Source organism: Pseudophryne corroboree, chromosome 3, assembly GCF_028390025.1.
Source record: "Pseudophryne corroboree isolate aPseCor3 chromosome 3, aPseCor3.hap2, whole genome shotgun sequence".
NCBI lineage: Eukaryota > Metazoa > Chordata > Amphibia > Anura > Myobatrachidae > Pseudophryne > Pseudophryne corroboree.
This window is the reverse complement of record NC_086446.1, coordinates 750,143,371-750,287,549: the sequence shown is the minus strand read 5'-3', so window position 1 is coordinate 750,287,549 and position 144,179 is coordinate 750,143,371. Positions and strand designations below refer to the sequence as shown.

Below are 144,179 nucleotides of genomic sequence, written 5' to 3'. Positions count from 1 at the left end.
GAAGAGACGTTTCCAGGCTCGTCCACACTCCCTGGAAGTTTCTTCCTTGTGTGACTGCTCCCCAGCCTCTCAGGCTGGCGTCCGTGGTCACCAGGATCCAATCCTGTATGCCGAATCTGCGGCCCTCCAATAGATGAGCACTCTGCAACCACCACAGAAGAGATACCCTTGTCCTTGGAGACAGGGTTATCCGCTGGTGCATCTGAAGATGCGACCCTGACCATTTGTCCAACAGATCCCTCTGGAAAATTCGTGCATGGAATCTGCCGAATGGAATTGCTTCGTAAGAAGCCACCATTTTTCCCAGGACTCTTGTGCATTGATGTACAGACACCTTTCCTGGTTTTAGGAGGTTCCTGACAAGCTCGGATAACTCCTTGGCTTTTTCCTCCGGGAGAAAAACCTTTTTCTGAACCGTGTCCAGAATCATCCCTAGGAACAGCAGACGAGTTGTCGGCATTAACTGGGATTTTGGAATATTCAGAATCCAGCCGTGCTGTTTTAGCACTTCTTGAGACAGTGCTAATCCCCTCTCTAGCTGTTCTCTGGACCTTGCCCTTATTAGGAGATCGTCCAAGTATGGGATAATTAATACGCCTTTTCTTCGAAGAAGAATCATCATCTCGGCCATTACCTTTGTAAAGACCCGAGGTGCCGTGGACAATCCGAACGGCAGCGTCTGAAACTGATAGTGACAGTTTTGTACAACGAACCTGAGGTACCCCTGGTGTGAGGGGTAAATTGGAACGTGGAGGTACGCATCCTTGATGTCCAAGGACACCATAAAGTCCCCTTCTTCCAGGTTCGCTATCACTGCTCTGAGTGACTCCATTTTGAACTTGAACTTCTTTATGTACAGGTTCAAGGACTTCAGATTTAGAATAGGTCTTACCGAGCCGTCCGGCTTCGGTACCACAAATAGAGTGGAATAATACCCCTTTCCCTGTTGTAGAAGAGGTACCTTGACTATCACCTGCTGAGAGTACAGCTTGTGAATGGCTTCCAAAACCGTCTCCCTTTCTGAGGGGGACGTTGGTAAAGCAGACTTCAGGAAACGGCGAGGCGGATCTGTCTCTAGTTCCAACCTGTACCCCTGAGATATTATCTGCAGGATCCAGGGATCTACCTGCGAGTGAGCCCACTGCGCGCTGAAATTCTTGAGACGACCGCCCACCGCCCCCGAGTCCGCTTGAGAAGCCCCAGCGTCATGCTGAGGCTTTTGTAGAAGCGGGGGAGGGCTTCTGTTCCTGGGAAGGAGCTGCCTGTTGGTGTCTCTTCCCCCTTCCTCTGCCTCGTGGCAGATATGAATATCCCTTTGCTCTCTTGTTTTTAAAGGAACGAAAGGGCTGCGGTTGAAAAGTCGGTGTCTTTTTCTGTTGGGGAGTAGCTTGAGGTAAAAAGGTGGATTTCCCGGCTGTAGCCGTGGCCACCAAATCTGATAGACCGACTCCAAATAACTCCTCCCCTTTATACGGCAAAACTTCCATATGCCGTTTTGAGTCCGCATCGCCTGACCACTGTCGCGTCCATAAACTTCTTCTGGCCGAAATGGACATAGCACTTACCCGTGATGCCAGTGTGCAGATATCCCTCTGTGCATCACGCATATAAAGAAATGCATCCTTTATTTGCTCTAAAGACAGTAAAACATTGTCCCTATCCAGGGTATCAATATTTTCAATCAGGGACTCTGACCAAGCTACTCCAGCACTGCACATCCAGGCTGTCGCTATAGCTGGTCGTAGTATAACACCTGTATGTGTGTATATACTTTTTTGGATATTTTCCATCCTCCTATCTGCTGGATCTTTAAGTGCGGCCGTCTCAGGAGAGGGTAACGCCACTTGTTTAGATAAGCGTGTGAGCGCCTTGTCCACCCTAGGAGGTGTTTCCCAGCGCGCCCTAACCTCTGACGGGAAAGGGTATAAAGCTAATAAGTTCTTTGAAATTAGCATCTTTTTATCGGGGGCAACCCACGCTTCATCACATACATCATTTAGTTCTTCTGATTCAGGAAAAACTATAGGTAGTTTTTTCACACCCCACATAATACCCTGTTTAGTGGTACCTGTAGTATCAGCTAAATGTAACGCCTCCTTCATTGCCAAAATCATATAACGTGTGGCCCTACTGGAAAATACGGTTGATTCGTCACCGTCGCCACTGGAATCAGTGCCTGTGTCTGGGTCTGTGTCGACCGACTGAGGCAAAGGGCGTTTTACAGCCCCTGACGGTGTTTGAGGCGCCTGGACAGGCACTAACTGATTGTCCGGCCGTCTCATGTCGTCAAACGACTGCTTTAGCGTGTTGACACTATCCCGTAATTCCATAAATAAAGGCATCCATTCTGGTGTCGACCCCCTAGGAGGTGACATCCCCATATTTGGCAATTGCTCCGCCTCCACACCAATATCGTCCTCATACATGTCAACACACACGTACCGACACACAGCAGACACACAGGGAATGCTCTTAACGAAGACAGGACCCCACTAGCCCTTTGGGGAGACAGAGGGAGAGTTTGCCAGCACACACCAAAAGCGCTATATATGACAGGGATAGCCTTATAATAAGTGCTCCCTGTATAGCTGCTTTTATAATATAATTTTTGCCACTATTTTGCCCCCCCTCTCTTGTTTTACCCTGTTTCTGTAGTGCAGTGCAGGGGAGAGACCTGGGAGCCGTCCTGACCAGCGGAGCTGTGTAAGGAAAATGGCGCTGTGTGCTGAGGAGATAGGCCCCGCCCCTTTTCCGGCGGGCTCGTCTCCCGCTCTTTAGTGTATTCTGGCAGGGGTTAAATATCTCCATATAGCCCCCGGAGGCTATATGTGAGGTATTTTTTAGCCAAATAGGTTTTCATTTGCCTCCCAGGGCGCTCCCCTCCCAGCGCCCTGCACCCTCAGTGACTGCCGTGTGAAGTGTGCTGAGAGGAAAATGGCGCACAGCTGCAGTGCTGTGCGCTACCTTTAGAAGACTGAGGAGTCTTCTGCCGCCGATTCTGGACCTCTTCATGTTTCAGCATCTGCAAGGGGGCCGGCGGCGAGGCTCCGGTGACCATCCAGGCTGTACCTGTGATCGTCCCTCTGGAGCTGATGTCCAGTAGCCAAGAAGCCAATCCATCCTGCACGCAGGTGAGTTCACTTCTTCTCCCCTAAGTCCCTCGTTGCAGTGATCCTGTTGCCAGCAGGACTCACTGTAAAATAAAAAACCTAAGCTAAACTTTCTCTAAGCAGCTCTTTAGGAGAGCCACCTAGATTGCACCCTTCTCGGCCGGGCACAAAAATCTAACTGAGGCTTGGAGGAGGGTCATAGGGGGAGGAGCCAGTGCACACCACCTGATCGGAAAGCTTTACTTTTTGTGCCCTGTCTCCTGCGGAGCCGCTATTCCCCATGGTCCTTTCAGGAACCCCAGCATCCACTAGGACGATAGAGAAATTCTATTAATTTTCCGCTCACATGTACTTCACGGTACGTTGTGTATGTTCTGTCTTGCCCATGTGGTCTTCACTATGTGGGCAAGACAGAATGTCAATTTAAAGAAAGAATGGCAAATCACAGATCTGCAATTAGAGCCGCTCTGGAGTCAGGTTCTAGTGATCAACCTATGGCTCGTCATTGTGCCCAACGGTCGCATAATATTGCTAGCATTAGAAGCAAGATAATAGATCATGTGCCACCATCTATTCGTGGTGGTAATAGAGGTAGAAGACTACTCCAGCTAGAAAGTCAGTGGATTTTTAGGTTGGACACATTGTCCCCGAAAGGGCTGAATGAACAGCATGGACTACATAGTTTTTTGTAGTTCTAGCTGGGCGTTATTAGGACGTTACAATCAATGGCTAGTTAACTGTTGGCACTTGGAATATGCTGTTCGCTTTCATTGAAAATATAAGTAAATATTTACATTATACTATAACTGGTTTCTATTACAATGAAATTATCTTTGGGATGGTTCTGGACATATAACGATGCCAGTATGTGTTTTATGATGTGTTGGGTCTTAATTTGTCTATAGTGTCCCACTGTTCGTTTTTTAGATTTTATGTATTTTTTGTATCTTTGTATTTTTGTATTTCTATTTTTCACCTGTATTGTTAATATCTGCTCATGCGCTTGGGTTGCATCATAATATCTATGTTTCGTTTTGATCGTAGATGAGATGCCTCACGTGCATGAAGCTGTTTTTGTTTTGTTGCCTTGGTAACCTGAGTATGTGGACTTGTCCCTCCCTGCGGGCGCCTTCCGATGACGTCGCCCGCTACACGGAAGCCGCGGCACAGTGTGTGAGAGCAGCGGTCAGCGTGGCGTTCTGATCGGAGGGCAGGAGCGCAGGTGAGGTGAGTCAACTTAATTGTATATGTGGGAAGTCTCTGTGAGGGTATATAATGTTTGTTAGTACTGTATTGTACATCCCTGACGACGGGCGGACGCCCGAAACAATTGTAGGATGTCTCTTCAATAAAGAAAGTTGTTTGAACAGTCTCCAGAGTGCCGCCCATTCTCCTATCTACAATTGGAATTCGTTCCTAGGGAAGGCACCGGAGCAGATGTCACGTAAGCAAGGGGAGTGCCAGCTGCTTGGATGGTATATATCAGGTAAACTCGGCACTCCTGCTGTCACAGTAAAAGCATCTTGCCCGGTGCCCTCCTTCTGTGTGTAATACAAATGCGGGTTGCAGGCGGCACTCACGGTCTTATGTCAAACAAATGACCCGGACACTCCGGAGTGTCCGGGTCATTTGTTTGACATAAGACCGTGAGTGCCGCCTGCAACCCGCATTTGTGTATAATATATATATATATATATATATATATATATATATATATATATATATATATATATATATATATATATATATATATATATATATATATATATATATATATATATATACACACATATATATATATATATATATATATATACATATATACACATATATATATATGTATTATGATATTATTTTTTTTATACCTTAGGGCCCCCCTGTCTTTTGTTCCCCAGGCCCCCCAAAGCCTTAATCCAGCTCTGGCTCTCTGTTGGGGCAGGCGTGTGTGGAGGGAGGGGGGAGCATGCTCAGCGACAGCCATAGCAGCTCCCTCCGTCCTCACAGTGACTGCCGCTAGTGTGCTCCTGCCTCCCAGACCCTGGTGCCTGGTATGTATAACATATACAGTGTGTATAGTATACTGTATATGAAGTTTGCGTGTTTGTATGTATTTGTAGGCATGTACTTATGTAAGTATGTGTGTTTGATTGTGTGCTGGTGTATGTATGAATTTGTGAATATATATATATATATATATATATATATATATATATATATAGTTAGTATATACCTGTGTATATATACATATATATGCATATAAATAAATAAATATACACACACACGAAAACCCCCCTGACTACATCCTGCGTTTGCCCCTGGAACCTATATATTTGCAACTTCTCAGAAGGTCGCTGCTACTATTTTGCAAGTGTCAGCTGTCTTAACTTCAGTTTAAATACAATGTTACAAGTTAGAAATATCTCAGATGCCACTACTTTATACAGCCTGTCTGTTTTTCTATGGTTACAATGGCAACACTCAAGGGTCTGTCCCCAAAACTTTTAAATCAGAGATTACAAATAATTGTTGACCCAAGTTTTGTTATATACACATCATTACTTGGAAAAGATATTCGTTCCATAGTTCTAAGCCCTGCACAGCTTGTCCGTATAGTAAAGGAATTATTTGGATGATTCTACAATCCCTGTATTTCGCAGCAGGGTTGAATAATGACATCAGTTAACAAAATATATTGCCATACTATCCAAGTCTGAGGGGCAAATTTACTAAAGGTTCAAAAATGAAAAGTTATGATGTTGCAACTAATCAGATTCTGTCTAATTTTCTAGGATGATATAGAGAAATGACACACAGAATCTGATTGGTTGCTAAGGGCAACATCGCCACTTTTCATTTTTAGAACCTTAGCCTGAACACTTTTAATTTACCAATAAAAGATAGTAAAAATCACAGACACCGTGAGAACGCAATTAAGGCTCATTGCCTTATTTTTTTTCTAGAAGACGACGTCTCTTAAGAAAGCGTTAGGAGCAAGCACAGGAAAACTTTGCTCAATGCACTAAGGGGGTCATTCAGACCTGGCAATGGATGCGACCACAATGTGATTGACAGCGGATGGAGTTTGCGAGGCGGCGTTGGGGGGGGTCAGCGTGAACGGGGAAGGGCTGGGACCGTTTTCTGGGGGCTGCGTAACGTCACAGGCAGCCGCTCCGTTCGAAAAAAGCCAACCTTCGTTCCGATGCATCTGCAATCTAATTGCGGACACATCGGGGGGCTTCCTTACACCTGCTGGGCGGCCTTCAGCGTGTGAGGAGATGGACGCGGATCTTGCCGTGTATGCAGCGATCTACGTCAATCTCTGAATAAAGCCCTAAATCAGCAGTGAATTAGAGGATGTAGAACACGGACTCAATTTTAATTTGTACTCAAACTAGGTTATGACAGCTTGATTTTCATCTATATAATACAGCAATAAAATATTTGTGCTGCTACATGTAACACATTATAATCGAGTAAGCAGGATAACAACTTGATCCAAACTAAAATAGAAATAAATAAATCACAACATGAAGTTCTTAAAACAGACAAAGCCCGGTACCTCCTTGTGGGCAGCGGAGTTGGATTCCCAGTATCTCTGCACTTTGCCAAACGTGAGATTAGTGCAGTCAGACAGTCCGCTTAGGAAGGTTCCGCCAGACTTCTGTGTCGTGGCCATTTCCACCTCTTCTTCCATGTTGTCATCAGGCTTCTTATGCACGGACAGCGACCCCGACTGAAGGTCATTGTGGAGCTTTAGCGCATCTACCGTCAAGTCACTTTTACCTGCAACACGTGAGAAAAATCTAAACGTTAGTTTCTAAAAAGGACAGAGTAAAAAAAAAAAAAAAAAAAACAGTACAAAGGCTCTTAACTAATCGTGACCACCACAAGTGGGATTATAAAAATATAGAGGGAGTATGGGTTATCCAGAAGCTGTGCTTTCAACAAAAGGACGAAAGCTTCAAATGTATGTAAATACTGGTGAATAAAATTATATACAGTACTGTGCAAAAGTTTTAGGCAGGTGTGGACAAAATGCTTTATAGAATAGTGTTAGTTTATTTTTTATCAATTAAGTTCACTTCTTCTCCCCTAAGTCCCTCGTTGCAGTGATCCTGTTGCCAGCAGGACTCACTGTAAAATAAAAAACCTAAGCTAAACTTTTCTAAGCAGCTCTTTAGGAGAGCCACCTAGATTGCACCCTTCTCGGCCGGGCACAAAAATCTAACTGGCTTGGAGGAGGGTCATAGGGGGAGGAGCCAGTGCACACCACCTGATCGGAAAGCTTTACTTTTGTGCCCTGTCTCCTGCGGAGCCGCTATTCCCCATGGTCCTTTCAGGAACCCCAGCATCCACTAGGACGATAGAGAAATCTAAATCAAATCAATATTTGGGGTGACCACACTTTGCCTTCAAAACAGCATCAATTCTTCTAGGTACACTTGCACACAGTTTTTGAAGAAACTCAGCAGGTAGCTTGTTCCAAACATCTTAAAGAACTAACTACAGATCTTCTGTGGATGTGGGCTTGCTCAAATTCTTCTGTCTCTGCATGTAATCCCAGACAGACTTGATGATGTGGAGATGATGGCTATGTGGGAGCCATATAATCACTTCCAGGACTCCTTGTTCTTCTTTATGCTGAAGATAGTTCTTAATGACATTGGCTGTATGTTTCAGGTCGTTGTACATCTGCAGAATTAATTTGGCTCCCTGATGGTACTGCATGTGACCAAATACCCAACTCCAATTACTGAATTGCAGCCCCAAACTTGCAAGGAACCTCCACCATGCTTCACTGTTACCTGCAGACACTCATTATTGTACCGCTCTCCATCCCCTCGGCAAACAAACTGCCTACTGTTACAGCCAAATACTTCACATTTTGACTCCTCAGCCCAGAGCACCTGCTGACATTTTTCTGCACCCCAGTTCCTATGTTTTTGTGCATAGTTGAGTCCCATGGCCTTGCTTCCATGTCGAAAGTATGGCTTTTTGACCACAATTCTTGCATGAAGGTCACTTCTGGACAGACTTCTCCAAACAGTAGATGGGTGTACCTGGTCCCACTGGTTTCTGCCAGTTCTGAGCTGATGGCACTGCTGGATGTCTTTTGAGTTTGAAGGGAAGTAAGCATGTGGTGTGTTTCATCTGATGCACTAAGTTTCCTTGGCCGACCACTGCGTCTACGGTCCTCAGCGTTGCCTGTTTCTTTGTGCTTCTTTAAAAGACCTTGAACAGCACATCTTGGAACCCCAGCCTGCTTTGAAATGTTTGCCTGAGATAGACCTTGGCGATGCAGTGTAACTACCGTGTGTCTTATTGCTGTGCCCAGTCTTCCATGGTGTATGACCTGTGACAACCTCACCTTTGTAGCAGAGTTTGGCTGTTCCTCACCCAGTTTTAAGCCTCCTACACAGCTGTTTCTATTACTGTTAATGACTGTTTCAACCTATAAATTAAAATGATCATTATCACCTGTTTGGTATGATTGGTTAATCATGCACCCGACTATGGCCCTCATTCCGAGTTGTTCGCTCGCAAGCTGCTTTTAGCAGCTTTGCACACGCTAAGCCGCCGCCTACTGGGGGTGAATCTTAGCTTCTCAAAATTGCGAACGAAAGATTTGCAATATTGCGAAAAGACATCTCTGTGCAGTTTCTGAGTAGCTCGAGACTTACTCTTCCAGTGCGATCAGTTCAGTGCTTGTCGTTCCTGGTTTGACGTCACAAACACACCCAGCGTTCGCCCAGACACTCCCCCGTTTCTCCAGCCACTCCCGCGTTTTTCCCAGAAACGGTAGCGTTTTTTCACACACACCCATAAAACGGCCTGTTTCCGCCCAGAAACACCCACTTCCTGTCAATCACATTACGATCACCAGAAGAAAAAACCTCGTAATGCCGTGAGTAAAATTCCTAACTGCATAGCAAATTTACTTGGCGCAGTCGCACTGCGGACATTGCGCATGCGCATTAGCGACTAATCGCTCCGTTGCGAGAAAAAAATAACGAGCGAACAACTCGGAATGACCCCCTATAATCCTACAAAATCAATGACTTTGTGCAAGTGTACCTAATAAAATCCATGCTGTTTTTAGGGCAAAGGCTGGTCATAGCAATATTGATTTGATTTAGATTTCTCTTCTGTTCATTCACTTTGCATTTTGTTAATTGATAAAAATAAACTATTAACACTTCTATTTTTGAAAGCATTCTTAAGCCCCATACATAGTAGACGAGAAAGTAAAAGATCTCGCTCAGATGGGACGATCTGAGCGAGATCTTTTACAATCTCGTCAAGTGTATACACTCAATGTCATTAACGACGCACGCTCCTGCGCCTCATTAACGACCCCCTCCCTCGTTTGAACATGTACAGACGTGATAGGTCCTCGTTAACGACAGTCATGCTGCAGATGCAGCATGAGCGTCGTTCCCTTCCCCGGTGGCATCGGCAAGTGTGTATGCACTTACCTATGCCAACACCCCGCCGCCGCCACCAATATCGGCGTCGGCGGGGGTCGTCTAGTGTGTATGGGCCTTTACTTTGCAGAATTTTTGTCCATACCTGCCTAAAACTTTTGCACAGTATTGTACATTCAAACTGGATAAATGAAAGCACATTTAGTATATTGTATAAATTCAGAATGATGAATACTGAATTGTAGAGTCCCTGCAGTTGCTCCAATCTGACTGCATCATGTAACTCAATACTGAAAAGGTTTTGCTAAATTGGCTTCTCTTTCCCTTACTGTATTTAATGTTTTTCGATCACAGTTTTATGCAGTGAAATGTTGCCTTTAATGAATAACTTTTAGATTTTCCATTCCTGCTTCCGATTTCTATTACCAAGACAAGCAGCCAACAAAATAAACAATCCCTACTCCAGACACTGGGTGGGGCTTGTTTTTGAGCACATGGGAAGGGGCTGCCTGTTTTTGGGCACCTGGGGGGGCAGGTGATCTCAAAGTTTGATGAGTTTGCGCCTGCTGGGTGTGTGAAAGCGTCTCTACTTGTGTAGCCCCAACAACCCATATCCAACTATCAACCTGACAAACTGCCAGATGCTCTAGACCAGTGGTTCTCAAACTCGGTCCTCAGGACCCCACACGGTTCATGTTTTCCAGGTCACCCAGCAGCTGTACTGTGTATCACCAACTGTCACATTTTGAAAATATACAGGTGACCTGCAAAACATGTACCGTGCGGGCTCCTCAGGACTGAGTTTGAGAACCTGTGCTCTAGACATTCCTGGATGCACCAAATATAAGCAGCCTACAATCACACCTACCAGCTATTTCCCTGCATGCAGCAGCATAATCCAGGGGCTCGCTCTTACCAACGCACGTATGTGACCCAAGATAACCTGCACTTACCCTGCCCATTGTCCATGTACTACCCACACTGCTCCTGCTGGTGCCCACCACTGCCATACCTGGCATCAGTCATTATCACTGCCCATGTACCACTCAGCACTATATGACCCAAGACCAACCATATTCATCCCTGCTGGTGCCCACCACCCTCCTCTGCTACGCATGGCATCAGTCATTACCACTGTCCATGTACCACTCAGCACTATATGACCCAAGACCAGCCATATTCATCCCTGCTGGTGCCCACCACCCTCCACTGCCATACCTGGCATCAGTCATTACCACTGCCCATGTACCACTCAGCACTATATGACCCAAGACCAGCCATATTCATCCCTGCTGGTGCCCACCACCCACCTCTGCAAGACCTAGCATCAGTCACTATCACTGCCCATGTACAATAGCCCTGCTGGTGCCCACCACTCACCACTGCTACACCTGGCATCAGTCACTATCACTGCCCATGTACAATGCCCTGCTGGTGCCCACCACTCACCACTGCTACACCTGGCATCAGTCACTATCACTGCCCATGTACAATGCCCTGCTGGTGCCCACCACTCACCACTGCTACACCTGGTATCAGTCACTATCACTGCCCATGTACAATGCCCTGTTGGTGCCCACCACTCACCACTGCTACACCTGGCATCAGTCACTATCACTGCCCATGCACAATAGCCCTGCTGGTGCACACCACCCACCTCTGCTGCACCTGGCATCAGTCATCACTGCCCATGTAAAATACCCACCTCTACTACACCTGGCATCAGTCACTATCACTGCCCATGTACAAATGTCCTGCTGGTGCCCAACACCCTCCTCTGCTACACCTGGCATCAGTCATCATCACTGCCCATGTACAATTCATTATCACTGCCCATGTACAATGCCCCTGCTGGTGCCCACCACTGCTACACCTGGCATCAGTCATTATCACAGCCCATGTACAATAGCCCTGCTGGTGCCCACCACCCACCCCTGCTACACCTGGCATCAGTCATCACTGCCCATGCACAATACCCAGCTCTACTACACCTGGCATCAGTCATTATCACTGCCCATGTCCCAGGTACAATGCCCCTGCCCACCACCCACCTCTGCTACACCTGGCATCTATCACTGCCCCCTAATACAGTGGTGTGACCACAAGCCGTGTGCCCCCATAGCACGAGCGCCCAGTGTACCAGTAAGGGGTCACTACACAGCAATAACCACCAGCTGGTGACCCGTCACTGGCTCTCACCAGATGGGCGGCTGAAGAAGCGGCTGCGCGCTGCCTCCCGGTGCCGCCGGGCCTCGGGGTTACACTCGCTACTCTTCCCCTTCTTCCATCGCTTCACTTTGCCGGAAACACCGGAGCGCAGCTTCCCCGTCTTTCCCATGATTACAGCGGCTGCGGCGACACGCTGTATCCACGTGTGGCCTTCAGTGCACCCACTTCCGTGCCCGAAAGGAAACTAGACGCTACCCCGTGCCCAGCCGGCTGATCCCCGCTCTATGGTGTGACAAAGTGTGTGTGCGGGACTGCACTGCCCTCTGCCGGTCTGAACGGTACTGTAGGGGGAGAGTCCGCCTGTCCCCTAACTCAGCATGTAACTGTCCCACAGGCTGATACGCTACACACTGCCCTCTGCTGGTAAGATTGATACTGCAGGGGGCAGTCGGCCTGTCCCTGACTTTTGGGCCCTACACACTGGCCGGTACCAGTGAAAGATATGAACGATCTCGTTCATTAATGAACGAGATACCGTTCATATCTTTCAGTGTGTAGGCACCAGCGATGAACGATGCGCGTTCCCGTGCTCGTTCATCGCTGGTTCCGGCTTGTTTAAACATGCAGGCCAATATGGACAATCTCGTCCATATTAGCATGCAGTGCTATGGGGCCGGGTGACGGGGGAGTAACCCGTCACATCCACCCCGCCGCCGGGTCACCCGTCTGCCGTATCGGCTGTCGGGCAGCTCGGCGGCGGGGCGCTAGGTGTGTAGGGCCCCTTTGTGTTGCAGCCGATTTAAGACGAGATCAATCTCTGCTGACATCGGCCTTTTGAGATTGCAACTTTTTGGGGAAAAAACACAGTAATTTGCTAAACTACTGTACCGTGTTTTTTCAATTAGAGTTGACAGATGTCGATGTCCTTCATATTGTCGGGCAGTGTTTTACGGGGGAAATTAGTAAAACATTGCCAGACATAACTCAGTGAAGCCCGGCCGGATCTGGGCTCCAACACTGAAGGGGGCACCTTCTTCTCCATTGCCTCTGGTGCACTTTCATCACTGTGCTTCCTTCCCTTCCCCTGTCCAGGAGTGGCAGTGGTGGCTGCAGGGTGGGGATCAACTGGTGAGAAGAGGGGAATGACGAGAGTAAGGTGCAGATCCATAACAAAATGATAGGGGGGGCACTATGACAGGGGAAGGTGTGGTTATTTACAAGAAGCAAAGGCCCGCACACTCCTTGAAAAGTGGTCGTGGCCCTAAAACAAGGGGTGCGGTCTCAAAGAGAATGCTATATCATATGACTGGGAGAGAGTGATGCCTTGGGGAGACAAAGGGTGACAGGAGAGAGAGGGTGATGGGGAGATAATGACACAGGGTAGAGGCAGAGGGTGAGGCAGTGGGTGATGGGGAGAGATAGTGGGAGATGGAGAAGGTACTGCAGGGGGTAATCCGCCTATCCCTGACTCACTATATATGTTTCACACAGGCTGCTACAGTGCACACTGCCCTCTGGTGGTCTGAGAGGTACTGCAGGGGGTAATCCGCCTATCCCTGACTCACTATATATGTTTCACACAGGCTGCTACAGTGCACACTGCCCTCTGGTGGTCTGAGAGGTACTGCAGGGGGGAATCCGCCTATCTCTGACTCACTCTATATGTGTCACACAGGTTGCTACAGTACACACTGCCCTCTGGTGCTCTGGTGCAGAAGTCTGCTTAGTTCAATCCGCTTAGCTCACTATCAGATGGTGCTACATTCCCCCCTTAGGGGGCTATTCAGAGGTGGATGCACTTGAAACAAGCGATTTTCGGTCAACTACGGCCGCAATGCGAAGGTGCAGACTTTCACTATGTGATCGCATCCCGGAAAGGTGATTGGCAGGCGGCGGACTGTTGGGGTCGCGTTTCGGCATTGGAGGGGGGTAGCACGGAAATGTAGGCGTGTCATGGCTGTTTCCTGTGACCAGAAACATGGCGGCGGGCACCATGCTGCGTAGGCAGGGGTCAACCTCTATTTAAGGTTTTTGCTATGCGATAGGAAATAGAATTGCGATAGCATCGCGGAATGGCGCCACACATGCTGGTTGGCCTTGTCCTGTGCTGGTCGGCCCCCAGCATGCAAGTTTAGTGGTCGTAGATTTTGTTAAAATATGCAACCACTCTAACAACCCCCTTAATCCCATGCATACCAGCATTTTTGTTAATATATACTTATAATATATAAGCAAATACACATAAAATATACATTGTGATGGTAATGTTAGTAAGGCTATAAATCCAAATATATTATACTTACTTACTTTACTGAATGTTTCCTTTCTGTGGGAGAACCCAGGAGAGAAGATGCCGCTTACGTCATTAGGCCCTGTCCCAGTCAGGGCAAAATACAAAAAATCGTGGATCAGCGAGGATGGAGTGGGGCCACAAATGGTGCGGTTTGTGTAATTTTAGCCCCATCCACTCCCTACAGACCTACGATTCCCAGTATTATCTCCCCATCCTGGCCCACTTCACCATTAGCCTTTATACTAGCATTACTAGTGCAAGCATAATAGTCATTCTTTTTACATGTAACACTCCATTCTGTGATGTGCAGTGTGAGGGTGTATGAGGATAGGATAATGCAGGTGCTCTCTCACCATAGCTCTTCTGGTGTATTTCCTGGACATAAATACCAGGGGGAGATTTGGCAAACCTCCTGCCAACTACTAATACACAATATAGTATAATGTACACTGGAGACAATGTGTGGCGCAACATGTATGGGGAAACTACAATGGGGCATAATGTGAACTGGGGCAGTACAATGTGGCATAATGTGAACTGGGGCAGACCAATGTGGCATAATGTGAACTGGGGGCACTATAATGTGGCATAATGTGAACTGGGGGCACTACAGTGTGGCATAATGTGAACTGTGGGCACTACAGTGTAGCATAATGTGAACTGGGGGCACTACAATGTGGCATAATGTGAACTGAGGGTAATACAGTGTGTCATAATGTGAACTGGGGGCACTACAGTGTGGCATAATGTGAACTGGGGGCAGTACAATGTGGCATAATGTGAACAGGGGGCAGTACAATGTGTCATAATGTGAACTGGGGCACAACAATGTGGCATAATGTGAACTGGGGCACAACAGTGGCATAATGTGATCTGGGGGCACTACAATGTGGCATAATGTGAACTGTGGGCATAACAATGTGGTATAATGTGAACTGGGGGCACTACAATGTGGCATGTGAACTGGGGGCACAACAATGTGGCATAATGTGAACTGGGGGCACAACAATGAGGCATAATGTGAACTGGGGGCAGTACAATGTGGCATAATGTGAACTTGGGGCAGTTCAGCGTGGCATAATGTGAACTGGGAGCAGTACAGTGTGGCATAATGTGAACTGAGGCAGTACACTGTGGCATAATGTGAACTGGGGCAGTACAATGGGGCATAATGTGAACTGGAGGCAATATGTGGCATAACGTGAATGGGGGTACTACAATGTGCCATAACGTGAACTGGAAGCAGTACAATGTGGCATATTATGAACTGGGGACAATACAATGTGGTATAATATGAACTGGGGGCACTGTGTGGCATAATGTAAAGTAGGGCACAAATATAGCGCATAATGAATAGAGCATTACCATGGGGCAGAACTTTAAATAGAGCACTACTATGGGGCATAAAATGAACAACCGCTAGCAGAGATAGGTGGCTCTCTAGAACTATTGGGGTTGGGAACTCTTTAAAACATTGCTATATGGCCCACAAAGTTCTAGTTACACTCCTGCCACCAACACTGTACAATGCCATGATTGTGTGTTCTTCTTACAATGCACTTTTCCCTATACTGAAGTCACCGCCAATATAAGGACTCGGGTTGAAGGTCTGATAAAGGTGTGCTCTATGTTCGCCATGGAAGATAGCATACATATGAAAAAAAACATAACGTTTTGATGGGCCTTCAAGTACATGAGTATGTTTATCGACACAATGTTTAGAAGTAAATTTTTAATGACAGATATGTCTATCTTTGCAGGTCCATCCCACGTAAAGCTCCACAGCAGGATTCTGAACGGACAGAGGAAGAAGAGGGTATTTTGCTGAAGGAGAGAGCCCTTGTATAGGAGACAGTACCCGAGGCAGCTACCAGGTCACATCCCAACAATAACAACCACCCAAGCAGCCATCTGTGTCCTCCTTATATGGGACACTTGGTGATCTCTGGAATCTCCAAGTTCACTTTATGGAGACTGACAGACATCAGCTGGACAACATCAGCAGCCACGTGTGGAAGACGCCCCTCTGCAGCTCAGTGACACTAATGACCAGCGGTACCCGAGCATGATGCAGCATTCTACAGCCGCATCTGCTTAGCAACACATCTCAGCCCGCATCTGCAGCCACAGCACCACCAGACAGAGGGGCTGATTCTGACACAGCCGGATCTCTGTGTACCAATGTGCTTGCACAGACGTGAATGGACGCATTACTGAGTATCTTCACCCTATTTACACCTAGCATGGGGCTGGTGCAAGTGCAGATAGTAATGACAAATGGTTGCATAAGGTAGTAAATCTGGCGTTTGTAGCTGCCTGCATCTATAGACACTTTGGTTGCGGCTCCTATATTTGGCTTGTAGGGTGACCTGACCTGCACTTTGCAACCAGCACATCTGCTGAAGAGTCACACTGAGCGTCCTTAGAACGTGCTTGGAACCGAGCCTCGGGGAACCCAGCAGTGGCCGAGTCCTTCATAAGGCTACATACGCGCAGCAGGACCTTCCCAGGGCGCATTATTGCCCTGTGCAGCACTCGCTGTATTAACTAACTATAATAAACAGTGGAGTTTTAGTTTTAGCTATTTTCATGATAATTATTTTGAGCACTAGAGTAGGACCTGCAGTATAGTGGGGTCCCTTGTCAGGGGCTGCAGGCTTAAATGCCTTGCTCAATATATGAACTAAAACTCCACTGTTTATTATTGTTAGTTAATATAGTGAGTGCAGAGTGATCTCTCTCTCTCTCTCTCTCTCTCTCTCTCTCTCTCTCTCTCTCTCTCTCTATATATATATATATATATATAAGGGCCGTTTGTGCCCTAAACATTGGAATGTCAAACATTTGTTTGACTTAATACATCGATTTTGAAACTATTCAATTATTGTCGGAATTCACGAATTGTCGGAAAAAATAAGATTTTAAACCTACCGGTAAATCTTTTTCTCCTAGTCCGTAGAGGATGCTGGGGACTCCGTAAGGACCATGGGGTATAGACGGGCTCCGCAGGAGATATGGGCACTCTAAAGAACTTTTAGTATGGGTGTGCACTGGCTCCTCCCTCTATGCCCCTCCTCCAGACCTCATTAGAGAAACTGTGCCCAGAGGAGATGGACAATATGAGAAAAGGATTTTGTAAATCTAAGGGCAAGATTCATACCAGCCCACACCAATCATACCATATAACGTAGAATATACGCAACCAGTTAACAGTATGAACGAAAAAACAGTATCAGTCAAAGACCGATTCCAACTGTAACATAACCCTTATGTAAGCAACAACTATATACAAGTCTTGCAGATTTAGTCCGCACTGGGACGGGCGCCCAGCATCCTCTACGGACTAGGAGAAAAAGATTTACCGGTAGGTTTAAAATCTTATTTTTATCTTACGTCCTAGAGGATGCAGGGGACTCCGTAAGGACCATGGGGTGTATACCAAAGCTCCAAACCGGACGGAAGAGTGCAGATGACTCTGCAGCACCGATTGAGCAAACGCGAGGTCCTCATCAGCCAGGGTATCAAACTTGTAGAATTTTGCAAAAGTGTTTGAACCCGACCAAGTAGCCGCTCGGCAAAACTGTAATGCCGAGACGCCTCGGGCAGCCGCCCAAGAAGAGCCCACCTTCCTAGTGGAATGGGCCTTTACCGAATTCGGTACCGGCAATCCAGCCGTAGAATGAGCCTGCTGAATCGTGAAACAGATCCAGCGAGCAATAGTCTGTTTAGAAGCAGGCGCGCCAATCTTGTTGGCTGCATACAGGACAAACAGAGCCTCTGTTTTCCTAACCCTAGCCGTCCTGGCTACGTAAATTTTTAAGGCCCTGACCACATCCAGGGACTTGGAGTCCTCCAAGTCACCCGTAGCCACAGGCACCACAATAGGTTGGTTCATATGAAAAGAAGAGACCACCTTAGGCAGAAATTGAGGACGAGTCCTCAACTCTGCTATATCCACATGAAAAATCAAGTAGGGGCTCTTGTGAGACAAGGCCGCCAACTCTGACACCCGCCGTGCAGATGCCAAGGCTAATAACATAACCACCTTCCAGGTGAGAAATTTTAATTCCACCGTTTGAAAAGGTTCAAACCAGTGTGATTTAAGGAACTGTAACACCACGTTAAGGTCCCATGGTGCCACTGGTGGCACAAAAGGAGGCTGGATGTGCAGCACTCCCTTCACGAAAGTTTGGACTTCTGGGAGAGAAGCCAATTCCTTTGAAAAAATATAGATAGGGCCGAAATCTGTACCTTAATGGAGCCTAATTTTAGGCCCATATCCACTCCCGTCTGTAGGAAGTGGAGAAAACGGCCCAGATGGAAATCTTCCGTAGGAGCATTCTTGGTTTCACACCAAGATACATACTTCCTCCAGATACGGTGATAATGCTTCGCCGTTACTTCTTTCCTAGCCTTTATCAGAGTAGGGATAACTTCCTCCGGAATACCCCTCTCTGCTAGGATTCGGTGGTCAACCGCCATGCCGTCAAACGCAACCGCGGTAAGTCTTGGACCATGCAAGGCCCCTGCTGTAACAGGTCTTCCCTGAGAGGAAGAGGCCACGGATCTTCTGTGAGCATTTCCTGAAGATCCGAATACCAGGCCCATCGAGGCCAATCTGGAACCACGAGTATTGTTTGTACTCTGTTTCGTCTTATGATTCTCAACACTTTTGAGATGAGAGGTAGAGGAGGGAACACATAGACAGACTGAAACAACCATGGTGTCACTAGGGCGTCTACCGCTACTGCCTGAGGGTCCCTTGACCTGGCACTATACCTCCAAAGCTTTTTGTTGAGGCGTGACGCCATCATGTCTATTTGAGGAAGTCCCCAAAGACTTGCTATTTCTGCAAAGACCTCTTGATGAAGTCCCCACTCTCCTGGATGGAGATCGTGTCTGCTGAGGAAGTCTGCTTTCCAGTTGTCCACTCCCGGTATGAAGACTGCTGACAGAACACTTACGTGATTTTCTGCCCAGCGCAGAATTCTGGTGGCTTCCGCCATTGCCACTCTGCTCCTTGTCCCGCCTTGGCGGTTTACATGAGCCACTGCTGTGACGTTGTCTGATTGAATCAGAACCGGTAGGTCGCGAAGAAGATACTCCGCTTGTCGTAGGCCGTTGTATATGGCCCTCAATTCCAGTACGTTGATGTGTAGACAAGCCTCCTGGCTTGACCATATCCCCTGAAAATGTCTTCCTTTTGTGACTGCTCCCCATCCTCGGAGGCTCGCGTCCGTGGTCACCAGAACCCAGTCTTGAATGCCGAACCTGCGACCCTAGAAGGTGAGCACTCTGCAGCCACCACAGGAGAAACACCCTGACCCTGGGGGACAGGCTTATCTTTTGATGAAGGTGTAGATGGGATCCCGACCATTTGTCGAGAAGGTCCCACTGAAACATCCTCGCATGGAACCTGCCGAAGGGGATGGCCTCGTAGGCTGCCACCATTTTTCCCATAACTCGAGTGCATTGATGAACAGACACTCTTTTTGGTTTTAGCAGGTCCCTGACCATGTTCTGGATGTCCTGGGCTTTTTCTCTTGGTAGAAAAACCCTCTTCTGTTCCGTGTCCAGAATCATGCCTAGGAATGATAGTCCAGTCGTTGGAAGCAACTGAGACTTTGGCAGATTGAGAATCCAACTGTGTTGATGTAACACTCTCAGGGAGAGTGACACGCTTTTCAGCAATTGATCCCTTGATCTCGCCTTTATCAGGAGATCGTCCAAGTACGGGATAATTGTGACACCCTGCTTGCGCAGGAGCACCATCATTTCCGCCATTACCTTGGTGAAAATCCTCGGGGCCGTGGAAAGCCCAAACAGCAACGTCTGAAACTGGTAATGACAGTCCTGTACCGCGAAACGCAGGTATTCTTGATGAAGAGGAAATATGGGGACATGAAGGTAGGCATCCTTCACGTCCAGCGACACCATAAAATCCCCTGCTTCCAGACTGGATATCACAGTCCAGAGTGATTCCATCTTGAATTTTAACTTTTTCAAGTATAGGTTTAGGGATTTTAGATTCAAAATTGGTCTGACCGAACCATCCAGCTTCGGGACCACAAACAGTGTTGAATAGTACCCTTTTCCCTGTTGGCCTAGGGGAACCTTGACAATCACTTGCTGTTGACACATCTTTTGAATTGCATCTAATATCATTTCCCTCTCCGGGAAAGAGGTTGGCAAGGCCGACTTGAGAAATCGGCGAGGGGGCACCTCTTCGAACTCCAGTTTGTAACCTTGGGATACAATTTCCAACGCCCAAGGATCCACGCCTGATAGGACCCAGACCTGGCTGAAGAGTCGAAGACGTGCCCCCACCGGTGCGGACTCCCTCCGTGGAGCCCCAGCGTCATGCGGTGGATTTAGCAGAAGCCGGGGAGGACATCTGCTCCTGGGAACTAGCCGAAGCAGGTGTTCTCTTACCTCTACCCTTACCTCTGGTGAGGAAAGAGGAGCCCCGACCTCTTCTGGACTTATGCGACCGAAAGGACTGCATCTGATATTGTGGGGTTTTCTTTTGCTGTGGGGGAACAAAATGCAAAAATGTAGATTTACCCGCAGTAGCTGTGGAAACCAGGTCCGCGAGACCATCCCCAAACAAAACTTCACCCTTGTAAGGTAAAACCACCATATGCTTTTTTGAGTCGGCATCATCCGACCATTGGCGGGTCCACAGAGCTCGTCTTGCCGAAACTGCCATGGCATTGGCTCTGGAACCAAGCAGCCCCACGTCTCTTTGAGCGTTTCTCATATACAAGACTGCGTCCTTAATGTGACCTAAAGTCAGGACAATGGTATCCTTGTCCAGGGTATCCATGTCAGCCAACAAGATATCTGTCCATGCTGCAACAGCGCTACAGACCCATGCCGATGCTATTGCCGGTCTGAGTAAAGCCCCCGTATGTGCATAAATAGACTTTAAGGTAGTCTCCTGTCTACGATCCGCAGGATCCTTAAGGGCCGCGGTGTCTGGAGACGGTAGCGCCACCTTCTTGGACAGACGCGTTAATGCCTTGTCCACCCTGGGCGAGGATTCCCAACGTACCTTGTCCTTTGCTGGGAAAGGATACGCCATAAGGATCCTCTTGGGAATCTGCAGTTTTTGTCTGGAGTTTCCCAAGCTTTTTAAAATAATTCGTTCAGTTCATGAGATGGAGGAAACGTTACTTCAGGTTTCTTTCCCTTAAACATATGTACCCTCGTGTCAGGAACAGAGGGGTCATCTGTGATATGCAAAACATCTTTTATTGCCATAATCATATAATGAATACTTTTGGTCACCTTAGGGTTCAACCTTGCCTCATCATAGTCGACACTGGAGTCAGAATCCGTGTCGGTATCAGTGTCTACTATTTGTGATAAGGGGCGCTTTTGAGACCCTGACGGGCCCTGTGACCCAGTCAAATCCGCGGATTGACTCCCTGCTGTTTTCTTGGACTCAGCTTTGTCCATTCTCTTATGTAATAAGGTCACATTAGCATTTAAAATATTCCACATATCATACCAATCATGAGTCGGTGTTGCCGACGGAGACACCACAATCTTCTGCTCCACCTCCTCCTTGGATGAGCCTTCCGCTTCAGACATGTCGACACATGCGTACCGACACCCGTACACACACACAAGGATATATCTATAAGGGGACAGTTCCCCAACAAGGCCCTTTGGAGAGACAGAGAGAGAGAGTATGCCAGCACACACCCAGCGCCAACTGACACTGGAAACAATTCCCAGATATAGCGCTTTTATATATATGTCAATCGTGTAATACACTCACTGCGCCAAAATGTGCCCCCCCCCCCTCTTTTTCAGCCCTGTATCACCGTTCTGCAGGGGAAAGTCCGGGGAGCAGCTTCTCTTCAGCACACTGTGGAGAAAATGGCGCTGGTTTGTGCTGTGCGACCAAGCTCCGCCCCCTCTAGTGGCGGGCTTCGGTCCCGCTCAAATTCACAATTAATGGCGGGTGATGAACATATCCACTGACTCCGCAGCCCATATGTGTAATAACATGCCAAAACAGAAGTACAGCTGCCCAGGGCGCCCCCCCTGCGCCCTGCACCCATCAGTGCCTGTCCGTGTGTGTAACGTGTGGGAGCAATGGAAGATCTGAAGTCTTCTGCCGCCTTTGAAGTCTTCTTTCTTCTTATACTCACCCGGCTTCTATCTTCCGGCTCTGCGAGGAGGACGGCAGCGCGGCTCTGGGACGAACGGCAGGGTGAGACCTGCGTTCCGACTCCCTCTGGAGCTAATGGTGTCCAGTAGCCTAAGAAGCAGAGCCTATCACTTAAGTAGGTCTGCTTCTCTCCCCTCAGTCCCACGATGCAGGGAGCATGTTGCCAGCAGTGCTCCCTGAAAATAAAAAACCTAACAAAATTCTTTTATCAGAGAAACTCAGTAGAGCTCCCGTGTAGTGCACCCATTCTCCTCTGGGCACAGAATCTACCTGAGGTCTGGAGGAGGGGCATAGAGGGAGGAGCCAGTGCACACCCATACTAAAAGTTCTTTAGAGTGCCCATATCTCCTGCGGAGCCCGTCTATACCCCATGGTCCTTACGGAGTCCCCAGCATCCTCTAGGACGTAAGAGAAACATCACTTTCCGACTTTTTTAGGTCGCATCTAGATTCGACCTATTCAAGTTCAGTGCCGTTTTTTCCAACTTGACGGAAAACACGTGGATCGGCGGATTACCCACGGATCCACGTCAAATTTGCGGATGTTTCCGTCAGGTTTTTGTCCCGTTTTCAACAATGCCGATCAGACTTTAAAAAAAGGAAATGCCCGCAAATTGAAAACTGAAGTGTCGGAACCTCTCAGTCAGGAGGATCCGATAATAATTGAATAGACCCCTAAGTCTCTGAGTGCCGCTACCTGTTTGTACTGGATTCTATGAGATTTCTACCAGAGGGCACCGGAGCAGATACTTCCGTACAGGAGACTGCAGGTCCAGGAACATACAACTATATCTATCTATCTATCTATCTAGCTATCTATATATATATATATCTATATCTATATCTATATATATATATATATATATATATATACAGATGGAGCCTCCCTTATCTTACCCCCCTAGTCGCAGGCGTGCACTGCTGGCGTGACTAGGCGATCTGTCCACCTAGTCACGCCGGGAGTGGACAGAACTGCTTCCCATTGTTAGCGTCTCTTCCTGGGCACGCGCACCCACCCGGACGGAGACGCTCTCCGTTAAAGTGAATGGGGCGCGTCTCCGTCCGGGCGCACGTCCAGACACAGACACTCACAGCGTCCAGGTGCGCCCAGGCGGACGTGCCTAGTCCCAGACGGAGCCACGACTAGCGTGGCTCCATCTGTATATATACATACATACACACACACACATACACACACACACACATACATACATACACACACACACACATACATATATATAATTGATAAACATAATAGAAAGTTGATTTCAGAAGTTTATTAGTGTCTTATATGCTTAGGTAGCTAGTATATTTAAAAAAAATAATAACAATATAAACATTGGTTATCATTGGTCTCACAGACACGCCCCCAGCGCCTTCACAGCTGCCCGCAACTGCGTACACATTTGCCGCATCGACACAGCACAGGAAAGCATGGCACTCCCTGATGGTCATCCAGAATGGCCAACGCAACTGAGACGCCGGAGAAGTGCTTCCTACATACAGGATCACAGTCGGCAGCTGATATACACCCCAAAAACGGTCCCAACACACATTTTTTTGCAGCCATGCCCCATTAGCCCCCACAAAACTTCTACTCCTTGCCATGCGCGTGCGAATGAATCCTCACTGCGACCGTAATCGCACGTTAACCGCACGTGAGTGCATTGCGGAAGTGACGCATGCGCAGACCGCGATAATCGCTGAATTGCGTGAACTTCGGAGTAACATAAAACTAGGAATCAGTTGGCGGGAACAATATTAAGTTCAAAGGTTTCATGGACAGATTTAAATCCTGGAAGGCGTTGGTAAACTATTAAGCTTAAGGATTCCAGGCGTCCCTGCGTAGTACATTGAATAGTCAGTAATTAGAGTGCTATAGACTGTTATAGCATCCTTAGTTATGTAGTCCCTCCCTCCAAACAGGCCCTGGAGACTCCTGGCTTCACTAAGCTGCCAAGGGACTAGTCAGCTGTCTGGGCTCTGCTTGTTGTAGATACAGTCACCAAGAGCTATTCATTATGGGTTGACAGAGAGGGACTTTCAAACAAGCAACACATCAAAGCCTTTGTTAGGCAGACAACCTAAACACAAACACACATTCCGCTGTGTGCGATGCTGCACTGACATAACTCAGACAACAGCGCAATGTCCTACGCTATAGGAGGCACAGATCTGCAGGAAATGGAGATTTTACAGAACATCAGTAACAGGGCTGAGCCTGGGAGTCCTGACAGCAGTTTGGACGAGGTCCTGACCTTCTCTCCTGACCTGGGATTGTCACCTGTCACAGGTCTGTCTGGGGACATAGGACATCTGAACTGCACAGGCAGGTAAGGTGTTGTTGTATGCCGAATGTATCTGCTGTATGCTAGAATATTACTATTAGCGTTTACTTATATAGCGCCAGCACATTCCATTGCGTTTCCATATTGCAGCATCATAGGACAATGGCCCTCATTCCGAGTTGATCGCACCAAGCAACTTTTTGCTGCTGGTGCGATCAACTAATCTCCGCCTATGGGGGAGTGTATTATAGGGTAGCAGGGCTGCGATCGCTTGTGCAGCCCTGCTATGCTAAAAAAGTTTCACACAAAACAAGACTAGCCCTGGACATACTTACCCTGTGCAACGGATCCTGCGATGCAGGTCCCAGCTGTGACGTCAGACATCCGCCCTCCGTTCGCCTGGACACGCCTGCGTTTTTCTTACCACTCCCCGAAAACAGCTGGAAACGGTGAGTATCCGCCCCGGAACGCCTCCCGCCTGTCCATCTTCTTCCGAGGCAATGACACACATGCTCAATGCGTCCGCCGGGCATGCGCATTTCCGACCCATACGCACTGCAGCGAAGAACCGCTGCGTGCAAACGGGTCAGAATGACCCCCAATGTGACTATGGACCTTATTCAGTAAGGATTGCAAATTCTGCTTTTTAACAGAATTTGCAATCCCTTGCATCGCATGCTGGGGGCCGTCCATCGCAGGGCAAGGCCACCCAGCATGCAGCCCACCCACTGCAATCAGGCTGAAATTGTGGATACCTCCTGCCGGCGCAGTGTAGCTGTGATGGCAGGAGACCTGCCGCCATTTATTAGTTCGGAGAGGCTGCGTGTGATCCTGCACCACCCCTGCAACGGACCGACGCCCGTCCGCCCCTCGAACCATTAGAATTAACTGTGCGTGCAGGATGGGACCTGCGCGTGCACAATGGGGAACATCAGAAAAACTGCGGTTGGTTCGTGATTTGCGATCCAACTTGAGTTAGACCCTATAGCTGCAACTTCTGCAAACTCTGGATAGCTTCATATTTTCAGTATTATACACCATACTGAAACACCATGCAAACTGTACATTGTTTTCACCGGGAATGTTAACACTTTGGTTTTATTTAGCATAATTATTAATAATAATAATAATTATAATAATAATAATTATTATAATAATCCCATATAAATAATACATATTTGTTAGGGTCTCCTGCCCTGTGCTGCCACGTCGTCATGGCAACCGGGAGACAAGTGCTAGTGGAGTAACCTGAGCGCAGCTGATACTCCGGTTCGGGTCTTTTGCTGTGCAGTGGTTATAGGCTCTGTGCACGGCAGGGGATCCGGTGCTGGTTTTTGTGCTCACAGTCTGTGAGGTCTGAGTGGGGCGTGGACAGCACCTGCTTTATAAGGCCTCTTTTCAGGGTAAGCAGATGCTGCTGAATCTTTGTTGGTTAGTCAGTTCATGAAAGTTAGCCAGTACTGTGTAGCTTTGTATTTGTTTGTTGCTTACTGCAAATAGACCTGGGGATTTGGTATTACACTCTGCCAATCCAGACCTAGCAGTAAGACTGGAGTCAGTCGTTTAGCTTGCTGGGGTTCTGTTACTACTCTGTGAACTTAGCAAGTTTGCGGCTGTATTCTAAGACTTGCCTGTCTAATCCTGTCTCACTGTGCTAGGTGTCAGGGGTCAGTTTAGTGGCAGTAAGCTAAAACCTGTGCACTGCAAGTGAGAATTAGGATTGTGGAGATTCTCCTTGTGTCTATCATTCCATCTCTGACCAAGGAGTTTACTGCCACACCCGTTGGTAACCCTTTAGGGTTTTGCTGTTGCCCTTAGCAACAGCATTTCGGGTTCTCTACGTATTAAAACACAACATCTTGCTTTTCCATCTGAGCAGTTCTAATACAAGGGAGATACCCAGTACCTTAGCCTCTGGGCTTCTCTGTTCACTTTGTGTGTATTTTGTTACCCTATCACCTTCTGTGTACATTATGTCATATCCCCCAGTTTGTCTGTGAGTCCATCTGTTTTGCATAACAATTCAAACACCAGTACTTTCCTGCAGGCACTCCTGTGCATAACATATTCAGCAGCCTAATACTCCTGTTGAAATTTTGTGGGAATATGGAGCATACCCCTCAAAATACGTTGCAACAGGTGGTCGATCAGGTGCAGGTCCTGACTCGACAATTTAATGATTTGTCCATTAAAATGCACACCTCCCAGGCTGCTGGCGGAGCTCCCGCAGCAGCAGCACCTGCAGGGGTTAAGGAGCCGAAAGTAAATCTCCCGGATCGTTTTTCTGGAGATCGCTCGCAGTTCTTTTGTTTCAAGGAGAGCTGCAAGCTATACTTCCGGCTTAGGCCTCAGTCTTCTGGGTCGGAGATTCAGCGGGTGGGCATAGTGATTTCCTTGCTACAAGGAGACCCACAGGTCTGGGCATATGGGTTGCAGCCTGACTGTCCGTCGCTTAAAAGTGTTGATGCTTTTTTTACGGCACTGGGCATGTTGTATGATGACCCTGACAAGACGGCCTCAGCCGAGGCTCAGATTTCGATCCTTAAGCAAGGGCGAAGGCCAGTTGAGGTTTACTGTACGGAGTTTCGGAGGTTGGCCCATGATACCCAGTGGAATGACCCAGCCCTGAGACACCAGTACCGAAGAGGTCTTTCTAACCAGATAAAGGACCAACTGGTACAATATCCCTTGCCTGATAGCTTGGATCAGCTCATGCAGTTATCCATCCGGGTGGATAGACGGCTGAGAGAGCGTAGGCTTGAAAGGGAGACTGAGATTTCCTTCCTTCCCAAGGGAACCTCAGACTCTGAGGAATTTTCTGAGGAGCCTATGCAGATTGGGGCTACCCGCCTCTCCTCGCGTGAGAAGACGCGGAGGAGACAGCAGGGGTTGTGTTTGTACTGTGGGAATAAAGGTCATGTGGTAGTATCATGCCCAGAAAAGCCGGAAAACTTCAGGGCCTGAGGGTGATGGGAAATATCCTGTCAGGCCAGAAGTCAGAATTTCCCAAGAAGACTTTTATCATTCCGGTGACCTTGAAGATCCTCGGTCAAACTGTCAAGACTGAGGCCTTTGTGGACAGTGGGGCCGACGGGGTTTTTATGGACCGCCAATTCGCCCTGAAACACTCTGTTCCCTTAGTACCCTTGGCATCGGAAATTGAGATTTGTGGGTTAAACGGGGAACCATTATCCCAAGGTAAAATTACCTCTTGCACTAGCCAGATTTCTTTGTTTATTGGAGCCACACACTCTGAAAAATTGTCCTTTTATGTGACTGTTTGTACTTTTGCCCCATTGGTGTTGGGGTTACCCTGGTTAAGGGCCCACAATCCTCAATTTGACTGGGTCTCTGGGGAGATTCTTAGTTGGGGTACTGATTGTTTCAGGAGTTGCTTGAGCCTTCCAGTCAGGCTCTCGCAGCTAAGTTTGCCAGGATTGCCAGGGTGTTATGCAGATTTTGCGGACGTGTTCTCCAAAAAAGTTGCAGAGGTACTACCTCCCCATCGCCCCTATGACTGTGCCATTGATTTGTTGCCAAATGCTAAGCTTCCCAAGAGCAGGTTGTACTCCCTGTCACGTCCTGAGACTCAGGCTATGGCAGAGTACATTCAGGAGAACTTGGCTAAGGGATTTATCAGACCTTCACAGTCTCCAGTTGGGTCGGGGTTCTTCTTCGTGGGTAAAAAGGACGGTTCGTTGCGACCCTGCATCGACTTCAGGGAATTGAACCGTATCACGATTAAAAACTCATACCCACTGCCTCTCATTTCGGTCTTGTTTGACCAGCTTCGTACTGCCACCATTTTTTCTAAGATTGACCTACGCGGTGCGTACAATCTAATCCGAATAAGAGAGGGGGATGAATGGAAGACTGCCTTTAATACCCACTCAGGGCATTATGAATATTTGGTGATGCCTTTTGGGCTCTGTAATGCCCCGGCAGTCTTCCAGGATTTCATGAATGATGTGCTCAGGGAATATTTGGATAGATTCTTAGTTGTATACTTAGATGACATCCTAATCTTCTCCCATTCCCTGGAGGAACATCGGAAGCATGTACGCTTAGTCCTCCAGAAACTCAGAGACCACCGGCTTGGGGCGAAGCTGGAGAAGTGCGAATTTGAAGTTCAGCAAATCGCATTTCTAGGATATATTATCTCCCCAGAAGGTTTCCAAATGGAGGGTTCCAAGGTACAGGCAGTCCTGGATTGGGTGCAGCCCACTAGTTTGAAGGCGCTTCAGCGTTTCCTGGGCTTTGCAAATTTTTATAGACGATTTATCGCTGGATTTTCGTCTATAGTGGCGCCCTTGGTGGCACTCACTAAGAAAGGGGCGGATGTTGCTCACTGGTCTTGTGAGGCTAAAGCGGCTTTTGCCCGTCTCAAAAGGGCATTTGTTTCGGCCAAGGTGCTGCGACACCCAGATCCAGAGCGTCCTTTTGTGGTGGAGGTGGATGCCTCTGAGATGGGTATTGGGGCAGTGCTTTCTCAGATGGGAGTGTCTGATAATCGCCTTCATCCCTGTGCTTACTTTTCCCGTAAATTTTCGCCTGCCGAGATGAATTATGACGTGGGTAACCGGGAATTGTTGGCTATTAAGGATGCACTCGAGGAGTGGAGACACTGGCTTGAGGGGGCTAAGTTTGTGGTCTCAATTCTCACTGACCATAAGAATCTGGCATATTTAGAGTCAGCGAAGCGTCTCAATGCCAGGCAGGCACGATGGGCTTTGTTTTTTGCTCGCTTTAATTTTTTGATAACATATCGCCCTGGGTCAAAAAACATCAAGGCTGATGCGCTCTCGCGGAGTTTTGCTCCAATCCAGGAGACCACCGAGGAGCCGTTGCCCATTGTTTCCCCATCATGTATTAAAGTGGGCATTACCCAGGACCTCTTATCATTAGTCCTTAGAGCACAGGAGCAGGCTCCTCCAGACCTTCCGGTAGGTCTTTTGTTTGTGCCTCCTAGGTTAAGACAGCGAGTGTTCCTGGAATTCCATGCCAAGAAGTCGGCAGGTCACCCGGGTATTGCCAGAACTCGGGAGTTGCTATCTAGGGCGGTGTGGTGGCCCTCGGTGGCTAAGGATGTGGATCAGTGGGTTCGGGCATGTGACATCTGTGCCCGAAATAAGACTCCTAGAGGGGTTCCTGTTGGCCCATTACATCCACTCTCTATCCCATCTAAGCCATGGACCCACATTTCTATGGATTTTGTGGTGGACTTGCCCAAATCCTCGGGGATGACAGCCATCTGGGTTGTCGTTGACAGGTTTTCGAAGATGGCGCACTTCGTTCCACTGGTTGGGCTGCCATCAGCCAGACGCCTGTCTGAATTATTTATGCTGCATGTTGTGCGTCTCCACGGGTTGCCACTTGATGTGGTCTCTGACCGCGGATCCCAGTTTGTGGCCAAATTCTGGAGGGCATTTTGTTCCGATCTCCAGATTTCTGTCAGCTTGTCGTCAGGCTACCATCCGCAGTCTAATGGGCAGACTGAAAGGGTGAACCAGTCCTTGGAGCAGTTCCTCAGGTGTTATGTCTCCAAGTGTCAGACTGACTGGGTTGCTCATCTGTCCATGGCGGAGTTTGCCTATAACAACGCGGCTCACTCTGCTACAGGGATCTCTCCCTTCCTTTGTGTGTATGGGCATCATCCTAAGGCCAATTCTTTTGACCCCCTGGACTCCACGCCTGGTGGTTCCTCTGTGGTTTCGGTCCTTAGAGGTATTTGGCGGAAAGTGAAGAAAGCCCTTGTGTCTGTGTCATTAGTGACCAAAAGGGTTTTTGATAAGCGGAAAAGACCCTGCAGCTTCAAATTAGGAGACTTCGTCTGGTTGTCTACCAAGAATTTGAAGTTGAGACAGCCATCTCATAAGTTAGGCCCCCGGTTCATCGGCCCTTATAAGATCACCAGGGTTATCAATCCGGTGGCATTTCAGTTAGATCTGCCCCGTTCTTTGGGTATCAATAAAACATTCCATTGTTCCCTTTTAAAACGGGCGATTAGTAATCCTTCTTCCAGTGGAAGACCTTCCCCTCTTCTGATACGTGGCCAGAGGGAGTTTGTTGTTGAAAGGATTCTTGACTCCAAGGTGGTTCGGGGTCGGCTGTCATTTTTGGTGCACTGGAAGGGGTATGGCCCGGAGGAGCGGTCGTGGGTGCGCAGTTGTGATCTTCATGCCCCCAGACTGATACGCTCTTTCTTCTCGCAGTTCCCCGATAAACCCGGTGGTAGGGGTTCTTTGACCCCTCGTCAGAGAGGGGGGGTACTGTTAGGGTCTCCTGCCCTGTGCTGCCACGTCGTCATGGCAACCGGGAGACAAGTGCTAGTGGAGTAACCTGAGCGCAGCTGATACTCCGGTTCGGGTCTTTTGCTGTGCAGTGGTTATAGGCTCTGTGCACGGCAGGGGATCCGGTGCTGGTTTTTGTGCTCACAGTCTGTGAGGTCTGAGTGGGGCGTGGACAGCACCTGCTTTATAAGGCCTCTTTTCAGGGTAAGCAGATGCTGCTGAATCTTTGTTGGTTAGTCAGTTCATGAAAGTTAGCCAGTACTGTGTAGCTTTGTATTTGTTTGTTGCTTACTGCAAATAGACCTGGGGATTTGGTATTACACTCTGCCAATCCAGACCTAGCAGTAAGACTGGAGTCAGTCGTTTAGCTTGCTGGGGTTCTGTTACTACTCTGTGAACTTAGCAAGTTTGCGGCTGTATTCTAAGACTTGCCTGTCTAATCCTGTCTCACTGTGCTAGGTGTCAGGGGTCAGTTTAGTGGCAGTAAGCTAAAACCTGTGCACTGCAAGTGAGAATTAGGATTGTGGAGATTCTCCTTGTGTCTATCATTCCATCTCTGACCAAGGAGTTTACTGCCACACCCGTTGGTAACCCTTTAGGGTTTTGCTGTTGCCCTTAGCAACAGCATTTCGGGTTCTCTACGTATTAAAACACAACATCTTGCTTTTCCATCTGAGCAGTTCTAATACAAGGGAGATACCCAGTACCTTAGCCTCTGGGCTTCTCTGTTCACTTTGTGTGTATTTTGTTACCCTATCACCTTCTGTGTACATTATGTCATATCCCCCAGTTTGTCTGTGAGTCCATCTGTTTTGCATAACAGTTCAAACACCAGTACTTTCCTGCAGGCACTGGTGTGCATAACAATATTATAGCCATTTTAGAGGAGCACATTCTGTAAGCTGGGAATTCTCTACCAAACAAAAAACCCACATTGCGCTCCATCTAGGTCTGATTCAGATTTACCCGCAAGCTCATATTGCGGACGGATCGGGCTATATTTTGCAATGAGCATATGCATCTGCAACCAGCTACAGGTGAATCGCACTTTATTTCAGATGCAGGTGACGCAGTTGTGGCTGAGTGGGCACGTCGTGGACGTGTAGACAGAATTGCGCACTAGTCAGATGTAAGTGTGTGCAGAGATCCCTCCGACATCCGACGGAAGGATAGGGCTGGTCTAAGTGCACGCTTTGGGTGCGGCTAGCGTTCACTCTGAATGTGTGCAATCCAGCAGGCTTGTGTCCCTTTGTTGAATTGAGATGTACTAAGCCTTGGAGACGGAGTAGAGTCTGAGTAGAGAGAGATAAAGTGCCAGCTAATCAGCTCCTAACGGGCATGTTACAAATACTATTGTAATTAGGGCCGTAGGGAGGGGTGTGTGAGTAGTGCTGTGGCCCCGGGTGCAGGGGCCTGTGGGTGGTACCTTCGATACCCCGGTGTCCGGTCCGGATCTACACTAAAAAGTCTACAGCCAAGAGGTCAACCACTAATGGTCGACATGCATTAGGTCGACAGGGTCAAAAGGTCGACATGTAAATAGCGGGCAGTTCAAAAGGTCGACAGGGTCAAAAGGTCGACATGATAATGGTTGACACGCATATGGCCGACACGTTTGTTTTTGTTTTTCGTTTTTCATTATTTTCTACTTTTTCATACTTTACCATCTACGTGGACTACAATTGGGAATAGTAACCTGTGCCAAACGCAGCGGTAGCGGACCGAGGCACCTTGCCCGAAGCATGGCAAGAGAAGCGAGCCATGCAAGGGGAAGAGGTACACTAATGGGGATTGTTTGTGGCAGAAAAGGGACAAAACACCCAAAATAAACCCCAAAAATTGTCTACCTTTTTTGTATCGACCATTCCCATGTTGACCTTTTGACCCTGTCGACCTTTTATACTTTCTACCTATTCCATGCCTTCATTTTGACCCTGTCAGCCTCTACATGTCGACTATTAGTGGTTGACCTATTGACAGTAGGCCTTTAGTTGACCTATTGACAGTAGGCCTTTTCAGTGTAGATCTAATGATCCACACCCCGTTGTCCCACGGTCGCTGCATCTGGCTAGCAGGGCACCTTGCATCCAGTTGAGACGCTCCATACTCCGGGCATGCACCCTGCAGGGTGAAGAACCTCCTGGCGTATCCGTGTTGCTTTTTACTTTCTTCTGCCAATGGCCCCGCGTGACATCACGTGTTCAGGGGCGGGGCCAGCATAAAGCGGCAGTGAGCCCCTGCTCCAGCGCTGATTGTAATTATACTGCATGAAATGAAAAACAGAAGTGCTATATAGTATTAATATAGTTACTGTTTTGTTTGTCCTTTTTGTATATTATGCTTTGCCTTTTTATAGCCGGCATATGTCATAACAAGGCAAACAGTTATTTGCAGCATAGAAGGAATCTGATTTTCATGGTAGTCCTAGGGCGGTGTTTCCCAAACCTGGCCCTCACGGCTCACTGACAGTCCAGGTACTATGGTTACACCTGCATGAGCAGAGGTGGCTTAATTATTACCTCAATCAGTTTGATTTAATGACCTGTGCTAAAGCAGGGATATCACTAATGTCTGAACTGTGAGCAAGCCATGAGTAAATGAGTGTGGGAAACACTGTCTCAGGGTTACCCAACAGCGTCCTTAGCGATGGCAACCAATGGCTGTAATTCTCATTATACATGTTCTGTCTCCATTCTTATTCTGTATTTTTGGACATTTTACAGATATCACTTGGGCGTACGAGTATTGGGCCTAATATTCAGATCTGATCGTAGATGTGCTAAATTTAGCTTCTCAGACATTCAGGTGGACGCCCAGCACAGGGCTAGTCCGCCCCGCATGTCTGCCCCCCCCCCCCCCCCACAAGGGTGCAAAAGCATTGCACAGCGGTGACGCTTTGGCATCCGCTGAGTAGCTCCCTGCCAGGCCGCTACTCGCAGCGTCCTGGGTCGCAGCGGCTGCGTGTGACGTCATGCAGCCGCCGCGCCCCACCCCCGCAACGGTCCGGACATGCCTCCGTTGTCTGGACCGCGCCCCGCCACCGGCGTTCTACCACCGTTAACACACCCCCTCCCCGCGACCGCCTCAGGCAGAGGTGATCACAGCCCTGAGATGCTTTTTAGCTTTTAGCATCTCATTGGGCTCCCGGGGTGTGCATGCGTAGTGCGGCCGCGGCGCGCGCGCACTCCACAAAGTAATTCAGACTGTGATCACTGCCGCTGCAGCAATTTAGTCTGAATTACCCCCATTATTAGCATCCCTTGTTTCTTGTTTAAATGCAGGGTAACAACCTGGCAACAGGATTTAAATAAGAGCTTTCTATTTAAGCCGCTGAGTGGATGAAAGACCACGGCCAGACAGACATAGAAATAGGATAATTTTCTCCTTTTGTTTGTATAGTGGCTAATTATCCACTGTATAACAAAGCCAGGGTCAAGGGATTTATTGATGGTATTTAAAATAATGAGTATTTGAAAGCCGTTATTTATATGTCTATTTATTTAGCTTTATTTGTATGTTATTTGCTCTGTACAGACCAAGGCCCTCATTCCGAGTTGTTCGCTCGTTCATTTTCTTCGCATCGCAGCGATTTTCCGCAAACTGCGCATGCGCAATGTTCGCACCGCGGCTGCGCCAAGTAAATTTGCAAAGAAGTTTGGTATTTTACTCACGACTTAGCGAATATTTTTCTTCGTTCTGCTGATCGGAGTGTGATTGACAGGAAGTGGGTGTTTCTGGGCGGAAACTGACCGTTTTATGGGAGTGTGTGAACAAACGTGGGAGTGGCTGGAGAAACGGGGGAGTGGCTGGGCGAACGCTGGGTGTGTTTGTGACGTCAAACCAGGAACGAAAAGGACTGAACTGATCGCAGTTGCAGAGTAAGTCTCGAGCTACTCGGAAACTGCAAAGAAATTTCTGATCGCTATTCTATTCGCAATTCTGCGAATCTTTCGTTCGCTAATCTGCAAAGCTAAGATTCACTCCCAGTAGGCGGCGGCTTAGCGTGTGCAAAGCTGCTAAAAGCAGCTAGCGAGCGAACAACTCGGAATGAGGGCCCATGCACTGTATATTTACTTTGTGTGATCTGTACAATAAATACATTTTGACAAATAATGAATATTATACTCTAGGTTCAGCAGTTATGTCCAGTCTTGGGCTGTAATGTGCAATGGGCCTGCTTCAGTGATGTACGCAATGCCGATATTTCCGCAGTTGAGCGATTACCGACTGGGTACCTGCACAAGCGCCAAGGTACCTTAGCGATGTTGCTTACATCGAGGATTTCCTTGCAAAGTGAATGACATTCAGGGACCGTCTGGGGGCGGTAACGGGGAGTGGTGGCAAAAATGGAGGCCGTTTCTGGGGCGTGTCTCAGTCTACAACTGCGATCTGGTACACAGAAAACATGGGGGGTCATTCCGAGTTGTTCGCTCGCAAGCTGCTTTTAGCAGCTTTGCACACCCTAAGCCGCCGCCTACTGGGAGTGAATCTTAGCTTCTTAAAATTGCGAACGAAAGATTCGCAATATTGCGATAAGACATCTCTGTGCAGTTTCTGAGTAACTCGAAACTTACTCGGCATCTGCGATCAGTTCAGTGCTTGTCGTTCCTGGTTTGACGTCACAAACACACCCAGCGTTCGCCCAGACACTCCTCCGTTTCTCCAGCCACTCCCCCGTTTTTCCCAGAAACGGTAGCGTTTTTTCACACACTCCCATAAAACGGCCTGTTTCCGCCCAGAAACGCCCACTTCCTGTCAATCACATTACGATCACCAGAACGAGGAAAAAACCGTGAGTAAAATTCCTAACTGCATAGCAAATTTACTTGGCGCAGTCGCAGTGCGAACATTGCGCATGCGCACTAAGCGGAAAATCGCTGCGATGCGAAGAAATTTACCGAGCGACCAACTCGGAATGACCCCCATGGCTCCAGTGTCTCAGATCCCGCGGCCATTCTGCGTGACAATAGGTTTAATCGTCGATTATCATAGGATATGCGACCACTGCTGCGTATTTGTAGATCTGCGAAGCCGCTGGTGGGAATCTCAATACATATGCAGTTGGTCGCCCCTATATCTCTGTATGCTGGGCGGCCGCGTGGAGCACCGGGAAGCTGCGCTACTCGTCCAGGTCCTGTCTTCATGTGCCAGCCTGTCTGTGTGGCCAGACTGGTAACAGGGTCTTCTCCACGCCTCTGAGAACTGGACAGCTGCAGCCATGTTACCTTCTCTGAATGCACATTCCCTTTATGAATGTAACTTACCTCCCCAACTGCTTAGTAACGTCCCATTGGGAAAGCGGGAGTGAGCCCTCAAACTGGAACAATGGGGAGGTATGATAGAATAGTAGAAATAAAAATGTACCAAAAGACAGAGCGTTATACTGGGATTAAATATATGACATAATTCAATGCTATTCAATTTTTGATTATATTAGAACAATTGTATCATGATTGACAATAGATTAATATTGAACTTATTTATTTTATTTTAGTTGGTCTTCATCAGTGAATGCCTAGTTTTCAGCAGAAAATTAGAATTCAGCATGCGCAAAACTCCGGGAAAATGACCATCGCGCCATTTTCTTGGTGATTTCTGCAGCGCTGCTGCCGCCGACGTTGGACTCCGGAGGGAAAGTGTTGAAAAAATGGGGCAGGGTGTGTGGTGTGGGCCCCCTGGAAATGGGGGGCCCGTGTGCATCGTACACACTGCAGCCATTATAAATACGCCAGAGAGCAGATAGCTTTTTAGCAGGGCAATGCTGCCCAGCGTGCTACCCGCCGCCGACCAAATGCGATCACGCTGTAATTTGCAATAGCGACACAATTAGAGTGTGGTTGCAGAAACTATGGAAGTGGCTGCGTGTGACGACAATCAGGCAGAGGTGTTCGCAGTTAATGTGGGCCGACCGCATTAACTGCGTACGCAGGACGGTTCCTGCGCATGCACGCGGGTGTCCCGTCGCTTAAAGTGCAGTGATGCGACCTGAATTAGGTCCCCTGTGCTGTTTTTTTCTAACATTTCATACTTATATCACATCGCAACCGTCTAATGGCCCGCGCATATATCGACTGTTCTACTGAACAGCCAATATATCGCAGGTCCGTCGGCCAATGTGTACGGGCGATATATCTGTAAACTCCGTCGTTCACAGACATATTGCGTCGGCCCTGCAGCACAGCCGATGGCCAGTATATCTACCGATATATTGGCGAATCGCTCTGTGTGTGCGGGCGATCAGCCGACCGCCCGTACACATGCTGCGGCAGCCGTCGGTGATTGACAGCTGAACTGGGCGGGCGGGTGTACACGCCCACCCAGTTCATGACGTCAGTCCCCAACAGATCGGGCAGTGTGTATGTACAGCACACTGCCCGATCCGTCCATAGATATATCTGCAGATCAATTGATGTGCAGATATATCTATCAGTGTGTACCCACCTTAACATACATTAATAGAGAGAATATTATATTGTACCATAACCTGCTGTATCACCACACGTATTGGGTTCAGTGTAACAGAGTTTTCTCACTGTAGCACTTTTCTAAGTCATTTGGAACAACAATATATAGGGAGAGCGGTACTCCCAGATTGTGTTGTTTCACTATTGAGCTACTGAGAGTAGGGGGCAGAGTAACTGACAAGTGATACTTCCCTCTCCAAACACTAAACTGAGATGCGTTATGTGGAGTCACACCTGGAGTAACTGCCAGCTGAATGGTTGCCAGTGATTTGCGTTTGCTAACCCACAACAATCCTCAATTAAGTCCTTTGTTATCTTTCCACAGTATGACTCCAAGGAGAAAGCTGAAACTGTCCCCAGACTCCCAGAATCCCAGCCCCACTGAGATACCAAGCACTCTGCAGACTGCCATGGGAACCACGGAATGCTCAGGTCAGTGACTGTACAGAGAAGGGTCATTATCTCCATGTGTCCTATTAACACTCTGTCACCAGACACTGCAGGTGCGGTATAACAGTCAGTGGCAAACGCAGGATTTCTAGAGGGGGGTTTCCAAATACAGTCCACAATCTCCACTATGTGGAACACTGGGGCAAGTGCGGGAGTTTGGGAGAGCAGTAGAAGAACCTAGTAACGACCCTGGACATTAATGTAAACAATGGTCTTATACACTGGATACTGTATGGAATACAGTATTAATATGTAACACTATAGATCAGGGGTGTCAAAGACAAGGCCCGCGGGCCAAATCCGGCCCGCCAGACCTCGTCTGATGGCCCGCGGTGCCGCCGCCATGAAACCCCCTTCTCCCGAGTGCCCAGCTCGGGGGGGGGGGCGGGGTTTCGCGGAATGACGCGATTGCGTCGTGATGTCACGGCGCAAACGCGTCATTCAACGAAACCCCGTCGGAGGAGGGAGAAGGGAGCCGCGCAGACGAGGAGGGAGAGGCGGCTGAAGAGCGGCGAGAACCGCTTCAAATGTAAGTCAGCCCCTCTCCCTTCCTCTCTTTCTCTCTCTCTCCCTCCTTCCACCACCTGCCGCAATGTGTAAAATGGGGACCTGTACCTGCCGCTATGTGTAAAATGGGGACCTGTGCCTGCCACAATGTGTAAAATGGGGACCTGTGCCTGCCACAATGTGTAAAATGGGGACCTGTGCCTGCCACAATGTGTAAAATGGGGACCTGTGCCTGCCACAATGTGTAAAATGGGGACCTGTGCCTGCCACAATGTGTAAAATGGGGACCTGTACCTGCCGCTATGTGTAAAATGGGGACCTGTGCCTGCCACAATGTGTAAAATGGGGACCTGTGCCTGCCACAATGTGTAAAATGGGGACCTGTGCCTGCCACAATGTGTAAAATGGGGACCTGTGCCTGCCACAATGTGTAAAATGGGGACCTGTGCCTGCCACAATGTGTAAAATGGGGACCTGTGCCTGCCACAATGTGTAAAATGGGGACCTGTACCTGCCGCTATGTGTAAAATGGGGACCTGTGCCTGCCACAATGTGTAAAATGGGGACCTGTGCCTGCCACAATGTGTAAAATGGGGACCTGTGCCTGCCACAATGTGTAAAATGGGGACCTGTGCCTGCCACAATGTGTAAAATGGGGACCTGTGCCTGCCACAATGTGTAAAATGGGGACCTGTGCCTGCCACAATGTGTAAAATGGGGACCTGTGCACTATAAAAGGGGGCACATGGCTGGGCACTATAAAAGGGGGCACATGGCTGGGCACTTTAAAAGGGGGCAGATGGCTGGGCACATATAAGGCAGGTGGAGCGGTAAATTTTGGATAGACCTACAGATACAACCGGCCCTTTGATGGGGACCAAACTGCTGATGCGGCCCCCGATGAATTTGAGTTTGACACCCCTGCTATAGATGGTCTATAGCACAGGTTCTCAAACTCGGTCCTCAGGACCCCACACGGTCCATGTTTTGCAGGTCACCTGTAGATTTTTAAAATGTGACAGTTGGTGATACACAGAGCAGCTGCTGGGTGACATGGAAAACGTGAACCGTGTGGGGTCCTGAGGACCGAGTTTGAGAACCACTGGTCTATAGTATAGGCTGTATCAAACACTGAAATAATATACATAAGTGGTCAGGAAAATGTTAAACATACCATAATAAATAAATGCACAAACATAATAGAGCAAATACTGCACTTTCTAAGCACACATTCTCCCTCCTCAAGGTAAGGCTCCTGTCTCTTCTTCCTGGCAGCTACTCCCTTGTCCAGTGCACTGATTGAGTACTCAGCAAACTATCAGCACACGCAGCAATCATAATTTGAACCACTTGCCAAGAGTAGGGGGTTTCCGGGCAACCGGAAACCCCCCCTGCGTTTGCCTATGACAGTCTTGGTAACATTAGCCAGCAGTGTGGGCTCTGCAGTCTCAATAGGAGGTTCATTAATGTATTTATTTGTCACATGCATTTTTCTCTTGAAGCAAGGCTGGGGACACTGGGCCATGGGATTGCAGGCTGGGGCTTCAGTTGGCACTTAAACTATACTGTAGCTTTATAAAAGGAAGCTCCCCCCTCCAAACCCCGTGATTCCGGTGCCTAAGGAGTAGGGAATATTTTTGGGGGGCAGCCCTTTGTTTCTGTTTAGGTTTTTTTTACATTTATTAGTTTATTAGTCTTGGTTTTTAGTTAGGTTTGTGCAGATGGGTCTCGCTTGCCACTAGGGGTGCGGCGGTTTGTGTGACCAAGTGGGAGCTGTCTCCCAAGGTGGGTGGCTGGTGGCTCGCTTAGCTAAGCATGCTGCCCATCTGGTGCAGGGTTTGACGTCCTTTGACGAACCTTCAGATAAGAATCTTGAAGTCTATATTTATGGGTTCCGAGGTGATTATTCGACCCTTACTTGCCTCAGCATGGGTGGCCCGAGCCATGGAAACTTGGGCCAGCAAATTTATTGTGGGCCTCCAGAGTGATTTGTCCCAGGATTCCTTGTTAGCGGAGTACGGGGGTAATTCAGAGTTGATAGCAGCAGCAAATGTGTTAGCAGTTGAGCAAAACCATGTGCACTGCAGGGGTGGGCAGATGTAACATGTGCAGAGAGAGTTAGATTTGGGTGGGGTGTGTTCAAACTGAAATCTAAATTGCAGTGTAAAAATAAAGCAGCCAGTATTTACCCTGCACAGAAACAAAATAACCCACCCAAATCTAACGCTCTCTGCAAATGTTATATCTGCCCTACCTGCAGTGCACATGGTGGGTTATTCCGAGATGATCGCTCGCTAGCTAGTTTTAGCAGCCGTGCAAACGCTATGCCGCCGCCAACTGGGGTGTGTATTTTAGCTTAGCAGAAGTGCGAACGCATGTGCAGCCGAACTCTACAAAAACAGTTTGTGCAGTTTCAGAGTAGCTCTGAACCAACTCAGTGCTTGCGATCACTTCAGCCTATTCGTGTCCAGATTTGATGGTATACACCCGCCCAGCGAACGCCCAGCCACACCTGCGTTTTTTTAGACACGCCTGCGTTTTTCCAACCACTCCCTGAAAACGGTCAGTTGACACCCAGTAACGCCCCCTTCCTGTCAATATTCTTGCGGCCGCCGGTGCGAAGGAAAACTTTGCTAGAACCTGAGCACAACCACAAAGAGCTTTGTACCCGTACGTCGTGCGTGCGCATTGAGGGACATACGTATGCGCAGAAATGCAGTTTTTTCACCTGATCACTGTGCTGCGAAAATCGGCAGCGGGCTATCAACTCGGAATGAGCCATCTTGGTTTTGCCCAACTGCTAACAAATTTGCTGCTGTGATCAACTCTGAATTACCCCCTAAATCTGTGGCACTGCTGAATATGCTTGTGAGGTTGTGCAGAACGGAGCTCAGATGGCATCAAGGGTTTACACTACAGCTGTTACCGCTTGGTCTATACTATAGCTGTTAACGCTCGGTGGGCCCTTTGACTCCGTGCTTGAAACACAGATTATGATTCCAAGTGATCTTTAGAAGCGCTGCCTTTTGGGGGGAGCATTCTTTTTGGGCCTGAGACAGATATGATTATTGCCCAAGCCACCGGTAGGAAGATATTTTCTTCTTCCTGTGGCTGCCCCCCAAGCAGCGGGGCTGTGGTTTCAGGTGTATCTTTCTTCGTTTCGGGGCGGGACGCCCTCTAGAGGACATGCCACCAGAGGTAGGTTTTTCCACAGTGGGGGCTCTGTGCCAAAGATCCATTTTTCCATGGCCAATAGAAGCTCAGGAGCTAAAGCTCCTAAAAAGTAGAGTGCCTAACGGTGTTGTTCCTCACCCAATGCGGATGAGGGTAGGCAGCCGTCTGCTTCAGTTTAGGGGCAAGTGCGTGGAGTTATCTTCAGATGCCTGGGTGCTGGACATCATTTCCAGGGGTTACATTATCGGCCTCAGGGGTTCCCACCACAATGTTTTTCGACACCTCTCTTTTCCGGGATGAGGAGAAAGGGTGGCATAAAGCCAGGATAGAAAAGGGTTCTTCACAGTAAGAGCAGTAAGGATTTGGAATTCTCTGCCAGAGAAGGTAGTAATGGTGGACTCAATCAATAAGTTTAAAAATGGATTAGATAAATTCCTAGCTGAAAACAATATCCAAGGACACAGCATTTAAATTATATAAAATTTTATAAAACAGGTTGAACTCGATGGACATTTGTCTTTTTCAACCTCATCAGCTATGTAACTATGTAACTATATAACCATGTTTTCAGGTTATTGCTCTGTTCTGGTGTTAGAAAGGAAACTGGCGTTTTACTCCAACCTATTCCTTTTTTTGAACACTAACGACTCCTTCCGGACTATTCTGAATCTATGCGCCTAATTAGACACCAGGCTTTAGGTAGATAATTTTCACACGGAATCTCTTCAATCGATGATCCACAGCATGGAGGCCAACTCATTATTGGCTTAACTGGATGTCAGTGATGCGTATCTTCACATTCCTATTTAACCAGGTCATCACTCTCTCCTGTTTTGCAGTCGAATCGGCTCACTATGTGTTCTAGGTTCTGCCTTTCAGTATAGCCATGACTCTACACATCTTCACCATGATCATGTCAGTGAGGACGAGCTTGCTGTACAAGAAAAGTATTACAATCTTACCTTATTTAGATTATCTACTCATGCAGGCCAACTCAGCTTCACAGTTCCGAAAGCACCTAGATCGCAACAGTTCTAGTTTTCAGGATCACGTCTGGATCCTGAATTTCAAGAAGTCTTACCTAATGCCTTGTCAGCGTTTTTAATTTTTGGGGGTTGTCTTCGACACCTCTGTCCAGTGAGCTTTCTTACCGGAGTCCAAAGCACAGACACTGTAGAACTTGGTCATGACGGTACTGTCAGTGTCTCGTCAGTCGATCTTGTTGTGTATGAAGTTTTCAGGCACGATGGTCTCCACCTTCGAGACCATTCAGTATGCCAGGTTCCACTCACGGGAATTCCAGAGGGGAATTCTCCAAAATTGGACAGCATGCTCAAAATCACTCACTGGCCATTTATCTCTTCCAGAGATGATCCTTGGTCACTCCAGATTGGGTCATTGTGACCAAGGGCATGAGTTTCCAAGGATGGTGGCATAACGTACATCGTTGGCTCCAATGTGCTTGACCTCCGGGCCTTCTTTTGCCGGCCAGTTCGTATTCAGTTGGACAACGCCACTGCAGTGTTATATGTGAACCATCAGGGAGGCATAAAAAGTGCAACAGCGTTGGCGGAGGCAGCAAATATTCTTTACTGGCCAGAGACCTTTGTTCAGACACTCTCAGGAGTGTCCTTAACAGGAGTAGTAAATTAAAAAGCAGACTTTTTAAGCAGAACCACGTTTATCCAGGGGGAGTGGTCTCTCAATCCAGAGGTCTCCCAACATTTAGTTCAGAAGTGGGGCCTTCTGCAAGTGGATCTCATGGTCTCTCAACACAACTTCTAGGTTCCACAGTTTTGTGAGAGATCTAGGGACCCGCTGGCTTTCGCAGTGGATGCCATGACTGTTCTGTGGAACTTTCATCTAGCGTTTCTGTTTCCACCAACCCCAGTGTTGCCTCGGGGACTCAAGTGCATCAACAATCAACAGGTGTCGGTCATTTTAGTGGCTCCAGACTTGCCTCGCAGGTCATGGTACACTGACATTCTCAAAATGTTGTTAGTTCCGGGTGGCGCCATCCACTTCAACCAGACCTTCTTCCATTTCAACCAGACCTGCTACAACAAGGTCCGTTTCTCCTCGTTTGGCTTTAACAGCCTGGCTTCTAAAACCGATCTTTTAAAAGCTAAAAAAAAAAAATTCTCTTTCGGTATTCCATACTATGCTGTGAGGCCGGAAACCAGTTTTGTCACGTAATTAACACTGGGTATTGAAACTCACCTTGTGGTGTGAACAGAGAAGGGTTCATACCTCCAAGTTTCGCCTCTCTCATTTCATGGCCTTCTTTCAGGGGGGTGTGGGGACTGGTTTAAAGCTTAGTTATTTGAAAGTACAGATTTCACCACTGTCAATTTATTTCCAGCAGCGTTTGGCCCCTTTTCCAGAGGTTTGAACCTTTTTGCAGGGCATGGTGTGGATTCAACCACCATTTCATACGCCAGTAGCACCATGAGATCTTAATCTGGTCCCATTAGCTCTCAAACAGGCCTCATTTCAGCCTTAGCATTCAGTGGATCTTCAGTTCGTTAATTTGAAAGTGCTTTTCCTTACGGCTATTGTCTCAGCCCGTTGTGTTTTTGACTTGCAAGCCGCCCTTTCTCATCTTCCATGATGACAGAGTAGTTCACTGTATGGTTCCTAGTTCACTGTACGGTTCCTATGTTCCACATGAAAGTTGTTTTGATTTTCCACTTAAACCAGTAAATTGACTTTCCGTTTTTTCTCCTTCAGCGACCTCCTGGACCTGAGATGATGTGGCTCTGCTAGACGTAATTTTACTTGGACAAGGCTTCTGTTTGCCGCTAAGAATCTCTGCATGTTCTTTACAATGCACATAAATGTGGTTGGCTGGCTACCAAGCAGACCATTGCACACTATGGCCCTCATTCTGAGTTGTTAGCTCGCAAGCTTCTTTTAGCAGCTTTGCACACGCTAAGCCGCAGCCTACTGGGAGTGAATCTTAAGGCCAGTACTCACTGGCCGATGGCAGAGAGATGTGTGCTGAGCGAACCGCTCAGCACACATCTCTCCCGGCGCTCAGCACAGCGCGATCTGTGCTGAGCGGGCGGGGGGAGACGGGGGGGCCGCTCACTTCACCCAGGGGGTGAAGTGAGCGACCCGCTAGATTGGCCTGCATGCAGGCCAATCTAGCAGCAGCGATAGCGATGCGCGGGGCTGCGCATCGCTATCGCTAAGGGGGCTACACACGGAGCGATCGTGCTTAAAATCTAAGTAATCTAGTCAGATTGCTTAGATTTTAAGCAGCGATCGCTCCGTGAGTACCCCCCTTTAGCTTAGCAGAATTGCGATCGAAAGATTCTCAAAATTGCGAATTGAAATTTCTTAGCAGTTTCTGAGTAGCTCGACACTTACTCTGCCACTGCGATCAGTTCAGTCAGTTTCGTTCCTGGTTTGACGTCACACACACGCCCAGCGTTCGCCCAGACACTCCCCCGTTTCCCCAGCCACTCCCGCGTTTTTCCCAGAAATGGCAGCGTTTTTTCAAACACTCCCAGAACACGGTCAGTTTCCGCCCAGAAACACCCACTTCCTGTCAATCACACTACGATCACCAGAACGAAGAAAAAACCTTGTAATGCCGTGAGTAAAAAAACCAAACTTCTTAGCAAATTTACTTGGCGCAGCCGCAGTGCAAACATTGCGCATGCGCAGTTAGCGGAAAATCGCACTGATGCGAAGGAAAATAACGAGCGAACAACTCGGAATGAGGGCCTATATCCGCTCAGTCATCACTCAATCCTATTCTAATGCAGGGCAACCGGCACCAGACTGGGTGTCTGCGCATTCCACTAGGGTGGAGGCGACTTCCTGGGCAGCGTGACGTGGGGCTTCGGCGGAACAAGTCTGTAGTACAACTACCAGGTTGCCTGTCTACATGTTTGCTCATTTTCATGTGTTGCCTCTGGCAACACCCACTTTGGGCGTACAGTTCACCGGTCGGGCAGCGTGAGCGTCCTCTTCCCTGGGGGTGGCTGTTGAACATACCAGTGTCTAGTGACCCCAGCACTTGCTGCAAGAGAAAATAGGATTTTTGGTCACTGGCCGTTGACTCCTTTTTTTCTTAAGCAGGCCGGGGGACACTGCGCACCCTTCTTAATGCATACCTCACACCATCTGGAGGTTTGCAGTCGGGACCCCTCAGCGCGGCGAAGCCGCGTCCCGATGACAAGGGGGTGTGGGCTGATGAAAAGGGGCATGGCTTCACGTGAATGACTGAATCGCGGGCCACGCCTCCCATTTTATCAAAGCGGGGTCACGTCCAGGGCACAGTTCAGCTCTGCTCTGACCTAAGCAGAGCAGCGAGTGATAGGGAGCCTCCAAACTGCCCCCCCCCCACACTGGGGCCCACGGGAGGGACAGCGGGACAGACCCAAAAAAAACGGGTCTGTCCCACGAAAAGCGGAACAGTTGTGAGGCATGCTTCATGCTCAGTCATGCAAGGTTTTGGTTCTTGACTGCCTTTTTCCTACTGCTTTGTTTTATTGTTCTAACAGGTTCACTGAGTTACTGCTACTCCTTTCCAGACTCTTTTAAAGAAGTGCTGGAATGATGGGGTTGCAGGGCTGGGGGAGCTTCCTTTATTAAAGCTGCAGTATTGGTTAAGTGCCAACTCCAGCCCCAACCTTCCATCCCATGGTCTAGTGTCCCCCAGCCTGCTCAAGAGAAGAGGATTCCACGGTAAGTGACCAAAAATCCTATTTCCTATTAATCCTGGTGGAATCAATCTTTTTGTTTTTATTAAAAAATCAGCCTCTTCTGTTCTCACGTCTTGTATTCTTGCTTCAGGTGTTGTCCAAATAGTGCATACAATGGCTCAGAATAACACAATTTCTGTGTACCTCAAATGGATCAGGGCGATTGCACCCCATAACACACGGAGCCCTTAGAGAATGTGTGTGTGTTATGGGGGGCGACTGCCCTGATTGACCCCTGGATCTGCCATTGATGTGTTGTTGCATCACCTGTACTTCTGTGCTCTTAGCTCTGCACCGTAGCATGGACAGTGTGAATACACACACGATACGGTGTACGTTCAATCAGCATCAGCCCAGAAATCTCAAACATTACATTCTGCAAAATATTTAAAACAGCTAATAGAGGTTGAGCCAGGGCAGAATTAATAAGATTTTACTTACCGGTAAATCTATTTCTCGTAGTCCGTAGAGGATGCTGGGGACTCCGTAAGGACCATGGGGAATAGACGGGCTCCACAGGAGATAGGGCACTTTAAGAAAGCTTTGGATTCTGGGTGTGCACTGGCTCCTCCCTCTATGTCCCTCCTCCAGACCTCAGTTAGAGAAACTGTGCCCAGAGAAGATGGACAGTACGAGGAAAGGATTTTTGTAAATCTAAGGGCAACATTCATACCAGCCACACCAATCACACCGTATAACTTGTGATAAACTACCCAGTTAACAGTATGAACAATAACATAGCCTCGGTTCAAACCCGATCAACTATAACATAACCCTTATGTAAGCAATAACTATATACAAGTCTTGCAGAAGAAGTCCGCACTTGGGACGGGCGCCCAGCATCCTCTACGGACTACGAGAAATAGATTTACCGGTAAGTAAAATCTTATTTTCTCTAACGTCCTAGAGGATGCTGGGGACTCCGTAAGGACCATGGGGATTATACCAAAGCTCCCAAACGGGCGGGAGAGTGCGGATGACTCTGCAGCACCGATTGAGCAAACAGGAGGTCCTCCTCAGCCAGGGTATCAAACTTATAGAACTTTGCAAAGGTGTTTGACCCCGACCAAGTAGCAGCTCGGCACAGTTGTAGTGCCGAGACCCATCGGGCAGCCGCCCAAGAAGAGCCCACCTTCCTAGTGGAATGGGCCTTAACCGATTTAGGCAATGGCAATCCTGCCGAAGAATGCGCCTGCTGAATCGTGTTACAGATCCAGCGAGCAATAGTCTGCTTTGAAGCAGGAGCGCCAACCTTGTTGGCCGCATACAGAACAAACAGAGCTTCGGTCTTCCTGATCCTAGCCGTTCTGGTCACATAAATCTTCAAAGCCCTGACCACATCCAGGAACTCGGAATCCTCCAAGTGCCGTGTAGCCACAGGCACGACAATAGGTTGGTTCATATGAAAAGATGAGACCACCTTGGGCAGAAATTGAGGACGAGTCCTCAACTCTGCCCTATCCACGTGAAAAATCAGGTATGGGCTTTTATATGATAAAGCCGCCAATTCCGAAACCCGCCTTGCAGAAGCTAAGGCCAACAACATGACCACTTTCCAAGTGAGGTATTTCAACTCTACTGTTTTGAGTGGTTCTCAAACCAAGGTGACTTGAGGAAACTTAATACCACGTTATCACTGACCTGGTTTGGAAGTGTTGTGGACTCGGGGTTTCTTCCGGTGACCGGGAAGAGGAACCGCTACTGGGTCGCAGTAGAGATGGCCGGATGTAGGTCTTCCTCATACAGGATCAGGACGATAGGCAGGAGGCACGGGTCTTGAAGGTCTCCTGAAAGACAAGACTTGTAAAGGTGCTGATGAATTGGTGGAGAGTACCAAAAGCTTACTGTGAGCTATGTTGGGGTGCTGGAGGCACTGAGGTGCTGGAGGCACCGAAATGCTAGAGTTACTGAGGTGTTTGAAGGCGCTGAGGCGCTTAGAGACGTTGAGATGCTTGGAGGCACAGTGGTGCTGGAGGCACAGAGGTGCTGGAGGCACAGAGGTGCCGAGTGCTGAGGCACGGAGGTGCTGAGTGCTGAGGCACGGAGGTGCTGAGGCACGGAGGTGCTGAGTGCTGAGGCATGGAGGTGCGGAGGCATGGAGGTGCTGAGGCATGGAGGTGCTGAGGCACGGAGGTGCTGAGGCACGGAGATGCTGAGGCACGGAGGTGCTGAGTGTTGAGGCACGGAGGTACTGAGTGCTGAGGCACGGAGGTGCTGAGTGCTGAGGCACGGAGGTGCTGAGGCACGGAGGTGCTGAGGCACGGAGATGCTGAGGCACGGAGGTGCTGAGTGCTGAGGCACGGACGTGCTGAGGCACGGAGACACTGGAGGCACGGAGGTGCTGAATGCTGGTGCACGGAGGTGCTGGGAAGCACGGAGATGCTGAGGCACGGAGGTGCTGGGAAGCACGGAGATGCTGAGGCACGGAGGTGCTGGGAAGCACGGAGATGCTGAGGCACGGAGGTGCTGGGAAGCACGGAGAAACGGGAGCTCTGGAGATCACCACCACAGTCGCAGCAACGATGATACTCAGGCGCCGGAGCATTGCCCGGCGTCTGAATTTGAACTTCCCGCCAGGGCCTGATTGGTGGAGGTACCGATGACGTCACCCGCACCTCCCGTGGACGTCGAGCGCACACGCTGGCCGGACGGAGCGCTGGACGCCGGGAACCGCCAGCGAGGACGGCCGCATGGAGACCCAGCGCGCCCGGAGGGGTAAGTATGGAGGCCGCGGCGGCCCTGTGACAGTACCCCCTCCTCTAGGAGTGGCCCCTGGACACTTTCCTGGTTTCGTAGGGTGTCTAGAATGGAAAATCCGGATTAGTCGAGGAGCCGAGACCTCAGAAGCCTTTATCCAACTTCTCTCCTCAGGACCATATCCTTTCCATTCCACCAGATATTGCAGATTCTTGTGAAGGTAACGAGAGTCTAGAATAGTTTTGATCTCGAAGTCTGTTCCTGTTTCAGTCTGCACAGAGGTGGGGCTAGAGGTCTTTGAATGAAAACGATTAAGGACGAGAGGACGAAGAAGAGAAACATGGAAGGCATTTGGTATACGTAGGTGAGAAGGTAAACCCAGCTTACAGACCACAGGATTTAGGACTTGTAGCACAGGGTAAGGACCGATGAATCTTGGAGCAAACTTCATGGTGGGCACCTTCAACCGGAGATTACGTGTGGACAGCCATACCCTGTCACCAACCTTGTATTGAGGAGCGGCTCGCCGTTTCTTATCTGCGAAGAACTTGTACCGGACTGAAACCTTCTTAAGATTAGCATGAATCTTACTCCAAATTTGTCCGAAGTGTTGTAGAGTTGTAGTTGATGAAGAATGGAGATTCACCAGTGGAAGAATGAAACGAATGGTTATGGGCAAACTCCGCCCAAGGTAACAACTCCACCCAGTTGTCCTGTGAAGGGGAGAGATAAAGACGATGGAAAGTCTCTAGATCTTGATTGACTCGTTCCGTTTGTCCATTCGTTTGGGGATGATAAGCGGAGGAAAACTTAAGTTTAATCTGTAAAGTTGAGCAGAGGGCTTTCCAAAACCTTGCGGTGAACTGTACCCCACGATCAGAGACTATTTCCTGTGGCAACCCATGCAACCGAAAATGTTCTTGGATGAATAGTAGAGCTAGTTTCGGAGCTGTCGGTAGACCAGTCAATGGAACGAAGTGTGCCATCTTCGAAAAACGGTCGACGATCACCCAGACGGTGTTGCAACCCTTGGAACAGGGCAAGTCAGTGATGAAGTCCATGGAAATGTGAGTCCAGGGTCTCATAGGAATAGGCAAAGGACGAAGCAACCCAGCAGGAGGCAGGCGAGGAGATTTATGTTGTGTACACTGTGGACAAGAATTAACGTAATCCTGTACATCCTTCCTCATGGTGTTCCACCAGTAAGACCTTTGCAGAAACTTGTACATCTTCTGGGCACCGGGATGACCGGAAAACTTGGAGTTATGGGCCCACTGTAATATTCTTGGCCGGAATCTAGCAGGTACGGACATTCTTCCAGGAGGAGGAGCTGGAGTAGTTAAAGCAGCGGAGACAGAAACTGGATTTAGAATTAAACTCCGCTCAAAAGATTCATCCTCGTCTGTGGAAACTTGTGAACGGGACAGCGCATCTGCTTTAGTATTGAGAGTCCCGGCCCGGTACTTGATAACAAAAGAAAATCGAGTAAAGAAAAGTGCCCATCTCGCTTGGCGAGGATTCAAACATTGTGCGGATTTGATGTACAACAAATTTTTGTGATCCGTGTAAATGGTAAACACATGTTTAGCCCCTTCTAAGAGGTATCTCCACTCTTCCAAGGCGGATTTAATTGCCAAAAGTTCCTGGTCTCCAATAGCGTAATTTCGTTCGGCCGGAGAGAATTTACGAGAATGGAAGCCACACGGATGTCATTTCTTATCAGAGGAGTACTGAGAGAGAACGGCCCCAACCCCGACTGAAGATGCGTCAACCTCTAGGAAGAAAGGTTCATCGAAATTTGGTTGTTGGAGAACAGGAGCAGACATGAAAGCTAACTTCAAGTGGGAAAAGGCCTCAATGGCTTCAGGAGGCCACAAACTCGGATTAGAGCCCTTTCTCGTCAAGGCAGTAATGGGCGCAACAATGGTGGAGAAACCTCTAACGAATTTCCTGTAGTAATTCGCAAAGCCCAGGAATCTTTGTATTGCTTTTAAAGAGAGAGGCTGAGTCCAGTCATGAATGGCAGAGAGCTTTTCCGGATCCATGCGAAGTTCCATCCCCGAGATGATATAACCGAGGAACGGAATTGATGTTACTTCAAAGGTACATTTGGAAAGCTTAGCATAGAGATGATTCTCTCGTAAATGGTGGAGCACTTCTTTGACTTGAGTCCTGTGTTCAACAAGATTTTTGGAAAAAATCAGTATGTCGTCCAAATATACCACAACACTCTGATATGACATGTCTCGGAAGATTTCGTTGATGAATCCCTGGAAAACAGCAGGAGCATTACTAAGACCGAACGGCATCACCAGGTATTCGTAATGCCCATCCCGGGTATTGAAGGCAGTCTTCCATTCATCCCCTTCTCGGATGCGTATAAGATTATAAGCTCCCCTCAAGTCGAGTTTGGAGAAAACGCGGGCGCCACGAACCCTATCAAATAACTCTGTGATTAGTGGCAAGGGGTATTTATTCTTGATAGTGATATCGTTTAAGCCGCGGTAGTCGATACATGGTCTCAACCCCCCGTCCTTCTTCTTCACGAAAAAGAAGCCCGCTCCAGCAGGGGAGGAAGAGGGGCGAATAAATCCCTTGAGCAGATTGGACTTAATATATTCCGACATAGCTTGAGTCTCGGGAAGAGACAGGGGATATGTGCGACCACGAGGTGGCGTCTTCCCTGGGACAAGGTCAATAGGGCAGTCCCAAGGCCTATGAGGTGGTAACAGATCAGCTGCTTGTTCCGAAAACACATCCTTGTACCCTTGATACGCCTCCGGAATATGCTCTTCATCCGTCTTAGAAGAGACACGGAGCGGACAAATGGGAGTGAGACAGTAAGCGTGACAAAAGGAACACCAAGACAGAATTTGAGAAGACTTCCAGTCAATGTGGGGATTATGAATTTTCAGCCAAGGCATTCCAAGGACCAGATCGTGATGCATTTCTGGAATCACCAAGAGTTCCAGACTTTCTTGATGTAGAGCCCCGACCTGCAGCTTAACTGGCTCTGTGCGCCACATTATGAGACCCTTGGAAATTCTAGTACCGTTGATAGCCGTCAACGAAATAGGCCGCTCGATAGGCCGTAACTTTAAATCCATGCTTTGGACACATGAGGAAGAAACGAAGTTCCCCGCAGCTCCGGAATCCAACAGAGCTTCACAAGACTTGGAGGCTGAATCGGTGACTAAAGTTACAGGAAGCAAACAGTCCAAAATTGGAGAAGATTTTGTCGTAACCCCCAGCTTGACTCCTCCGGAACAAGCTAGGCCTGCCCGTTTCCCGGACGGGATTTACAAAACTTGAGGAAATGATCTGCGGCTCCACAGTAAAGGCAAAGTTTACCCTCACGACGACGCTGTCGTTCTTCCGGAGACAGTCGGGATCGGTTAATTTGCATGGGCTCGTCCGAGCTAGGCATAGCCACCGGTCTAGGAGTAGGATTCCGGAACCTGGAACGATCTGAACGGCTACGTTCTCTTCCACGCTCCTGCATCTGAAGATCCACCTTGACGCAAAGGGAAATCAACTCTTCTAATGGATCCGGCAGATCCCTTGTGACCAACTCATCTTTCAGCCGGTCGGAGAGACCGTCCCAGAAGGCAGCTCTCAGAGCGTCATTATTCCAGCGCAATTCAGAGGCAATGGTCTGGAAATGAACCACGTACTGACCCACGGAACGGGAGCCCTGACGAACACGGAGCAAGTCGGAAGAAGCAGTGGTCATCCTGCCGGGCTCGTCGAAGATTCTTCGAAAGGACGTGATGAAGTTGGTGTAGTTGGAAACCACAGGATCAGATCGTTCCCACAACGGAGACACCCAATCCAACGCTGACCCTTCAAGCAGTGAAATGATATACGCTACCTTAGAGCGATCCGTAGGGAAGTTATGAGAGAGCAGCTCGAAGTGCACCTCGCACTGATTTAAAAAACCATGGCAATTCTTTGGGTTCCCATTATAGCAGGAAGGAGTAGGAAGCTGAAGACGTGACCTGGTACCGGCCGGAGGTTGGACATTACTGGAAACAGCAACTGGAGCAGTTACGGGAGCTGGAGCCGGAATTGCGGAGGCTAAGGATGCTTGGATTTGATCCAATCGGCCGGACAATTCCTGGAGATATTGCATCACCTGACCCTGTGTCGCCTCTTGAGACTGAACTCGGGAAGCCAAACTTTGGATGGCGCTTGACTCTGTGTTCCGATTCCCCGGGTCCATGTGGCCTGAGTATACTATCACTGACCTGGTTTGGAAGTGTTGTGGACTCTGGGTTTCTTCCGGTGACCGGGAAGAGGAACCGCTACTGGGTCGCAGTAGAGATGGCCGGATGTAGGTCTTCCTCATACAGGATTAGGACAGTAGGCAGGAGGCACGCACTGGCGTGCGCAGCACATTTTATTAGGGGGTGCACCGTCAGAGGGGTGTGTCTAGCACTGCCTTTTGGGCGTGTCTAGAACCATCTATTGATGGTCAACGCATATAAAATATCCACCTTTGTACCAATCCTAGGAAAGCAGATACATTGTCAGATGTTGTGGTGTGCACCAAACAAACACCCCTGATAGCACTCACTGCAATTACACTGCTCATCCTCAGCCTGGCTTGGCTCCCCCTCTCTTTCCCCTGCAAACTGCAGCAGCTTACTTACAAGTCAGTCACTGACACTGACAGTCGCAGACTAGTATTGCTGCTGCTGAAAAAACGAGTGACGTGTCAATGCTGCTGCCGACCGCCTGCCAGTATTGAATTTGTCTTCCTAAGAGGAACGCTGGCTGCATGCTGCTCCTCATCAGTGGCTGGCGTTGGCATAGCATAGAAGGAGAGAGGTGGGCATGTAGCGGGTGTGACGGGTGGGCATGCGAGCAGCCTGGCGTAATCACGTCACATCGTACTGTTTTTGTACATGGACATGGAGCTGGGAATTTGAAAGCCGGTGTCAATGGCACCCTTGATTGACCCAGGCGTCCGGTCAGTAATGCAGTCCTGACAGGGTGCACCGCAGAGGGGACAGTATTCAGCCTGCTCAGCGATCGCTGCATCAGGCATGTGAGATCGGGGTGCCAGACATTAGGGGGTGCCTGTGCGCACCAGGCACCCCCCCTGCGCACACCTATGGAGGCACGGGTGAATGCTTGAAGGTCTCCTGAAAGACAAGACTTGTAAAGGTGCTGATGAATTGGTGGAGAGTACCAAAAGCTTACTGTGAGCGATGTTGGGGTGCTGGAGGCACTGAGGTGCTGGAGGCACCGAAATGCTAGAGTTACTGAGGTGTTTGAAGGCACTGAGGCGCTTAGAGACGTTGAGATGCTTGGAGGCACAGTGGTGCTGGAGGCACAGAGGTGCCGAGTGCTGAGGCACGGAGGTGCTGAGTGCTGAGGCACGGAGGTGCTGAGGTACGGAGGTGCTGAGGCACGGAGATGCTGAGGCACGGAGGTGCTGAGTGCTGAGGCATGGAGGTGCTGAGTGCTGAGGCATGGAGGTGCTGAGGCATGGAGGTGCTGAGGCACGGAGGTGCTGAGTGCTGAGGCATGGAGGTGCTGAGTGCTGAGGCATGGAGGTGCTGAGGCACGGAGATGCTGAGGCACGGAGGTGCTGAGTGCCGAGGCATGGAGCTGCTGAGTGCTGAGGCATGGAGGTGCTGAGGCACGGAGGTGCTGAGGCATGGAGATGCTGAGGCACGGAGGTGCTGAGTGCTGAGGCACGAAGGTGCTGAGGCACGGAGACACTGGAGGCACGGAGGTGCTGAATGCTGGGGCACGGAGGTGCTGGGAAGCACGGAGATGCTGAGGCACGGAGGTGCTGGGAAGCACGGAGATGCTGAGGCACGGAGGTGCTGGGAAGCACGGAGATGCTGAGGCACGGAGGTGCTGGGAAGCACGGAGAAACGGGAGCTCTGGAGATCACCACCACAGTCGCAGCAACGATGATACTCAGGCGCCGGAGCATTGCCCAGCGTCTGAATTTGAACTTCCCGCCAGGGCCTGATTGGTGGAGGTACCGATGACGTCACCAGCACCTCCCGTGGACGTCGAGCGCACACGCTGGCCGGACGGAGCGCTGGACGCCGGGAACCGCCAGCGAGGACGGCCGCACGGAGACCCAGCGCGCCCGGAGGGGTAAGTATGGAGGCCGCCGCGGTGCTGTGACACACGTTAAGGTCCCAAGGCGCCATTGGAGGCTGAATATGCAGTACGCCCTTCACAAAAGTCTGTACTTCAGGAAGAGAAGCCAATTCTCTTTGAAAGAAAATGGATAAGGCCGAAATTTGAACCTTTATGGACCCTAATTTTAGGCCTAACTTCACTCCCGTTTGAAGGAAGTGAAGCAGACGGCCCAACTGGAACTCCTCCGTAGGAGCAGTTCTGGCCTCACACCAATAAACATATTTTCGCCATATACGGTGATAATGTTTCGACGTCACTTCCTTCCTAGCCTTGATCAGGGTAGGAATGACCTCCTCCAGAATCCCTTTTTCCGCTAGGATCCGGCGTTCAACCGCCATGCCGTCAAACGCAGCCGCGGTAAGTCTTGGAACAGACAGGGCCCCTGCTGCAGCAGGTCCTGCCTTAGAGGAAGAGGCCACGGATCTTCTGTGAGCAACTCTTGCAGATCCGGATACCAAGTCCTCCTTGGCCAATCTGGAACAATGAGGATTGTTCTGACCCTTCTTATTCTTATTATCCTCAACACCTTGGGTATGAGAGGTAGAGGAGGAAACACATAGACCGATCTGAACACCCAAGGTGTCACCAGAGCGTCTACCGCAACCGCCTGAGGGTCTCTTGACCTGGCGCAATACCTCTTTAGCTTTTTGTTGAGGCGGGACGCCATCATGTCTATCTGAGGCAGTCCCCACCGATCCGTGATCTGTGTGAAAACTTCTTGATGAAGTCCCCACTCTCCCGGATGCAGGTCGTGCCTGCTGAGAAAGTCCGCCTCCCAGTTGTCCACCCCCGGGATGAACACTGCTGATAGTGCGCTTACATGGCCTTCCGCCCAGCGTAGAAATCTGGTCGCCTCTGCCATGGCCACTCTGCTCCTTGTGCCGCCTTGGCGGTTTACATGAGCCACTGCCGTGACATTGTCTGACTGAATCAGAACCGGTTTGTTCCGAAGCCATTCCTCTGCTTGGCGTAGGGCGTTGTATATGGCCCTCAACTCCAGGACATTGATGTGGAGACCAGTCTCTAGGCTTGACCAGAGACCCTGGAAATTTATTCCTAGTGCGACAGCTCCCCAACCTCGGAGGCTCGCGTCCGTGGTCACCAGGACCCAGTCCTGAATGCCGAACCTGCGACCCTCCAGGAGGTGAGCACTGCGCAGCCACCACAGGAGAGACACCCTTGCCCTGGGAGACAGGGTGATCCATTTTTGCATGTGTAGATGGGACCCGGACCATTTGTCCAATAGGTCCCATTGAAAGGTCCTTGCATGGAACCTGCCGAAGGGGATGGCCTCGTATGAAGCCACCATGTTCCCCAGAACCCTCGTGCAATGATGCACTGAAACCTTTTTTGGCTTCAATAGGTTCCTGACCAGAGCTACGAGCTCCTGAGCCTTCACCACTGGAAGAAAAACTCTTTTTTGGTCTATGTCTAGAATCAGGCCCAAAAAGGGCAGACGCGTTGCAGGGACTAGCTGGGATTTCGGTAAATTGAGAATCCAGCCGTGCCTCTGCAACGTCTTCACGGACAGAGACACGCTGTCCAGCAACTTCTCGCCTTTATGAGGAGATCGTCCAAGTACGGGATAATTGTGACGCCCTGCCTGCGCAGGAGCACCATCATTTCCGCCATTACCTTGGTGAAAATTCTCGGGGCCGTGGAAAGACCAAACGGCAACGTCTGAAATTGGTAGTGACAGTCCTGTACTGCAAATCTCAGGAACGCCTGGTGAGGAGGGAAAATCGGAACATGAAGGTACGCATCCTTTATGTCCAGGGACACCATCCAATCCCCTCCCTCCAGGCTGGCGATGACCGCTCTGAGCGATTCCATTTTGAACTTGAACCTCTTCAAGTACAGGTTCAGGGATTTCAGATTTAAAATGGGTCTGACCGAACCGTCCGGTTTCGGTACCACAAACAGGGATGAATAATAACCCTCTCCTTGCTGGAGATGAGGAACTTTGACTATCACCTGTTGAATGTACAATTTGTGAATTGCAGCTAACACCAGCTCCCTCTCCGTCGGGGAAGCCGGCAGAGCCGATTTGAAAAACCGGCAAGGAGGCATGTCTTCGAATTCCAGTCTGTATCCCTAGGAAACAATCTCTATTGCCCAGGGATCCACCTGTGAGAGAACCCAAACGTGGCTGAACAGACGAAGACGTGCCCCCACTTGATCTGACCCCCCCCCCCCCCCCCCGGAAAGCCCCAGCGTCATGCGGTGGACTTTGCGGAAGTAGGGGAGGACTTCTGATCTTGGGAACTAGCCGAGTGCAGCTTTTTTCCCTTGCCTTTACCTCTGGCAACAAAGGACGATCCTCGTACCTTCTTGCTTTCATTGGAACGAAAGGACTGCATTTGATAATGCGGTACCTTCTTAGCATGCTGCGGGGGAACATAAAGTAAAAAATTCGATTTACCGGCCGTAGCAGTAGAGACAAGGTCCGAGAGGCCTTCTCCAAACAACTCCTCCCCCTTGTAAGGCAATGACTCCATATGCCGCTTTGAGTCGGCATCTCCCGTCCACTGTCGGGTCCACAAGAGTCGCCTAGCAGAAATAGACATAGCGTTTATTCTGGAGCTTAGTAAACAAATGTCTCTCTGAGCATCCCTCATATACAAGGCAGCATCTCTGATATGCTCAATGGTCTGACAATGCTAAATTCCTTTGTCGTATAAACAACCCTTTATGAAGCTAAGAACACTGTACGCTGTTTACTTAAGAAGTACCGTAATGGTACGCTAGTTGCGTAACGATCGCTCAGCCGTAGGCGAGACGCTCAAGCGTCACGTTCGCTCACGGCCCAGGGATCACAGGACACGTTATTGGCTATGACTAGAGTAATGATTCGCTATGGCGTAGCTTACGCTCGAGACCACGAGGAGGTCACCAGCGATGCAGACGCTCACAACACTATACCTTAATGTTTAAACCTTATACCAAAGAAATACAAAGAATACCTTAATGTGAGTACAGGGTGTAAGTGCAACCTTGTGTAACCTGACTAACTACAAAGCTGCTTGAGCGTCACCGACGCTCAAGTGAACACTTAACACTATAGAAAACACACAGATACTGGTTTAGGTTCCAAAGCCTATCAACTGTATTATATCTAATATACTTGTAAAAGGGGATAACAGTACAAATGATACACTACAATATAACAGAGACTTCCTAACCACAGAACTAAAATACAAAAAGACAATACTACTCTGACCTAAATGAAATACGATACAATACTATAATACTATGGGAGATATAAGAGACAAGAGGAGAGAGAGAGAGAGAGAGAGATAGAGAGAAATTGGCTCACAGAAAGACAATGATTACGGAGAGAAACTTACGCACAAGGGGAAACGATCGCATGCGCCTGGACATCCAGCACCCGATTTTCAGCAATGAGAACCGTTGAAGAGTGAGAGCTGGATGTGGTCGGCCTGCCTATTTATGCCCCACACACAATGCAATCTCCTGGTCCTACAATCCCATTGTCCATTGGCCGAAGGAATTCGGCCCTGCATCATAACAAAAGGTCATAGGGTGATTCATACAGGTGGGCTGTGACGATTTCCAACAGCTCAGGTGGGTGGGAAACTGGGTTTCCCGCCGCATACCTGAGTATGTGTAAATAATAGAAATGGACATAAACTTCTTATGTCCATAACTATTCGCACGAGCGATTAATACGCTCCAAACCAACACCGGAATATTGCTAATTAAATACTCTTCCGATGGGTACCAAACACTGCTGTATGATTCCTGTTAGACCCTTCGTACGATATAAAGAGGGATTCCTCAGCTCTGGGACATTGTATTTTAACCAAACTTTCAGAATCTATCAAAGGGACCATGATCTATAAACTACATTAATTGTGAACATTTGTAACGAATGAGTCGCACGCTACGACTACATAAACTCTACCGTAAATACGCATACCGCGCCTGCGAGTGCACGCTATTGCGGGTATGCGCCTCCACGGGAGAGCGTACGCACGCGCAGCGCGGACCAGTGTGCGGTGCAAATATGGCAACGTGCATTGAGACATTTTTCTGACTTTGACAGTCCACCCTTTGGCAGTCAATAATAACTGCCACAAAACATTTAAGGAGAAAAATGCAAGTCAGGGGTTAATTGATTTCCATGGTTGGGTAAGGGAGGAGAGAGGAGAAGGTGTGAAGAGGGTATGACCTAGTGAGATAGCAGAAGCATGTGTGTATGAATCCATGTTTGGGGGGTCATGTATCATCGTGTCGTACGTGTTGTAAATCAAGCTTCGAGGTATTGCGAAGTATACATTTGAATTCCTTCTTATCCTGTGGTACAGGTCTGTGGATGGGCTGTCAAACTTTACCGAGCTCTTTTCGGATTTTGAACAAAATGGGGAGCACATTTTAGTTGATGATACATGAATGGGGGAGGTATGTGGTTGCTGATATCTGTGCCTGTATTCCCTATCGTCTATGTGTGTCATTACCTGAGGGTTGTAGAGATGAAGATAAAGAACACTTATGGAAAATGCAATGATATTCTATGTCAGGGAAATGTACATCTGTCGTCGAAGTTGTGTTCGGTATCTGTTGAGAGTCGTCTTCTTTGCGCTGTATTGCTCCTTGGGCATGAGCAAATAGCTTTGTCTGAGCCATCAGATTTACAAAAAAATGTTGGGCTAGCGTGAGTTTAAAAGATACTAGGGAAACTGGGGATCCATGGCAAAGTTCATCAAGTGTCCATATTTAAAGTTGTCAAATCTTCTTCTTTGGTGCTTGTCTGTTGTCTGTATAGCGTCTCGTCAACTTCCTCGTCCAAGGGGGTCTTTGTATCTTGGAGAAAAGCAGAAAAACAGGTGAAAGAAACGGACCGTATAATCGCATTTTCATCACATCCTGGTTTCTATCATTGGGTCATAAATCAAATCCAGGTTAATTACGGTTTCCTCACTCCTCAAGCTCATCACTTTTGTACTTTGTTTGCACCTCATTAAAGCCTGCCCGCATCTAAATATCAATCCAATCGATATAACGACACCCAAGATACATAGTAGAAACTTTCCAACATCCATTATGACTCCTTGAGCCCAGTCTCCCAAACCGGAGAACCAATTTCGCGGGTTCAACCATGACACCCAACCAGTCAGCTCATTACCTACAGCAGCAAGGGTGAGATTGTGTTTTCGACGAAATTCCCACTTCAATTGGAGAATATCGTCCATCTTTTGGTCTATGACCTCTACCGGGTCCTCGGTGCTATTTGTGATATACGTGCAACACTTTATGCCGTACTGTGTTGCCAATGTAACACAATATCCGCCTGTTACTGCTGTAAGATAATTAAGAACCATCCTATGCTGAACTAGTTCTGTTTTGTAAGCTTGAAGTTCTCTTCCAGTGTATCTAAACGTGTCATCATACATTTCAGTGATATTATCTAACAAATTGGCGAGTGCGGAAATGTATCTATAATTCATCACTCCTCGAGCGGTACGAGTGAAATCTAACGCTACCAGAACCTGAATCCCGGTGGATTCATGGATAAGATCAGAGGCCGGATGCTCTGACCTTTCTGACAGTTGTCTTTTAACTCGGTGCTCGTAATGAGTGTGAGTATAAGGAGCTTGGGCACCACGGTGTATGTCCTTCATTTTGTCATGTGTTACAGTCATCACTTCAGGCAATACTTTTCCAATATAACACAATCCTTCAGAGTTTGGGGCAAGCCACTTGTACGCCTTTCTCCCGCATATGAAATATGCATCATCGGGGAGAACATAAGGGACGGAGAAGGACATGATCATGTTACAAACCTTCCAGGTGAAATCTCCTGACCCTAATTCTTCCATCTGCTTAATGCACGTATCGGTTTGTACGATATGTGCACAGTATCCTGGTGATACCTCTCCAACTCTAGTAATCCTATTTCCTAAGGTATATCGATACCGGAAAGATTTTCCTCTACTGGCTATGTGGCGTACGAGCTCTGTATCTGTAGGCATTCTATCTGCTCTGTGTGAAAAGGTCATGGTAAGGTTGCTCCATGACACTTCCCAATTTCCCGGTTTTCTGGGATTGGAGATGTTAAAACATATGAGGGACCTATCCACATGGTATTGGTGGAGCTTCAAACTAGGAGGGCTGGAGATGTTAAACCTCCGATCCACCGGTCTCCCACCACTTAGCTCAAGTACCTCCCCTAACGTTAAAGGAAATGGTACTAGCCCTGATTTACTGTGACCCTGAGGTACTTGAGAGCATACCCAACAATCTGTTTGGTTTAACACGTTACCCACTAGAGAGTGATAGTCACTCAATGGATGCCGGTCCATATGGATATTAAAACTAGATTGGCATTTCTTTATGCATCCATCTTCAACCAGATTATCACAGAGCCTACAGATACAATTTTCTTCAGCTAACAATCCATCACAATTTCTTCTATCGGATCGTTTTCTGATACTCGCCTTTGCTTGTTGGTTTGGTTGATCTTGGAAAACTACGCCTCCATCATCATAATCGGAACCCATTCCAGAACCTCTCTCGACCTCTATGGTACTCTCGCCGGAACAGACTGCTCTGGTCAACATCATGGTTAACATCAAAATCCGGATCACAGTCTCTTGGGGCAAGTCCATCTTTGAGGAAAAAATAGAGAAGAATGAGAAGGGGGAAAAAGAAATCTTAAGGGAGAGGGGCTGGGAAGTGGAGAAAAACAATAAAAGGGAGAAGGGAGTCGACAACTGCTTTCGGTCTTCAAGGCTCAGGTGCCGCCTCAGTCCTCCTGGAACAGACACTCCAGTGATACAACCTCTACCGTCTGTTCCTTATCACGGGACTTCTCTGGATCGGCAACCTTTTTGCAGTGGGATGAATGGACCCAAGTCTCTCTCTCAGCAACCTTCAATGCTGTGGTGCTAGTCAATAAGACCTGGTATGGTCCTTCCCATCTATCAATAAGACAACCTGAGCGTAGAAAATTTCGTATCATTACATAATCCCCAGGTTCAATGTCATGACAATTACTATCTGGTAAATCAGGAATCACCAACTTCAGATTATCATTTTGACTCCTCAACTGCTTACTCATGTTAATCAAGTACTTTACAGTTACTTCATTGTTACATTTCAAATCATCCTGAGGGTTAATCATGACATGCGGTTGTCGACCAAACAGAATTTCAAAAGGGGACAGGTTAAGAGGGGACCTGGGAGTGGTTCTGATGCTATACAAAACAATGGGTAAAGCTTCTGGCCACGTCAATCCTGTCTCTGCCATTACTTTACTCAATTTATTTTTAATAGTGCTGTTCACTCTTTCGACCTTCGCACTCGCCTGTGGACGGTACGGAGTGTGCAGCTTACTATCAATTCCCATCAACTTACACATTCCTTGAAAGACATCACCTGTAAAATGGGTACCCCTATCACTTTCAATGATTCTAGGGATACCATATCTACATACAAATTCCTGCACAATTTTCTTAGCTGTAAACATAGCGGTATTTGTAGCTGCTGGAAAAGCTTCGACCCAATTCGAGAAAACATCTATACAGACAAGTACATATTTCAAATTTCTACATGGGGGTAATTGAATGAAGTCAATTTGTATTACCTGGAAAGGGCCGCCGGCAGGTGGGATATGGGATGGTTCTGTAGGTATTGCTTTTCCAATATTCTTTCTCAGACAGGTAAGGCATGACATTGCTCTTTTACCCGCATGAGAGGAGAATCCTGGGGCGCACCAGTATGCTCTTACCAATTTGCACATCCCCTCCTTGCCTAGATGAGTCAGCCCGTGAGCTGCTTCAGCCAGACATGGAAGGTATGCCCTGGGGGCCACCGGTTTACCATGTCCATCCGTCCAGAGCCCTGAGGACTCCTGGCCATATCCCTTTGCCTTCCAGACTGCTCTTTCCTGTGTGGAACACAAATTCTGCATCTCACACAACTTCTGTGTGTTGATGGTATTAAATACCATCAGTTGTGTGGTGTCTGTCTGTATGGGGGTAGCAGCTGCAAGCTTTGCGGCTTCGTCTGCTCGGCTGTTACCAAGGGATACTGGGTCTTGGCTATATGTATGTGCTTTACATTTGATAACAGCCACTCTATCGGGTTCCTGTATCGCTGTTAGAAGCCTTTTTATGTGAGCTGCATGTGCTATCGGTGTACCAGCTGCCGTCATGAAATTTCTGAGACGCCATAGCGCTCCGAAATCATGTACTACCCCGAACGCGTATCTAGAATCGGTGTAGATATTGGCAGACTTACCCTTAGCCAATTCACATGCTCTGGTTAGGGCGACCAGTTCAGCAACCTGGGCTGAGTGAGGTGGGCCTAGCGGTTCCGCTTCTATGGTGTCTTGGTCATCTACGACTGCGTATCCAGTACACAAGTCTCCCGAGTCTGACTGTCTGTGACAACTACCGTCCGTGTAGAACGTGAGTTCTGCATCTTCCAGTGGATTGTCACTGATGTCAGGCCTTGCGGTAAAATTTTGGGTCAAATATTCCATACAATCATGTGTATCTTCCTTTGCATTAAATCCTCCTTCCCCATCACTCTCACCTTCCACCCTTTGTGTCTGACCAGGCACACCAGGGAGAAATGTTGCAGGGTTTAATGCACTGCATCTTCTTATGGTGATGTTTACGGGGGCCATTAATGCCAATTCCCATCTTGTAAACCTTGCTGATGAGACGTGTCTGGTTTGGGCAGAATTCAATAAGGCAGATACCGCATGCGGTGTATGGATTGTGAGGTTGTGGGCTAGCACGACATCTTCGCTTTTTGTCACTAGCAATGCTATCGCCGCAACGCTACGCAAGCATGTGGGGAGGGATCGCGCTACCGTGTCTAGCTGGGCGCTGTAGTATGCGACTGGCCTGCTGGCGTCACCGTGTTTTTGGGTTAGTACACCTGCTGCGCACCCAGCACTTTCTGTTCCGTATAGTTCAAAGGGTTTCCCATAGTCTGGCATACCTAATGCTGGTGCCTGCGTTAGGCACTGTTTGAGTCTCTCAAATGCTGTTTCGGATTCGTCTGTATGCGAAATCCGATCAGGTTTGTTTGAGGAGACCATTTCCTGCAAAGGTAGCGCCAATATGGAAAACCCTGGGATCCAATTACGGCAATACCCACACATTCCTAAAAACGTCCTGATCTGTTGCTGGGTTTGTGGCAGTGTCATGTCTCTAATGGCTTGGATTCTATCAGCGGTCAGGTGTCTCAGTCCTTGTGTTAGACAGTGTCCCAAATATTTTACCTTAGCTTGGCATAATTGCAACTTGTCTTTGGAAACCTTGTGACCTGTGTCTGAAAGATGAAACAGGAGCTGTTTCGTATCCTTCAGGGAAGCTTCCAATGAATCAGAACACAGTAGTAGATCATCCACGTACTGTATCAACACTGATCCACTCTCCGGTTGGAAAGACTGTAAACAATCATGCAAAGCCTGAGAAAATATACTTGGACTGTCTATGAAACCTTGGGGTAACCGAGTCCACGTGTATTGGACTCCTCTGTATGTGAATGCAAACAAATATTGGCTGTCAGGGTGCAGAGGTACCGAAAAGAAAGCGGAGCAGAGGTCAATAACAGTGAAAAATTTGGCAGTGGGAGGAATTTGCATTAGGATGACAGCTGGATTAGGCACTACGGGGAACTGACTCTCAACTATTTTGTTAATCCCCCTTAGATCCTGCACTAGCCTGTAACCCCTCCCCCCACTCTTTTTAACAGGGAAGATGGGACTATTTGCGGTGCTGGACGTTCTTACTAGAATGCCCTGTTGTAGCAAGCGCTCTATTACGGGAAAAACTCCTAGCTCCACCTCTGGCTTCAGAGGATACTGTGGGATTTTTGGAGCTATCCTACCATCTTTTACTTGCACAACTACTGGAGCTACGTTTGCCATTAATCCAGTGTCCTGTCCATCTTTTGTCCAAAGCGACTCTGGTATCTGAGATGTCATCTCTTCTACTTGGGATGGATTCCTATTTGTCATAATGGAATGTGACATTAATTTTGATGGGGAGTCTAGCATGTCTCGTACTTCCTGAGCGTGATTCTCAGGAATGTCCAAGAATACACCTTCAGGAGTACAATAAATGACGCAACCCATTTTACATAGTAAGTCTCTTCCCAGGAGATTAGTTGGTGCAGATGCAGCCAGCAAAAAGGAATGCTTGGTATGCAAAGGCCCTATTGTAATCTCGGCTGGTTTGCTAACAGGGTAGTGCTGGACTACTCCTGTTACTCCCATGGCTGGAATTGTCCTACCAGTGGTTCTCATGCCCACTGTCGAATTTATCACTGACTTGGCCGCCCCTGTGTCTACAAGAAAGTTTAAAGTTTTACCAGCCACATTGATTGCAATCTCTGGTTCGCTTCCAAGACTGGCAATCAACTTAACTGGCTGCAGATTACAGGTATGGCCATACCCCTATTGGGTATGCTGACCTCCCTGAATCCCATTGGCAGCAACTACTTGTGGGGGAGTTAGCTGGGAACTACCAGAGGCATGCCAATCTCTGTTCGGGGGATATCTTTTTGTTTCCCCTGTATGTGGCTCAAAACTCCGCCTCTGTGGACCCTGCTCCCAATGTCGTGTGTTGTGTTGTTGTCTAGGGGGTTGAAAAGATCTTTGTACATTCTTTGTTCTACATTCTCGTGCAAAGTGTCCCGGTCTGTTACAAGAAAAACATGTTATTACACTTGCCTTACCCACAGGATTCGGTGGTACATACGCAGGCTGCCTTGTGGTCAGCGCCTGTATACTTACGGACATCAACTTATCACTTTGCGACTCTCTGTGCCTAGTGATGTTTCTGTCGTGATCAATAGCAGCCTCTCTCAAGCCGGACACTGACAGACCTCGCCAGCATGGTTGCGTGGTCTGAACCCTAGTCTTTAATGTTTCCTTTAAACCATCCATCAGTACAGATACTGCTACTTCCCGATGGTTTGGGTTGGTCTTTATGTCTTCTATACCCGTGTACTTTGCCATTTCTAATAGTGCCCGGTGAAAATATTCTATTGCCGTTTCGGACTCCTTTTGCTTAATGGAAAATATTTTATTCCATTTAACAACGGCTGGGAAATACTCTTTTAGCTGTAAATTTATCCTTTTTACATTATCCTTGTTGTACACGTCTGTAAGCGGTACATCTTTATCCAATGCACAATCAGCTAAAAATTGAGTTGCGTCAACATTGGAAGGTAAACAAGCTCTTAGCAGTATCTGCCAATCCTTGTTGTTGGGTTCTACAGTGTTACCTAGATCCCTGATGTATTTTTGGCTAGCAACTAAATCCTTCCTGGGGTCAGGAAATTCGGACACTATTGTTCTTAATTCCATTCGGGAAAATGGAGTGTACATGGCAATGTTCCTTATGGGAGTGGCTCCAGACACATCTGTTTTTCCATTGGGAACTGCTATTACCCTTACAGGAGCAATTCTAACAGCCTCTTCCTGTGTAGATTCTACTGCTTGTTGTGGTACAATTGTTTCAGTGTAGTGCATGGTGCCGTACTTACCCGTTGACACGACCTCACCTATCCCTCCGCTAGGGGCTTTCACTAACCTCGTGGGTGTCGCTGTGCCTACTGTGGTCTCTGCTATGGTGGCTGCAAGAGAGAGAGCTGAAATTGTTGCTGAATCGTCTTCTTGATCACACTCCTGAGGAAGGTTCAAAACAGGGTACATCTTGCACGGGTTAATACTTGCATGAGTTATTTGGTTAACGTCATTAACATTTACAGGGTTACTAAGAGTTTGTGTTTTACAACCCAGTGCGTTTCTCTCCGCAATCAACCTCTCTCCTGCAATGTATGGTGGAGGAGGAGCTGTGGCAATCAACTTCCTGACTGCCCCAGATCCTGCCGCCAGAGCCAAACCTCTCTGTATCTCACCTTCCTGGTGCCATAACTGTAAACAATCATGATGTTGAATTCGTCTCTTTGTTGATTTTACGAGACATATCCTCCTCCTTAAATTTTGTAACACTTCTGGACTGAAGCTACCTATTCTTGGGAATTTGTCCCTGTCTTGTACAGTCATTCTCTCCCATTCATCACATAAAACCTCTGTGTGACTACCGTATTTTTCACACATTACATATCGTGCCGACCCAACTGGTCGGTTCTCTGAATCAACCCGAACCGAGGTTGATCGCCCCCTACCTGAACAAATGGCCCCCATAATCTGCAGGCGTTGCTTATTCCTCCTTGGATCTTTATCTCAAGGTTTTCAGCGAACCCTTACAAACAAACCAAGATGTCCTTGGGCAGGCCGGCGGTGGTGGTTTATCAAGTACCCCACTTACTTCTCGCCCACGTTGGCCAGTACTGCAATCACTGTAACCAGAGCTGCTGTACCCAACCTAGGGCCCCTGTGAACCTTTATTTACTGGGGCGCGTTCCCCAGCAAGTATCGGTTGTTGGATAGTTCCTGAGTGACCAGCGAACTTCCCTTCCAAAAATAAAAAATTACACAAATCACGTCAGAATGTACAAATAGCGTTTGTGACCACTTTACTCTAATGGTATTAGGTCAGATTACTAACTACTGCACACAATTACGTGCGGTCCAATCGTTCAGTACACGAGCACTACTTGTCATGTACTGAAAGATCAATGGAATCGATGTTTCCGGCCGTGATTCCTTCAGCAAGAGCTTGTATGGCCTATATGGGTTCTGCACCAACACCCCAGGCGTTGTGCCACTGGACTTTTATAGCGGACCTCTTTGTCTATTTTACCTGTTACCTTATGACCTCCTGGTCTGTTACCTTATGACCTCCTGGTCTTGTTACCTTATGACCTCCTGGTCTTGTTACCTTATGGTCCGCTATACTCTAATGCTCAAATATTATTTAACCAGGGATGCCTCCCTAGCCACCGTATATGTCACTTACACGTATGTCCCTTGACGAGTACCCGGCTTTCCTTTTGGTTCCACCTTAAAGTTATATAAACTTTTGTATACAAAACACACTCACTCAACACATGTACACTTTTGTTTCTATATCTATTTCTGCGCAGAAATTGTCTTTAGGCCAAAAGTGTTACCAATTAGGAGCAGGATCTGTTAAACTAAATTTCAGATTTTTCCAAAAATAGATTTGCGTTATTTACCGCGTCGCGTTATCTACCGCTGTGCGTTAATTATCGCCTTTGCGTTACTTCACTTTATCACAGCTTGAGCTACGTGGGCGTAACCGGACGCTACGTTGCGTAATGAACGCTGCGTGCGTCTGCCGTTTGGATTGCGTACGCAAGTCTTTTGTTAGGGACACGTGTACGCAAAACAAAGATCCACCGTAACACAATTTCTACCTTTATCAATGTAGATGATCCCTGATCATCTACCGCACACCACACTGACTGCCTTGTATCTCAGACAAACCGTGTGTTTGTTCTATACTTTAACTATCACCTCTACTATGAAATAACAGCAAATCTCTTTTTAGCACTTTCTATCAACTATAAAATTTGGCAAACAGGAATAGTGATATACGAAAATGAAACAGAAAATGCAGATATATGTATGCGTGCGTGTATACGCAAGACAGAAGAGAAATAAACAGTTTTAAAAGACACAAGCGTTTTGTTCTTACTTCCGGTTCCCGGATTCCTTCAGCACTCTTTATCTAAGCGAAGCAGACGCTTATCCCGTCAGCACTGGGAGACAACCTCCCACCCTTTGCTGGGGGATAATGTCTGCTAATCTACCTAGTGCAGATATGAGAAGGATAGGACGAGTCCCCAATTGACAATGCTAAATTCCTTTGTCGTATAAACAACCCTTTATGAAGCTAAGAACACTGTACGCTGTTTACTTAAGAAGTACCGTAATGGTACGCTAGTTGCGTAACGATCGCTCAGCCGTAGGCGAGACGCTCAAGCGTCACGTTCGCTCACGGCCCAGGGATCACAGGACACGTTATTGGCTATGACTAGAGTAATGATTCGCTATGGCGTAGCTTACGCTCGAGACCACGAGGAGGTCACCAGCGATGCAGACGCTCACAACACTATACCTTAATGTTTAAACCTTATACCAAAGAAATACAAAGAATACCTTAATGTGAGTACAGGGTGTAAGTGCAACCTTGTGTAACCTGACTAACTACAAAGCTGCTTGAGCGTCACCGACGCTCAAGTGAACACTTAACACTATAGAAAACACACAGATACTGGTTTAGGTTCCAAAGCCTATCAACTGTATTATATCTAATATACTTGTAAAAGGGGATAACAGTACAAATGATACACTACAATATAACAGAGACTTCCTAACCACAGAACTAAAATACAAAAAGACAATACTACTCTGACCTAAATGAAATACGATACAATACTATAATACTATGGGAGATATAAGAGACAAGAGGAGAGAGAGAGAGAGAGAGAGATAGAGAGAAATTGGCTCACAGAAAGACAATGATTACGGAGAGAAACTTACGCACAAGGGGAAACGATCGCATGCGCCTGGACATCCAGCACCCGATTTTCAGCAATGAGAACCGTTGAAGAGTGAGAGCTGGATGTGGTCGGCCTGCCTATTTATGCCCCACACACAATGCAATCTCCTGGTCCTACAATCCCATTGTCCATTGGCCGAAGGAATTCGGCCCTGCATCATAACAAAAGGTCATAGGGTGATTCATACAGGTGGGCTGTGACGATTTCCAACAGCTCAGGTGGGTGGGAAACTGGGTTTCCCGCCGCATACCTGAGTATGTGTAAATAATAGAAATGGACATAAACTTCTTATGTCCATAACTATTCGCACGAGCGATTAATACGCTCCAAACCAACACCGGAATATTGCTAATTAAATACTCTTCCGATGGGTACCAAACACTGCTGTATGATTCCTGTTAGACCCTTCGTACGATATAAAGAGGGATTCCTCAGCTCTGGGACATTGTATTTTAACCAAACTTTCAGAATCTATCAAAGGGACCATGATCTATAAACTACATTAATTGTGAACATTTGTAACGAATGAGTCGCACGCTACGACTACATAAACTCTACCGTAAATACGCATACCGCGCCTGCGAGTGCACGCTATTGCGGGTATGCGCCTCCACGGGAGAGCGTACGCACGCGCAGCGCGGACCAGTGTGCGGTGCAAATATGGCAACGTGCATTGAGACATTTTTCTGACTTTGACAGGTCATTAGAATGGTATCCCTATCTAAGGTGTCAATCTCCGTAGATAAGGAGTCTGCCCATGCCACGACAGCACTACAAACCCAGGCCGACGCCATGGCCGGTCTAACGATAGTTCCTGAATGTGTGTAAATGTGCTTCATGGTAATTTCCTGCTTGCGATCAGCAGGATCCTTGAGGGAAGCAGTATCCGGAGAAGGCAGTGCCACCTTCTTGGATAAGCGTGTCAGTGCCTTGTCTACTTTAGGCGAAGATTCCCATCGTATCCTATCCTTCTGTGGAAAAGGATACGCCATAAGAATCCTTTTGGGAACATGTAGTCTCCTATCCGGAGACTCCCAAGCCTTTTCGCACAATTCGCTTAGCTCAAATGAGGACGGAAACGTGACCTCAGGCTTTTTCCCTTTATACATGTGAACCCTCGTGTCAGGGACAGGGGGTTCCTCAGTGATATGCAAAACCTCTTTTATGGCAATAATCATGTATCGAATACCCTTTGCCACTTTCGGCTGTAATTTTGCATCCTCATAGTCGACACTAGAGTCAGTATCTGTGTCGGTATCTGTGTCAGCGACCTGGGATATGGGGCGCTTTTGAGACCCTGAAGGTCCTGGCGCCACAAGGACAGGCACGGTCTGGCTACCTGACTGATCCCTAGTCTCAGCCTTGTCTAACCTTTTATGCAGGAGATTCACATTTGCATTTAAGACATTCAGCATATCCACCCAGTCCGGTGTCGGCGTTGCCGACGGCGACCTGACATTCAAACACTCCCCCTCCACGTTAAGCGAGCCTTCCTCGTCAAACATGTCGACACACACGTATCGACACACTTCATACACACAGGGAAACTCTTTTCTGAAGACAGTATCCCCTTTAAGGCCCTTTGGAGAGACAGAGAGAGAGTATGCCAGCACACACCCCAGTGCAATGACCCTGGAGACCAACACAAAATGTTTTTCCCCAGCAGCACTGTATAATATCTTATCCGCCAATTATGTGCCCCCCCCCCCTCTCTTTTAAACACCCCTTCACCGTGTGTAAGCAGGGGAGAGTCCGGGGAGCTTCCTCTCAGCGTTCTGTGGAGAGAAAAATGGCGCTGGTGAGTGCTGAGGGAGAATCCCCACCCCCTCGGCGGCGGGCTTCGGTCCCGCTCAAATTTGTGTAAAAATGGCGGGGGCTCTTTTATATACATGTACAGTGCCCAGCTGTGCATGTATATATCTTTTTGCCATGTTTTGAGGTGTTATTATTGCTGCCCAGGGCGCGCCCCCTGCGCCCTGCACCCATACAGTGACCGGAGTGTGTGAGGTGTGTGGAGCAATGACGCACAGCTGCGGTGCTGTGCGTTACCTCAGTGAAGCCGCTGAAGGCTTCTGCCGCCTGAGACTTCTTCTTGCTTCTGTTCTTCTGGCTCTGTGAGGAGAACGGCGGCGTGGCTCCGGGGGTGGACGCCCAGGATGAACCTGTGTTCACCCCCTCTGGAGCTAATGGTGTCCAGTAGTCGAGGAAGCAGATCCTATCATTTAAGTAGTCTCCCCAGTCCCTCGATGCAGGGAGCCTGTTGCCAGCAGTGCTCCCTGTAAAAATAGAAAAATCCAAACAAAAATGCTTTCTAATGCAAAGAACTCAGGAGAGCTCACTGCAGTGCACCCATCTTCCTCTGGGCACAGTGTAAAAACTGAGGTCTGGAGGAGGGACATAGAGGGAGGAGCCAGTGCACACCCAGAATCCAAAGCTTTCTTAAAGTGCCCTATCTCCTGCGGAGCACGTCTATTCCCCATGGTCCTTACGGAGTCCCCAGCATCCTCTAGGACGTTAGAGAAAAAGGCATTACTTGGCGGTATGGAGGTTTTGTATTGCACACAAAAAGGATTGAGTTAAATCTCGGGTCTGCATCAAACACCAATTATACTCAGTCAGGGGCGTTTTAGAGGAAGGGCCCTTGTCCAGACGCCAGGTGGGCCCTCTCCTCTTCACAGCACAGTGCCATAGTCTACTGCGCATGTGCAGGTCTCTAGAAACATGGCGCCCGCCATGTTCCGGAGACTAATCACTACTGTGCATGCACAGTGGCCATTTTGCCGGTGATTTTTTACTGCAGCTCCAACGCTGGACTCCGGAAAGTTAAGTAATAAGACAATGGGCCTGATTCTGAGGTGGAAGCTCATAAAACATCTACTGGGCATGCATCCCTATAGTTACCACCGCCGGGGGGCGCATATCGAAATTGCAAGCAAATATTATGCTCTATGTTTTACATAATCATCCTGTCATTACTGTGGAGGTTATAGTATGTTGACTGTTAATTTACTAATGCTACTTGAGTGATCTATCTATCTTTATTTTATTATTTTAGTATACCCTAGTGAGTCGACCCCACCGAGACTTAATACAAGGTAAGAGCGCCACCTGCTGGTTGTTAAATGACCTATAAGCTTCACTATTTTTTTTTACTCAAACTGAGGCTGATTCTGAGTCACACGCCGGAGGGACACTTTCCGTCTGGCCGCAGGTGTCTGCACACTACATTATGGAAATGCGAGAACCTGTCTTTGTATAGAATAAATCTGTGCATCTACATGTGAAAGCCTATCCCGTCCACTGTTACATCCCGTACCGCAACCATGCTCATCAGTACATATCTGGACTTACACCAGCTCCAGGCAGGGTGCAAAAGATCTGCGCGCTGCAAAAGAGTACAGAGGTCAGCCGACACTCCCACCAGACAGAAGAGTGCCGGGACACACTAACACCATTAATTCTATATTTATTTTTATTTTTTAAAAGAGAAGAGCAGTGTTAGTAATCAGTCATTCTAGTCACTATCTAAATAACCTCTGTAGTTAAATTCTTAATTAAAAGATGGGGCATTAGCCTCGTTAGTGCACCCTAAATATGAGACCGATTCAAAGCGCTCGGCCTGATTGAGGGATGGACCCAGGTGCATTCGCAAGCGAGTGTTCACATGCAGCGGATCTGCAAAAATAGGCTAATGGCACTGCCGCAGGGATTTATACGGAGACATCCACTGACTGCCACCTGCAGACAAAGATGCACCATTGGGCCGTGTGGCTGCTCAGAATGTCCGTTGCAAGTAAGCTACAGGAGCCTTTAAAACTGTGTAAGGATACACAGTCACAGGCTCAGACAGGTCCCCGAAATGCTCGCCACATGCCTGCTTATTTGTAGCCATTAACTCCCGCAAACGCTCACTACCGGTCACTCACATTGCAAATAAATCCTCATTGCGTCCGTCGTCGCTAATCAGTCGCCGGGCGTGAACAAAAATAATGATAAAAGCCAACATGAAAATGATGACATTGATTTTACCACTTACCAGGAAATGTCGGCCATCATTGCTCAGGTACAGTGACCTATACAGAGCGATGGAGCAGAAGATTAAAGGTGAGATAGGTAGTTTAATTTAAGGATATTGGTGACAACGTAAGGTTATAAGGGATAGTAGTAGAGCAAACATTTAGACATACAGAAATGTAATGTATGACTTTTGGTGCACACATTCAGCAAAGATCACACCCAATTTAACTCAGATCTTCCCACCAAAAGATGCATCTCTGCAGCTGACACCATCCCAGTCTACAAATTGCTTCAGCATAAAAAGAAAAAATTGCACTAATATAATACGTGCAAATGTCATATGCACTATGGGAAACATATGAACCAGAAAGTGGATGGAGACAGGACTACATATGACCGACCCATTGAAGGTGTAGACCCAACCTATTGAAGGCGTAGACTCTTATTTAGAAGTATTCGTTAACTACACTCTACTATGAAGTATATCTAACCAATGGTAAAGAGATGGGATAAGGATTATAGCTGTGAAACAGACCATTTCAGACTCTTTTGCATAATTAGTCCCTAAAAGGAACCCAAAAAATGATCAGTCAATCATTCAACACCTCTCTGTTAATATAGAATAAAAACCAGCAGGAGGTCAGTGTAGTTTCCCTGTTTCAAGTATAGAACAGGAAAATTAATATGTGCATAATGTTCTCCTCTGAACCAGGTGAATCTCTATAATGGGTGTAGGGCAGAACCGCCATCATGGGGGTGCTGCGGGCACAGCTGTCCTGGGCCCGCCTCTCTGACAGAGAGTAGAGGGCCCAGACCGCTCATGCCGCCCGACATCCTTCCCAGTCCCTGTCCGCCTGCTCTATTGAAAATATCCCTCTCAAGATGGCCACCACCTCAGAGGAGACAGTTATTAAAGATACCAGAGGAGGATCTAGCATCTTTAATAACTGTCTCCTCTGAGGCAGCGGACATTTTGGGAGGGACATTTTCAATAGTTTTTTTTACTTGAAGCGACAGAACCGTGGAACAGTCTGCTGCGGGTGCGGCGGCAGGGAGGGGGGGAGGAATCCCCTGACAACAAGCAGAACCCATGACAACAAGCAGAACCCATGACAACAAGCAGGGACTGCATATTATGGTGACAAGGACATTAATGTGGGGCATACTTGCCTACCTGACCCTCTCCATGAGGGAGAAAATGCTCTGTTCCTGGACTTTCTTATCAATTAACTAGCTCACCACAGGTGATGGCAATCATACATTACCAGGAAAGTCCAGGAACAGAGCATTTTCTCCCTCATGGAGAGGGTCAGGTAGGCAAGTATGATGTGGGGGCATAATGTGTTGTCAGGTAATTACTGTGTGGGGCATAATATGGTGATAGGGGCATAACTGGGGGCATAGGAATTGTATTTTATTTATTTTTTAAATATATATTTATTTTTATGTTATATATATATATATATATATATATATATATATATATATATACTTCCATTGTGGGGAGGGGGGACCTTCCTATTTTGTCAGTTTTGGGCCCCACAATTTCTGCCCTGGTGTAGGGCGTGCTGTGTGCACAGGGGGCCCACACTGCTCATACTAGACCAGTGGTTCCCAAACTGTATACCGAGGCACCATAATGTGCCCCAAGGCTCTTGCAGAGGTGCCTCAGGTTGGTTGGTCCAGGAACAAATCAAATTTTTTATGATCAAAGTTTATAGGCAAAACCAGTGCTAGTGGCTGCCAATCATAAAATATATAGGCAATCAGCACAACTGTACACCACACACATAACTGACCCTAAGGATGACAGGTAGGCACAATTTTATTTAATATTTTTTTCCAAATTCATCAATAAAAAACTTTTATACTAGGGGAGCCGTGAACAAAATACTGATACTCTAGGGCGCCGTGATTCAAGAAAGTTTGGGAACCACTGTCCTAGACCCATTGACTACACTTACCTTTCCGCCACCTCTATAGAAATCCCTGTGAAAATGGTGCCATTGCTATTTCCTCTGAGATCTGCCCACATGCAATACAGAAATCACCGGCAAAATGGCACCAGCGCCATTTTGTAGGAGATATGCACATGCACAGTAGACCTTGGCACAGTTGCATATGCATCAGCGTGAGCCTCCACAGAGACTGCACACGAGCCCCCTCCTCTACACTCTGAACTAGATACAAGATTGAGATGCAAATAACATGGCCAATACAAGGAGACATGTATCAAACCTTGGAGAGAGAGAAAGTGGAGAAAGGTAAAGTACCGACCAATCAGCTCCTAACTGTAATTTTTCAAACAAGCCAGTAAAATGACAGTTAGGAGCTGGTTGGTTGGTACTTTTTCTCTCTCTCCAAGTTTTGATTCATGTCCCCCTCAGAATGAGGTGTAAAAAACATGATAATACACAATGACGTACTTCTTGTTCTTGTTTTATTCATCTTACAGTGATTCCTCTTCTGAATCCAGCATCTACAAGCCGGTGAGTGCCCTTTGTCTGTAGCTTTTTATATTGATGCGTACATGTTTTATTGATTTATTAATGGTCATTTATATAGCGCACACATATTACGCAGTGTCTTACAGAGAATAAATAGTCATTCACATCAGTCACTACCACATGGACACACATACACAGTAGAACTAACCTCTGTCGGATGCCACTATGTACTAAGCCTTGGAGAGAGTTAAAGTACCAGCCAATTGACTCCTAACCGCCATGTAAGACGTGTTAGAAAAATGACAGGAGCTGATTGGCTGGTATTTTATCTGCACCCACTTTATCTCTCTCCAAGGTTAGTACATACACCCTTATATTTTCTGAGTGTGGGAGGAAAAACGCACAAACACAAGGAGAACATACAAACACTGAATATATTGTGCTTTGTCAGGAATTTAACTCATGACCTCAGTGCAGTGAGGCAGTAATGCTAACCACTACGCCACTCTGCTGTTATATACCTTATTCCGCATACAATCTATAGTCAGCATTTCTACTCATTAACAGTGGCATAAATAAGTCTTAACTAGGTTTTTTTTTTTTTTTTATATTTAGAAGAATCCAGGAAGAAAAGTAAATGTGAGAGACAATGAGGAGAATGAACGTCGCCCAGACACAAGAAAGGTACAAATGACCTTCTGCCAATACCCGGATCGGCCACTTTAGAAAGTCGCTCCCCTCATATGTGCATTTTATACATATGAATGTGAACTCACAGCGCAATCATTCTTCCTTTTCTTTTCTCTTTTGAAATAGTGCTATTGCACCAATGATCCACTGCCCTCCCCCTCCCCCCTTATCCATTTTCTCAAAACAAACCTCAGCTGGCAACGAGTGTGCCTTGCAGAGTGCAAAGTGCCTTCAACCATAAGAGCCCGAGGGTGCAGGTAACAGTGCCTCAGCAAAAAAAAAAAAAACAGATGGGCCCCTAGTCCCTGCGGGTACCCTAGGCTTCAGCGCAGTCAGCCTTGTGGATAATACGGCCCTGTACCTGACCTTTGATACTGAACAGGGCGGCATTGGCGCTAATAGGGGGTTATTCAGAGTTGTTAGCAAACCAAAAAAGTTAGCAATTGGGCAAAACCATGCTGCACTGCAGGTGGGGCAGATGTAACATGTGCAGAGAGAGTTAGATCTGGGTGGGGTGTGTTCAAACTGAAATCTAATTTGCAGTGTAAAAATAAAGCAGCCAGTATTTACCCCGCACAGAGACACTATATAACCCACCCAAATCTAACTCTCTCTGCACATGTTACATCTGCCCTCCCCTGCTGTGCAGCATGGTTTTGCCCAATTGCTAAATTTTTTGGTTTGTTAACCACTCTGAATAACCCCCATAGTGTATGGGGTGTACACACCCACCTAGTACTGACCACACCCACACAGCAAAGGCCACAGCCCCACCCCTTCTCACAACAGGCCCTCCACCATTTTCAGCCCCAGGAATATGTGGCCCTTAATCCAGCCCTGCATTAATGGATGTGTCACTGTAACTACACTACCTACCTCTGATATATATTCTTTTCCTCCCTAGAGAAACTCACGAATGAAGCTGTCAGACCTATTCCACAGCCCAGAGCTTGTTACAGAACAGAAAACCCAGAGAGCGCTGAAAGCTAAACACGGCCATGACAGACGGCGAAGCGGCAGCCGGACAGAAAATAAAGAGCGTTATGAGATCAGGAGGTTTACGGTAACACGTAGCTCACATTATCATTGTGGGTTACATTCCCTTAAGGGTCGCTCTGTAATAAATGATCACAGAAGGAGACTCCTGCACTCCATCCTGCAATCGCTGCGCCATAGTGACATACAATGTGGGGTAGAGCGGGAGAGAGAGAAAGTGTTGCCTTGGGCAACAGAAGAGGACAGAACGCGCCTAGATCTAGTCAATTAGATTAGTTTATCAGTGCATTATTAGAGGAAATCCTGAAAACATGGTCTGCTGGAGGTACTTGAGGTAAAAGAACCACTGAAGAACATTGGGATAGGCCATTTGAATGACTGCCTCTCACTTTGTCATCAGGGATGTAGAGCGCTGTGCCGGGTATTTTTAGGGGTGTGGCCTAACTGCAGGAGGCTTGCCACGCCCCTTAGAGGAAAGATGTAAAAATATATTTGCTGTAATGCTGCGCGCTGTACAGGGAGGGGATGCTGTGTGTCCTTCAGCCAGGCTGACAGGTAAAAAGGGGGCGGGGAGCGGACCTCCAACAAGCCAGGTAATTAGTACCTACCCTCTCCCCCTCTTGGTAGCTCTTCTTGTTGTAGCTGTTGCATCAATAGGATTCTGTAGCTGAGCATCGCCATGCATCCTGTAATGTTATCACCTCTTCTCACCGCTTGCTATAGATCAGTGACATCAGTCCAACTTTGAATGATGAAAACCATGAAGACGATGACCTCATTGGAGATTTTTCTAAAGTACGTGGGAAAAGAATTAGAAGGTTATTTCAGTGTAAACAGAATCCCCCAAAAAACAGTAACAGTGCTATTGCTGTTAAGGCTGTACCTAAAATAGCCGCTTTTCCATATAGTCGTGGCAGCCTGATGCCTGCTTACTAGTTAATGTAAATGAATTAATTATATTTTTGCAATGCACTAATCCACTTTTGTCTACTAAAAATCGGTGCGACTAAATGTGGAAGCCTATCCTGTCCACTGTTCTTACATCCCGCCCATTGATCTTACACCCTGTCCACTGATCTTACATCCCGCCCAATGATCTTACACCCTGTCCACTGTTCTTACATCCCGCCCACTGATTTTACACCCTATCCACTGTTCTTACATCCTGCTCAATGATCTTACACCCTGTGCCACTGTTCTTACATCCCGCCCACTGATCTTACACCCTGTCCACTGTTCTTACATCCCGCCCAATGATCTTACACCCTGTCCACTGTTCTTACATCCTGCTCAATGATCTTACACCCTGCCCACTGATCTTACACCCTGTGCAACTGTTCTTACACCATGCCCACTGTTCTTACATCCCGCCCACTGTTCTTACATCCCGCCCACTGTTCTTACATCCCGCCCACTGTTCTTACATCCCGCCCACTGTTCTTACACCCTGCCCACTGTTCTTACATCCTGCCCACTGTTCTTACATCCCGCCCACTGTTCTTACATCCTGCTCATTGCTCTTACATCCTGCCCACTGTTCTTACATCCCGCCCACTGATCTTACACCCTGTGCCACTGTTCTTACACCCTGCCCACTGTTCTTACATCCTGCCCACTGTTCTTACATCCCGCCCACTGTTCTTACATCCCGCTCATTGTTCTTACATCCTGCCCACTGTTCTTACATCCCGCCCACTGATCTTACACCCTGTGCCACTGTTCTTACACCATGCCCACTGTTCTTACATCTCGCCCACTGCTCTTACATCCCGCCCACTGCTCTTACATCCCGCCCACTGTTCTTACATCCCGTCCACTGTTCTTACATCCCGTCCACTGTTCTTACATCCCGTCCACTGTTCTTACATCCCACTCATTGTTCTTACATCCCACTCATTGTTCTTACATCCTGCTCACTGTTCTTACATCCCGCCCACTGTTCTTACATCCCGCCCACTGTTCTTACATCCTGCTCATTGCTCTTACATCCCGCTCATTGTTCTTACACCCTGCCCACTGTTCTTACATCCCGCCCACTGATCTTACATCCTGTGCCACTGTTCTTACATCCCGCCCACTGTTCTTATACCCTGCCCACTGTTCTTACATCCCGCCCACTGATCTTACACCCTGCCCACTGTTCTTACATCCCGCCCACTGATCTTACACCCTGTCCACTGATCTTACATCCCGCCCACTGATCTTACACCCTGTCCACTGATCTTACATCCCACCCACTGATCTTACACCCTGTCCACTGATCTTACATCCCGCTCATTGTTCTTACACCCTGCCCACTGTTCTTACATCCCGCCCACTGATCTTACACCCTGTCCACTGATCTTACATCCCGCCCACTGTTCTTACACCCTGCCCACTATTCTTATATCCCGCCCACTGATCTTACACCCTGCCTACTGTTCTTACACCCTGCCCACTGTTCTTACATCCCGCCCACTGATCTTACACCCTGTGCCACTGTTCTTACATCCCGCCCACTGATCTTACACCCTGTGCCACTGTTCTTACATCCCGCCCACTGATCTTACACCCTGTCCACTGTTCTTACATCCCACTCATTGTTCTTACAACCTGCCCACTGTTCTTACATCCCGCTCATTGTTCTTACACCCTGCCCACTGTTCTTACATCCCGCCCACTGATCTTACACCCTGTGCCACTGTTCTTACATCCCGCCCACTGTTCTTATACCCTGCCCACTGTTCTTACATCCCACTCATTGTGGGTCATTCCGAGAAATTTAGCACAGCTACGATCATTCACACTGAAATGCGGGGGGACGCCCAGCACAGGGATATCCCGCCCCGCATGTCAGTGCGCCCCCCCACCCCCACCGCAGAAGTGCAAAGGCATCGCACTGCGCGATGCCTTTGTACTTCAAGAGTAGCTCCCAACCAGCGCAGCTTTAGCGGGCTGGCCGGGAGCTACTCCTCGCTCCCTGGCCCGCAGCGGCTGCGTGTGACGTCACGCAGCGGCTGCGGCCAGCCTCCCGTTCGGTCCAGCAACGCCCATGTTGGCCGGGCCACGCCCACAAAATGGTGAGCAAACGCCGCAGTCCCGCCCAGCGACCGCCTCGGCCATCTGGCATGCACCGGCGCACTGCGGTGCCGGCGCATGCGCAGTTCTGACCCAATCACACCGCTGCGATAAACTGCAGCGTGCAATCGGGTCAGAACGACACTCCTTGATCTTACACCCTGTCCACTGTTCTTACATCCCACTCATTGTTTTTACACCCCGCCCACTGTTCTTGCACCCTGCCCACTGTTCTTACATCCCACTCATTGATCTTACATCCTGCCCATTGTTCTTACATCCCGCCCACTGTTCTTACATCCTGCCCACTGTTTTTACATCCCACTCATTGTTTTTTACCCCGCCCACTGTTCTTACACCCTGTCCACTGTTCTTACATCCCACTCATTGTTCTTATACCCCGCCCACTGTTCTTACACCCTGTCCACTGTTTTTACATCCCACTCATTGTTTTTACACCCTGTCCACTGTTCTTACATCCCACTCATTGTTTTTACACCCCACCCACTGTTCTTACACCTTGCCCACTGTTCTTATATCCCGCTCATTGGTGGTCATTCCGTGTTGATCGCTAACTGCATTTGTTCGCAGCGCAGCGATCAGGCTAAATAACGGCAGTTCTGCACATGCGTATGCGGCGCAATGCCTACACACGACGTAAGGGCACAACGAACGATGCAGTTCTGCACAGGGTCTAGCAATGCATTTCAGTCGCACTGGTTGCCGCAGAGTGATTGACATGAATTGGGAGTTTCTGGGTGGCAACTGATCGTTTTCAGGGAGTGTTCGGAAAAATGCAGGCGTGCCAGGGAAAACGCAAACGTGGCTGGGCGGGTGTGTGACGTCAAATCCGGAACTGAACAGTCTGAAGTGATCGCAAGTGCTGAGTAGGTTTTGAGCTACTCTGAAACTGCACAAAATTTTTTTGCAGGCGCTCTGCGATAAAAACGTTCACACTTCTGCTAAGCTAAAATACACTCCCAGTGGGAGGCGGCATAGCGTTTGCATGGCTGCTACAAACTGCTAGCGAGCGATTAACTCGGAATGACCCCCATTGTTCTTACACCACGCCCACTGTTCTTACATGCCGCCCACTGATCTTACACCCAGTCCACTTTTCTTACATAGTAACATAGTATCTGAGGTTGAAAAAAGACAATTGTCCATCGAGTTCAACCTATTTGTGGTCTCCTATGCATGATGATTTGACTAAAATTTCTGACTGATGCTGCTGTCAGCCGTTACATTTTATCCCTATTTATAGTAACTATAATGCATGACTATGCACCATACCCCTGGATATCCTTATCCATTAGGAATTTATCTAACCCATTCTTAAAGGAGTTGACAGATTCCGCCATTACAACTCCCTCGGGCAGGGAATTCCAAACATGTATTGTCCTTACCGTGAAAAAGCCTTTACGCCGTATTGTGCGGAATCTCCTCTCCTCTAACCTGAGCGAGTGTCCACGAGTCCTCTGTGTTGATCTAACCAAAAACAGGTCCCGCGCAAGCTCTGTGTATTGTCCCCTTATATATTTGTAGATGTTGATCATATCCCCTCTTAGTCTCCGCTTTTCCAATGTAAACATGCCTAGTCTTTCAAGCCTTTCCTTGTATTCCATAGTCTCCATGCCCTTAATTAGTTTGGTCGCCCCCCTCTGTACCTTTTCAAGCTCCAGGATATCCTTTTTGTAGTACGGTGCCCAGAATTGTACACAATAGTACGTCCCGCTCATTGTTCTTACACCCCGCCCACTGATTTTACACCCTGTCCACTGTTCTTACATCCTGCCCACTGATCTTACGCCCTGTCCACTGTTCTTACATCCCGCTCATTGTTCTTACAGCCCGTCCACTGTTCTTACAGCCCGTCCACTGTTCTTACAGCCCGCGCACTGTTCTTACACCCTGTGCCACTGTTCTTACATCCCGCCCACTGATCTTACACCCTGTGCCACTGTTCTTACACCCCACTCATTGTTCTTACATCCCGCCCACTGTTCTTAGATCCTGCTCACTGTTCTTACATCCCGCTCATTGTTCTTACACCCTGCCCACTGTTCTTACATCCCGCCCACTGATCTTACATCCCGCCCACTGATCTTACACCCTGTGCCACTGTTCTTACATCCCGCCCACTGATCTTACATCCCGCCCACTGATCTTACACCCTGTGCCACTGTTCTTACATCCTGCCCACTGATCTTACACCCTGTGCCACTGTTCTTACATCCCACTCATTGTTCTTACATCCCGCCCACTGATCTTACACCCTGTGCCACTGTTCTTACATCCCGCCCACTGATCTTACATCCCGCCCACTGATCTTACACCCTGTGCCACTGTTCTTACATCCCGCCCACTGATCTTACACCCTGTGCCACTGTTCTTACATCCCACTCATTGTTCTTACATCCTGCCCACTGTTCTTAGATCCTGCCCACTGTTCTTACATCCCGCCCACTGATCTTACACCCTGTGCCACTGTTCTTACATCCCGCCCACTGTTCTTATACCCTGCCCACTGTTCTTACATCCCACTCATTGTGGGTCATTCCGAGAAATTTAGCACAGCTACGATCATTCACACTGAAATGCGGGGGGACGCCCAGCACAGGGATATCCCGCCCCGCATGTCAGTGCGGCCCCCCCCCCCCACCGCAGAAGTGCAAAGGCATCGCACTGCGGCGATGCCTTTGTACTTCAAGAGTAGCTCCCAACCAGCGCAGCTTTAGCGGGCTGGCCGGGAGCTACTCCTCGCTCCCCGGCCCGCAGCGGATGCGTGTGACGTCACGCAGCGGCTGCGGCCCGCCTCCCGTTCGGTCCGGCCACGCCCATGTTGGCCGGGCCGCGCCCACAAAATGGTGAGCAAACGCCGCAGTCCTGCCCAGCGACCGCCTCGGCCGTCTGGCATGCACCGGCGCACTGCGGTGCCGGCGCATGCGCAGTTCTGACCCAATCACACCGCTGCGATAAACTGCAGCGTGCAATCGGGTCAGAATGACACTCCTTGATCTTACACCCTGTCCACTGTTCTTACATCCCACTCATTGTTTTTACACCCCGCCCACTGTTCTTGCACCCTGCCCACTGTTCTTACATCCCACTCATTGATCTTACACCCTGCCCACTGTTCTTACATCCCGCCCACTGTTCTTGCACCCTGCCCACTGTTCTTACATCCCACTCATTGATCTTACATCCTGCCCATTGTTCTTACATCCCGCCCACTGTTCTTACATCCTGCCCACTGTTTTTACATCCCACTCATTGTTTTTACCCCGCCCACTGTTCTTACATCCTGCCCATTGTCCTTACATCCCGCCCACTGTTCTTACATCCTGCCCACTGTTTTTACATCCCACTCATTGTTTTTTACCCCGCCCACTGTTCTTACACCCTGTCCACTGTTCTTACATCCCACTCATTGTTCTTATACCCTGCCCACTGTTCTTACACCCTGTCCACTGTTCTTACATCCCACTCATTGTTCTTATACCCTGCCCACTGTTCTTACACCCTGTCCACTGTTTTTACATCCCACTCATTGTTTTTATACCCCGCCCACTGTTCTTACACCCTGTCCACTGTTCTTACATCCCACTCATTGATCTTACATCCCGCCCACTGTTCTTACACCTTGCCCACTGTTCTTATATCCCGCTCATTGGTGGTCATTCCATGTTGATCGCTAACTGCATTTGTTCGCAGCGCAGCGATCAGGCTAAATAAAGGCAGTTCTGCGCATGCGTATGCGGCGCAATGCCTACACACGACGTACGGGCACAACGAACGATGCAGTTTTGCACAGGGTCTAGCAATGCATTTCAGTCGCACTGGTTGCCGCAGAGTGATTGACATGGATTGGGAGTTTCTGGGTGGCAACTGATCGTGTTCAGGGAGTGTTCGGAAAAATGCAGGCGTGCCAGGGAAAACGCAAACGTGGCTGGGCGGGTGTGTGACGTCAAATCCGGAACTGAACAGTCTGAAGTGATCGCAAGTGCTGAGTAGGTTTTGAGCTACTCTGAAACTGCACAAAAATTTTTTGCAGCCGCTCTGCGATAAAAACGTTCACACTTCTGCTAAGCTAAAATACACTCCCAGTGGGAGGCGGCATAGCGTTTGCACGGCTGCTACAAACTGCTAGCGAGCGATTAACTCGGAATGACCCCCATTGTTCTTACACAACGCCCACTGTTCTTACATGCCGCCCACTGATCTTACACCCAGTCCACTTTTCTTATGTCCCGCTCATTGTTCTTACACCCCGCCCACTGATTTTACACCCTGTCCACTGTTCTTACATCCTGCCCACTGATCTTACGCCCTGTCCACTGTTCTTACATCCCGCTCATTGTTCTTACAGCCCGTCCACTGTTCTTACAGCCCGCCCACTGTTCTTACAGCCCGCCCACTGTTCTTACAGCCCGCCCACTGTTCTTATGTACCACCTGCTGTTCTTACATCCGCAGTTGCAGTTGTAATTATTAGTATGGGGACTTGCACCAGCCACATACTGGGTGCATCTGGCTGAAACAGTGAAACAGGCATCCCATCTCCATCGGCACGCTACCATCCAGCAAGGAATTCGGTCTATACACAGTATGGGTGGGGGCTTGGACTACACACCATAATTATACAAATAATGAGAGGTGCTACCATGCTGAGACTTGTTGTTCAACACCAACAAAAAGAGAAAATGCAGGTGCACACTCTCAAACACTGCTAATCAAAATATTTACGATGAACACTGCACTATAACATACTGTAGAGTCAAGTTGAGGCGCTTAGCATAATTTTGGCCGAAAATATGGGCCCACAAACCGTGACCAGCTGGTGGGTTCCTACTACTAAGGTTCAAGTCCAGGGCACGGGACCCCCAGGCCAGCACAAGTCAACCGCCCCAAGGCATCACACTAGTGACACGTTTAAGTGTTAAAACGTGTTACATTAGTAAAAAGCAGCTGCTATGTGCTGAGAGTGTTATATGGGTGAGAGATAATAATTAGTGTTATAAAGTGTTACATTAGAGTAAAAAATAGAAGCACTTTTTAGCAATTTGTTTAATAATAATGTGTTGAGAGTTGTAGAGAATTTGGAAGGTGGGCTTTTGCAAATTGGTAAAACCAAAGTTGCACTTCAGTGGTTGAAAATTTGTAAATACACAGATAGATTTAGGGGCCTATACAGCTCCTGATAATTAAGTATCCAACTCGCCATAAGTTGCATACTCAATGGATTCTCAATTACCTGAGTAATTCAGCATGGCTCCAGGGTATCCGGACTCCAGGTCGACAACAAAAAGGTCGACACACCTTAGGTTGCCGCCAATTGGTCGACACACCTTAGGTCGACATGGACAAAAGGTTGACATGGACAAAATGTCGACAAGAACAAGGTCGACATGATAAAAGGTCGACATGAGTTTTTCACATTTTTTTTTCTTTTTTTGGAACCTTTTCATACTTAACGATCCACGTGGACTACGATTGGAACGGTAATCTGTGCCGAGCGAAGCGGAGCGAAGGCACCATGCCCGAAGCATGGCGAGTGAAGCGAGCTATGCGAGGGGACGCGGTGCACTAATTGGGGTTCCCAGTCACTCTACGAAGAAAACGACACAAAAAAACATAAAAAACTCATGTCGACCTTTTTCCATGTCGACCTTGTTCCTGTCGACCTTTTGTCCATGTCGACCTAAGGTGTGTCGACCAATCGGCGTCGACCTAAGGTGTGTCGACCTTTTTGTTGTCGACCTGGAGTCCCAGACCCGGCTCCAGTGGGGGGGGGGACAGCCGGTCCGAAAGTCAGCTGTCCCTGCAAAAGGGGCCAGTTCTGCACTGCGAGGTCACTCACTGCAGAGCGGATCCCTCTTTGCAACTCTGGACTTCCTTCCCATAGAACGAAACAGGGCGCTGGTAATCAGCACCACCTGTAGATGGGCATATAGGACCCTGAAAAATGAATGAATTAGGGCCTATTAGCGATGATGAATAGGCCCCTTAGAGTTGGAAGGACAGAAACATAGAATCTGACGGCAGTGCCGTAACTAGACATTTTAGCGCTGTGTGCAAGAAACAGCATCGGCGTCCCCCCCCCCCCCTCCCCTCATATGTAGAACAGGGCCAGTGCGCCGTAGGCACACGTAAAAAATGAAGGGGTCTGGCTTAATGGGGAAGGGGAGTGGCCACAAAATAATACCAATTCATATTACGCTGTACTGTAGTCTCTATTATTCAAATTACGGTGCACAGTAGTACCACTTACACACATTACACCGGGTAGAGCACCTTTTACACATTACGCAAGGTAGAGCCCCTGTCACACATTACGCCAGGTAGAGCCCATCATACAATACGCCAGGTAGAGCCCCATTTTACACATTATTCCAGGTAGAGCCCCTATCACACATTATGCCAGGTAGAGCCCCCTTTTACACATTACGGCAGGTAGTCTTTCCTTTTACACATTACGGCAGGTAGAGCCATCTTTTAAACAGTACGGCAGGTAGAGCCCCATTTTATATATTACAGCAGGTAGAGTCCCCTTTTATACATTACGGCAGGTAGAGCCACCTTTTACAGACTGCACCAGTTAGAGCCCCGTTTTATACACTGTGCCAGGTAGCACCCCCTTCTACATACTGCACCAGGTAGAGCCCCATTTCCTTTTATACATTGCACCAGGTAGAGCCCCTTTCTTTTTATGCATTGCACCAGGTAGAACCCCCTTTCTTTTTATACATTGCACCAGGTAGAGCCCCTTTCTTTTTATGCATTGCACCAGGTAGAACCCCCTTTCTTTTTATACATTGCACCAGGTAGACCTATTGCACCAGGTAGAGCCCCCTTTCTTCTCTTTCTCTCTCCATGCACAAACATACACACACACACACACACACACACACACACACACACACACACACACACACACACACACACACACTCACTGTGCAGCCGGGCAGAGGGGGCAAACTTAATTACCCGGACTTCTGTTTTCTCCTGAAAGGGGCTGCTTGCTCCTCTGGTGCGCCCCAGGCGCCTCTCTCCTCTAGAGGCGTGCCGTGATGTGAGACGCTACAAATAAACTTGTTCTGCTGCTGTGAGCAGTAGCTGGCAGCCAGCAGGACCTGGGCCCTTCCTCCCTTTCCGACAGGGGCGGATGGGCAAGCAGATTGTAAGGTAGTCGGGCTGGTGGGCGGCCAGCCAGGCAGAGGACCGGCTTGTCACGGGTGCTGGATTGATAGCGGCAGGAGCGCGGTCGTGCGGGTACTGCTGGCGGTATTGCACCCACAGTGCCTTTGCAATGTGAGCAAGGCACCGCTAGCACACTGCTAGTTACGGCCCTGGATCAGGGTAGGAGACAGGGGTGGTCAGGAGATGCTGGACTTCAAAAAGGGTAGAATCTGCAAGTGAAAGTAGTTAAAACAGATAATTGACAAGTGCCGCCAACAGCGCCCCCTACTCTGCAGCGCTATGTGCGGTGCCCCCTTCGCACACACCTAGTTACGGCCCTGTCTGACGGTAGATCAAGACCACTTGGTCCATCTAGTTTGCCCGAAATACATGTACACACTTATACACTAGCATACCTCCCAACTGTCCCGATTTTTGCGGGACAGTCCCGCTGTCCCACCCGCGGGCCGCAGTGTCCCGCGGTGGGGTGGCAGTCGGGAGGCTCCTGCACACACTGCTCTGCTTAGCAGAGCAGTGGTGAATAGACGCTGTGCGCATGCGCACAGCGTCTTTTCAGTGGAGCCAGAAGGAGAGGGGGCATGCCAGCGGCTCACGGAGCGCTAAGCATGCCCCCTCAGTGACGAAAAGGGGGAGTGGCTCGCGACCGTGGGCCCTCCGTGAAGCCACACCCTTTTTCATAGGCCACGCCCCCTTGTGTCTCCCTCTTCTGCTGCAACAAAAGTTGGGAGGTATGCACTAGGGTTAACTTTTGTTGGGAGCTCAATAACCTACCAGTATATTTTTGGATTGTGGGAGGAAACCCATGCCAGCACGGGGAGAATATACAAACTCCACACAGTTAGGGTCATGGTGGAAATCAAACCCATGATGTCAGTGATGTGAGGCAGTAATGCTAACCATTACACCATCCGTGCTGCCCCCAAAATAGGCATATTAGCTTAGCCTCTACTGTGAGACGTACAGAACACAGAACTCATATTCTATTATAGTTTTATAAATGTATGTTGAATTATATTTTATTATACTAATATATTAGCTTAATTATGTATTTTCTTGCTGTGATTGTATTCCTGACTGAGGTAAAGAGAAGCTGCTTTGGGAACTTTTTCCCATGGAAAATTCTTAATTATTAGTAAAAGCCCAGTGTTTAACTGTACTTTTTTGTAGAGTATATATCATAAAATTATCAACTGTAAAATCTGCATATTCTATAGTAACTAATCAACACCATATATATCCAGGCTCCATTAAATGTAAAGTTTTTACTAGGGCTAGTACTTGAATATATACCCTGATAGAGGGCTTATCTGGCCAGTTAAGCCAAAGGGTCATTTGTAATACAACCCAATGCCTATGTGAAGATGTGCCGTTTTAAACCACCTGTACAGGGGTGCACTAGACATCACAGATTAATCGGCACACTGAGGATCACTGATCCCTGTGATGAAAGTGCTGTCTGTGCATAGAACGGAAGAGCATCCTGAGAGGCTCAAAAGCTTTGTTGTCCGATGCCTGATCCTGGTCTCCACCAAGTAAACCCCAAGGTTAACCCTGTGGAGAACATGGCCCATGAAGAAGAAATTTAATTTTGGGGTCTGAGGGGTCGTTGTCAGGAACCACAGTTCACACACTGCTCGCACACGCCACTTACCGGTACGCTGGTGTATTCTGTGCCGCAGATCAGCCACTGGTGCTTTCAGTGGTTACTAGCATGATTTCCACTGCCTCTGGCAGAGTCACATGATCCAGGTATCCAGGTGATTACTTCCTGGTTCTATGCATGCTGCTGCTGCTGCCAGCAGCAACCAATCAGCATCCTTCTTGGGGAATATAAGCAGGCTTTCCAGAGTCCTCATTGCCTTGAACAACTTGTCAGTTCTCCTGCGTCGCTCTCAAGGCTCCAAGCTTGCTCCAGAGATCCGTTTATCTGTGTCCTGCTGTACCTGCCTTTCCTGGTTACTTACCTGCCGCCAGAGACTTCCACTATCTCCATCTCAGTGTGTTACCAGTCTGCGGTGCTCAGCCCAGGATTCCCCTCACAAGCTCCGGATATCCTCAGCTACCCAAGCACTCCAGAGTTCATCATCTCCGATATACTTACCTTTTCATGTCACCATCGGACTCACCATCGATGGTTAAGCACTTCAGTATAATCCGGTATTAAGCATCCCTGTATACCCGAGTGTCTCACAGCCTCCACAGAGGAACCTGAGCAGAGGGCCGCGACCTGCCCGTCAGGCGCAGCGAAGACCATATCCCCTGGCGGGGGTCACTGGCGAAAACCCCTGGCGAGTTAGACTCCGCGCCTCTGCTTCAGGTCTCGCCAATTGTCTGTGCTCACTGTGTAAACTTCTAGAGTGCTCCAGCATATGACTTATCCATGTCTCAAGCCACCTAACTTCTGCCTCCCTGCGCCCTCCACTGGCTCACCCAGGTCATTACCGGGAACACAATCAGACCAGCCCGTGACAGTCGTTAGATGACAGACAGACATTAATGTACCTACTCATACGTGGACTGTCTCATCTATCCTTTAGATAAGTGTTTCCATTATGTTTTGTACTTCACAACATCTGCTTTGTCATGTATTCTGTGTTGTAAGGTAAAATACACGGTGGAGTCACATTATTATAACCACCTCCTACATTTGACGTAGCCCATGAAGTAAGTCACGTGTCGTGCGCTGGCTTGGTGGGTATATAAGGTGTGAGTTAGGTCGTCTGCACACATATCACTCGTTGGGTAAAAGGGGCAATTTATCAGAGTTGCAAAAAGGGCTAAGGGTGGCGGTATTTCTGAGACAGTGCAGTTTGGGAACGGTTCTCATGCTGCTGCGGTGAAGGTGCATCGTGACTGGACAAATGGCACCATTGCGAATAACCGATGTGGAAACTGCGGCGCACCACGTGCCATTGATGTTAGAGGTGACGTCGACTACAAAGGTGCGTGAGGGCCGGCTGACACGCTACAGTGGAGCGGCTCACCGTCACAATGAATCTGGGGGCTACTGGACTTGGGTCTAAAACTACAGTTCAGCCCATCTAGCTGCTGTCTGTGCTGCACACGGCGGTTACTCTGGCTATTAGCTGGTGGCCATAATAACGTGACTCGCCCGTGTAAACAGTAGAGATATCCCTGAATAGAGGATGAACTCGTCTGATGCTTTTTTGCTTTATTGTTCGCAGCCATATTGTCTCCCAGTGGAAAAGGGCAAACACCAGGACCTTAAATATATAACAAGTAACACAGTAAGTGATTTAAGTTGAGAGCAAATCATTAAGACTTATGGATGATGCAGGAACGAGACGGAGCCCGTACTAAGGCAGCATTAGTTCAATTCCATTTTCATGAGGTTCTACTCATGGAATAACACATGCAGACGCATCTTCATTCCATTACATCATGAATGCTACACACTAGTCGATGGGAGTGTGCCTAGTTTGGGTGGTATTCATGTTCTGACCGCCGGTCACATGACCTCCCCAAAAATCCCGCCCCCTCACTATCCCAACGGTCGGTATGCCGACCAACAGGGACTATTTCCACTTGTGGGTCCCATAGAGTGGGAATAGAACCCGTGACGACCTCAGGTCGCCACTGAGCCCGCAAGGGGCTTGCTGCACTTGCCCCTCCCCGCCGGTGACTGGCGGTCAGTCATACCACACCCCCTAGTGCTTATGAAGCAGCAAACCAACCCCCAAGCTCCCCTCCCCTGGGAACCCTGGGAAACGCTTGTGGCACCCACTTGCTGTTGTCCCCGCTTATCATTGTGAGTGGAGACAACTCCCAATTTTATTTTATTTATTTATTTGACTGATAACTGTTGTGAGTACTTAAAAGGGAACAAGTCCACAGGTGTCTCTCAGGCGTTCCGGGTTTCTTCTAGATCCCTACAGTACGTATCACAGGTATTGTGAGTGACAGTTACTCGACCTCTGACCTCTGCTTCCTTATACACAGCTGGCCCATCTAGTCAGCGGAGGATATAAAGCCGTTGTACCGATCTTCCATATTGTGGACTGCCGCTATCCGTATGAATATGCCGGTGGACATATCAAGGTACAGTATATCTAGTGGAACGTGTCAGCACTTGTTGTGTTCCCAGTTGCTAACTCTTGGAGGTGAGAGGCTGAAATAACTGAGAGAATATTAATTGTATTTAATTTGTGTACGGCTGCACCTTTCATTTTTTATTTACTTACATATTATCGCTGCCTATGACAGTTATCTTATGCAAGTCTATAGATGATCATGTACTTGCTTTACACAGGGAGCCTGGAACGTACACAGAGAGGAACAGATAGCGGAATGTTTTCTGAAGGACCCGTGTCTATCCCAGTGTCGGAGGGTGCTGATCTTTCACTGCGAATTCTCCTCAGAGAGAGCGCCAAAACTGTGTGTACAACCAGCAGCCATTACTGCACTCGCCAATCGTCTGTCTGGAGGGAAAGACAAAGGGCTCCATATAAGAACGAGTCATTGCTACTTTAGCACTGATACTAAAAGTGGTTATGACGTCAGTCCAGTATTTAGCAAACAGCGGCCATCTTAGCTTTCTGCTCTCTATAAAGAATCCCTTACACCGTCTGTAGATGGAGTGAGCGGTACAGTCCCCACTGCCGGGAACGGGGACCCAGCAAAGCCTTTCCGGCTTCAGTGTAGACTCACAGGCTGTGATAAGTCCCCTCCGGGTTGAAGCACTATGCTACCATTAATCTAGAACTTTCTAGATTATGATAGCTAGAATGTGAATGGTATGAGAGATTATGGCGCAACTAATGGCACCTTTTCATTTCACTGGTCCCAGAATAATAAACTACGGTCCTTATGATCCCTGCCTGTACTAAAAAGTTTAAAATAAAATAAAATAAACATATAACAAATAAATAATGTTTATTTAAATAAACCCTCATTTCCTCATTTGGCTAATGAAAGAATAATATATTTTTTTTAAATTATTTGTTGACCCATGGTAAATAGGAAAATACCTCTATCTTGATCTGTAAATTGAGAGGGGTTTAAAGGAAATAAAATACTACTGAATTGCTAAACCGGGCAGCTACACGTTGTTGTCAACCAATCACATGCGGTTTTCAACAATGGCCGCTTTAAACTGGCTGGCAGCAAGGTGGGGTCCCCTCAACTCCTTGCCTTTATCACACATCAACAGAGACGGACTGAAATTCTGTGGATGTGGGATAAAATGACAGATAACAACGCTGTGAAGCTCATGTCTCTGGTCCATTAATTTCAATGGATTTTTATATAAATATATAGTGTACACTCCAATTAAATGAATGGGCCCTTGACATTAACCACAAAAACCATTAGTGGGTATGTGCACAATGCATTGCTTGGGGGGAATGCAATAGTGTGCAAGATGCAGGCAAAGTTGAGATCACGCAGAATCGGCACACTTTTTTAAAGCACTAAAAATCGTAATTATTCTGGCTTTAAATTTTTTTTTACAAATTCTCCAGGATCTCGCAGCCTATTACATTTCATTGCTAGAATAGAATACATTTTTCATTAACTAAACAAAGTAGGCTTAGTGTTTTATTGTCAGTGGGTTATGTGGCTTTGGAAATGGAGTAAAATATTCGGATAAAGTGAACTAAAGGAGATGGATCAGTCTGTTATTACTTATTATTAGAATTTATTTACATGGGCGAGTCACATTATTATGACCACCAGATAATAGTAACCGCCATGAGCAGCACGGACAGCAGCTAGACGGCTGAACTGTCGTTTTACACACACGTCTGATAGCCCGCAGGTTCATTGTGACGCTGAGCTGCTCCACTGTAGCGTGTCGTCCGGCCCTCACGCACATCCATAGACGACGTTCACCTCTCACATCAATGGCACGTGGTGCTCTGCAGTTTCCACGTCGGTAATTCGCAATGGTGCCATTTGTCCAGTCACGATACACCATCACCGCAGCAGCACGAGAACCGTTCCCAAACTGCGCTGTGTCAGAAATACCGCCACCCTTGGCCCGAAAGCCGATAATCATCCCTTTTTGCAACTCGGATAAATCGCCCGTTGCCCATGACAGCAACGAGTGATATGTGAGTAGACGGCCTATCACACACTTTATATACCCACCAAGCCAGCGCACAACACGTGACGTACTTCATGGGCTACGCGCTGCCAATGTCAAATGTAGAATATGGTCATAATAATGTTACTCCACCATGTATAAGGGGGGTCATTCCGAGTTGTTCGCTCGCAAGCTGCTTTTAGCAGCTTTGCACACGCTAAGCCGCCGCCTACTGGGAGTGAATCTTAGCTTATCAAAATTGCGAACGAAAGATTAGCAGAATTGCGAATAGACACTTCTTAGCAGTTTCTGAGTAGCTCCAGACTTACTCGGCATCTGCGATCAGTTCAGTGCTTGTCGTTCCTGGTTTGACGTCACAAACACACCCAGCGTTCGCCCAGACACTCCTCCGTTTCTCCAGCCACTCCCGCGTTTTTCCCAGAAACGGTAGCGTTTTTTCGCACACCCCCATAAAACGGCCAGTTTCCGCCCAGAAACACCCACTTCCTGTCAATCACATTACGATCACCAGAACGAAGAAAAAACCTCGTAATGCAGTTAGTAAAATACCTAACTGCATAGCAAATTTACTTGGCGCAGTCGCTCTGCGGACATTGCGCATGCGCATTAGCGACTAATCGCTCCGTTGCGAGAAAAAAATAACGAGCGAACAACTCGGAATGACCCCCAAGGTGCCACAAATTTCTGCAGAGCTGTACACAGCAAATACACCAGAGTCAGAATACTACCAGCGGTACAATATAAAGCATGTCTGACCCATTTGCCAGCCATATGCTGTTTAATCACTGTAGCAAACTCGATCTTACAGAATGCTTAATTACATTGTAATTGTCTATTTCCTTGTTGTCATTGAAGGTGTCGTGTTTTAAGAAATCTGGACAGACAAGCAAACGTATATCCCCATTTGTACTATCCTGAACTCTATCTTTTAAAGGGTGGTTATAAAGAGTTTTATGAAAAGTTTAAGGTACGTGTTTCCTTTAAGAAAAGATAAATAAAATATTTTTTATTGTATTAAAATCTGACTTACATAGAGTGTTGGAAGTTCTCCGGTTAAGGTTGATGGGGGTAATTCAGACTGGATCGCTGCAGAGGCAGCGTTCGTGGTCTGAAGACCTTTGTGGAGTGAGCCCGCGCACCCCGGGATGCCCAGCGAGATGCTAGCAGCATCTCGGCTGCGATCGCCTCCGCCTGATTGACAGGCAGAGGCGGTTGGGGGGCGGGAGGGGGGCGCGGTGGCTGCGTGACATCACTGATCCGGGACACGGCGGGTAGCTAGGCTGCGCAGGAGCCGCGCTGGCAGAGAGCTACTCAGCGGGTGAAAAAGCATCGCCGCTATGTGATTTATTTATTAACAGTTTCTTATATAGCGCAGCATATTCCGTTGCACTTTACAATTAGAACAACAGTAATAGAACAAAACTGGGTAAAAACAGACAGACATAGAGGTAGGAAGGCCCTGCTCGCAAGCTTACAATCTATGCTTTTGCACCCGTGTTGGGGGGTGGGGGGGGAGGAGAGGTGCGTCACCCCGCATGTCAGAGTGCACATCTATGATCAGCTCTGAATTACCCCGATGTGTTCCTGGTAAACATATTGAAAACGATCGCAGGATAAGGTCAACTTAGTAAAAACCAAAGACAAAGAGAAGGGTGTAAGTGTTGCGGCAGTGTGGACAGTGCACAGACCGTCACACAATCAAATAGTTCCACGTGTGCTGTAAGTTACTCTCACATGCAGCAAACACTGACCACTCTGGATACTGGAAAGTTACTCTGAACACGGATCAAAGACCCGGAATATCGTCTACACTATATGGCAGCGAACAAGGAGCAACCACAGTATCAGCAGCAGACTCTTGGAAAATGGCAAAGGCAGATGCCAGGCAAATGGAATACTCCCTGACTTGTCATGGACCTCTGTGGGGTGTCTGGATTTCTGCCTCTGTGCTGGTGTCTTACTTTCTCTATATCTCTGGATTTCCTTTCTTTTTTTCCTGAATAGGATCTGGATTTCCTCTGTCTCTTCTGCAGCTTATACAGGATCCCTGGCAGGTTATTCTTTGGCTCTGCCAGACTCCACTATGAGCGACTGGTAATTATCTCTAGTAGTCTGGTGCTCTGTTAGAATATTAGCCTTCTTCATCAGACTGATAGCCTTGTTTACAGATGCTCTGCTTATTATCCAGGTGAAGGGCGCAAATTGGCGTTGGTGCGGCATTTAAACGCTACCAGATGCACGGCATCTCGCACCCTTCGCTTGCCCAGGCGAATGTCAAATTCACAAAAAAATGCTCGCTACCCCATTGGGCAGTGAACACTTTTATGCGGGATCAGGCTGCCGTAAAGCGAGGCTATTGCCGCACTGATGTGGGCAGGTGGAGGTATTCACCTGCAATTGAATCCCCCCCCCCCCCCCTTAGTATGTGTCTACTGTCTTCCGAGCATTTCCAGTTAGAGTGACCTCTCTATAGTCTCTCTTATTCTTCCGTCAGCTTTAGCATTCTTGAGTTTGTGGCAAACTGTCTGGCTATGTGACAGTGTGGCCAGATTAGCAGGAACCATGGTTACCTCCTCTCTTCTCATAGCTCAGTGTTGCTGGGAATTGTAGTTTTCAGCACCCAAGCCTATATTACCCTGCCCCCTTCTACCCAGAACTCTGCCCAACATGTCAATCAACTCTCTGGCCATGCCCCCTCTTGTAAGCACTGGTTCTGAGGGTTCTAGGGGTTACTGTTATGAAAACCTAACTACTTACCGTTACTACAATGATCAGCAGGGGCAGAATAGATACCCCATGGTGGGAACAGACAGAGATTAGTTGGTAAAGGCAGGCATAAGAATCAGGCGGGACTGATTTAACCAAGAGGTTGAAAAATTGGATGGTCAGATAAGCTATGGTCAAAGGCAGAGGGGTATTACAAAGTCAGGTCAAAAATCAAGATGGGTAGTCAGGCAGGCCAGGTCGATAACAAAATGTCAGTAAAACCAGTAACAAGACACAAGGATTAACATATAAGGCAAATACAGGAGCAACAAAGGGTGTAGGTAGGGAGTATAGCCTTATACCCAAATTTAGACTGGAGAACCAAGTTCCTCCCAGTCTGTTGGGTCTATAGCAGCTCCTTCTTCGCTTAGGTTGTACCAGATGCAAAGTCTAAGGCAGAAACAATCTATTATATCACCTATTATGTTCGTCCATCCCCCTAGCTCTCACTGGCTGCCTGATGCCAGACACAGCTTTCCTCTCCTCCAGCGCTGTATGGATATACAGGATAGCAGCGCCCCTCCCCCCTGAGCGGCTTTTATTGGCACCTTGGACACAATATTATCCTCCACCCTTTCACGCCTTAGTGCCAAACTGTTCCCTCCTGTTAAGGCCCAAGCACACATTCCAAGGCACCATGAAAGTGGTAGACGACAGACTCCGGAGGTAATCAACGACATCACTGCAACTAGGAGGCATCAGTGAGCACTCACAGAAGAACCGGGCACTCTGAATGATGGTACACATGCTTGGAAACTCTTGGTGATAATACTGGGGCTTTGGCAGTCTGCAATTTCATATATAAAAAGATGTATCAAGCTGCTCCAATTGGCAGGTCACCATGGCAAACCTACAGTACTGGAGAATAAGTCTGCACACTTACCTCCCTTATATAGCAGTAATAGCAGGCTCCCGAAGTAATCTACAAGCTCACTGTGACAGTGTGGTACTAGTGAGCACTCGCAGGGGTACTGACCACCCTAAATAACAGTGTGAATGCTAGAAACCTCTACAGTGTATAAGAATTTGTAACTTAGTATAACACGTTGGCTATGAGATCCCGGCGGCTGGGATCCCGACGGTTAGAATGCTGACGCAGGGATCCCAACCGCCAGAATGCCGGCAGTGGGGCGAGCGGTAGAAAGTCCCTTGCCAACGGTTAGTCAACATTCCAGAGGGTCCGGGTTAGGTGTGGGGGGGTTAGTTAGGCTGTGGGGGGGGGGGGGGGGGGGGGGGGTTAGAGTTATGATTGCTTGACCACTAGAGACATTGGGCGGTATTCAATTCTTTCTGCCCCCCTTCCACACCCATTCTGTTTCTGCTGATGGGTGTGGTATCATCATTTCAGCTCGCCACCCCTGGGGTAGCGAGGTGCCCTAACCCTTTAGGCAGCTAAATCTGATTACTATGGGCGCGATATGCGCGATAACAGGGATCTCTTTAGAAAGGAGATTGGGCATGATATTTCATTTGAATACCACCCATGAAGTCTTACGTCAACACGTCAGCTTAATACGCGCAGACATAATGAATTTACGGTACACCTGTCAAACCGTAACGCAGGTGTCCTAAGGCGAGCTCAGGGAGGACAGAAACCTTCCATGGAGCAGAAGGGAATAGCCCTGGGGCAGCTGTCGGCATTCTGGTGGTCGGGATCCCTGTGTCGGTATTCTGACCGCCGGGATGGTAACTACATCCCAGTATTACAAGTAATTAAACTTTATAATACAGTAGTTATTAGGCTATACAGGCCAAGTTTGGGGTCCAAGAGTAGAAATGGAGGGATAGACAGAAAGATGGGAAGAAGAGAGAGATATAGGAGGAGGAGGAGGAGGAGGAAGAGAGATGGGAGGGGAAAGAGAAACGAAACAAATTCTACAGAATTAGAATGTGTTACTGAAGAAATAAGTCATAGTCAGTTAATTAACATTTATATGCTATTTTTAAATCTGTCTCTCAGGAAGAAACAAGAAATGAAATCCCCTGGCAAGTTCCTTTTCTCAAGTAAGAAAAGGAACTTTCCAGGGGAACTTGACCACAGTGTCTTAAATGTTTTGTGTCAAAGATGTGGGTTCAGGTTATACATCAAATTAGATTAGAATGCTCACAATGTTCAGAATTACTAAGGGCCTAATTCAGACCTGATCGCAGCAGCAAAATTGTTACCTAATGGGCAAAACCAGGGCCCTCATTCCGAGTTGTTCGCTCGGAGATTTTCATCGCATCGCAGTGAGAATTCTCTTAGTGCGCATGCGCAATGTTCGCACTGCGACTGCGCCAAGTAACTTTACTATGAAGAAAGTAAGTTTACTCACGGCTTTTTCATCGCTCCGACGTTCGCATTGTGATTGACAGGAAATGGGTGTTACTGGGCGGATGCACGGCGTTTTAGGGGCGTGTGGCTGGAAACGCTACAGTTTCCGGAGAAAACGCAGGAGTGGCCGGGGAAACGGTGGGTGTGCCTGGGCGAACGCTGGGTGTGTTTATGACGTCAGCCAGGACCGAAAAGCACTGAACTGATCGCACAGGCAGAGTAAGTCTGAAGCTACTCAAAAACTGCTAACTCGTTTGTAATCGCAATATTGCGCATACATCGGTCGCACATTTAAGAAGCTAAGATTCACTCCCAGTAGGCGGCGGCTTAGCGTGTGTAACTCTGCTACATTCGCCTTGCGAGCGATCAACTCGGAATGAGGGCCCATGTGCATTGCAGGTGGGGCAGATATAACATGCAAAGAGAGTTAGATTTGGGTGGGTTATATTGTTTCTGTGCAGGGTAAATACTGGCTGCTTTATTTTGACACTGCAATTTAGATTTTAGATTGAACACACCCCACCCAAATCTAACGCTCTCTGCACATGTTATATCTGCCCCCCCCCTGCAGTGCACATGGTTTTGCCCATTAGAGAACAATTTTCTGAATTAGGCCCTAAATCTCTGTACCGTAAATAGTACTGTATAACAACAGTAGCTGGAATCTTGATAAATATTGAAGGAAATTTCTTCAAAACAATCGTAACATTTTTGTGTGTAGTTCAGATTAATGGTTATTTCACACTTGCTGATGTCAGGTAGATGACTCTAACCAAGAGCACCTGCTTATACGGATAGATATATCCTGCTGGCAATGACACTGAGAGGGGTGGCAGCCTCACTGTTGGCCAGGATTTGTCGGGAAGTCATCAGTCGCAACTCTCCCATTAGGCACCTGAGGCACGTGCCTAGGAGCTGCACCTGTTTTGGGGCGGCAATTGGATGCTTGTGTTGGTACTGTCGGCCCAGAATGTATCAGTAACTGCAGTACAGTGGCGTCACAAGGCGGGTGCGGGGGGTGCGGCCCGCACCCGGGTGTGACACCTGGAGGGGGTGACACCAAATGTCAGCTCCTCCGCAGTGACAGGAGCCAGGTGCTGCAGTGTGAAATTCCGCTACAGCACCCGGCTCCTGTCATAGCAGAGGAGCCGACCGCACACTGAGACCGTCTCTGGGGGAAGCCCAGCATCTCCGGAGATGCTGGGCACGCCCCCAGAGTGACGATCCCGGTATCCCCGCGAAGCCACGCCCCCTAGCTGTAAGACCACGCCCCCTTTTTGCCGCGATTGCGGCAGTACATCAGGGGTGCGCACCGGGTGTCACCACACCTGGTGACGCCTCTGCTGCAGTATATTCCCATGGTACTGTACCATATGCCATCTTGAGTGGAGTGTAAACAAGTAGGACATGCACATGGGACGCAGTCAATTTACCTCCAATCAAAATCCCGACGGTCGAAACCCTGACAGCAATTTACCGACGGTCAAAATCCCAACAAGTTCAAAATCCCGACATGGACATAATACGACATTTAAAATACAGACAAGGTAAAAATACCGACATGTAAAATGCCAAAATGAGTTTTTCATGATTTTTTTCCTTGAAACCGACTTGTTCATACTTTACCATCCCAGTGGGCCTGGAGGGAGAATATAATAGTGTGCCGAGCGCAGCGAGCCATGGGAGGGGACGCGGTACACTTATATGGTGTCCATGTCGACATATGTTGACATACACTCACAAAAAAACAATGAAAAATGCATGGATCCCATGCACATACTGCCCCTGTAAGCTGTCCTACTCAGTAAATACGTATACGTAATTAAAAATAAAAAGTCATTTATTTTTATTCTTTTATTAAATTGGCTATCATCAAATGAGGGTTATAACCAATCAATATAAATAATAAAATTAGACAGGTGGGGGATGGACGTTACTGTTGTGCCTCACCCCTAAATCCACCCCTGGTAGTCATAACTATCACCCCAAAATAGTAGTCATGCCCATGTGCCCCTTGGCCAACCCCCCAATATCTGTAGCCACGCCTGTTAGAGAGTACAGTATATCTAACAACTTCCCTTCCCATGTATTATGTAGTAATAACAGAATGAAATGTGAAATCCATAGTTGGACATCTTTTCACTTAAGCAGCACTGTAAGAGGGCCATGTTAGCAGCGGCCATTCTTTCCTCTGTATTAAAACAATTTAAACAACCAATTTCAAAATGATAAAATGGGTCCAAAAGAGAGTGCTGAGCAAACGCCAGATGCCCGGTGCCCAATAGGCCACCAAAAGTCTTGGAATCACTTTATGTGAGTTCTGTGTTTATACTGGTTCCCAGATCCTGAAGGGGTCTATTTATTAAGAAATGCAGTAACTGTTATGGTGCCCATACACTTATGAGATAATCGGTGCCATCCTTAAATTTCGACCTCATCTGTGAGAGAAATGGAAGGATTGTATGCACATTTTAGGTACCTTGAGACGGGATGCGCGGGCACGCCGGTCGAATGTCGCGTCTCAAGACAGTATGTGCTGCACTTGATATCTCTCGCATCGCAGTGCGATCACATGTGGTTTTTAAACCACATGCGATATATCGCACTGCGATGTGCGATTCCCACTCGGCGGTGACGTGCCCATCACATGATTACCATGCGATCTGTTGCATGATCGCATGGTAATCACTTTGGCAGTTCAGGTGCGATTTCGTCGCACCTGAACTGCCGGTGCGATGCCCCGCGATGTCGCGTCGTGGGGCATCGCACAAGTGTATGGGTACCATTATCTGCAATAGCATTTTACTCACCGTCTGACTTTTCAGTAGGCTATCCTGCAGTCAGTGAGATTTACAGCACAGCAGCCGCTGCCTGGGAGATCTCGGAGTGGGATTCGATATGATATGCCAATGGACAGGATGCCGGAGGTCGTAATACCAACAGCAGCATCCCGACAGCCCCCCCCCACCCCCTGAAAGTTCCATAACCCTCTTTCCTAACCCTCCCTGGTGGTGCCTAACCCTAACCCTCCCTGGTGGTGCCTAACCCTAACCCTCACCAGTGGTGCCTAACCCTAACCCTCACCAGTGGTGCCTAACCCTCCCCGGTGGTGCCTAACCCTAACCCTCACCAGTGGTGCCTAACCCTCCCTGGTGGTGCCTAACCCTAACCCTCACCAGTGGTGCCTAACCCTCTCTGGTGGTGCCTAACCCTCTCCAGTGGTGCCTAACCCTAACCCTCTCCATTGGTGCCTAATCCTCACCCTTACCAGTGGTGCCTAACCCTCCCTGGTGGTGCCTAACCCTAACTCTCTCTGGCGGTGCCTAACCCTAACTCTGTCCGATGGTGCCTAACCCTCACCAGTGGTGCCTAACCCTAACTCTCTCCGGTAGTGCCTAACCCTCACCAGTGGTGCCTAACCCTAACCCTCTCCAGTGGTGCCTAACCCTAACCCTCACCAGTGGTGCCTAACCCTCCCTGGTGATGCTTAACCCTAACTCTCCCCGGTGGTGCCTAACCCTAACCCTCCTCGGCAGTGCCTAACCCTAACTCTCTCTGGCGGTGCCTAACCCTAACCCTCCTCGGTGGTGCCTAACCCTAACTCTGTCCGGTGGTGCCTAACCCTAACCCTCCTTGGTGATGCCTAACCGTAACCCTCCCTGGTGGTGCCTAATCCTAACCTTCCCTTCCCCACTGCCTAAACCTAACCCTCCCTGCTTGTTGCCTAACCCTAAACTCCCCTTGTAAGTGCCTAACCCCCTAACCCCCCCCCCCCCCCCCGATATTTAACCATTTCCTTCCCGTCCATGCACCCTAACCCTTCTTCTAATGTCTAAACCTAACCTCACACCTCCCGCAGCAGGACACGAGCGCATCCTGCTAACAGAACGTTCAGGATTCCAGGCGTAGGTATTTTGACGCAGGGATCCCGAGCACCGTCGTGATTGTGATGCCGGCATTATGCGGATGGTCAGGATTGCGGTGTGTTTTTCGACTGCCAGGATCCAGTCCGGTGGCATTTTAACTACATCCCTGTAAAGTGCAGGCAGGATCATTAGCAGCTCGGCACTCAATAGATACAAACTGTCGCAGACATCATAATCAATCTAAGCACTGCACCATACAAGCATTATAAACAGCGGGGTACAGATCACAGCCACACAGTGTTACGGACACTGGTCTCAGCGCCCCCTCAATCCGGCACCAGGGTTCACATGCCCCTCTAGTTCCTCCCTAGTTGCAGCCCTGGAGAGGAAGACAGGGGAGAGAGATGGGAAGGTGGGTGAAGAGAGAGGAAAAAAAACCCTGCAAGGCTGGGTGCAATAGATAGTGACACACAAGTAACAGGTCCAATTCCAAAATACTAGTTATTTCATGTTTGACTTAAAATTACATGTAAAGTGCTAAAACAAAAAAGTAATAAAGAAAAGCATTAAGATGATAAGTGTTTGCTATATACTTTCAAATATCTTATTTTGCCAGGAATTTTAACTTTTACACAAGTATTTCTTTTCATTGTACTTAAATGTTTATACATGCGAATCGGATAAATGTATTTCTCATACGTCCTAGAGGATGCTGGGGTCACTTCAAGAACCATGGGGTATAGACGGGATCTGCAGGAGACATGGGCACTTTAAGACTTTCAAATGGTGTGACCTGGCTCCTCCCTCTATGCCCCTCTTCCAGACTCCAGTTTAGAATCTGTGCCCAGGCAGACTGGATGCACTCTGAGTAGCTCTACTGAGTTTCTCTGAAAAGACTTTATATTAGGTTTTTTATTTTCAGGGAGACTGCTGGCAACAGTCTCCCTGCTTCGTGGGACTTAGGGGAGAGAAGTCAGACCTACTTCTAGTGAGTTTAAAGGCTCTGCTTCTTTGGCTACAGGACACCATTAGCTCCTGAGGGTTTGGAACACTAGGTATGCCTAGGGGTTCATTCCCAGAGCCCGCCGTCACCCCCCTTGCAGAGCCAGAAGACAGGTGAGTAGAAGAAGAAAAGAAGACTTCAGTGACGGCTTCTGAGGTACCGCACAGCGATCGCGCTGCGCGCCATGCTCCCACACACAGCGGCACTGTAGGGTGCAGGGCGCGAGGGGGGGGGGGGGCGCGCTGAGCAGCATAAAATCCTCATATGTGACTGGAAAACAATGGTATGAGTGCCTAGGCACTAAATCCTGACCCCCGCCAGTATAAATATAATAAAATATAGCGGGGCTGAAGTGCGCCATTAAGGGGGTGGGGCTTAGCCCTCACAGCTCTCATCAGCGCCATTTTCTCTCCACAGAGCTGTAGAGACGCTGGTCCTTCCTCAGACTACTGTACACATAACAGAGTGAAAAACGGGGGGGGGGGGGGGGGGCACAGTTGATTTGAGGCAATATAAGTTAATTATAAAGTCTGAGGCATTATATAAGGGTTTCAGAACCGGGATTGAGCGCTGGGGTGTGAGCTGGCAAACTCCATCTGTGTCTTCCTGACAGACTTTACTGTGGGTCTGTCCCCTATATGCCCGGTGTGTCGGTGGGTGTTTGGTACACGTTTGTCGGCATGTCTGAGTGCTCGTCCCACAGACGGCTGTGGGAGAGACCCTATCGGCACCACCGGCTCCTGATGCTACTTGGTACATGTGTGTCAACACGTCGGTGGCTGAATGTTTTTCCCAAGAGAAAACGATATTAGGGACACAGACGGGTGTGGGTGGCCATGTAGGCACCACCATTATCTGACTGGGTAGAAAATTTGCATATCAGAAAATAAGAATTTACTTACCGATAATTCTATTTCTCGGAGTCCGTAGTGGATGCTGGGGTTCCTGAAAGGACCATGGGGAATAGCGGCTCCGCAGGAGACAGGGCACAAAAAGTAAAGCTTTAGGATCAGGTGGTGTGCACTGGCTCCTCCCCCTATGACCCTCCTCCAAGCCTCAGTTAGGATACTGTGCCCGGACGAGCGTACACAATAAGGAAGGATTTATGAATCCCGGGTAAGACTCATACCAGCCACACCAATCACACTGTACAACCTGTGATCTGAACCCAGTTAACAGTATGATAACAGCGGAGCCTCTGAAAAGATGGCTCACAACAAATAATAACCCGATTTTTGTAACTATGTACAAGTAATGCAGATAATCCGCACTTGGGATGGGCGCCCAGCATCCACTACGGACTCCGAGAAATAGAATTATCGGTAAGTAAATTCTTATTTTCTCTATCGTCCTAGTGGATGCTGGGGTTCCTGAAAGGACCATGGGGATTATACCAAAGCTCCCAAACGGGCGGGAGAGTGCGGATGACTCTGCAGCACCGAATGAGAGAACTCCAGGTCCTCCTTAGCCAGGGTATCAAATTTGTAGGATTTTACAAACGTGTTTGCCCCTGACTAAATAGCCGCTCGGCAAAGTTGTAAAGCCGAGACTCCTCGGGCAGCCGCCCAAGATGAGCCCACCTTCCTTGTGGAATGGGCATTTACATATTTTGGCTGTGGCAGGCCTGCCACAGAATGTGCAAGCTGAATTGTATTACACATCCAACTAGCAAAAGTCTGCTTAGAAGCAAGAGCACCCAGTTTGTTGGGTGCATACAGGATAACAGCAAGTCAGTTTTCCTGACTCCAGCCGTCCTGGAACCTATATTTTCAGGGCCCTGACCACATCTAGCAACTTGGAGTCCTCCAAGTCCCTAGTAGGCGCAAGACACCACAATAAGCTGGTTCAGGTGAAACACTGACACCACCTTAGGGAGAGAACTGGGGACGAGTCCGCAGCTCTGCCCTGTCCGAATGGACAAACAGATATGGGCTTTTTTGAGAAAAAAACCACCAATTTGACACTCGCCTGGTCCAGGCCAGGTCCAAGAGCATGTTCACTTTTCATGTGAGATGCTTCAAATCCACAGATTTGACTGGTTTTAAACCAATGTGTTTTGAGGAATCCCAGAACTACGTTGAGATCCCACAGTGCCACTGGAGGCACAAAAGGGGGTTGTATATGCAATACTCCCTTGACAAACTTCTGGACTTCAGGAACTGAAGCCAATTCTTTCTGGAAGAAAAATCGACAGGGCCGAAATTTGAACCTTAATGGACCCCAATTTGAGGCCCATAGACACTCCTGTTTGCAGGAAATGCAGGAATCGACCGAGTTGAAATTTCTTCGTGGGGCCTTCCTGGCCTCACACCACGCAACATATTTTCGCCACATGTGGTGATAATGTTGTGCGGTCACCTCCTTTCTGGCTTTGACCAGGGTAGGAATGACCTCTTCCTGAATGCCTTTTCCCTTAGGATCCGGCGTTCCACCGCCATGCCGTCAAACGCAGCTGCGGTAAGTCTTGGAACAGACATGGTACTTGCTGAAACAAGTCCCTTCTTAGCGGCAGAGGCCATAAGTCCTCTGTGAGCATCTCTTGAAGTTCCGGGTACCAAGTCCTTCTTGGCCAATCCGGAGCCATGAGTATAGTTCTTACTCCTCTACGTCTTATAATTCTCAGTACCTTAGGTATGAAAAGCAGAGGATGGAACACATACACCGACTGGTACACCCACGGTGTTACCAGAACGTCCACAGCTATTGCCCGAGGGTCTCTTAACCTGGCGCAATACCTGTCCCGTTTTTTGTTCAGACGGGACGCCATCATGTCCCCCTTTGGTAATTCCCAACGGTTTACAATCATGTGGAAAACTTCCCCATGAAGTTCCCACTCTGCCGGGCGGAGGTCGTGCCTACTGAGGAAGTCTGCTTCCCAGTTTCCATTCCCGGAATGAAACACTGCTGACAGTGCTATCACATGATTTTCCGCCCAGCGAAAAGTCCTTGCAGTTTTTGCCACTGCCCTCCTGCTTCTTGTGCCGCCCTGTCTATTTACGTGGGCGACTGCCGTGATGTTTTATCCCACTGGATCAATACCGGCTGACCTTGAAGCAGAGGTCTTGCTAAGCTTAGAGCATTATAAATTTACCCTTAGCTATATTTATGTGGAGAAAAATCTCCAGACTTGATCACACTCCCTGGAAATTTTTTCCTTGTGTGACTGCTCCCCAGCCTCTCGGGCTGGCCTCCGTGGTCACCAACATCCAAAACTGAATGCCGAATCTGCGGCCCTCTAGAAGATGAGCACTCTGTAACCACCACAGGAGAGACACCCTTGTCCTTGGATATAGGGTTATCCGCTGATGCATCTGAAGATGCGATCCGGACCATTTGTCCAGCAGATCCCACTGAAAAGTTCTTGCATGAAATCTGCCGACTGGAATTGCTTCGAAGGAAGTCACCATTTTTTTACCATGGCCCTTGTGCAATGATGCACTGATTTTAGGAGGTTCCTGACTAGCTCGGATAACTCCCTGGCTTTCTCTTCCGGGAGAAACACCTTTTTCTGGACTGTGTCCAGAATCATCCCTAAGCACAGGAGACTTGTTGTCGGGATCAGCTGCGATTTTGGAATATTTAGAATCCACCCCTGCTGTTGTAACAGTATCCGAGATAGTGCTACTCCGACCTCCAACTGTTCCCTGGACTTTGCCCTTATCAGGAGATCGTCCAAGTAAGGGATAATTAAGACGCCTTTTCTTCGAAGAAGAACCATCATTTCGGCCATTACCTTGGTAAAGACCCGGGGTGCCGTGGACAATCCAAACGGCAGCGTCTGAAACTGATAGTGACAGTTCTGTACCACGAACCTGAGGTACCCTTAGTGATAAGGGCAAATTTGGGACATGGAGGTAAGCATCCCTGATGTCTCGGGACACCATATAGTCCCCTTCTTCCCGGTTCGTTATCACTGCTCTGAGTGACTCCATCTTGATTTGAACCTTTGTAAGTGTTCAAATTTTTTTAGATTTAGAATAGGTCTCACCTAGCCTTCTGGCTTCAGTACCACAATATAGTGTGGAATAATACCCCTTTTCTTGTTGTAGGAGGGGTAATTTAATTATCACCTGCTGGGAATACAGCTCGTGAATGGTTTCCCATACTGCCTCCTTGTCGGAGGGAGACCTTGGTAAAGCAGACTTCAGGAGCCTGTGCAGGGGAAACGTCTCGACATTCCAATCTGTACCCCTGGGATACTACTTGTAGGATCCAGGGGTCCTGTACGGTCTCAGCGTCATGCTGAGAGCTTGTCAGAAGCGGTGGAACGCTTCTGTTCCTGGGAATGGGCTGCCTGCTGCAGTCTTCTTCCCTTTCCTCTATCCCTGGGCAGATATGACTCTTATAGGGACGAAAGGACTGAAGCTGAAAAGACGGTGTCTTTTTCTGCAGAGATGTGACTTAGGGTAAAAACGGTGGATTTTCCAGCAGTTGCCGTGGCCACCAGGTCCGATGGACCGACCCCAAATAACTCCTCTTCCTTTATACGGCAATACACCTTTGTGCCGTTTGGAATCTGCATCACCTGACCACTGTCGTGTCCATAAACATCTTCTGGCAGATATGGACATCGCACTTACTCTTGATGCCAGAGTGCAAATATCCCTCTGTGCATCTCGCATATATAGAAATGCATCCTTTAAATGCTCTATAGTCAATAAAATACTGTCCCTGTCAAGGGTATCAATATTTTTAGTCAGGGAATCCGACCAAGCCACCCCAGCTCTGCACATCCAGGCTGAGGCGATCGCTGGTCGCAGTATAACACCAGTATGTGTGTATATACTTTTTATGATATTTTCCAGCCTCCTGTCAGCTGGCTCCTTGAGGACGGCCCTATCTATAGACGGTACCGCCACTTGTTCTGATAAGCGTGTGAGCGCCTTATCCACCCTAAGGGGTGTTTCCCAACGCGCCCTAACTTCTGGCGGGAAAGGGTATACCGCCCATATTTTCTATCGGGGGGAACCCACGCATCATCACACACTTCATTTAATTTATCTGATTCAGGAAAAACTACGGTAGTTTTTTCACATCCCACATAATACCCTCTTTTGTGGTACTTGTAGTATCAGAAATATGTAACACCTCCTTCATTGCCCTTAACGTGTGGCCCTAATAAGGAATACGTTTGTTTATTCACCGTCGACACTGGATTCAGTGTCCCTGTCTGTGTCTGTGTCGACCGACTAAAGTAAACGGGCGTTTTAAAACCCCTGACGGTGTTTTTGAGACGTCTGGACCGGTACTAATTGTTTGTCGGCCGTCTCATGTCGTCAACCGACCTTGGCGCGTGTTGACATTATCACGTAATTCCCTAAATAAGCCATCCATTCCGGTGTCGACTCCCTAGAGAGTGACATCACCATTACAGGCAATTGCTCCGCCTCCTCACCAACATCGTCCTCATACATGTCGACACACACGTACCGACACACAGCACACACACAGGGAATGCTCTGATAGAGGACAGGACCTACTAGCCCTTTGGAGAGACAGAGGGAGAGTTTGCCAGCACACACCAAAAACGCTATAATTATATAGGGACAACCTTATATAAGTGTTTTCCCTTATAGCATCTTTTTTATATATTTCTAACGCCAAATTAGTGCCCCCCCTCTCTGTTTTAACCCTGTTTCTGTAGTGCAGTGCAGGGGAGAGCCTGGGAGCCTTCCCTCCAGCCTTTCTGTGAGGGAAAATGGCGCTGTGTGCTGAGGAGATAGGCCCCGCCCCTTTTTCGGCGGCCTCGTCTCCCGCTCTTAACGGATTCTGGCAGGGGTTAAATATCTCCATATAGCCCCCGGAGGCTATATTTGAGGTATTTTTAGCCAAAAATAGGTTTTCATTTCCTCCCAGGGCGCCCCCCTCCCAGCGCCCTGCACCCTCAGTGACTGCCGTGTGAAGTGTGCTGAGAGGAAATGGCGCACAGCTGCAGTGCTGTGCGCTACCTTAAGAAGACTGAGGAGTCTTCATGCCGCCGATTCTGGACCTTCTTCTTGTTTCAGCATCTGCAAGGGGGCCGGCGGCGAGGCTCCGGTGACCATCCAGGCTGTACCTGTGATCGTCCCTCTGGAGCTAATGTCCAGTAGCCAAAGAAGCCAATCCATCCTGCACGCAGGTGAGTTCACTTCTTCTCCCCTAAGTCCCTCGTTGCAGTGATCCTGTTGCCAGCAGGACTCACTGTAAAATAAAAAACCTAAGCTAAACTTTTCTAAGCAGCTCTTTAGGAGAGCCACCTAGATTGCACCCTTCTCGGCCGGGCACAAAAATCTAACTGAGGCTTGGAGGAGGGTCATAGGGGGAGGAGCCAGTGCACACCACCTGATCCTAAAGCTTTACTTTTTGTGCCCTGTCTCCTGCGGAGCCGCTATTCCCCATGGTCCTTTCAGGAACCCCAGCATCCACTAGGACGATAGAGAAAGGGTATATACACTGCTCAAAAAAATAAAGGGAACACTAAAATAACACATCCTAGATCTGAATGAATGAAATATTCTTATTAAATACTTTGTTCTTTACATAGTTGAATGTGCTGACAACAAAATCACACAAAAATTATCAATGGAAATCAAATTTATTAACCCATGGAGGTCTGGATTTGGAGTCACACTCAAAATTAAAGTGGAAAAACACACTACAGACTGTTCCAACTTTGATGTAATGTCCTTAAAACAAGTCAAAATGAGGCTCAGTAGTGTGTGTGGCCTCCACGTGCCTGTATGACCTCCCTACAACGCCTGGGCATGCTCCTGATGAGGTAGCGGATGGTCTCCTGAGGGATCTCCTCCCAGACCTGGACTAAAGCATCTGCAAACTCCTGGACAGTCTGTGGTGCAACGTGGCGTTGGTGGATGGAGCGAGACATGATGTCCCAGACAGGACCGGTTCTGGCGCTCTGTGCGCCCCGGGCGGCAATAGGGGGCGTGGCTTCGTACAGGGGGCGTGGTCATTTACGCCCCCTGTACAGACTGAAATAATGTGCGGTGCGCGATGACGTCATCGCGCACCGCACAGCAAAGGTCCTCTCCACGAAGGGAAACTAGACGCGCAGCGTCTAGTTCCCTTCGTGGAGAGGACCTTTGTTGTGCAGTGCGCGATGACGTCATCGCGCACCGCACAGTAAAGGACCTCTCTACGAAGGGAAACTAGACGCGTACGCGTCTAGTTTCCCTTCACAGCGGCCAGCGGCAGCGGGGGGCACACAGCAGCAGCGGATCTTGCCCTGATGCGGCGCCCTCCGGATGGCGCCCTGCGCCCTCCAGGAGGCGGCGCCCTGGGCAAAAGTCCTGCTTGCCCGTGGCAAGATCCGCTACTGGTCCCAGATGTGCTCAATTGGATTCAGGTCTGGGGAACGGGCGGGCCAGTCCATAGCATCAATGCCTTCGTCTTGCAGGAACTGCTGACACACTCCAGCCACATGAGGTCTAGCATTGTCCTGCATTAGGAGGAACACAGGGCCAACCGCACCAGCATATGGTCTCACAAGGGGTCTGAGGATCTCATCTCGGTACCTAATGGCAGTCAGGCTACCTCTGGCGAGCACATGGAGGGCTGTGCGGCCCCCCAAAGAAATGCCACCCCACACCATTACTGACCCACTGCCAAACCGGTCATTCTGGAGGATGTTGCAGGCAGCAGAACGTTCTCCTTGGCGTCTCCAGACTCTGTCACGTCTGTCACATGTGCTCAGTGAGAACCTGCTTTCATCTGTGAAGAGCACAGGGCGCCAGTGGCGAATTTGCCAATCTTGGTGTTCTCTGGCAAATACCAAACGTCCTGCACGGTGTTGGGCTGTAAGCACAACCCCCACCTGTGGACGTCGGGCCCTCATACCACCCTCATGGAGTCTGTTTCTGATCGTTTGAGTAGACACATGCACATTTGTGGCTTGCTGGAGGTCATTTTGCAGGGCTCTGGCAGTGCTCCTCCTGTTCCTCCTTGCACAAAGGCGAAGTAGCGGTCCTGCTGCTAAGCTGACAGACACAGCAAACCTTCATGCCACAGCTCGCATTGATGTGCCATCCTGGATGAGCTGCACTACCTGAGCCACTTGTGTGGGTTGTAGACTCCGTCTCATGCTACCACTAGAGTGAAAGCACCGCCAGCTTCCAAAAGTGACCAAAACATCAGCCAGAAAGCATAGGAGCTGAGAAGTGGTCTGTGGTCACCACCTGCAGAACAACTCCTTTATTGGGGGTGTCTTGCTAATTGCCTATAATTTCCATTTGCACAACAGCATGTGAAATTGATTGTCAATCAGTGTTGCTTCCTAAGTGGACAGTTTGATTTCACAGAAGTGTGATTGACTTGGAGTTACATTGTGTTGTTTAAGTGTTCCCTTTATTTTTTTGAGCAGTGTATGTGTATATATATATATATATATATATATATATATATATGTATGTACAGTAAGGTTGCATAACTCTGTGTCCCAAACACAGATGTAGAAATATCTATGGAGGATGTCATGTTCATAGCTATATTTCCCTCAGACCCCTCGGGGTCGCAAAAATGTTCTTTTGCCCAGTTACTACTCCCTGATAGCGACACGGATACTGTTTCCTATGTCGACCATAATTTTTCCTGATTAGATCCGCAAAAAAATAAATAAAAGAGAGCATTCAGTACATGAGCAGTGCACAGTAAAGACGTCACTGAGGACTCTCGCTGTTCCTGACAGAAGGGTCTATGGCCCTCATTCCGAGTTGATCGGTCGCAAGGCGAATTTAGCAGAGTTACACACGCTAAGCCTACGCCTACTGGGAGTGTATCTTAGCTTCTTAAAATTGCGACCGATGTATTCGCAATATTGCGATTACACACTACTTTGCAGTTTCTGAGTAACTTCAACCTTACTCTGCCTGTGCGATCAGTTCAGTGCTTGTCGTTCCTGGTTTGACGTCACAAACACACCCAGCGTTCGCTCAGACACTCCCCCGTTTCTCCAGCCACTCCTGCGTTTTTTCCGGAAACGGTAGCGTTTTCATCCACACGCCCATAAAACGCCGTGTTTCCGCCCAGTAACACCCATTTCCTGTCAATCACATTACGATCGCCGGAGCGATGAAAAAGCCGTGAGTAAAAATACTATCTTCATTGTTAAATTACTTGGCGCAGTCGCAGTGCGAATATTGCGCATGCGTACTAAGCGGATTTTCATTGCGATGCGATGAAAAATACCGAGCGAACGACTCGGAATGAGGGCCAATGTGTGGATATGTATATATATATATATATATATATATATATAGTTGTGTATGTGTGTGTGTGTATATATATATATATATATATATATATATATATATATATCAAGTTATAATGAAAGCTGAGGTATCGTTCCTCCTTCTCATGTGCAGAGAGCTCTGTGTGTGAAAGTCTGGGTCAGCCCTGACAAGATGGTTTCAAATCCTCATGAGGATTCTGATTGTTTATTCTTTTCCCGCCGCGGACAGAATAAAGTGGGAGTCACCCCCTGTTCTGCACGGGGCCCTGTCACAAATCCAGCAGATCGTATGCAGGAAAATACGTTATTTTCTAGTTATGTGTTCACGCGTACATTAGTTAGACCTGCCATTACATGCGCATGGGGGAGTAGTAGTATTCAAAAATGGTCGGGTGCCTTGTCATCCGATATAGATACCCTGGAGAGAGATGGAATACTCCTTACGTTGGGTCATATCAAATACTGCAGCATACTTTCGTGCAACTGCAAGGGATATAGGACTATTGGGTTCTCAGGCCAATTCCATGGCGGTCTCAGTTAGGAGGGCGTTGTGGATTCACCAATGCAATGCTGATGCGGACTCCGAGAAGAAATGGAGTCTCGGCCCTATGAAGGTGAAGCCTGGTTTGGTGATGGCCTAGTTAATTTGATCTCGACAGCTGCCGCTGGTAAGTCTACCTTTTTGCCCTATGTTCCCTCACAGCGGATGATGACGCATCATTGTCGGATGCAGTCATTTCGGCCCAATAGATACTGATTCCCCTTTCTTTGCAGGTAGAAGAAGGAGAAAAGGGAAGAGGTCCGCAACCTCTTCAAGATCACAGGAGCAGACATCATCCCCCGTTTTGCCACATCCACCGCATGATGCTGGGACTCTCTTGCGGGAGTCCACACCGGTGGGGCCACGTCTAAAAACTCTTCAGTCAGTCCTGGAACGGACCTGGACCCGTAGGTTTTACGAATAGTGTCCCAAGGATATATACTGGAGTTTCCAGACGTTTTCCCTCACCGATTTTTCAAATTACCGATTCTCCTCCGGACGGGGAGGTAGTATGCGACACAAGACAAAGGTTGTATCAGGATCAGGTCATTCACCTGTTTTTCCCCTGTCACAACAGGGAGAAGGTTTTTATTCAAGCCTCTTCGTGGTCCCGAAACCAGACAGCTCAGTCAGACTAATCCTAAATCTGAAATCCCTCATTTTCTACTTAAAGAAATTCAAATCCAAGATGGAATTTCTCAGGGCAGTGATCTCCAATCTGGAAAAATTATTTTTTTCCATGGTCTCAGTAGACATAAAGAACCTCCGCATTAGGCTTGCCTGAGGTTTGCAATTCAGGGGTGTCATTACCAATTTCAGACGTTGCCGTTGGTCTGTCCACGGCTCCAAGGGTGATGGTGGTAATGATGGTTCTCTGTCGCTAGTAAGGAGTCACAGTTATCCTGTACTGGGATGGTCCCATGATAACGGCGAGTTCAAGGAACCAGTTGGTGCAAAACATTGCACTCTCCCTGAAACAGGGTTAGCTCTTGAACTTGTCAGAACCACTGTTGGTCCCATCGACGCGGTTGTCTGTTTTGGGAATAATACTAGATACAGAACTACAAAGAGTTTTTTTTTATTCCAGTGGAAAAGGCTCTGGAGATCCAGAGTCTGGTCAAACAAATTCCGAGACCAGCAAGAGTGTCATTTCATCAATACATTTGGTTGCTGGAAAAGATGGTTGCGGCCTACGAGGCCACTCAATTTGGCAGGTTCCATGCCAGGGTGTTCCAGAGGGACTTGTTGGACAAGTGGTCCGGTTCCCACCTACACATACACCGGAGGATAATCCTGTCTTCCAAGACCAGAATCTCACTCCTGTGGTGGCTGCGCAGTTCTCACCTCATAGGGGGGCGCAGGTTCGGGATCCAGGACTGGATCCTAGTGACCACGGATGCAAGCCTCCGAGGTGGGGCAGTCACTAAGGGGGGAAATTTCCAAGGAAGATGGTCAACTTGAACCACATAAACGGTCTAGAGTTAAGGTCCGTTTGCAACGATTTTCTACAACGAAAAGCAGAACAGCAATGGCAGAAGCCACAAGGATTTTCCGCTGGGCGGAAAAACATACAAGCGCTTTGTCAGCGATGTTCGTTCCAGGAGTGGACGACTGGGAAGCAGACTTCCTCAGCAGACAATCTCCATCCAGGAGAGGGGAGACCTCCTCCTAGTAGTCTTCAAAGGGGTGACATGTCGTTGGGATTTCCTCAAGTAGGAATGATGGCATCTCGTCTCAACAAGAAGCTTCAGAGTTCCAGGTCAAGGGACCCTCAAACAGGAACAGTGAAGGCTCTGGTTACACCGTGGGTGATTTCAGTCGGTATATGTATTCCCTACGTTTTCTCTCGTTCCAAAAGTTCTGGGTTCATAAAAAGGAAATTCGGGCGAGCCTCATGGTCCCAGACAGGCCAAGGAGAGCTTGGTATCCAGATCTCAGGAATTGCTCATAGGAGATCCCTGGCCTTTTTCCTTTGCGAGAGGACCTGTTGCGGCAGGGGCCATGCGTGTATTAGGACTTACCGCGGCTACGTTTGATGACATGGCAGTTGAACGCCAGAACTTAGTCCGTAAGGGTATTCCCACGGTAGTTCCCACACTTATTCGGATTAGAAAAGGGGTAATGTCTAACCATTACTACCAGTTTTGGAGAAAATAAGTTTCTTGGTGTGAATCCAAGAAGACTCCTACGGCAGAGTTTTCAGCAATTAAAATTGGCCTTATCGGTTTTCTTTCAGAATCAATTGGACTCCCTTTCAGAAGTTCAGACTGTCGTGAAGGGAGAGTTGCACATCCAACCTCCTTTTGTTCCCCCGGTGGCACCAGGGGATCTTAATGGGGTGTTGCAGTTCCTTCAATCACATTGGTTTGAACCTTTACATTAGGCGGAGTGAAATTCCTCACTTGGAAAGTGGTCGTCAGGTTGGCCTTTGTTATATGCAAGGTGAGTGTCTGAGTTAGCGGTCTGGTCTCACAAGAGACCTTATTTGATCTTCCATGAAGATAGAGCAGAGTTGGAAACTCGTCAACATTTTCTACCAAAGGTGGTTTCTTCTTTCCACATGTACCAACCTTTTGTGGTGCCGGTGGCTACGGACGCCTTCGCTGAATCGAAGTCTCTGCATGTGGTCAGAGTTTTGAAAATTTAAGTCGCCAGGACGGCTCCGTTTAGGAACACAGGCTCTGTTTGTGCTGTTTGCTCCCAGCAAGATTTGGTGTCCTGCTTCCAAGCAGACCGTTGCGCGCTGGATCTGTGGTAAGATTCAGCATGTTCATCTTACGGCAGGATTGCCGTTACCGAAATAGGTGAAGGCCCATTCTACTAGAATGGTGGGCCCGTCCGGGGCGGTTGACCGGGAAGTCTCGGCATTGCAACTTTGCCGAGCAGCTATTTAGCAAACAATTGGGCTAAGTTTTACACTTTAATGCCTTGGCCAAGGTTGACCTCACGTTTGGTCATTCGGTACTGCAGAGTTGTCCGCACTCTCCCGCCCATTCTAGAGCTTTGGTATAACCCCATGGTTCTTGAAGTGACCCAAGCATCCTCTAGGACGTATGAGAAAATAGGATTTTAATACCTACCGGTAAATCCTTTTCTCTTAGTCCGTAGAGGATGCTGGGCGCCCGTCCCAGTGCGTACTGTATCTGCAGTTATTGGTTGTGGTTACACACCGGTTGTGTTACGTTTTTTTGTCAGCATATTGCTGAAAATTCTTCATGCCGTTGGCTTGTGTTCTGTTGAATGCCACGTTCTGCGGCATGTTTGAGGTATGAGCTGGTAAGATACTCACCGTGCTTTATCAATAAATCCTTTCCTCGAAATGTCCGTCTCCCTGGGCACAGTTCCTTAAACTGGAGTCTGGAGGAGGGGCATAGAGGGAGGAGCCAGGTCACACCCTTTGAAAGTCTTAAAGTGCCCATGTCTCCTGCGGATCCCGTCTATACCCCATGGTTCTTGAAGTGACCCCAGCATCCTCTACGGACTAAGAGAAAAGGATTTACCGGTAGGTATTAAAATCCTATTATTCTGCATTACACTGCACTATACTACCATGAAGTATAATAGGCAAACAAACTCACCCTCAGCTGAGTAGGAGCTGCCAGGAATGATGCCTCACAGAGTAGTGTTTTGTCGCACATGTAATTATATACCTATATATTTTTCTTTCAGTGTCTTTGTGAACCGCAAGGCTACGTGAGCATGCTACACAGGGACTTCCAGGATCAATTAAAGAAATATCACAAAAAGAAAAAGCCTTTGTCAGGCCAGAGGATCCGGAAAGAGCTCTTTAAACGTTAAATGTAAATGAAAATTTTAGCCCAGTGACAACACAGACTCTATGGTCAAAGCCGCAGGAGCGCAGATGTCGTGTCTGCACAGCGTGTTTCACCTGAGCGGCGTCAGGCGTCCATAGTGTTTCAATGTAGTGATCAGTGGGAGAAAAACAGGCGTAAAGTTAAATTATTATTGCTTTCTCCTTTCAGCAGGATTTGCTTGTCATTCATACTGATATAGCTCATGTATTAAAGAAAACTATTGTCCTAATCTTTGCATTGCAACTGTACATTAAGCATTATTTGAATGTCTATTTTTTATTATTTAGTTATGTGGAAAAGGTACGAGAAGTGTCCAGCTCTGCTGTCAGCACAATTTCTGAGATTCAAAAAGCATTTAGGAAGTATATGGGTCTTTATATCAGTGTTTATAAAACCTATTTTATATGAAATCAGTGGGGCTCAATGGGGCGATTGCATATTGCTTATCTTACAGAGCTACTATGGGGGTAATTCAGACCCGATCGCTGCTGTGCGTTTTCGCACAGTGGGCGATCGGGTCTGAACTGTGCATGCGTATGCACCGCAATGCGCAGGCGCGTCGGTCCACAGCGACGGGGATCGACGGGATGGGCAATCGCAAGGTGACTGACAGGAAGAGGCGGTTTGTGGGTGGCAACTTACCGTTTTAGAGGAGTGTCCGGGAAAACGCAGGAGGATCCAGGCATTTGGAAGGAGGGTTTCTGACGTCAGCTCTGGCCCCGATCATTGCAGCGGCTGAGTAAGTCCTGGGCTGTGCAGAGATTGCACAAACTTCTGTTTGTGCAGCTCTCCTGCACATGTGATCGCACCACTGCACAGCAATTTCCCCCTCCACCTGTAGGCGGTGACTACCTGATCGCAGGGATGCAAAAAAAGCGCCCTAGCGATCAGATCTGAATTACCCCCTATATCCGGAAGACGCGTGCAGCTGGGCAAGGGCAGCATACGCGCCTGCTGTAACACTGGAGTTAACAGCAGTATATGTGTCTGGTTTACGCCAGAAGACGTGGCTTCAAAGTAGGGATGGGCTGGGGCTGTAGTAAACCAGTCCTGGCATGTTACTGTGCGTGCGTGACAAGGGGGGGCGCCGTTACGGCTCACTGGGGCATACCACGAGTCAGGGGAACTAGGCGTTGTGGCACGCCCTGTATTTCAGCCGGCGGTGGGATGGAGGGCGGGCAGGCGGCCAGGCAGAGAGCTGGAAAGCTGCGCAGCTCGGCCAGCCCCGCTCTCTGTGCGGTTGGTCCAGCATTTGCCAGAAGCACCACATGGACACTCCGGCCCTGCTTCACAGTAGTAGTACTAAATGCTAAATTTGACAATGCACATCCCAACACAATATAGTGCAGAACAGTGTTATTACCCACTAATAAAGCTGAATTTACCAAGTAAAAGTCAATTACAGCAACGGCAAAAAGGGCATGAAAGTATGACGTTCAAATCACCATATCTATCAGCTGTCAGGATTTGAGGGTCAGTTCTCATTTGCGGACTTCAAAAGAGGTCCGCCAGGTGTCATTATCCTGACTGTATTTCTCATATTCTGTGACTTATGTCAGCATATCCTGTAAACTGTATTTGCTTCAGCTCAGCATGAAGACTGCAAATCTGTGTTGCTTACTCTTGATTAGCCACCTGAGTAGGAATTCCTCTGAGCAATCAGTAATCAGCTGTGTGCAACATTTGATTCTTCACTGTGTTCAGATCTCTGGAGTTTAGGCCTAAAAGTCCATCCTTTTAATTTTTAGAAGTTCAGGCTTCAGTGTTTTTCCGGCCTGCAAGGCCTCACTCCACATCAGAGCCTAACCTGGAGTACTGTTGTGACGGGGTCTGATCACCTGACCATGAGCTATCCAATCCTGTGCCAGCCTGAGACTCCCTGAATCACCTGACTTTAATCACCAAAGATCAGGAGGTATAAGTAGAGAGACCTGTGTTTCAGAAGCTGCCAGTTCCTTGAGTCACACAGCTCAGTGTGAGCTTAGTAGCTGAGCTCCCTAAGTGTCGGGCCACACATAGTGGCCAAGCGAGTCCTGCTTGGCCGCAAGGAGGATGCACATCGGCGCCTATGCAGGCGCCCACACATGTGCTGCAGTCCGCCGGCTCCGACCGCAGCATGCTGCGGTTGGGCCGGATGTCAGGACGGCGGGATTTCGGAATGAACACATACATTTCAATGTACAGTGCGGCTGTGCCGCACTGTGTTCTACTGAAATCTCCTGTGTTACTGGCCAAATCCTGTTCTGCAGGATCCCGCAGAACAGGATCCGTGTAAACACAGAACCCCCCTCCCAGCCAAGCGGGTCCCACTCAGCGGGACCCGCTTGGCCGCTATATGTGGCCCTAACCTAAGAAGTAACCTAAATCACCTTTGTTCCTGTAAGCCTCTGCTCTTTTGCTACCTACTCCGGATTACAGTTGCGTTTCCAGTTACATACGGTACCAGCCCAGATTACAGTTTCGTTACCAGTTATATCTGGTACCAGACCGTTTTACAGTTGCATTACCAGTTATATCCGGTACCAGACTGTATTACAGTTGCATTACCAGTTATATCCGGTACCAGCTCGTGTTACAGTTGCGTTACCAGTTATATCTGGTACCAGACCGTGTTACAGTTGCGTTACCAGTTATATCTGGTACCAGACCGTATTACAGTTGCGTTACCAGTTATATCTGGTACCAGCTCGTATTACAGTTGCGTTACCAGTTATATCCAGTACCAGACCGTATTACAGTTGCATTTCCAGTTATATCCGGTACCAGCCCGTATTACAGTTGCGTTACCAGTTATATCCGGTACCAGCCCGTATTACAGTTGCGTTACCAGTTATATCCGGTACCAGACCGTATTACAGTTGCGTTACCAGTTATATCCGGTACCAGACCGTATTACAGTTGCGTTACCAGTTATATCCGGTACCAGACCGTATTACAGTTGCGTTACCAGTTATATCCGGTACCAGACCGTATTACAGTTGCAATACCAGTTATATCCGGTACCAGACCGTATTACAGTTGCATTACCAGTTATATCTGGTACCAGACCGTATTACAGTTGCATTACCAGTTATATCTGGTACCAGCCCGTATTACAGTTGCATTACCCGTTATATCCGGTACCAGACCGTATTACAGCTGCATTACCAGTTATATCCCGTACCAGACCGTATTACAGTTGCGTTACCAGTTATATCCGGTACCAGACCGTATTACAGTTGCGTTACCAGTTATATCCGGTACCAGACCGTATTACAGTTGCGTTACCAGTTATATCCGGTACCAGACCGTATTACAGTTGTGTTACCAGTTATATCCGGTACCAGCTCGTATTACAGTTGCGTTACCAGTTATATCCGGTACCAACCCGGATTACAGTTGCGTTACCAGTTATACTGATAACCATCCCGGTTCACAGTGCAGTTCCCAGTCTCACCGGTAACCAGTCCGGTTCTCAGTCTTGCCGGTAACCAGCCCGGTTCCAGTCTCACCGGTAACCAGTCTGGTTCAACGTCTTCAGCTCTCCTCCTAGATCTGCATAACTCCAGAGAACCTATTTCATGGTAACTTTGGCTACACAAACACCTACTCCTGTGACAGTATATCCAGTTCATTCTCACCAATACATTCAGCATCCTGCTATCAACACCAAGTTACTGGTGATCCAGTGGTCAGGATACGGCTCCCTCTGCCGAGGCCCGGGTTGGACTCCTGGTCAGGGATTGCTCCTTACTACTTCATCTCACTGATTTCCACAGACCAGCCAAATATACACATAGGGAGTCATTCCGAGTTGATCGTAGCTGTGCTACATTTAGCACAGCTACGATCTTCTTCCCTGACATGCGGGGGGACGCCCAGCACAGGGCTAGTCCGCCCCGCATGTCAGTCCACCCGCCCTCGCAGAAGTGCAAAGGCGCTGTGCGATGCCTTTGAACTTCAAGAGTAGCTCCCAACCAGCGCAGCTTTAGCGTGCTGGCCGGGAGCTACTCATCGCTCCCTGGCCTGCAGCGGTTGCGTGTGACGTCAAGCAGCCGCAGCGGCCCGCCCCCGTTCGGTCCGGCCACACCTGCGTTGGCCGGACCAAACTCACGAAACGGCGGCCAAACCCCGCCGTTCTGCCCCCTCCCACCCAGCGACCGCCTCTGCCTATCAATCAGGCAGAGGCGATTGCATCCCTGCTACGGCCTTCGTCCATCTGGCATGCGCCAGCGCACTACGGCGCATGCGCAGCAGGGACCCATTCACTGTGCCGCGTTAAAATGCAGCAAGCGAACGGGTCAGAATGACCCCCATAGTCCTTCAGTTACCCGCACGGACTTCATATATACGCCGGGTTCACAAAACTACAATCATGACGCCGGGATCACGGCCACCGGTAAGCCATACCCAACCCCAACTCGTGCGGGTCCACAACACCCATAGAGTGGGAATAGATCCTGTAGCATAGAGTGGGAATAGATCCTGTGGCGAGCGCAGCAAGCCCGTAAGGGGATTATTTGCGCTCGCCCTGCTGCCGGCATTCTGCCGGGAGGGATGCTGCTGTAGGGATATGGACAGCCAGCATCCTGCCCGCCGGTAAATCGTATGTATTCCATAGGAACAAAGGAGTCCCCTATTATTAACACCTTCTCTCAGGAAGCTGCAATTTCCAGGGGTGAGTACACTGGCCCATAACAAAAGCTCTGTCGTTCACCAGTCCTCCTGTTAGGAAATGGCAATTAGCATCCCATCTCCTAGAGAATCCTTATTCAGTCATATATAGTAAGTGCTTTTCCCTTCAAAATACATTTAAACACATCTTAGATATAAATACATTTTAAACGTGCAATTCTAGAACTGTGCATGGAGCATTAAATATAACATGTTAAAACACATTTTTAAACATACATTTAGTCATGTACAGTGCATGGTGCCTAGAGCCAATTGTTCCTTTTAAAAATGGCGCTGAGCACGGAGGGTTAACTCCTTAGGTGCCACGGCCGCCATTACCTATGTGGCTGGGGAGGTCTCTGGCCTAAGACCACTTTATAGCCCTTCCCTGATGTACATCCGACTAAGGCCCTCATTCCGAGTAGATTGCACGTAGCAACTTTCTGCTGCTCTTGCGATCAACTTGACGCCGCCTATGGGGGAGTGTATTTTAGCATAGCAAGGCTGAGATCGCTTGTGCAGCCCTGCCATGCTAAAAAAGTTTCCTGCAAAACAAGACTAGGGTCAGACTTACTTACCCTGTGCGACCGTTCCAGCGACGAAGGTCCCGGGACTGACGTTAGACATCCGCCCTCCAAATGCCTGGACACGCCTGCGTTCGCCTCACCATGCCTGGAAAGCGGTCAGTTGATGTTCCGGAACGCCTCCCGACTGTCAGTCTTCTTGCGATCGCCGCTGCGATCACTTTTTCCGCTAGCGGCGCCGCTGCCCGGCGACAGCAACAACGTGCGTGCGCAATGCTTCTTCCGCGCATGTGCATTTCTGACCCATTCGCAACGCTGCGACAAACTGCAGCGTGCAAACGGGTCGGAATGACCCCCTATGTAAGGACTGAGACATCCACTGTCAACGTCTGTAGCTGCTGAAATTCCGCATGACGCATCTTTAGACACCACCATAGGTCGCACCATTGAAGCTTACACTTGCCCTGTGGCAGGTGCAGCTTCTCCTGATCAGGCCCCAAATGGGACTCTGCTTTTATGTTTTGGAGCAATTGCAAATATCCCTGTAATAATGTGAATAGGTTGCAGCATCCACATTAATATAAGTGGGTCGGATTGATGGTGTAGGAGCTTCCGCAGTATAGCAAATATATTGATTCAAGCTTTTTCGCATTGATTAAGATATTTACTGTTAATCACAAATGTGTTCATGTATCCTTAAATATTGCACAGATATTCAGAAAACTGTATACTCTGAATATTTTGTTTAAAGCATGAATTGTTCAAGGACATACAACGCCAGATGTGTCCAAGGCCAGTCAGGCAGATCGCCAATATGTCTGAACATCGAGAACGTTGGAACCCTGACCCTTTTGACCATCAGAAAGGATGTTTTGAGTATATGTCCGAGAGACTGATAATCACAAAGCAATAAACCATATTCAAGGATGTTCTAATTGCTAATTAAAATCTTGTATGACAATTGATGTATTTCAGGTTCTAAGACATACATGGTGTATTCTGATTGGCTAAATGTATTGGCAAGCATGATTCCTTTGTCTTCAGACTATAAAAATAAACCTGTAACGAGCCCTGGGCGGGTCAGCTATGATCTGTCTAGGTTACACATAATCCTGTGTGTGATCTTTTCATTTACTGACCTCCAACCGGTTGCTAAAGGAACAGAATTCTGACTGATGACTGAAGAGAGTTAATAGACCAGACCTGAAGTGGTTAAAGTACCCTAACATTTTGGGAGCATCGTCCGGGGATCTTCCAGCATCTCCTCCACTGGCAACAAATCCTCTGATCTTTCAGGAACCGCTGATAAAAAAAAAACCGGTAAGTGAGATTTAATGTGTAGATTTCTACCTGCTCACTTGACTCAGCGCTTCTTGTATGTATCTGGGGAAGTCCAGTTGGGAAGATCAGAGAATATCTTAAAGAGCCCAGTGTCAGTCAGAATAAATTTTTTTAAGGTACCATACATGTATGTCATATTGTTGAATTGTGGGTAAATATCTTCAGCTAATTTGTCACAAGTGCACAGGGGGAATTAATCAAATATCCAGGAAACTTTTACATTTAAAAAAGGTGGCATATGGCCAAGGTATATTCTAATGCTGATAAACAGTTTGAATTGATAAATAACCAAAGAGGTGTATGCAAATCTTGTACCTGTGTTGTTGTGTTAAGAAAATACAAAGGGTCCGTAGCACCGAGATTGGTGGCAATTACAAGCACTAAAGTCTCATTTGGTTATGTGGAAAATGATGATGAATTTTATTGTACAATAGGTTGTCATTTAAAAAGGGAATTGTTGGAACACTATATTGAGAATGATTGGTCTAACATCATAACCTATTGGCCTAGGAACCACATAATCCCAGGTCTAAGACCCATTTGCCCGTACAGCCTCAAACAGCTGCCGCGCACACAGATAACAGACATAGCAGTAAGAGGGTATCCAGAAGACAGAAAAAGTAGATATAAGAGGTGGTCGAGAGTCTGTCAGATATAGCACTTATTGTCATCCTTGTCTTGGGATCCTTGCACTGTTGTATGTACTCTGTCAATATGCTTTTGAAAAGGTGGGGGGAAGTCGGGTGTCTGCTAAACAATGGAACCAGTGCCAGTAACTAGATTCTCCTGCACACATTGTACTGCATATATTGTAATTCAGACTGTAGGATCAAGAGCGCCAAAGGTGGTAGGAATTCTACCAATCCAAGCAGTCCCTGGTATATATTTTAAATCAAAAACTCACCCTTGGGAAAACCTTACACTTATAGTGGCATGTTGGCACCCCAGTTGAACAAGGGAGGCAAGGTAATTTGCATTCTCCTATTGTATATCCCTATGCAAGACAGTTAAGGGGTAGGATTGGGTCAGTAACAAAGAACAGCTACTGTCTGAAAGGAAACAAGAGATAAACTTAATGGTAGACCCAATAGCAAGGAGACTCAGGTATGATTGCCGAGGTGCACAGGACACATAATTCTCCAGACACAAGGTGAACGTATTCCAAGAATAGTGGGGAGTTTACCAAGAACACAAGGAACAACAGGGGTACTGGTACAAGCAGGAGTCTATATAGGCAGGGGGATAGACCCTTGGAGTGACTTAACAATAATATTAGGGACGCATCTCAGTGATCCAGAAGAAATAATCTATTATGCAGGTCTCACTTGGGGAGCAGTACTAATAGATTTTCCACCAATACAGGGAGGAAGGGGCAACACTACAACCCCAGTCATTTGTCCACAGACGGATTTAAGGAGCTCTTTAGGTACAAGGATAGAAGAGATTCTTTGAGTCAGCGTCTCACAAGGAGATTTTAAGTCCCTCATACGGGGTTACTAAAATATCACATCAGGAGGGGTTCCGCGCACGCACACCCAGGCATGGGAGCGCGGTCTGTAAAGATGTCAGGGCCCGACAAACCCGTGGATATTGTTAGTAACAGGGAGAGGAGGAAAGCTCTGAAAGGAATAAGTAAAATTTTCAAAAGAGCAGGTTTTCCGTCAGAAGGGACACTAGACCTAGAGAAATGGGAAAAATTTGCCTCCTGTAACAAGAGTTGGATAATTAAGCATAATTGTAGAGATCAAGTATCCATCTGGATCACTGTAGCAAAAGAATTAGAAGCAGAAAATAGAAGAAGAGATGAGGAACATGATTTCCCCATTGTACCAGAGTACCCAATAGCACCACAACCAGCGTTAAACTCACTGCCTGTAACTTCAGCAACAGCACCTCCACACTATGCCCCACCCCTATACTCAGACATGCATGCACACCCAGGTACCCCTAGTATGAACAGAATGGAATCATCTACAAGCTCACTAACAGTAAAATTGAAAAGAGATGAGCCAGGAAAAGAGTGGCGAATAGTCAGTCCTATCTTGAAAGGATCTGTGGTTGAAAACCCGAATGATTTACCAGAGCTATGTGTACAGAGTATGCCCCAGTGTCCTGATACTTTATCACAGGAAACCCCAACAAGATCAAACCAAAGAAACTGGCCACCTAAGGCTCCCCTCATGTTTAAACGAGTGGTGGACACCTGGAATCAAGCTATGAGTCCAGGAAACAATAGTCCACAATCAGGAACTATAGGCGAAAGGGTGCAATTCAGGCGGAGAGGAGAAGCAAGGGGTCAAGACACAGCCTCTACAGCTTTCCATGCCCAGGTACATAATGTACAGAATAAAATGACACATTTTCCAGAAAGATTGTGTCCGGTATGTCAGTTTTGCGTTCCAGAAGGATATGAACACTGCCCAAATTGTGGAAACTGGATTTCACCCCATGAACCACCATGCCAAGATATCTATGCAACTAGAAATGCTGAAAGACGGTCATCATTGCCTGTTTCTCTGTATCCAGTACAAGTACAGAGAATACACAACCCAGATGATGTAGCCAGGACGAACGAACCATATATTGTACAGAGCCAACACCACAAACCATGGTATGGCAACGACCTCGCAAGTATAGTTGCCAAGTCCCCAGATCCTAGAAAAAATCCAGCAGCATTTTATGCCTATATGAAAAGAATTCAAACCATATGGACACCGGCATGGGTCGACTACCACCAGTTGTGTGAGGCTATACTAGGACCAGGAACTGCCCAAACAGTAAGCACCATGTTAAAAGCAGATGCAGTAGATGATTGCCCAGCCATAGCGGACGCTCCGACAGAGGAAAATAGAACAACGTTTGAGAGTGGACAGATGTACATGACAAGACTTAAGAGATGGTGTCATGCACAGAAGCTCAGAGCACCAGCAGCCCCAGATTTGAAACAGGAAAAGACTGAGTCCATCAGAACTTACTATGATAAAGTCACTATATGACACACTGATGAAGGTTATGCAACGGATAACCCTCAACATAAAAGACTGTTAAAAACTAAATTCCTAAATGGGTTGTCTGGGGCCTACAGAACTCAGTTGTTCCAGGTCAGGCCAGAAACCTCTTATATGGAACTTGACGCAATAGTTCAGGTGCTAGAAGGAATGGAGGAAAGGGAGAATGAAAAAATAAGAAAAGCCAAAGAAAAGAATGCAATACCAAAGGTAACAGTACACGTTGTACAGGAACAAAGCAAGTGGAAGACCAGAAGCCCATCACAAGGGGCCACCGGAAGGAACTCAAAAGAAGGAACCAAGCAAGATGACAGAAAGTGTTATTTCTGCAAGCAAGAAGGACATTTCAAAAAGAATTGCAGGAAATACAAAGAATGGTGTGAAAAACAGCAAGAAAAACCTAAAGCATGAAAAAGTGGCTTCCCGAGGTACCTCCCTGCCAAAACACCATCTGAACAAGAAAATGATCAAGTGACCCTTGTACTGCCAACAGGTCACCAATGCATTATAGACTCTGGAGCAAGCCGAACAATTTTACAGCAACAGGAGGTACCAAGTGAATTAATGACCACTGAGACACTTCTAGCAACTGGTTTAGAAGGAACTACAGTAAAATTAAAGGAAAGTAAACCTATGGTATTAACCATTGAAGACGTTGAAACTCCCATTCCGGTCCAATTCCTCACCTCTAGTACTTGCCCAGTAAACTTATTAGGAGCAGATGTTCTAAAGTTGATTCAAGCCTGCATACAGTACACACCAAAAGGAATTACATTTTCCAGTAAATTACCAGAGAAGGTTCATCAACAGATGGAAGCAGCCATACAGATATATCATATGAGACAAGATTCCAACCCAGCACCAAAACAAGATCTGGCTGATGTACCTGACTGGTTAAAGGCAGTACCAGAAAAACTCTGGTCCAAAGGAAAGACTGATGTTGGACACATGCGGGTTCAGCCAGTACAGCTACAGCTGAAACCAGGAACGCAACCAGTATCAATCAGACAATATCCTCTTACAGAAGCACAATCAAAGGCCATAACCCAGCAAGTGGAACAATACAAGAAGGTGGGGGTCATTAAAGAATGCAGATCCCCTTTTAACTTTCCTTTGTTTCCCGTGAAAAAACGAACTAATACAAATGAAGTTCAATATAGGCTTGTGCATGATTTAAGAGAAATCAATAAAAGACTGATTGTCAATACTCCAATAGTACCTAATCCTCACACTTTGCTCAATCAGATTCCAACCGAAGCTGCATGGTTCTCGATAATCGATCTCGCGAACGCGTTTTTTTCTGTCCCCATTACAGAAGAAAGCCAGAAGTTCCTGACATTCACTCACGAAGGTAAACAATACTGTTGGACACGATTACCCCAGGGAGGAGCAACCAGTCCATCAGATTTCTCAGAGGCAATGGCATTAATCCTACAGAAATGGAGACCGCACTTTACAGACACCCAGTTAGTTCAATATGTCGATGATCTGCTTATTGCTGCAGAGACAGAAGAGAAGTGCAAAAAGGAAACAGTATCACTAATCATCTTTTTGGCAGAATAAGATTGCAGGGTGTCAAAAGACAAACTACAGCTAGTACAGAAAAAAAATAAGAATTTACTTACCGATAATTCTATTTCTCGTAGTCCGTAGTGGATGCTGGGGACTCCGTCAGGACCATGGGGAATAGCGGCTCCGCAGGAGACAGGGCACAAAAGCAAGCTTTTAGGATCACATGGTGTGTACTGGCTCCTCCCCCTATGACCCTCCTCCAAGCCTCAGTTAGGTACTGTGCCCGGACGAGCGTACACAATAAGGAAGGATCTTGAATCCCGGGTAAGACTCATACCAGCCACACCAATCACACCGTACAACTTGTGATCTGAACCCAGTTAACAGTATGATAACAAAGAAGTAGCCTCTTAAAAAAGATGGCTCACAACAATAATAACCCGATTTTTGTAACAATAACTATGTACAAGTAATGCAGACAATCCGCACTTGGGATGGGCGCCCAGCATCCACTACGGACTACGAGAAATAGAATTATCGGTAAGTAAATTCTTATTTTCTCTAACGTCCTAGTGGATGCTGGGGACTCCGTCAGGACCATGGGGATTATACCAAAGCTCCCAAACGGGCGGGAGAGTGCGGATGACTCTGCAGCACCGAATGAGAGAACTCCAAGTCCTCTTTAGCCAGAGTATCAAATTTGTAAAATTTTACAAACGTGTTCTCCCCTGACCACGTAGCTGCTCGGCAAAGTTGTAATGCCGAGACCCCTCGGGCAGCCGCCCAAGATGAGCCCACCTTCCTTGTGGAGTGGGCTTTTACAGTTTTAGGCTGTGGCAGGCCTGCCACAGAATGTGCAAGTTGAATTGTGCTACAGATCCAACGAGCAATCGTCTGCTTAGACGCAGGAGCACCCATCTTGTTGGGTGCATACAAGATAAACAACGAGTCAGATTTTCTGACTCCAGCTGTCCTTGAAATATATATTTTCAATGCTCTGACAACGTCCAGTAACTTGGAGTCCTCCAAGTCGCTAGTAGCCGCAGGCACCACAATAGGCTGGTTCAAGTGAAAAGCCGAAACCACCTTAGGGAGAAAATGAGGACGTGTCCGCAGTTCTGCCCTGTCCGAATGGAAAATCAGATATGGGCTTTTGTACGATAAAGCCGACAACTCTGAAACTCTCCTGGCTGAAGCCAGGGCCAATAGCATGGTTACTTTCCATGTAAGATACTTCAAATCTACCGATTTGAGAGGCTCAAACCAATGAGATTTGAGAAATTCCAAAACTACGTTTAGATCCCACGGTGCCACTGGAGGCACAATTGGGGGTTGTATATGTAGTACACCCTTGACAAAAGTTTGTACTTCAGGCACTGAAGCCAATTCTTTCTGGAAGAAGATTGATAAGGCCGAAATTTGAACTTTAATAGACCCCAATTTGAGGCCCATAGACAATCCTGCCTGCAGGAAATGTAGGAATCGACCCAATTGAAATTCTTCCGTTGGGGCCTTCTTGGCCTCACACCACGCAACATATTTTCTCCAAATGCGGTGATAATGTTGTGCGGTCACTTCCTTCCTAGCTTTAATCAAGGTAGGAATAACTTCCTCTGGAATGCCCTTTTCTTTTAGAATCCGGCGTTCAACCGCCATGCCGTCAAACGCAGTCGCGGTAAGTCTTGGAACATACAAGGTCCCTGCTTAAGCAGATCCCTTCTTAGAGGTAGAGGCCACGGATCTTCCGTGAGCATCTCTTGAAGTTCCGGATACCAAGTTCTTCTTGGCCAATCCGGAGCCACTAGTATTGTTCTTACTCCCCTTTTCCGTATAATTCTCAGTACCTTTGGTATGAGAGGCAGAGGAGGAAACACATACACTGACTGGTACACCCACGGTGTTACCAGAGCGTCCACAGCTATTGCCTGAGGGTCTCTTGACCTGGCGCAATATCTGTCCAGTTTTTTGTTGAGGCGAGACGCCATCATGTCCACCTTTGGTTTTTCCCAATGGTTCACAATCATGTGGAAAACTTCCGGATGAAGTCCCCACTCTCCCGGGTGAAGGTCGTGTCTGCTGAGGAAGTCTGCTTCCCAGTTGTCCACTCCCAGGATGAACACTGCTGACAGTGCTATGACATGATTTTCCGCCCAGCGAAGAATCCTTGCAGCTTCTGTCATTGCTCTTCTGCTTCTCGTGCCGCCTTGTCTGTTTACGTGGGCGACTGCCGTGATGTTGTCCGACTGGATCAACACCGGCTGACCCTGAAGCAGCGGTTTCGCCAAGCTTAGAGCATTGTAGAGTGCTCTTAGCTCTAGTATATTTATGTGAAGAGACGTCTCCAGGTTTGACCATACATCCTGGAAGTTTCTTCCCTGTGTGACTGCTCCCCAGCCCCGTAGGCTGGCATCCGTAGTCACCAGGACCCAGTCCTGTATGCCGAACCTGCGGCCCTCTAACAGATGGGCACTCTGCAACCACCACAGGAGAGACAACCTTGTCCTTGGTGACAGTGTTATCCGCTGATGCATGTGCAGATGCGATCCGGACCATTTGTCCAGCAGATCCCACTGAAATATTCGTGCATGGAATCTGCCGAATGGAATTGCTTCGTAAGAAGCCACCATCTTTCCCAGGACTCTTGTGCATTGATGTACTGACACATTTCCTGGTTTTAGGAGGTTCCTGACAAGTTCGGATAACTCCCTTGCTTTCTCCTCCGGGAGAAACACCTTTTTCTGAACCGTGTCCAGAATCATTCCCAGGAACAGCAGACGTGTTGTCGGGGACAATTGAGATTTTGGAAGATTCAGAATCCACCCGTGTTGTTGAAGCACTATTTGGGTTAGTGCTACACCGACTTCCAGCTGTTCTCTGGACTTTGCCCTTATCAGGAGATCGTCCAAGTAAGGGATAATTAATACGCCTTTTCTTCGTAGAAGAACCATCATTTCGGTCATTACCTTGGTAAAGACCCGAGGTGCCGTGGACAAACCAAACGGCAGCGTTTGAAACTGATAATGACAGTCTTGTATCACGAACCTGAGATACCCTTGGTGTGAGGGGTAAATTGGGACATGCAGATAAGCATCTTTTATGTCCAGGGACACCATGAAGTCCCCTTCTTCCAGATTCGCTATCACTGCTCTTAGTGACTCCATCTTGAACTTGAATTTCTGTATGTACAGGTTCAAGGATTTCAGATTTAGAATAGGTCTTACCGAACCGTCCGGCTTCGGTACCACAAATAGTGTGGAATAATACCCCTTTCCCTGTTGTAGGAGGGGTACCTTGACTATCACCTGCTGAGAATACAGCTTGTGAATGGCTTCCAATACCGTCGCCCTTTCTGAGGGAGACGTTGGTAAAGCAGACTTTAGGAAACGGCGAGGGGGAGATCTTTCGAATTCCAACATGTAACCCTGAGATACTATCTGCAGGATCCACGGGTCCACCTGTGAGCGAGCCCACTGATTGCTGAAAATCTTTAGTCGACCCCCCACCGCTCCTGAGTCCGCTTGTAAAGCCCCAGCGTCATGCTGATGGCTTTGTAGAACCCGGGGCGGGCTTCTGGTCCTGGGCAGGGGCTGCTTGCTGCCCTCTCTTACCCTTTCCTCTGCCTCGTGGCAGATAAGACTGTCCTTTTGCCCGCTTGTTTTTATAGGAGCGAAAGGACTGCGGCTGAAAAGACGGTGTCTTTTTCTGTTGGGAGGGGGTCTGAGGTAAAAAAGTGGATTTGCCGGCAGTTGCCGTGGCCACCAGATCCGATAGACCAACCCCAAATAATTCCTCTCCTTTATATGGCAATACTTCCATATGCCTTTTGGAATCCGCATCACCTGACCACTGTCGCGTCCATAAACTTCTTCTGGCAGATATGGACATCGCACTTACTCTCGATGCCAGAGTGCAAACATCCCTCTGAGCATCTCGCATATAAAGAAACGCATCCTTTAATTGCTCTAGAGTCAATAAAATACTGTCCCTATCCAGGGTATCAATATTTTCAGTCAGGGAATCCAACCACACTACCCCAGTACTGCACATCCAGGCTGAGGCTATTGCTGGTCGGAGTATAACACCAGTATGCGTGTATATACTCTTCAGGGTAGTTTCCAGCCTCCTATCTGCTGGATCCTTGAGGGCGGCCGTATCTGGAGACGGCAACGCCACTTGTATTGATAAACGTGAGCGCTTTATCCACCCTAGGGGGTGTTTCCCAGCGCGCCCTACCTCTGGTGGGAAAGGGTATAATGCCAATAACTTCTTAGAAATTAGCAGTTTTCTATCTGGGTTAACCCACGCTTCATCACACACGTCATTCAATTCCTCTGATTCTGGAAAAGCTACAGGTAGTTTTTTCACCCCCCACATAATACCCCTTTTTGAGGTACCTGCAGTATCAGAGATCTGCAAAGCCTCCTTCATTGCCGTGATCATATAACGTGTGGCCCTATTGGAAAATACGTTTGTTTCTTCACCGTCGACACTAGATTCATCTGTGTCGGTACCAGTGTCGACTGACTGAGGTAAGGGACGTTTTACAGCCCCTGACGGTGTCTGAGACGCCTGAGCAGGTACTAACTGGTTTTCCTGCCGTCTCATTTCGTCAACTGACTTTTGTAATGTACTAACATTATCACGTAATTCCATAATTAAAGCCATCCATTCCGGTGTCGACTCCCTAGGGCAGGGGTGTCAAACTCAAATTCATCGGGGGCCGCATCAGCAGTTTGATCCCCATCAAAGGGCCGGTTGTATCTGTAGGTCTATCCAAAATTTACCGCTCCACCTGCCTTATATGTGCCCAGCCATCTGCCCCCTTTTAAAGTGCCCAGCCATGTGCCCCCTTTTATAGTGCCCAGCCATGTGCCCCCTTTTATAGTGCACAGGTCCCCATTTTACACATTGCGGCAGGCACAGGTCCCCATTTTACACATTGCGGCAGGCACAGGTCCCCATTTTACACATAGCGGCAGGTACAGGTCCCCATTTTACACATTGTGGCAGGCACAGGTCCCCATTTTACACATAGCGGCAGGCACAGGTCCCCATTTTACACATAGCGGCAGGCACAGGTCCCCATTTTACACATAGCGGCAGGCACAGGTCCCCATTTTACACATTGTGGCAGGCACAGGTCCCCATTTTACACATTGTGGCAGGCACAGGTCCCCATTTTACACATTGTGGCAGGCACAGGTCCCCATTTTACACATAGCGGCAGGTACAGGTCCCCATTTTACACATTGTGGCAGGTGGTGGAAGGAGGGAGAGAGAGAGAAAGAGAGGAAGGGAGAGGGGCTGACTTACATTTGAAGCGGTTCTCGCCGCTCTTCAGCCGCCTCTCCCTCCTCGTCTGCGCGGCTCCCTTCTCCCTCCTCCGACGGGGTTTCGTTGAATGACGCGTTTGCGCCGTGACGTCACGACGCAATCGCGTCATTCCGCGAAACCCCGCCCCCCCCCGAGCTGGGCACTCGGGAGAAGGGGGTTTCATGGCGGCGGCACCGCGGGCCATCAGACGAGGTCTGGCGGGCCGGATTTGGCCCGCGGGCCTTGTCTTTGACACCCCTGCCCTAGGGGGTGACATCACCATTACCGGCAATTGCTCCGCCTCCACACCAACATCGTCCTCATACATGTCGACACACACGTACCGACACACAGCAGACACACAGGGAATGCTCTTATCGAAGACAGGACCCCACTAGCCCTTTGGGGAGACAGAGGGAGAGTTTGCCAGCACACACCAAAAGCGCTATAAAATGTATATAAACAACCCTAAAAGGTGTTGTTTTTGTTATATGCGCTTTAAAAATATAAATATCGCCAAAATATGTCCCCCTTCTCTTTGTTACCCTGTTTCTGTAGTGCAGTGCAGGGGAGAGTCCTGGGAGCCTTCCTCACAGCGGAGCTGAGCAGGAAAATGGCGCTGTGTGCTGAGGAGAATAAGCCCCGCCCCCTATCCGGCGGGCTTTTCTCCCGGGTTTTGAGATATCTGGCCTGGGTTAAATACATACATATAGCCTCAATGGCTATATGTGATGTATTCTTTGCCATCAAAGGTATTAAATATTGCTGCCCAGGGCGCCCCCAGCAGCGCCCTGCACCCTCCGTGACCGTTCAGTGTGAAGTGTGTAGCAACAATGGCGCACAGCTGCAGTGCTGTGCGCTACCTTCATGAAGGCTGAAGAGCCTTCTGCCGCCTGTTTCCGGACCCTCGATCTTCAGCATCTGTAAGGGGGATCGGCGGCGCGGCTCCGGGACGAACCCCAGGGTGACCTGTGTTCCGACTCCCTCTGGAGCTAATGGTGTCCAGTAGCCTAAGACTCCAATCCATCCTGCACGCAAGTGAGTTGAAATTCTCTCCCCTAAGTCCCTCGATGCAGTGAGCCTGTTGCCAGCAGGACTCACTGAAAATAATAAACCTAAAAACTTTTTCTAAGCAGCTCTTTAGGAGAGCCACCTAGATTGCACCCTGCTCGGACGGGCACAAAAACCTAACTGAGGCTTGGAGGAGGGTCATAGGGGGAGGAGCCAGTACACACCATGTGATCCTAAAAGCTTGCTTTTGTGCCCTGTCTCCTGCGGAGCCGCTATTCCCCACGGTCCTGACGGAGTCCCCAGCATCCACTAGGACGTTAGAGAAAGTTGTCTTTTTAGGACACTGCATATCCCAAGGAACAAGGCACCTTACTGATGAAAGGACAAAAGCATTGACTCAAGCAAAAACCCCAAGAACATTAAAAGAAATCAGAGCTTTCCTGGGCCTTATTGGATACTGCAGAGAATGGATACCCTCAGCCTCATTACTCATGCAACCTCTATATGAATTAACAAAAAAGGAGGCGTCAGCAGAAAACAGGGACACCATTGAAGAAGCAGTAAGAAAACTAAAGCAAGCCATAATAACAGCCCCAGCATTGGGATTGCCTGATTACAAAAAGCCTCTTAACCTATTCTGCCATGAAAACAGAGGGCATTCTTTAGGGGTGCTCACCCAGAAATACGGAACAAAACAAAGACCAGTGGCATACTATTCAGCCCAGCTGGATCCAATTATCAGAGGAGCACCATCCTGTGTCCGAGCAGTGGCAGCAGCAGCAATACTCAAGGAAAAGGTGGCAGACATTGTGCTTGATCATCCACTGTGTATACAAGTACCTCACGCTGTAACAGAAATACTAAGTCAAGCAAAAACCAAGCATCTTTCTGCAGCCAGACTTACCAAATATGAAGTAGCACTATTAAGTGCCTCCCATGTCACCATCACAAGATGCACTGTACTAAACCCAGCTACACTCCTTCCCATCAACGATTCAAAAGAGGGGAGGAGAGGGGGAATGGTAATGATGGTGAATCGTCAGATGAGGAGGAAAATGCTGCTACAGACGCAGAAAATACAACACAAACATCTCCACATGATTGCCTAGCCCTCATGGAATTAGAGACTTTACCTCTTCCTAATGTCCAAGATACACCACTGGACAATCCAGACATGAACCTATCAGTCGATGGATCAAGATATTATGATAATGGATCCCCAAGGACAGGATATGCAGTAACAACTGAAACTGAAGTCATAGATTCTGGACCATTGCCACCAAGTATGTCAGCACAAGAAGCAGAACTCATAGCAATGACCAAAGCCTGCATACATGCTGAAAACATGACAGCTAACATCTACACGGATTCACGCTATGCTTGGGGGGTGTCCCAGGATTACGCTGTTATTTGGAAAAGTAGGGACTTCAAAGGTGCAAATGGAAAACCCATCAAACATGCCAGCTTGATTATGGAACTCTTCAGAGCATTGGAACTACCTAAAAGGATTGGAATAATCAAGGTACAAGCACATACTAAGAGCCAAACCATGGAAGCTAAAGGAAATGCATTTGCAGATGCAGAAGCCAAGAGAATTGCCTTACAATCAAAAGAACCTGAGCAAGTCTTAGTAGCTCAAGATGTGAAGCAAATGCCCAGTGAAGAGGAGTTGATCAAAATTCAACAACAAGCATCACAAGGAGAAAATGAGAAATGGACACGATTGGGGGCAGAAGAAGATGAACATGGACTTTGGAAGTCAAGAGAATTGAAGTACTGTCTACCAGCAGCTCTATTTCCACCTATGTTACAAGTAGCTCATGGACAAGTACATCATTCAAAGGAAGCCATGGTGAATAGAGTACAAGAGCATTGGATAGCTCCAGGCTTCAATAAAGCTGCAACAAACTTTGTAGCAGGATGCTGGATCTGTGGAATCAGCAATCCAGGACAAAGAACCAAGACACCTCTAGGAACTATACCCAAAGCCTCTTACCCATTTCAGAGACTACAAATTGACTATAAACAGTTGCCACAAAGCGGTCCATATGAATATGTACTAGTAGCAACGGACATGTTTAGTCACTGGGCCGAAGCCTGGCCAGTAAGCAAAGCCACAGCAAAAACCACTGCAAAGAAACTGATAGCAGAAGTAGTATGTAGATTTGGGGTACCTGAGGTTATAGAATCAGATAGAGGTACACATTTCACAAGAGAAGTCATGCAGCATACAATGAAAGATTTGGGGGTACAGCGGGCCTTCCACGTGCCTTACCGTCCCCAGGCGAGTGGGAGGGTGGAACGTCTGAACTTTGACCTTAAGCTAAAACTACAGAAAATGATGACAGAAACCAAAAGAACTTGGCCAGAATGCCTACCTATAGTCTTGTTCAATATTAGGACCACACCTATGAGACCTAGTAAGCTGACTCCATATGAAATATTGTTTGGGTCAGCTCCAAGAACAGGTTGTTATTATCCTCAACAGTTACAACATAATCATGGTGATTTAACAGGTTATGTGCAGGAGGTCTGTAAAACGTTGACTAACCTCCATTGCCGAGTGTTTTCTTCCATTCCAGACCCAGAAGGATCAGCTACGCATAAACTAAACCCAGGAGATTGGGTCTATTTAAAGAGACATGTGAGAAAGACCTTTGAACCAAGATATGATGGTCCATATCAAGTGCTGCTAACCACGCCTACCTCAATTAAGGTGAAAGGTCGTGATACCTGGTTACACGCCTCCCACTCGAAGAAGTTGACAGTGACTCTCCAACCAGAAGAATGAAGTTGCTTATCCTTTGGTTGTTGTTAGGGGTAATCCCCAAGGTTTGGGCTATAAGTCCAGGGGACTGGTTTACTGAAAGGGAGTGCCATAATGATGGGACAGTTAATAAGGGAAAACCAGATTCCTGCTGGTGGAGCTTTGATGACCAACGGTGGAATTACTATAATCTAACTACACAACACTCTGTCTGTTTTTACTTTTATAAAAAAAGTGGAGTTCTCACTTATGAGACACCAAAAAACATGTCAGAGCAAGCTATAAAGAGGCGGAGAGCATGTAAAGCTCTTAGGATTATTATAAATGAAGGAAAAATGTATAAGAAAAGAATTGGTGCAGAAATACACCTTTTTCTATTGCCAAGTAACCGCACCACATTTACATTGTCCCGTGGTACCAGGATAAAAATGAAATGCTGTATAGAGCCATTCACAAACCCAATAAGAAATAAGGGGGTAGTTCAGGCCATATCAAGATGTATAAATGGCTCTAAGGAACTACCTTTTAATACTGAATTGTCCGCACAGGAGTATTCAAGCACAGTAATTGTGTGTACTAACACATCCAGTTTTCCTGGTAATGCTACAGGACACAGATCAAAATTTTATATTTTGCAAAATAAGCCAGATATAAGAAATGACACTTTGATTAAAATACCAGCAACCTGTCAGAAGGTGGGAATAAAACAATTTAGAACACTACATCGATTTAATATTTCATTCCCCAAAGGCCCTAAGTGTAACCGGATGAAAAGAGAATGGTATGACATCCTGTTGGGAGGGGCAGGAGCAACAATGGGAGCACTAAATTCCATAGACATAGAAAAACTGACTAACAAAATGAGTGATGCAGGCAGTGATATGGAAAGAGTGGTTCACATGCAGGCAAAATGGATGCCCACTGTTTTCAATCCGATTTTAAAGGTCATTAATTGGGATCATTCTTTTCTAACCTTGGTCAATAGTTCTTTTATGAACACGTTAAAACTGACCAAAAACATCTCTAGTTTGTTTAAGTGGACAGAATGCTCCATAAGAACTGTGTATCAGGAACAACAGAAGAATCTGGCCCAGACCCAGTTAATGACTGGGAACATACAGGTTTACAGAAAAATGTTTAATATAGCATCTGAGTTATGGGTCAGGCTATATGGACATGAGGTTTATTGCACAGACAGGTGGTGTTGGGGGCAAATAGAAACCTACAACATAACAGAACCTAAGCTCATGTGTAAATACTTCATTTTAGCAGTACCCTTCACCACAAAAGCAGGTAACTCAGATCTATGGACACCACAGTTCAGAGGGCAGTACATTGATCCAGAAAACAAAACTCATGACCTATCCCTATGCACTAGCACTGATAATGGGCTGGCATGTCCTCATACTACATACATACCAGAATCATGTCAGCTTAAAAATCCTACTAGTGTTTGTAATTGGGAGTTGCATGACCCAAAAGATGACATCTTCATAGAAGTGGCACCACAAATAGTCTGTATGATTACATATGACAAACAGATTAGTCAGCTATATCAGTTACCAAACCCTTTTTCAGGATGCCTGTTTAATGTAACTCATTTAATATGGAAAAATCAAACCATTGTTTTCTATAAGGATCAAACTGACTACCTAGATCAGGCTTTTAAGCCATTAACTCTTCCCCCCCCATAACATAACTGTAAGCATACAGAAGCTCTTCCGCAACCTCACATCCCTGGCAAATGCAAACGTTGTATATTGTGCTACTACCTCCCAGGGTACCACAGAGCATGTTTATAATGAAGTGACCCATTGAGCAGTGTTATGTTATGTTATGGAGGAGCACCCCTGTGAATCTCATAAAGGAGGTCAGTGTTACTAATACCAACTACTCCTGCTGAATAAACTAAGCAAGCTTGTGGTTGAAGGTCACGTAAGCCCCCATCCTGGGAGGGACGTGCTGTACGTGTATGCATAGATGACGAGGGGGAAGCTCAGCCTCAGCCAGCGCCCTGCAGAACCCAGCCAGACGCAGTGCTGGAGATCAGCGCCGCCATCTTTCCAAAGGGCAACTTGCCCACACCCTGCTCCACATCTCACCTCCCTTTTCAGGCAAACTTGTAAAGTATATAACGGATTCACCAAACGCTCCCGCAGTAGCGTCACAGTTTAGGACTAGAGATATCTCTCCTGTCACCGGCAATTTGCCCTTTTGCTTGCCAAAAACAAACATGACTGCCGAGGATGTCTACGTTTGGCGACGTCAGGTTACTAGATAATGCGCATGCGCCTTACCGCCTGTCATGGAGAAGCCTGCGTGGGCGGTGTTGGGGAGAGAGAGTGACGTCAGAGCTCTCCCCGGGCCGTGCGGCGCATGCGCAGTCGGTGCTTTCTCTTTCCCTCACAGTTCTGCAGCAGTCACTCTGACAGCAAGCCGGCAAGAGGAGAAGACATGGCGGCGTACAAGATCGTCCTCATCCGCCACGGAGAGAGCACCTGGAACCAGGAGAACAGGTTCTGCGGCTGGTTTGACGCTGATCTCAGCGAGACAGGGGAGGAGGAAGCCAAACGAGGGGGAGAAGCTCTGAGAGGTAATGTCCCTTTAATGGGGTGCATGGAAACCCCCCTACAAATCACAGGGGCTGCCAGTGATGCCAGTCACCCATTTTTACTTAATGCATATGTATAAGTGCAGCAGACAGGATGCCATTGGTGCCCAGGTGTGTGTGGTGTAGCCATGGCACCAGTGAATGGCCCTTTGTCCTCTAATGCAGAAACCAGCAGACTACGTGACCTCTAAGGGCCTGATTCTGAGTTGCATGCACCTGCATCAGAGCTCTAGCAAATTGCGCCTGCGCCGTAGCGAACATATGCAAATTTGCTTAACTCTGACCGAGTAGGATGCATCTTGGATGTTCCTCTCCGGCCATCTAATGGGTGCTTCTGGGCGGGTGCACAGAGAAGAACCACCTTGTGGGAGCGTAGTGGACATGTAGCTGGAGTTGCGTCCTATTCTGAGTGGTGTGTCTGCCGAGGGGGCGGCTATTTCATCCGTATTGCTTACACCCAGGATAGGTGAGGTGGTGTACCTAGCAAAGGTGAGGGGATGTAACCAGCATGGGGTAGGTGTATCCAACATTGGTGAGGTGATGTATCCAGCATGGGGTAGGTGGTGTATCCGGCACTGGTGAGGTGGTGTATCCGGCACTGGTGAGGTGGTGTATCCGGCACTGGTGAGGCGGTGTATCCGGCACTGGTGAGGCGGTGTATCCGGCAATGTGGTAGGTGGTGTATCCGGCAATGGGCGAGGTGGTGTATCCAGCATTTGTGAGGCGGTGTATCCAGCATTGGTGTGGCGGTGTATCCGGCAATGTGGTAGGTGGTGTATCCGGCGATGGGCGAGGCGGTGTATCCAGCATTGGTGTGGCGGTGTATCCAGCATTGGTGTGGCGGTGTATCCGGCAATGGGGTAGGTGGTGTATCCAGCTTGGGGTAGGTGTATCCAGCATTGCGGAGGCGGTGTATCCGGCAATGGGGTAGGTGGTGTATCCAGCATTGGTGAGACGGTGTATCCAGCATTGGTGTGGCAGTGTATCCAGCTTGGGGTAGGTGTAATTGCCAATGACGGCTGCTCCCAGTGTATGGAATAAGTGGTTGCAGTGCTATGCGTGCGCATTAGAATGTACGTATGGTGGGAATTACATTCTGTCTGCAATCCATTAGCATCCAGAGTGCGGCCACATCAGAACCTACATGCATATGTGGGTTCTAAGACTATTCGCTATTTAGTACAGTACATAACAAATAACTATTATCTCCCTTCTGTAGAGTCCATAAGATGTCCCATGGTAAAGAAGTGGTGACTGTATACGCCCCGGGGACATTGTGCCTCCCGTGTGGTCTTTTACTAATTTCCTTTCCAGTCATACCGCCTGTGGTGTTACATTAGTATTCAGGAGATCTTATTCTGCGCCGTAGTGAGAGCTCCGAATTGATCCATTCCCCGTTCCAAGGGCTGACATAATGAGTCATTTGCTTTCCATCTATTGCTCATTCTAGAGTATCTGCCAGCAGTGTTACATGGGAGTAATCAGCAAACAAGACACATGAACAGTGCCTGAGACAGGAGGAATAATAGTAATAGTGAGCCAGTGTGTGGACGTTGAACGGTAATCTTCCACAACCCACAATAAGGATGCAACAAGAAATATCATTTGGCTGCAATGGTGCAACTAATATTATCCAGCACTCTGAGCCAACACAGTATAGATAACAGCAACTCTAATAATACTGTGTGACCGGGCATCTCTGACCTGGAGAGGCAATGTAACGTGCAGTGTGTGTTAGTGGCTGAGGATATGACATGGACAGGTGATGTAATGTGCTGAGGATATGATATGGACATGTGATGTAATGTGCAGCGTGTGTTAGTGGCTGAGGATATGATATGGACAGGTAATGTAATGTGCAGTGTGTGTTAGTGCTGAGGATATGAACTGGAGAGGTGATGTGATGTGCTGCGTATGTTAGTGCTGAGGGTATGATCTGGACAGGAAATGTGATGTGCTGCGTGTGTTAGTGCTGAGGATATGATATGGACAGGTAATGTAATGTGCAGTGTGTGTTAGTGCTGAGGATATGAACTGGAGAGGTGATGTGATGTGCTGCGTGTGTTAGTGCTGAGGGTATGACCTGGTCAGAAGATGTGATGTGTTAGTGCTGAGGGTATGACCTGGACAGGCGATGTAATGTGCAGTGTGTGTTAGTAGTGGCTGAGGATATAACCTGGAGAGGTGATGTACTGCGTGTGTTAGTGCTGAGGATATGACCTGGAGAGGTGATGTGCTGCGTGTGTTAGTGCTGAGGGTATGACCTGGACAGGAAATGTGATGTGCTGAGGATATGATATGGACAGGTAATGTAATGTGCAGTGTGTGTTAGTGCTGAGGATATGAACTGGAGAGGTGATGTGATGTGCTGCGTGTGTTAGTGCTGAGGGTATGACCTGGACAGGAAATGTGATGTGCTGCGTGTGTTAGTGCTGAGGATATGATATGGACAGGTAATGTAATGTGCAGTGTGTGTTAGTGCTGAGGATATGAACTGGAGAGGTGATGTGATGTGCTGAGGGTATGACCTGGTCAGAAGATGTGATGTGTTAGTGCTGAGGGTTTGACCTGGACAGGCGATGTAATGTGCAGTGTGTGTTAGTAGTGGCTGAGGATATGACATGGAGAGGTGATGTACTGCGTGTGTTAGTGCTGAGGATATGACCTGGAGAGGTGATGTGCTGCGTGTGTTAGTGCTGAGGATATGAACTGGAGAGGTGATGTAATGTGCAGTGTGTGTTAGTAGTGGCTGAGGGTATGACCTGGGCGGGAGATGTGATGTGCTGCGTGTGTTAGTGCTGAGGGTATGACCTGGAGAGGTGATGTGATGTGCTGCGTGTGTTAGTGGCTGAGGACAGGAGATGTGATGTGCAGTGTGTGTTAGTGGCTGAGGGTATGACCTGGACAGGCGATGGTATGTGCACTGTGTGTGTGTTAGTAGCTGAGGGTATTTGACCTTTGTCCTGTTTTGTCGATGTTTTCAACTTTTTGCTTCATTTACAGTACATGCAAAACACATTCCTATGCTGAATGGTTAACCTGAAATGTAAGAAAGCAAATTAATTGATCATTAGAGAATAGACCAATTCAAAACGTAACAGATTTAGCACCACCCACCCTGAAAAATAATATATAATGTAATGTTATACTAACAGGAAACTCTGTAACATAATTGGACACATGAGATCACATTATTTCCTAACGACCGTACAGTTTCCCACGTAACCGCACATCTGAACTACTTCCCACTGTGGCATGATCATCTGTAACCAAACACAAGTGTAATGCTGGGTACACACTAGGTCGATGGATCGGCCGTCTGGCCAAACCTCCGACCTATCTGACGATGGCAAAGTGCATACACACTTAATGATCGTCGGCCTGATGTGTTATGCCTGACGTCACAACTAGGTGGGCATTTACATGTGCCTGCTCAGTTGAGATGTCAGTCACGGCAGCCTCTGCAGCAAGTGTGTACCCAGCTTAAGCAATACAGAGAGACTACTGACAGAAAGGCAGCGCACATCCCTGCCTCACTGCCAGCGGCGCGTCCCTGCCTCACTGACAGCGGCACCTCACTGTCAGCAGCGCGTCCCTGCCTCACTGCAAGCAGCACATCCCTGTTTCACTGACAACACCTCAGTGCCAGCGGCGCATCCTGCCTCACTGACAGCAGCACCTCGCTGGCGGCGGCCCACCCCCTGCCTGGCTGGCTGGCGGCGGCCCACCCCCTGCCTGTCTGGCTGGCTGGCGGCGGCCCACCCCCTGCCTGCCTGGCTGGCTGGCGGCGGCCCACCCCCTGCCTGCCTGGCTGGCGGCGGCCCACCCCCTGCCTGCCTGGCTGGCGGCGGCCCACCCCCTGCCTGCCTGGCTGGCGGCGGCCCACCCCCTGCCTGCCTGACTAGCGGCGGCCCACCCCCTGGCTGGCTGGCAGCAGCACATCCCTGCCTCACTGACAGCAGCACATCCCTGCCTCACTGACAGCAGCACATCATCGCCTTCTTTTCTGTATTTGCTTCACAATATATTACA

At 48.0% G+C, this 144,179-nt stretch overlaps 3 protein-coding genes across 3 annotated transcripts in view; 2 read left to right on the top strand and 1 right to left on the bottom strand.

Annotated features, from left to right (window-relative positions):
• Positions 1-11,960, bottom strand: part of RRP12 (ribosomal RNA processing 12 homolog) — a 210,120-nt gene extending 198,160 nt beyond the window's left edge. The window contains exons 1-2 of the mRNA XM_063962348.1: positions 11,735-11,960; positions 6,670-6,893 (exon numbers count right to left, since the gene is read on the bottom strand). Coding sequence (XP_063818418.1) covers positions 6,670-6,893; positions 11,735-11,873 — 363 coding nt within the window. The 5' untranslated portion in view covers positions 11,874-11,960. The remainder of the gene's footprint in view (positions 1-6,669; positions 6,894-11,734) is intronic.
• A 12,246-nt stretch (positions 11,961-24,206) lies between these two features.
• Positions 24,207-117,636, top strand: LOC135056774 (M-phase inducer phosphatase 3-like). Its single transcript, XM_063962346.1, has 12 exons — positions 24,207-24,511; positions 37,546-37,652; positions 72,465-72,504; positions 75,882-75,915; positions 76,489-76,557; positions 77,468-77,626; positions 78,283-78,354; positions 91,001-91,063; positions 91,776-91,874; positions 92,086-92,210; positions 94,735-94,846; positions 117,262-117,636. Exons 1-12 carry the CDS (start codon positions 24,327-24,329, stop codon positions 117,388-117,390), a joined length of 1,194 nt encoding a protein of 397 aa, XP_063818416.1. The 5' UTR covers positions 24,207-24,326; the 3' UTR covers positions 117,391-117,636.
• Positions 117,637-139,899: 22,263 nt separating this feature from the next.
• PGAM1 (phosphoglycerate mutase 1) overlaps positions 139,900-144,179 on the top strand; it is a 10,878-nt gene continuing 6,598 nt past the window's right edge. Inside the window, exon 1 of the mRNA XM_063962345.1 lies at positions 139,900-140,129. Coding sequence (XP_063818415.1) covers positions 139,913-140,129 — 217 coding nt within the window. The 5' untranslated portion in view covers positions 139,900-139,912. The remainder of the gene's footprint in view (positions 140,130-144,179) is intronic.

Coding starts and splice junctions, on each gene's coding strand:
- LOC135056774 (XM_063962346.1), top strand. CDS start 24,327: ATGTCCTACGCTATAGGAGGCACAGATCTGCAGGAAATGGAGATTTTA. Junction 37,653..72,464: donor GGGAACCACGGAATGCTCAG/GTCAGTGACTGT, acceptor TTATTATTTTAG/TATACCCTAGTGAGTCGACC. Junction 72,505..75,881: donor CCACCGAGACTTAATACAAG/GTAAGAGCGCCA, acceptor TTCATCTTACAG/TGATTCCTCTTCTGAATCCA.